Below are 128,875 nucleotides of genomic sequence, written 5' to 3'. Positions count from 1 at the left end.
AGTCTCTCACATAAACAGTTCATCCTAATTCATTTATTTTGTTCATTTCTTCAACATTTATGAAGTGCTTACTATGTACTAAGAGCTTTCTAAATTTTAGGGGTTCCATGGATATAAAGAGACTTCAATATTTAATTCTATCTATAGGGGTACCAGATTAAACCTGGGTCTTGAAAAATATCTTAGGGCCCTTTCTGAGGTTCTACAATCTAAACATTTGCTGTCATCAAAAGAGGACACTAAAACTCTTTATAATGGTTTCCAAGCAGTATTAACTCTAAAAGAAAGTGGCTGACTAAAAATAATAAATCAGCACAACCAGTTTTGCCATTTTTCACAAAATGTTTATTGAGCACCTATTATCACCACTAGAAAGAGTTCACATTTATTCAATACTTACCAGGTGTCAGGCACTATGTTATTTCATTCTACACAAAAATTATTTATTTTTGTGTGTAAATATTTATTACCCTGTGGTAAGCAGTGTATTTCAGGGTAGGAGGATGAAACAAATTAGTAAGACATGGCTCTGACCTCAAGAATGTTATAGACTAGTGACAGACATATAAACACCACCACCCATAATGAAACAAATCCTAATTATGCAAGCTCAGGAATGAATCATTAATTCTTAATAGGCTTTTAGATGAGGCTTCAATGAGAACAGAGCTTTGAAAGATCTGAATGGGCAGAAAAATGGGTGTGGGGGTGGGATAGAGGGAGGGAGGAAGGGAATATCAGGCAGAAAATTTTGGGTGAACAGGGGCGCCTAGAGAGCTGCAGGAATGGCGAGGGCTGGTGTGACCCCAGAGTAGGGTGCAAAGGCGTCTATAGTCTACTACAGATGACTGAGCTGAGCAAAGTGGATTGGAGTTAAATCCTGGAAGGCCTTGAATGCCTTCTATGTCTCAAGAACTTCATACTTTATTTTATAGATACACAGGCATTTAGTGGGCATCGAATATTTTTGAGCCGGAGACAGACATGATCAGATCTATATTTTAGCAACATCCCTCCGGCAGGCAGTGTTGTAAAGAACAAATAACAGATGGAGAACAAAATGGAGATGCAAGAAATTGGAGAAAAGTCAACATTTAGGAGACACTGCACATATTCTACTTCTTCTCAAAGAAAGAATACTGCACAGAAGAATGAGTCCTGAACGTTTTTGAAGTTTAAGTATGAGTTTGGCAGATGGGAAGGTGGGAAAAGGCCTTCCACGCCCAAAGGGTAGCATATTCAAATGTATAGGCATGAAAGAGAACTTTCAGCAATCTGCAAGTAGTTTTTGTTGAGCTTTGGAAGTGCTAAAGATGAGCTTGAGAGATGTCTGACTCCCCACCGGGCAAATCCAAACTGTTCGGTCATTTTGATCTGGGATTTTTTCCTTCTGCCTAAAGAACATTCTTTAGAATTTCCTTTTGTACGGATAAGTGAACAACAAATTTACTCTGTTCCTGTATGTATTTGAATTGATACCTAGATTCTCTATTCTGGTACATTAATATGTATACTTGATCAGTGTCACACATTTATACTGTGTTTTCATATCTAATTAGTCTTCCTCTTATTACCCTCCTTTTCTAGAATTCTTCCTGAATATTCTTGCTTTTTATTTTTTCCATGTGCTCTTTAGAATCAGCTTGTCAATTTATCAAAAATCCCGCTAGTATTTTTATCTAGATCACTTTAAATTTATATCTTAATTAGGGAAAATTGACCTCTTTATACTACTGATTCTTACTAAGAATAAGAAATGCCTTTATATTTTTTCAAGTACTCTTTTGTGCCCTTAAAGATATTGCCCATTTCTTGCTAACCTTTTTGCAACCCAGGATGTTTACCTTTTATTATTATTATTTTTTGCAGGTTTTTTTTTTTAATTTTTGCAGTTTAAATGGGGTCTTTCTAACATAATTTCTAATTAGATGTATATTTGAAAGCTGTTGGTTTTTTTTTTTTAAAGATTTTATTTATTTATTTGAGAGAGAGAGAATGAGAAAGAGAGAGCACATGAGAGTGGGGAGGGTCAGAGGACGAAGCAGACTCCCTGCCAAGCAGGGAGCCCGATGCGGAACTCGATCCAGGGACTCCAGGATCATGACCTGAGCCGAAGGCAGCCATTCAACCAACTGAGCCACCCAGGCGCCCAAAGCTGTTGATTTCTGTTATGTTAGTTTTTATACTCAGATACCTTACCTTGAATTCTCTTTTTGTTTATACATTTTTCAGTTGATTCTCTTGGATTTTTTTGAATACACAAGTGTATCACCCACAGAGGTAAATTTTACCCTTTTCTTCCTGATTTTTATCTCTAATTTCTTCCTGTCTGTTTGCATTAGATAAAACTTCCAAAATGATGCTAGAGTTGATAGATCCTGGCCTAGAAACGTTATTATTTTTATAGATGCATGAAATTCCAATTAATTTAACTGAATCCCAGTAAGTCAAAATTTATATTTCCAGTGTTCTCAGTTACAAAAAAGACTGCAATTAATGATTGATATTTTAACACAAAGTTTTAAAGTGATCATACATTTAAATCTGTCATTATATAATTTTTTATTTCTTTAATAATAACAATATTAGCTAACATTTATTGAGCTTTACTATGCCGCTTATACCATGTTAAATGCCTTACACATAGTACTCTTATTATTGGTATTTTACAGATGTCAAATAGCTTGCCCAAGATAAGCTAGCCAGTAAATGGCTGAGCTAGGACTCATACACAGGTCTTTTGTTTTTCTGTCTCCTTTTATATATTTTATCATTATTTTTAACTTTATGTTATGGAACATTTTAAACATACGCAAGAGAGGGAGTAGCAGAGTGAAGCCTCATGTACCCATTATCCATCTTGAACAATTATCAACATTTTCCAATCTTATGTCATCCATTCCTCTTCCATTTTTTTTTTTAATTTAGTATTTTAAAGCAAACCCCAGATATCATTTCACTCAGAGTTATTATACATCTTGGAGGATTTTTTTTATATAATCACCGTGCTATTAGTATGCCAAACAAAATTAACAATTGTTTCTTACTGTCATTTACTTTTCAGTCCATTTTTAAATTTTTCCAGTTGTTTAAAGGTGTCTTTTTACTGTTAGTTTATTCAAATCAGTATCCAAACAATTTTACACATTGCACTTGGTTGTTATTAAGTGTACTGTATTCTTTGACAATCACATCCCTACTTGCACTCCCCCAAACACACATACTTTTTTTTTCTTCCTATAATTGATTTCATGGAGAAGCCAGATCGTTTGCCCAGTAGAATGTCTCATACTCTAGATTTGGCTGATAGCTTGTTCTTTCTGAATCTAAGGTCCTAGTGTGCTTAACCACTGCAATATGCCCTGTTTCTCACTATCCTTTGATGAGGAATGAAAACTTACAAGTGACAGCCCCATGGCACAGATATTCTAGAAATCCTGGAAGTGTTATTCTTTTTACAGTATATACCCTTTTGGCTGAAAGTTCAGGCTCTTTAGCTCTTGGAAAGCCTTTATGAATCATTGACAGGCTTCATAATATTTATAAGCTGAGTTTGTCCAAGGACTTCAGGAACCAGTTCTTTTTTTTTAATATTTTATTTATTTATTCATGAGAGACGGAGAGAGAGAGAGAGAGAAGCAGAGGGAGAAGCAGGCTCCCAAGGAGCAGGGAGCCCGATGCGGGACTCTATCCCAGGACCCTGGGATCATGACCTGAGCCGGAGGCAGACGCTTAACCATCTGAGCCACCCAGGCGCCCAGGAACCAGGTCTTCACTTCTGGGTGAAACCTAAGCTTAAAGGCTTGGTTTCCTGAGACTTTTTCTATATATAGATTTGCAGGGTAAAGATGCTATGCTTTTGCAGATGACAAGATTGTATATATAGAAAATTCTAAGGAATTAACTAAAAAACTATTAGAACTAATAAATGAGCTCAGCAAAATTGCAGGGTACAAGATCAATAAATTAATTTTATTTCTATACAGGAGCAATGAACAAACAAAATGAAATCAAGAAAAAATGCCATTGGGGCGCCTGGGTGGCCCAGTTGGTTAAGCGTCTGCCTTAGGCTTGGGTCATGATCCTGGGGTTCTGGGATCGAGCCCAGCATCAGGCTCTCTGCTCAGTGGGGAGCCTACTTCCCCCTCTGCCTGCCACTCCCCCTGCTTGTGCACTCTCTCTCTCTCTCTCTCTGTCAAATAAATAAAATCTTTAAAAAAATGCCATTTACAATAGCATCAAAAAGAATAAAATACTTAGGAGCAAATCTAACTAAAGTGCAAAATTTACACTCTGAAAATTACAAAACATTGGTGAAAGAATTTCAAAAGACCTAAATAAATGGAAAGACATCACATGTTCATGGGTTGGAAGATAATATCTTAAGACAGCAGTATTCCCCAAATTGATCTATAGATTCAAAACAATCCCTATCAAAATCCCAGCTGGCTTCTCTGTAGAAATTAACAAGCTGACACTAAAATCATATGGACACCCAAGGGACCAAGAATAGCTAAACCAATCTTGAAAAAGAATAAAGTTGGAGGACTCACACTTCCGAATTTCAAAATTTACTACAAACCAACAGTAATCAAGACAGTGTATTACTGTCAAGAAGCTACAGATCAATGGAATAGAATTAAGAATATAGAAATAAACTCTTTTATTTATGTTCAATTGAGTTTCAGTAAGGGTGCCAAGACAATTTAAGGGTGAAAGAATAGTCTTTTCAACAATGGTGCTGGGACGAGTGAATAACCACATGTAAAAGAAAAAGTTGGAATGCTACCTCACACCATACACAAAATTAATTCAAAATGGTTTAAAAATCTAAATGTAAGAGCTAAAACTATAAAACTCTTAGAAAAAATATAGGGCTAAATCTTGGCTCTTTAGACATGACACCACAAGTACAAGCAACAAAAGAAAAAAACAGATAAATAGATTTCATCAACATTGAAAAGTGTGCATCAAACTGTCACTCAAAAGAGTGAAAGATAACCCACAGAATGGGGGAGATTTTTGCAAATCAGATATCTAATATCCAGAATATATAAAGAATTCCTACAACTCAACAACAGCAAAACAGCCCAATGTAAAACTGGGCAAAGGACTTAAATAGACATTTCTCAAAAGAAGGTATAGAGATGGTCAATAAACACGTGAAAATATGCTCATCATTAGGGAAGTGCAAATCAAAACCATGAGATGCCATTTCACATGGGGCTATTATGAAACAGAATGGCTATTACGAAAAAATACAGTGTGGCAAGCATGTGGAAAAATTGAAACTCTGAAACGTTGCTGGTGGGAATGTAAAATGGTGCAACTGCTGTGTAAACAATATGATGGTTCCTCAATTAAACATAGATTTACCATATGATCTAGCAATTCCATTCCAGATATATATCTAAAAGAATTGAAATCAGGAACTCAAACAGATACTGCACGACAGTGTTCTTCACAGCATTATTCACAATAGCCAAAAAGAAACAACTCAACTCTCTACCAACAGTTGAATGGATAAAGAAAATGTGGGATATACATACAATGGCATATTATTCAGCCTTCAAAAAGAATTAAATGATATATACTACATACTACAACATGATAACTGATACATACTATGGCATGGAAGAACACTGAAAACATGATAAATGAAATAAGCCAGACACAAAAGGACTAACAACTCCATTTATATGAGGCATTTAAAATAGGCAAATTTAGAGACAGAAAGTAGAATAGGCTATAGCTATTTGGAGAGGCTGGGGAGGGGGTAGAATGGTGAGATATGGTTTAATGGGTGCAACATTTCTGTTTGATGAAAGGGGAGGTCGTGGGTTTATGGGGACAAAGAATGTACTGGCGGATGCCTGGGTGGCTCAGTTGGTTAAGTGTCTGACTTCGGCTCAGGTCATGATCTTGGGGTCCTGGGATCAAACCCCCACATTGGGCTCCCCACTTAGTGGGGAGTCTGCTTCTCCCTCTCCCTCTTCCTCTGCCCCTCCTCCTGATTGTGCTTTCTCTGTCTTTCAAATAAATAAATAAAATCTTTTTTTAAAAGAATATTTTGGAATTCTCTATTTTCCACTTAATTTTGCTGTAAATCTAGAACTCTCAACATCTATTTAAAAAAAGTTCTAGAAATAGATAGTGGTGATGGTTATACAACATTGTGAATGTACTTAATGCCACTAAGTTGTATACTTAAAAACTATTAAAATGGTAAATTTTATGTGTATTTTATCACAAATTTTTTAAAAGAATCAGAGAAGTTCTGGGGACTACTGAAAACTGTTACCCAGCCATGTAATTTTGAACTAAACATTGCTCAATCACTGTTTGTTATTCCTATCTTCTCTACTTTTCTTATGGCCTATATTAGCAAATTCTGTCCCTTCATCTTCAAAATATGTGAATCTGGCCACTCCTTTACCTCTATCATGACCCCCCAGTTAAAGTCCCCATCATTTCTCGCCTGGACTTCTGTGGTAGCCCCACTAACCCCCCATTCCCATGTAACACTGCTTTACTGTAGCCCGCACTATATTCTCTGTACAACAAATCACATCACTTCCCTGTGCAAAGCCCTCCCACTATACTTTCATTTAAGAAGATAGGCACTGGGGCGCCTGGGTGGCTCAGTTGGTTAAGCGACTGCCTTCGGCTCAGGTCATGATCCTGGAGTCCCGGGATCGAGTCCCACATCGGGCTCCCTGCTCAGGGGGGAGTCTGCTTCTCCCTCTGACCCTCTTCCCTCTCGTGCTCTCTATCTCTCATTCTCTCTCTCTCTCTCAAATAAATAAATAAAATATTAAAAAAAAAAAAGAAGATAGGCACTGTTCTGGGAATTCAGCAGTGACAAAAATCCATGACCTCACGGGGCTTATATTTTAGCGAATTTAGAATATAGTACAAAATTCTTAAGTGGCTACAAGTATGATCTGGTCTTAGGCTACCTCCCTGACTTCATTTCAGCCCATGGTCCTATGAAGAGTATTTCTCTAAAGAAAATAAGAATTCTGCTGAAAAGGAAATAAGGGGTAAATGGTTATTGTTAAAAAATGTTCATGTCTAGGGACGCCTGGCTGGCTCAGTCAGAAGAGCATGGAACTCTTGATCTCAGGGTCATGAGTTTAAGCCCCACGCTGAGGGTTAGAGGTTACTTAATAAAATACTTTCTTTTAAATGTTCATGCCTATATAAAAGAGTACTTACCAATGCCCCCTTCCCAGAGAGAAAACCCAGGGCTTTATCTGGTTGTTGTGCTCAGCTATAAGACCAGGATTTTTTGGCTGACGTATATAGTCTTATTCATCAATTTGGAAATGGCCCCTTGAGGCCTGGCAACCTAAAACTTACCTAATATCTAACATACCTAAAAATGATGATGAAGAAGAAACAGGTAACTACAATGAAAAGTCTAATTCTGGGAAGGGAAAAATCGATGGAAATAGCACACAGCTATCCTTATTCTACAGCATATATTATATCCTTCTAGGCAGGAATATGAAAGATTCTCCCTGGTGGTGGAGTGAGTTTCTTGGCCAGCCAGTTGGGAATCTCCAGGTCTGTGGCCTATAAGGATCTTTCTTATTGTCCACCATGACCTCTGCTTCTTCCTGCTAGATGATCTTGCTTGTCCTTATTCTTCATGGCTATGCCAGAAGTGGGCATAGGGAAAATGCCTTTTCTGGAGACTACCCAACTTCAGCTGTGGTACAAGCTGGGAACCTAGACAAGCAACAGACTGTTAGGCTTGGGTTGCTTTGGCAACAGAGTTTCCATAAAAGGTTCAATTCCTTCTGCTATTTACCACAGCCAAAAAAAATTTTTTTTCCAGTCAAAGGGATGCAAAGTTTTGACAGGCTAATCTCGACATACACCCATCCCTGGAACTAAGGGTGAAGTTGCTTCTAAAATCTAGGAGTCTGTGTGTTTTGGGGGATGGTCCCCATTTTAAAATCCCTTTTTATTGCCACAAGAACAGGAAATGGAAGCTAGTTGACAAAAATAATTTACACTGTCAGACATCCTTTGGCTCAGGTATTTTTTTTTAAGACTTTATTTATCTGAGAGAGGACGAGCAGGGGGAGTGACAGAGGGTCGCCCAGCAGGGAGCCTGATGCAGGGCTTGATCTGGGGACTCCGGGATCATGACCTGAACCGAAAGCAGACGCTTACTTTTCTTCACCACTAAAGAAAAGACAGATGCTGTTCACATTATGACATATATTGTAGAGTCCACTGGGGTCTTCACCACCATGGAGAAGGCTGGGGCTCACTTGAAGGGTGGGGCCAAGGGGGTCATCTCTCTGCCCCTCCTGTTAATGCCCCCATGTTTGTGATGGGTGTGAACCATGAGAATTATGACAACTCTCTCAAGATTGTCAGCAGTGCCTCCTGCACCACCAACTGCTTGGCCTCACTGGCCAAAGTCATCCATGACAAAGTTGGCATTGTGGAGGGACACATGACCACAATCCATGCCATCACTGTCACCCAGAAGACAGTGGATGGCCCCTCTGGGAAGCTGTGCCATGATGGCCAAGGGCATCCCTTCTTCTACTGTTTTCTAGTCTCCTATACTCTATTAAGGGTATTCATCTCATCTTTGTGTATTTCTTCAGCAGAAGGGTCAGTAATAAGTGATCTAACTTTGAGAGGGTGTGAGGCTAAAAGAGGGTGACTTTAAAACTTGGAGAAGGCTCTAAGCTTTCTTATTCTACTTTCATTTCCCTTTTCCATATCATTCAGATGTTTATCTGTGATCATCTGTGATAGAAGAAGGGAGGCAGCATTCTAAAATTAGGTAAGATTTAGAAATGTAATACAGCAGATTTCCTTGTTGTTGTTGTTGTTTTTGTTTTGTTTTTAATCTCTCTACAGATCATCCTCAACTTAGGGTAACATCCGCATAAACCTATCATAAGTTGAAAATATTGTAGTTGAAAGTGCATTTAATACATCTAACCTACTGAACACCGTAGCTTAGCCTTGCCTACCTTAAACATGCTCAGGACACTCATATCAGCCTACAACTGGGTAACAACATTAACACAAAGCTTATTTTATAATAAAGTGTTGGATATCTAATGAATACTGTACTGAAAGTGAGAAACGAAATGGCTGTGTGGGCACGGGATAGTTACAAGTGCATTGGCTGCTTAGCCTCGTGACCGTGTGGCTGACACACAGCTGCATCTCCCTGCTGCTGTCCAGCATCACCAGGGAGTATCGTACCACACATCACTAGCCCAGGAAAAGATCAAAATTCAAAATTTGAAGTAAGGTATCTACTGAACACATATCACTTTTGCACCATTATAAAGTTGAAAAATTGTAAGTCATGGACCATCTATAGCTAAATAAATTTGCAACAGCAAGGGTGCCCCATTTCAAAGGAAGCTACCATACAAAAACCCTATTTACAGCTATAGAATGTTGCAGGATGATTTTTAATTTTATAAAATGCATTAAGTGTACATGGGGTGGACTATGTAATAACATGTTCCCTCAGTGTATTTAAATACTATATTTTTGGGGGGGCACCTCGGTGGCTCAGTCAGTTAAACATCTGCCTTCGGCTCAGGTCATGATCCCAGAGTCCTGGGATAGAGCCCTGCATCGGGCTCCCTGCTCAGTGGAAGCCTGCTTCTCCCTCTCCTACTCCCCCTGCTTGTGCTGTCTCTCTCTCTCAAATAAATAAATAAAATATTTTAAAATAATAAATAAATACTATATTTTTATAGGCTTTTATATACCAGCAGAACAAAAGTAGCAGAGAAACCTAAGGCTAAAAGCCTCAGGAAAAAAAAAAGAAAGAAAAGAAAAGCCTCAGGAGTCACTGCCAAATAAGTATGAATCAGAAATGAAACTAAAACATGTAGAAGATTGTAATTATGAAAATTAATCCAACAAGTATTTATTAGTTATGGCCTAAACATGCGTTAAGCCACAGAACAATGCAAAGATGAGTAATACAGAATTCTGTATTCTCAAGTTAGCTGGTGAGATAAAATTATCTTACATAATAAAAATATAGAGTAAGTTCAAACTGGGTGGTATAATTTGTAAGTGTCATAAAAGTATATAGAAAAGAAAGATGAGTGAGATACTTGGAGACGGCTCCATGGAAAGGCAGTACTTGAGGTAGGTCTTGCAAGCTAGAGAGGTCAAGGAAGGAGAGAGCCATTTGAGAAAGACATGAATGACCACACAATGTGGGAGGCCCACAAGACCATCTTGACTACAACAGAGGCTGAGAATTAAAAATCTGTTCTAGGGGTGCCTGGGTGGCTCAGTCGATTAAGGTCTGCCTTTGGGTCACGTCATGATCCTGGAGTCCCGGGATCTAGCCCCGCATCAGGCTCCCTGCTCAGCAAAACAACAGTTGGAAAAGCACTACTTTTAAAACTGGCTTCAATCCCAGGTTAGCAACCAGTTCTGTCCTCTTGACAGAGGATAAGTTTTATAACCACTCAGAACTTTAATTTCCCCTCTGTAAAATGAGGACAATAATTGTACCTAATTTATTATGTCATAAAGATTGAATAATAATACATAAAGAGTATAGCACATACATTGGCATATAATTGGCATCCAACAAATGTTAGCTGGGACTGTTATAATAATAAAGTGAGTATAAAGTGCAGAGGATGATAAGCATAGATGTTCTGGAAACATGAAGAAAACTAGTTGCTTTAAGTATGAGGTGCATATGTGAGGATAGATGTCTTAGTCTGTTCAGGTTTCTATAACAAAATACCATAAATTAGGTGGTTTGTAACAACAGAATTTATTCCACACAGTTTAAGAGCCTAAAAAAATTTATAATGTGGGGAATTCTCCAAACATAAGATTGATCAAAAGATGCTAAATGGCCATAAAAATAAATGAGGACTATATATACTACTGTGGAGTTATTTCAGGATTTAATTGTTAACGTATAGTTTCCAAAAATTTGAGAATATGACTTGTACAAATATAAAATGAACATGTGTCAGTATTTTATTCAAGTCATCAATTGATAAGGGATCAGTAAGATATTAAAACTGGTTCAAATAAGAATTGAAATGACAGTTATTTACATTCTCTATTCAGTAGAATCTACTAGACAGAATTCACTTGCATTGCTATGTACAGGAATCATCTGCACAGTTATTCATTTTTTAAAAGATTTTACTTATTCATTTGTCAGAGAGAGAGAAAGGAAAGAGAGCACAAGCAAGGGGAGTGACAGACAGAGGGAGAAACAGGCCCACCGCTGAGCAAGTTGCCTGATGCCGGACTCGATCTTGGGTCCTGGGATCATGACCTGAGCCAAAGGCAGACACTTAACCGACTGAGTAACGCAGGCATCCCTAGTTATTAATTTTTTACAACCTAACTCTCCTTACAGAGTTGTAAAATAGCCTAGTCAATATAAAGTCCATCAAAGTTGTGCACTCATAAAATCACATAATCCTTCCTCCTGCCCTCAGGGTCTACTTGACAATGTCCAGACTCTTTTGCCTATTTCTAAGTATTGAAAAATTTTCTTAATACAATGTTAAGTGGAAAAAACCAAGGTGGAGAAAAATATGTATATTATATTACCTTCCACTTAAGAAAGGAGGGATACTAATATATTTGCATATTTTCTTATTTTTTAAAATGGGAAGATAAACCATAAATTGTTTAAATGGGTACCTATTATCAAGGGAGGAAGGGAGTCGTGTAGAGAGGACAAAACTACAAGCTAGACTTCTTTGAATATACCTCATTTTGCTGATTTGGCTTTGGATCCACATATATGTTTTACATAATTATAAAACAAAATTACATAAATTTAAAAAGTGTCTCTAAAAATCAGAAGTAAAATGAGGGGTGCCTGCGTGGCTCAGTCATTTAAGCGTCTGACTCTTGATTTTGGCTCAGGTCTTGATCTCAGCGTTGAGAGATAGATCCCCACATCAGGCTCTGCAGTGGGCATGGAGCCTGCGCAAGATTCTCTCTCCCTTTCCCACTGACCCTCTCTCCCCTCCCCCGTGCATGCACTCTCTGTCTCTCTCTCTCTCTCTCAAAACAAGAAAAAATCAGAAGTAAAATGAAACAAATGAACTTAACTGGGTATACAGGTGGTGGCATAACCATACAGGGAACTATTCCAGGTGACTTAAAACAAAATGATCGGCTTACATCCTTAGCTGAATATGGCCTGAGCGGGGGAGGGGGAAATCTGTCCCCCTCTAAGATCTTAAAATTATTCTCAGTAATAATCTTATTGGTGGTAGGCTTGGTATTGTTATTATAGAATATTATTGGATAAATTAAATGAGTATGTTGATGTATTTTTTAAAGATTTTATTTATTTATTTGAGAGAGAGAGAATGAGAATGAGAGAGAAAGCACATGGGGGGGAGGGTCAGAGGGAGAAGCAGACTCCCTGCCAAGCAGGGAGCCCGAGGCGGGATTCCATCCAGGGACTCCAGGATCATGACCTGAGCTGAAGGCAGTCGCTTACCCAACTGAGCCACCCAGGCGCCCTATGTTGATATTTTTAAAGAACTGAAATTTTATCATGTTTGAAAGAGATATAGATGAAAGATTAGTGAAATTAGATAAAAACTCCATAGCTTTGAATTTGAGTTTGAAGTATCAGTGTGAGCTTGGGATTTATTTAATCTATATAATAATTATATATAATATACATAATAATTATATAATATGTGATATACAATTACATATAAATAAAATTCCCTAGCTCTGTCTATTGAAAGCTTAGAAACAATGGTCGATCTGGTTCAGTGACATTCCTGGTGCCTAGACTATGTATTTAAACATCATTTCCACTAAAAGGAACCAGATCCCCTTGGAGAAATGGCTGATTCTAGGTCTAGGGCAGAAATTGTTCAAAATAAGCCTACAATGGCTTGTCATACTAGAAAGAAAAGAACCTATTAAAGAGTACGAATGTCATGCCAAATATTGAGACTCAAGAACTCAGGAGCCAATCTGAATAAGTTTCCACTGCCCAAAGGTGAGACAATATGAGTATCAATAAAGATAAAACTGTAATGGATCAAAACACATCAAATATGGTTAAATCCACGAATTCATAATGACACAAAAGTAGCTCAGTGTTTTGTAATGTATGGATCTGATTTGGATCTCAATTCAAACAAGCTATTTTTAGAAATGTATTAAGACAGGAGAATGTGAATACTGACATGTTTGATGGCATTAAGAAATTATTGTTTAATTTATTTCAGATGTGATAATGGTATTGTAGTTACATTTAAGATTCTTTATCTTTTAAAGATACACACTGGACTATTTATATAGGGAATAATCTGATGTCTAGGATTTACTTCAAAATAATCTGGATAGTGTGAGTGTAAATAAAACAACATTGGTCAGGTATCGATAACTTGAAGCAGGATAATGGTTTTATGGAGGCTCATTTCACTATGATCTCTACTTGTATATATGTTTAAAATATGTAAAAAAGATTCTTTTAAAGCTAAATGACTACAAACCTGAGAATGTCTACTACAGAATAGAAGATTCAACATTATGACATTGAGTCTCCCCAAATTTATATACATATGTATGTATTACATATATAGCAATTCAATTATATACATAGCAATTCAATATAAATATAAATATAGTAATTCAAATAAAAACTGACAGAATTTTTCAGAAAACTTGATAAACTGATTTTAAAAATTCATGTGATGAAGTTAACATGCACAAAATGCTAAGACAACTTTGAAAAAGAAAAACAAACATAAGAGTCATAGGGGTGACTTGTCCTACTAAACATCAAGAGATATAAAAAGCGGGGGGTGGAGGGAGGGGTTAGCCTGGTGATGGGTATTAAAGAGGGCACGTTCTGCATGGAGCACTGGGTGTTATGCACAAACAATGAATCATGGAACACTACATCAAAAACTAATGATGTAATGTATGGTGATTAACATAACAATAAAAAATTTAAAGAAAAAAGAGATATAAAAAGGTATTTTAATTAAAACTGTGTGGTATTGAAACAGCAATAGAGAAAAGCAGATCAGTCAGCTCAGAAATTGACCTATGTATATATGAGAATTTGGTATATGATAGAGGTTTCCCAACACAATGGGAACAAATTAAGTAAACTCCCTACTTTGCATCATAAACAAAAACTAAATTCCAGATGAAATAAAGACCTAAAAGCAATAACTATTAGAAAGAAAAATATAATACTCTAAAACTATGAGAATTAGGTGAGTGTATGTTTTTTACATTGGAATGAAAACATTTTCTTTTTTTTTAAGATTTTATTTATTTATTTGACAGAGAGAGACACAGTGAGAGAGGGAATACAAGCAGGGGGAGTGGGAGAGGGAGAAGCAGGCCTCTCGCCAAGCAAGGAGCCCGATGTAGGGCTTGATCCCAGGACCCCAGGATAACGACCGGAGCCGAAGGCAGATGCTTAATGACTGAGCCACCCAGGTGCCCCTGAAAAACATTTTCTTAAATGAAGCCAAAAAAAGCATATATCATAAAGTAAAAGTGAATAAATTTTTCTACATCAACATTGTGAAATTTCATATAGTAAAAATCAATATGTTAGACCCCTTGAAAGACTGAGAAGACATTTTTAGTATATAGACTTGTCGAAGATTAATAGCCAGAATATATATATATAAAGCAACTACAAAACACTGAGAAAAAGCAACAATACATTAGAAAAATGAAAACATATGAACAGACATTTCACAGAAAACTCCAATGGTCCATAATGAGTGAAAAGATGCTCAACCTCATTAGTAATTAAGAATACACAAATTGTTAAAAATGCTAGTTCATCTTGCCCCTGCTCCACCCAGCTAACCACTCTAGCACTTAGATGTACCTAGGCCTATTTTCTTTCCATGAATATGCTAACAAATATTACTATCAATAAAGATATTTTGGGGGTGCCTGGGTGGCTCAGTCGGTTGAGCGTCTGCCTTCGGCTCAGGTCGTGATCCCAGGGTCCTGGAATCAAGCCCCACATCGGGCTCCCTGCTCAGCAGAGCCTGCTTCTCCCTCTTGCTCTGTCTCTCCCCTCGGCTTGTTCTCTCTCTCAAATGATAAACAAATAAAATCTTTATTTATTTTTTTAAAAGATTTTATTTATTTATTCATGAGAGACAGACAGAGAGAGAGGGAGAGAGGCAGAGGGAGAAGCAGGCTCCCTAGGAGCAGGGAGCCCGAAGCGGGACTCGATCCCAGGACCCTGGGATCATGACCTGAGCCGAAGGCAGACACTTAACCATCTGAGCCACCCAGGCGCCCAACAAATAAAATCTTTAAAAAAAAAGATATTTTGAATTGATGAACCAAAGAATAGTTGAGTGAGAATGAGACAACAGTAATCACAGATGGTTACAGATTTTTGGAGGAAATTCTGGAGGAAACTGGGATTTCAGGGGCTTAATCCAAATTTCTTCATAACTAAATTTTTCCATCTGAAAATTGGTGTTTTGAGGTAAAGTGAATCATCCAAATTGTGCTCCTATTTTGCTGAGTTTGTTCTACTGATCGGCTCCACTGGGGTGCTTTTTGGTGGCTTACTGTACCCACTGTACCCTCCAAAACCAGAGGTTTGAGGGCCAGAAGATAGCTGATGCGGTTAGATTTTTAAATGAAACTGAAATGAAAGTTCACTTCCTCATTGTGGATACCTCATGTGACAAGCCCGGTATCTTTTTAAAGTCAGTGTGACTAAAGACCCTCTGCTGCCTTCAAACCTTTGGAGAGGGCTTGCCTTCCCGCATTCATAGTATGGGAGCACCTGCCGGTTCTATGATGTACGTACTGTCTGGTCTTTTTCTACCGCTTGGTCTTTAAACCCTCCGTTTGTGTCTTTAGCTTGCCGTGCCTGCCAGGCTTTAAACTGTTGGTTTCAGGAAGTAAACGAAAATATTGTGCCGCTCAATTTGCCTCTTGTTTTTTTGACTAAAGAAAATCTTTTTTGAAAAGTTAAATGTCTGCTTGCACATCTAAACCTGGGGCTGAAACGTAGCTTTTTTTGGAATATAATCTGAAGATTTACATGGCTGAACTTGCAGCTGTTTTGAATTTAAAAGAATCAGAAAAGAAAGTAGAATCCAGTTTGAGGGAGGTAGTCACTGAATTCTGTTCAAGTCTTTTTGCATTAGATATAGAAGTGGTGTTTTCAAAAGTACTTAAGCGCTTCCTTTGAAATAGATATTTCGATTATTAGAAAAACTGGTTAAAAAATAAAATGACTCTAGGATTTGAAAGCAATATATGGGAGGTGTCTTTCAATTACCTCTAAACAATGTGGATACTTAAATAGACCAATTAAGAAGAGCCCATGTATTCAAAAATTATGCAGATAAACTGATTTTTCAAAGGTCTGCCCCTTGAGAATGGTGGGGGGCGATTTCCCTTGATTAGATTTGTTGGCAAATCCTGTAAAGTCCCTGCCTCCCTCTCCTACCCAGTTCCCCCTACTTTGGATGAAAGTTTGGCATACCAGGTATCAGGAAATTTCTGAAAATCACTTTCTAAAGTGCTACTAAGTATTGGAAGTGGTATTCCAGTCATAAATCTACAGGTTACTCCTTGTGACAATAAATCCCAGAAAGTTTCCTGTATAATTCTGATTTGTATTGTCCTTTTGACAGACTTTACAGTGCTTTTTTTTAATGTAAAAATTTGGTCACAATATATGCAGATAATAGCTACTTTTCTTATGTTACCTTTCCTTTAACAGAAGGAAATGGCTGGTTTGCATGCTCCTGGCGTGCTCCTGTGCACAGGCACAGTTGCATAAAGATCCCACTCTGGACCATCACTGGAATCTTTGGAAGAAAACCTATGGCAAACAATACAAGGAAAAAGTACGTGGGATTGTTACTTGGACAATTTGCTTTTGCTCGAGTATCCTATGCTTTCTCCCCCTCAAAATTATATTCTTACAAGCAATGTTTTCAATAAATGTTTACGCATTCATTTCTTGCCAGATTCTATTCTTGGTACCAGAGATATAGCAGGAAACAAAGTTCCTGTTTTTGTGGAGCTCATATGATAGCAGGGGAGACAGGAATTAAGTAAATAAATAAGCAGATATATAGTATGGTAGGTGGTGACAACTGCAGTAGAGAAAAATAAAGCAGGGCATGGGGGTCTAGCGAGACCTAGATCTGGAGGGCTCTGGGAGATGGCTGTGAGGGGCTGGAAGTGATTATTCTTTATATACAACAGAATGCTCAGGGAAGTACCCTCATCAAAGGTGACACGTGAGCCAAGAATTCACAGAAACCAGGGAGCAAACAAAGTTGTAATGGGAATGCAGGTTCCAGGTCAAGGGGGATAAAGTACATGTTTGGGGACAAAAAGACCTATTTCAGTCCCTGGGCATAGAAGCACTACCAGATGTTGTTTTTTGACTTTCAATTCCCATGGTGTACTTTTGTTTTTATTTCAATGAATACTTACTGATTTTTTAAAAGATTTTATTTATTATTTGACACATAGAGAGAGAGAGTGAGAGAGAGAGCAACAAGTGGGGGGAGCTACAGGCAGAGCAAGAGGGAGAAGCAGGCTCCCCGCTGAGCAAGGAGGGCTCCATCCCAGGACCCTGGATCATGACCTGAGCTGAAGGCAGATCCTTAACCCACTGCGCCACCCAGGTGTCCCGGTTAAGGTCTTAAAAATCAGGAAATATATGGGGCACCTGGGTGGCTCAGTCGGGTAAGCATCTGCCTTTGGTTCAGGTCATGATCCCGGGGTCCTGGAATCGAGCCTGAGCCCCCTGTTGGGCTCCCTGCTCAGCAGGGAGTCTGCTTCTCCCTCCTCCCTTGCTCCTCCCCCACGCTCATGCTCTCTCTGTCAAGTAAATGAAATCTTTTTTTAAAAAAAAAGACCTTAACCCTAGCGCTTCAAATAACTGAGTCTTATAACTACATACTATTTCTGAGTTTGGGGGTGCCTGGCTGGCTCAGGAGACTCTTAATCACAACTCTTATTCTCAGGGTCGTGAATTTAAGCCCCATGCTGGGCATGGAGCCTACTCAAAATAATATTTCTGAGGGGCAGCTGGCTGACTCAGTCAGTGGAGCATGTAACTCTTGATCTCGGGGTTGTGGGTTCGAGCCTCACGTTGGGTATAGATTACTTAAAAATAAAATCTTTAAGATATATATATCTCTGACTTTGTAAGCAAGAATTATGTATTAACTTCTTTGATACATTATTTTTGTATAAAAATGACACTTTTAGTAGGATGTGCACTGAGTTGTTTTCTTAGTAGTGATGAATTTTACCCTCATCCAATCCCCTTTAGAAACAAGCCTCTAATTTCAAGGTTAACCAGAGTAAGTTGTTCAGTTAGCACCACTATCTGGTTAGATGAATACTATCTCTCTTTTTAATGATTCCAGTCCCTTGGAAGGAATGAAAATAACTTTTGATTAGTATTCTACTTTTATAATTTATTTCAAAGTTCAAATAACATAATGCTTTTGCACACTTAATAAACTATAGTATAGTGTAAATGTGACTTTTATATGCATGGAGAAACCAAAACTTTTATTTGACTCACTTTACTGTGGTATTTGCTTTACTGCAGTAGTCTGGGGCTGAGCCTACAGTAGTTTTTAGATATGCCTGTGACTATGTTCTTCTTCCTTACGTTTTAGAACGAGGAAGTAGCAAGGCGTCTTATCTGGGAAAAGAATCTAAAATTTGTGATGCTTCACAATCTGGAACACTCAATGGGAATGCATTCATATGATCTAGGCATGAACCATCTGGGAGACATGGTAAGTAAATTACAAATAATCCTACTTTCATCTCTGGGTACGCATGATTTCCATCTCCCCAAAGGCAATCTGAAGGTAAACAGCAAAGGAATGTGTGTGTGTACAAAGTTAGAAAACAGTAGAATTTAAGGACATGAGAATTTGCAGATTCCTTGTTTAGTCCTACTGTGACCACTTTCCTTAATAATTTTTTTAGAGGCATACTTGAAACTCAGAGGCTAGTATTGCTTTTGTTTTTTATTAATTCTAGAAAGCACTGCCCAAAGAGTACTCACAATCTTTTAGAGTAAGTTATCATACTTATGTACATCTGAACTGATAATTCAGTATGGTCCACCTGCCTTCTTAATGAGAGAGTGTGGGTATTTAATATCACAAATACTCTTCTGTTAGTTTTTAAAATGTTTTCTACCCTACAAAACTTTACTGTTGAGGCCAAAATTAAGAATCATAGTACCTCTTGGAAGAGAACACCCTGGGTAGATTAAATTTCTACCTAAATGCAGGCATCTTCTTTGTAATTCTTTCTCACAAGGAAAACCAGTTCAGTCCACTTTTTAGACAGCCCTTGTATAAAATTCTGCCTTGCTTTAAACCAAAAATCTGCCTTCCTGTAACTTCTAGTTTTTATCACTTTCTTCTTCTTCCCAATGCCTAAATGGTTGCTAGGACAGAGTGTGAAAGAGACCCAGATAATTCACCTATCAGATACTTAGCAATACCTATGTTGGTCACAACTACCACTAGTTTTTCTAGGTTGTTAAATTTATTCACAGTTACAGTTATTAGAATATTGAAAAGAAGGTCATAAGTAAAAGGAGATATATATATATTTGTCTTGTAGACCAGTGAAGAAGTGATATCTTTGATGAGTTCCCTGAGAGTTCCCAGCCAATGGCAGAGAAATATCACTTACAAGTCAAACTCTAATCAGAAATTGCCTGATTCTGTGGACTGGAGAGAGAAGGGGTGTGTTACTGAAGTGAAATACCAGGTGAGTATTGTTATCTCAGGCTTCTGTACACCCGGAAGAGCTCTCTCTTCTGTCAATACTTAGTCCAGCTACCTAATTTGGCAGCAGAATCTCCCTAATGTTATTTCTAATGATTTTTGTTATTCGTGTCTTCCCAACTAAATTGTAAGCTCCTTGAGGACAATGTCCACATATCATACTTTATTTGTATTCTCCACAGTTTAGTCCTTGTTTAGTCCTGCTGTAACCACTTTCCTCAACAAATTTTTTAGAGGAATATTTGAAACTTGCGGGCTACTATTGCTTTTGTTTTTTTATTAATTCTAGAAAGCCTTGTTTGAAGATTACTCACAATCTTTTAGAGTAAGTTACCATACTTACATAAATCTAAATTGATAATTAGAATACCAATGGTTAGAGCCACATTAGACAAAACTGTGAACTGAGCAAATATGTTTCTTTAAGACAGATTTTTAGTGCTCATACTATCGATCAACTGCACTGGACCTTCCACCAAGCCAATTGCCTGAGAAACAGTATTGTGTATGTGAGAGAATATTGATCAGGAAGTTTCTCCCTACATTTCAGGATTGAAGGAGAGGGAAAACCCAGAGCTGAGAGTGGCCTGTAAATTGTACCAGTCAACTCATGACTAGGCTTGCATTGTTACAGTAAGAAATACAGTGTGGGTTTTATAAATTTGTTCCTATGTTTTTGTATTTCCTTTAGTTCGCTTTAAGGGGTGCCTGGGTGGCTCAGTTGGTTAAGCATCGGACTCTTGATCTCAGCTCAGGTCTTGATCTCAGTGTTGTGAGTTCAAGCCCCATGTTGGACTCTATGCTGGCCATGGAGACTACTTTAAAAAAAAAGAGTGGCAAAAATCCTAAATAAGGGTAAAACACATGTATCACCTTATAGGTGAGGGTAAGGGAGAAGAAGCCGAGTGTTCTGAGCATCTGCCCCAGCTGGTAACCAATGAAGAAAGTAAACATATATTTTTATTTTTATTTATTTATTTATTTAATTTACTTTTTTTTAAAGATTTTATTTATTTATTTGACAGAGAGATAGAGGGAGGGCACAAGTAGGCAGAGTGGCAGGCAGAGGAAGAAGGAGAAACAGGCTCTCCGCTGAGGAGGGAGACTGATGTGGGGCTCGATCCCAGGATCCTGGGATCATGACCTGAGCTGAAGGCAGACACTTAACCAACTGAGCCACCCAGGCGCCCCTTTTATTTATTTTTAAAGATTTTATTTACTTATTTGAGAGAGAGTGAAAGCGAAAGAGAGTAAACATATTTTTTAAAGAATTAATTAATTTATATTTGAGAGAGAGCCCAGGTGCGGGGAGGGGCTGAGGGAGAGGGAGAAGCAGAATCTCCACTGAGGAGAGTGCCTGACACAGGGCTCCATCCCAGGACCCCGGGATCATGACCTGAGCCAAAGGCAGACGCTTAACTGACTGAGCTACCCAGGTGTCCCAAAAGTAAAAATTAAGAAGTGAATGGTACTGCTAATATCTTATTCTGTTCTTCCTAGATATTTTTCTTGCAATTTCTAGTTTCTTACTAGAACTTGGCTGGCTCAGTCAGTAGAGCATGCAACACTCAATCTCCGGGTCATGAGTTCAAGCCCCATGTTGGTCATGGAGGCTACTTAAAAAAATAAGAAAATAAAAGTTTGGGAAGATCCAGTAAAGTACACATTTAGGTATTAAATATAAACAATCTAATGGAGCTCCTTTCCCTGGATGCTTGCATTTTAATGGGTGATTTTGCTTTAACCAAAAGCAAATTCAATTTGCTTCCTTTGGGTAGAGAGCAAGGTGGAATGAAGGAAGAAGTGAAGAGAACAATTATGATAAGGCTCTGGATCTTTTTTAACTAAAGCAGCTTTGTGTTTTTCTGTTTGTTTATGCTTCCCTGTAAACTATCTTTGATCAAAAAATTATGAAGCTAAAAATGTGTGGAAAAAGGGGCACCTGGGTGGCTCGGTCGTTAAGTGTCTGCCTTCGGCTCAGGTCATGATCCCAGGGTCCTGGGATCGAGCCCCGCATTGGGCTCCTTGCTCAGCAGGAAGCCTGCTTCTCCCTCTCCCACTCCCCCTGCTTGTATTCCCTCTCTCTGTCAAATAAATAAAATCTTTAAAAAAAAAGTTTGAGAATATTTAACCATATATTTTCAGGCCTTATTTGACAGGAGAAAAGGTATTTTAGGTCAAGAGCTCCTCTCAAAATCACTGTACTGTAGATGACTATCTACCTTACTTATGGGTGAAGATAGCTGGGATCTAGTGCATGCTCAGTAGGTACTGTTTCTTAATATATTTGATTATGGCAATTATGCTCTGAGCTCAGCCATTTGCAAATCTCTCCCAATATAGGACCTTGCTCAGAGAATAATCAAGTATTTCATCTTCATGTCCATGTCTAAGAAATGAAGAAACTGTAGTGCGGGGAGCTGTTCCTGTAACAACCGACAGAACTGACATGTTGGGAGGTACCCAGTTTGTGTTATGGAAGTCCTCCTTCCCGACTCTCTGATTACCTTTGTGACCTTGTCTCTGTTTTAGGGTGCTTGTGGTGCTTGTTGGGCTTTCAGCGCTGTGGGGGCCCTGGAAGCACAGCTGAAGCTGAAAACAGGAAAGCTGGTATCCCTGAGTGCACAGAACCTGGTAGATTGCTCAACTGAAAAATACAGGAATGAAGGCTGCCATGGTGGCTTCATGACAGAGGCTTTCCAGTATATTATTGATAACAAGGGCATCGATTCGGAAGCTTCCTATCCCTACAAAGCTATGGTGTGTCACAAGCAAACTTTTTTGGGACTTTATGCTATCCCTTGACTAACTGAATTAAACTCACAACCAAGCCAATCGCTTGAGAAGCAGTGTATGAAAATCCTGATCAAGAATTCTTAAATTTTCAAGAGTTCGCTGCATTAGTCAGTAGTCTTCTTAATTCATCAGTGGCACAATGGTCTTAAACAAGTAGAATTCATGAAAAATGGATTTTCAGTAAACCTGAGATTTCTTTCTGTTCATCTGCTTGGTATTTCAACTTGTTTTTCCTACGGCCTCCCATGCTCAACCTCATTCTCAGATCATCAACCACATCATTCTCCTACCTACTAAAAAGCTAAATAATGCTCTCTTCTTTCTCCTCACAAGTTCATGACATATTTTGTTAAATGAATTAATATATCCATATTACTGAAAATTTAGAAAACATAAAAATACCACTCCAAAACATTCTACCTTAACCACCATTATTTTGGTTTATTTCTTTCAAGTTCTTTGTCCTATTAAGCATTTAAAAAACCATACATGTATGCACAACAAAAGTGAATATTTATAACCTCTCTTTCCTACTAAAATATGCACTCTAAGTGTTTTTCAGATTACATGGTCTTTATAAACCATCATTATGCACGCATTATATCATCAAAAAGATTTTAAAGAAGTTCTAGTATAGAGTTTATGATCTTTACATAGTATACCCCTACAATCCACCTGAGAGGGACATTATCCAGCAACTTTTGCATGCATGAAGATGTTCACAATTTAAAACAATATAATCATTATGTATTTCCTCTGTTACTGGTGAAACATGGAACTGTTAGGGTTTTGGAAGATTTGATTTTTCTTCCTTTAAAAGGAAGAAGGAACCTTAGGCATCGGAAAGGCTAAATGAGGAAAGAAAGCATATTTGAAATCCAGACTTAGGATGTTGGTAATATAAAGGAAGTTGATTTATACCTTTTTTTGCAGGATGGAAAGTGCAGGTATGACTCAAGAAATCGAGCTGCCACATGTTCAAAGTATACTGAACTTCCCTTTGGCAGCGAAGATGCCTTGAAGGAAGCTGTGGCCAATAAAGGACCTGTGTCTGTTGCTATTGATGCAAAACACTCTTCTTTCTACCTGTACAGAAGTGGTAAAAACTCAGATGTGCTATCTTCTTATTATATGCGGCCCCTGCACCATAAGAAAGAATATTATCCTTCCCCATCACCCCACCTCTGATTGTTCAGGTTAAACAGAATCCTTCATTTCATATATGTATTTTATATCCAGTTCTAATTAGTAAAGTAATACTCAACAAAATTTCCTAGTACTATAGGCCAAGTACTATGATAAATTCTTTCCATGCATTATCTTATTTAATCCTCACAATAACCCTATTTTAGAGATGAACAAGTCTTAGGCAGTTAACTTGCCAAAAGTCATAGTCTGGAAGTGGTCAGCTAGGATTAGAAACCATGCTACTTTGACTCCAGAGCCTGGGCTCCTAACCCCTGGAGCCACTGTGCACTGTAGGTGCAGCACTGCGGGATACAAGGAGGGCACCCGCCAGTGTTAGAGCATTGTGTTAAACCAAGTAAATGGCTATACTGTTTTATTTAAAAAAAAAAAGCCTCACCCGAAGATCATTTCATCTAGTAAAGAATAAAAATATACGGAATAAACAATTTAGGAATATATACAAAGAAATACAGTAACTGACATAACTGAGTCTATATAAATTAAAAATAATTAGAAAAAGGGGGCACCTGGGTGGCTCAGTCGGTTAAGTATCCAACTCTTGATTTCAGCTCAGGTCATGATCTCAGGGTAGTGAGATTGAGCCCCATGTCAGGCTCTACACTCAGCACAGAGTCTGCTTGGGATTCTCTCTCTCTCTCTCTCTCCCTCTGCCCCTCCTCTTGCTCGTGCTCACTCGTGGTCTCTCTCTCAAATAAATAAATAAATAAAATCTTTAAAAAGTAATTAGAAAAAGGTAGCTGTTTATCAAAGATTTCTGAGGGAACTGTGACTGGATCAATGCCAAACTTGGCAAGAAAACCAATAAATACAGAATTGATGGCAAAGAATTATGAACTCCACATAGTTTAATGAGAGCATATGTTCCTAAAATCATAATTCAACTTGCTTGCCATGTATATAAAACAGTCTACTAAAAGCAATAGCATTTTCAAATGTCCTTATTATCACATACCGTTCACTCTTTTTCTCCACCTATATTTTATTCTCAGGTGTCTACTATGACCCATCCTGTACTCAGAATGTGAATCATGGTGTATTAGTGGTTGGCTATGGTAACCTTAATGGGAAAGACTACTGGCTTGTGAAAAACAGGTAATATATTTGCACTTTAGTGCATATTTAATTAAAATAAGGAATTTGATGGTGCTTCAACAAATGCTTTCCTGTGATTATGATGATGATGATTATGATAATGACAATGATAAACATTCATAGCTTCTTATAAAGTAACATTATAAATTAATTACTCAGTGCCCCCATTTCCTCACTTCCTATTCTGGCTTCAGCAGTTTATTTTCATGATTTTTCTTCTAGAATACTTCTCTGACCGTTCCTTCTCAGTCTCCTTTATAAATATCTATTCCTCTGCTTAGTCCCCAAATGTTGGTCTTTCCTCCGGGGCTCCATCCTTTGCCCGTTACTCTTCTTAGCCTACACTTTTCTTGTGATTTTAGCCATAACCTATATGCTGATAACTTTAAAGCTCAAGCTCTAGCTCTATCCTCTGCCCTGAAATTCGGACTTATTTATCTGGACATATCCACTTCCATGTATCTTAGTTTCTCCAAACTCAGTATATTCAAGGAATTCAGTACCCTCTCTACCATATTGTGTCCTTCCCCAGAACTTCCTATCTCACTAAATGGCAACGACATACAACACAGTCACCCAATTAGATACTATAGATTTGTTGTAGGCCAGATCTAATCAAGCAATAAGTCAAACTAATTTCCCACATATCTGTCCTTGCTTCTGTCACCTCTCCATTTCTTCCATTATTGCTTTGGTTCAGACATCTCTTGCCTGGACTATTCCTGTAGCCTTCAAGCTGGTCTCCTTTACTCTCAAATCCATCTTTTGTAAACTGCTTCCAAACTGGTATGTCTCAGATATGACAAACTGGGCTTATAATTGTTCTACAGAGTACCATTTGGTATAAAATTAATGTTCCCTAGTGGAGAAGACAAGTCATCTATGTTGTGGTCCCTGCCTGGCTTGCCAGGCTCAGTTGCTGGCACTTGTCTCACACTTTTCATTCCAGTTACATTGAATTATACACAGAGTTCCTATACATACCATTTTGTCTTTAATATCTTCATGTCTTGGTTATGCTATTCCCTCTGCCGGGAACATTCTTTCTCCTCACTTGGTTTATTTCTCCTTTTCCTTCAAAACCAGCTAAGGCATTCTCGTATACCAGAAATTTCCTTCTAAATCCTTGGGCTGGGTAAAATGTCTTTTTTCTATGTTTGCAAAATGTCTTATGTACACTGGAGTATTTTATACATTATATTTAAATTGTATGTTTACCTATCTATGACTAATATTCGGTATGCACCTTTGGGGTAAAGATCTGTATTGTCCTTGTGTCCTTAGCACAATACATGGCACACATAGAAGATGGTAGTATTTGTATGGCCTATTGGGAAAGTAGTTGAGGAAACAATATCTTGGTTCACTTGTAACCTATTCACAGCACTGATCAGCTTGGGCCTGGACCAGTGATAATGTTTTTATATGAAGCAATGTTTTCACTTACATCTTTTTTCTTGTTGACTTCCTACAGTATGTATTCTAACTTCCCTTCCCTATTGAAACTGCTCTTCTGGAAGACCATTTATATCTTTTAGTGTTTAAATTCAAAACTCCTTCTCAGCACTTACTCATTCAGTGAGCATTTACTAGGCATCTACAATGTGATGGGCATTATCTAGGCCCTGGAAATACAAAAATTAATGAGAAATCATCCTGTCCCAAAAAAAGCTCACATAACAGTCCAGTGGGGAATTAGATATATTTTTAAAACAATAAAACACAACACATCACGGTATAATGATACATGTCTCAATGGCTATGGGGCCATAGATGAGGAGATGCCTAACTGCCTAAAAGTTTCACAGAGAAGGCGCTACTTATTTGCATTAAGTTTTCAGATGAGTGGAATTGTTCATGTGTTAGAGGAGGAAAATAAATGGCCCAATCACCTAAAAAGGATATGCAATGGCACACAAATGTGAAAAATCTCTCGGCTTTATGAACTCTCTACTGCATTTATTTCTTTGGCATCTACGAAATAAGACATAACACTATCCTGACTCATTTTGCTGTATCAGCTTTAGCCTCATTTCTTACTTTCTTCCACCTGTCCCTTATGCTCAAGCTCTAGCTGTACTAACGAATACTCATCTGCAACTTTAGTTTCAACTATTGCCATTATGTGGGTGACAGCCAATTCACAAACTCTAAAAACGATCTCTCTACTAAGCAACAGACTTCCATGTCCAACTTCCAACTTGACAGCTTTGTGAAAAAATCCAAATTTCCAGGTCGCCTGGGTGGCTCAGTCAGTTAAGCAACTGACTCTTGGTTTCAGCTCAGGTTGTGGTCTCATGGGTTTTAAGATGGAACCTCGGGCCCCCAGCTGCCCTGCCCTCCACACTCAGCAGGGAGTCTGCTTGAAGAGTCTCTCCCTCTGCCCCTCCCGCCACTCACATGTGCTCTCTCTCTAAAAAATAAATAAATATTTTTTAAAAAATCCAAATTTCCAGGTGCCTGTGTGGCTCAGTTGGTTAAGCATCTGCCTTCAGCTTGGGTCATGATCCCAGGGTCCATGGGAGTCCCATGTCAGGCTCCCTGCTCAGTTGGGAGTCTACGTCTCCTTCTGCCCCTCCCTGCTTGTGTTCTCTCTCTCTCTTGCTCCCTCTCTCTCTTAAATAAGTAAAATCTTTAAAAAAATGCAAGTTTCCCACCTGCCTACCCTACTGCTACTCACAACACACACATACTCTCTCTCTCTCAACAAGTCTAAATTCAAATTCCCTCTCTCCTTCCATCTAAACTTTCCTTCCACTCTCCACCCCTGAAAAGTATTTTAGAATAAGCCCAAGGGAAAATAATTCCCTATTTTGAGTAATGCATCACCATCTTCAGGTTATCAAAGCCTTGGTATCATCTTGGACTCTCCTGTCTCTCCTTCAATCCATATAGCCCTGTCCATTCGGCCTTTGAATCATATTTTATATTTCTTTCTATTCCTGCTCTATTTCAGATTCCATTCTCACCCAGCCTCGGAAGTATCTTCTTAAAATATAGATCATGTAAACCCATGGTCAAAAATTCTAAATAGTTTACCATTGTCATCATAATGAAGTCTAAATTCCTAATCAGGTGTTCAAGATTCTCCATTATCTAGTTTCCAACATAGCTTTCTAGACTTTTCTCCCCCTATGTTCTCATGCACCCATATTTACACTCTGGCCACAGTGAACTACTTACTCATCATTCCTAAGTTTATAGACACTTAGCTATTTCTGTTTCTTATGCTATTTTATCTTTCTGAAATACCCTTAAAGCCCATTGCTGCCTACAGAAATCCCACCTGTCTATGGTGAAATGGGCACTTGCATACATTCCAGTGGAAGAATAAATTGTCACAATCCTTCTTGAAAGCAATTCGATAATATGAATCAAAACCTTTTTAAATGTTCACTTTCTTTGTCCAATTTTTTCTCATTTCTTTGAATCTATATGAAGAAAATAATCCTAAATATGGGGAAAGCTTCATACCCAATTTATGTAAATTGTAGCATTCATTCTTCTTCTTTAATAGTGAAAACCAGGGCGCCTGGGTGACTCAGATGGTTGAGTGTCTGCCTTTGGCTAATACCTAATAGGGACAATATTAAACTATTACACACTCAAGTCCATGTATTAGAAATTATATTTACTCAGACTATTATTAATAACCTGATAAAATACTTATAATAGATTTTTAAAATTTTTTTATTGTTATGTTAATCACCATACATTACATCATTAGTTTTGGATGTAGTGTTCCATGATTCATTGTTTGTGCATAACACCCAGTGCTCCACGCAGAACGTGCCCTCTTTAATACCCATCACCAGGCTAACCCATCCCCCCAACCCCCTCCCCTCTAGAACCCTCAGTTTGTTTTTCAGAGTCCATCGTCTCTCATGGTTGGTCTCCCCCTCCGATTTCCCCCCCTTCATTCTTCCCCTCCTGCTATCTTCTTCTTTTTTTTTTCTTAACATATATTGCATTATTATAATAGATGTTTAAATGGAGAATACTGGGCCACCTGGGTGGCTCAGTCATTAAGCATTTGCCTTTGACTTAGGTCATGATCCCAGGGTCCTGGGATCGAGCCCCACATCAGGCTCCCTGCTTGGCAGGAGGCCTGCTTCTCCCTCTCCCACTCCCCCTGCTTATGTTCCTGCTCTCGCTGTGTCTCTCTCTGTCAAATAAATAAATAATGATCTTTACATAGTATACCCCTACAATCCACCTGAGAGGGACATTATCCAGCAACTTTTGCATGCATGAAGATGTTCACAATTTAAAACAATATAATCATTATGTATTTCCTCTGTTACTGGTGAAACATGGAACTGTTAGGGTTTTGGAAGATTTGATTTTTCTTCCTTTAAAAGGAAGAAGGAACCTTAGGCATCGGAAAGGCTAAATGAGGAAAGAAAGCATATTTGAAATCCAGACTTAGGATGTTGGTAATATAAAGGAAGTTGATTTATACCTTTTTTGGCAGGATGGAAAGTGCAGGTATGACTCAAGAAATCGAGCTGCCACATGTTCAAAGTATACTGAACTTCCCTTTGGCAGCGAAGATGCCTTGAAGCCAGGCAGATCTTGGTTAGAATACTAGTTCCCTTGGGGCACCTGGATGGCACAGTGAGCTAAGCTTCTGATTCTTGGTTTCGGCTCAGGTCATGATCTTAGGGTCATGCATTTGAGCTCTACATCAGGCTCCACACTCAGCGGGGAGTCTGCTTGAGATTCTTTCCTTCTCCCTCTCCCTCCCCATCTGCCCCTCCCACGTGCATGCATGCACTCTCTCACTTGCTCTTTCTCTCTCAAATAAATAAATAAATAAAATATTTAAATGTTCAGCAATAGATAAATAGATAAGGAAGATGGGACACACACACACACACACACACACACACACACACACACACACAATAGACTATTACTCAGCCATAGAAAAAGAATGAAATCTTGTTATTCATGACAACATGTATGAACCTAGCATAATGCTAAGTGAAATAAGTTAGATAAACAAATACCATATGATTTCACTTATATGTAGAATCTAAAAAATAGAACAAAACAGAAATAGCGTCCTAGATACAAGAAGCAAACTAGTGGTTACCAGAAGGGGAAGGGTTTGGGTGGATGGGAAAAATAGGTAAAGGGGATTAACAGGTACAAACTTCCAGTTATAAAATAAATAGGTCATGGGGATATAATGTACAGTATAGAGAATATTGTCAATAATATTGTAATAACTTTGTATAGTGACAGGTGGTAACTAGACTTAGCATGAGGATCATTTGTAATGTATAAAAATATCAAATCACTGCGAAATCACGCTTGAAACTAATAGGATATTGTATGTCAATTATGCTTTTTCTTTTTAAAAAGGGAGGAGTTTAATCTAATCTACAGATCAATGAGTAATGGCCCAAAGTTATTGGGCATAGAATAATTTTAGCCTGGGGAAAAAAATTAAAAGCATTAACCATAAGCTAATGAGAACCTTAAATGTGAGTGACACACACTCCCCAAAAACTAAGAAAGCACCCAGAACACCTTTAAGCAATATCTGGTGAACTCTCTAAGATAAATAGTTGCAAAATTGATGGGTCTCTAGATAATGAGGTAAGTCAATGGAGCTGATGGATGGGAGACTGGAATGCCTCCTTTTCATCCATAAATGGATTAAATTAGTAAAATACAAGGTGGAAAAAAAGAACATATTCCATTTTCCCTCACTGAAAGCTACTGTCTGATCTTTCAGGAGATCCTGACTCTTAGAGTTAATGTTCTACATTAAACTCATATGTACTGCCTCCTCTCCATGGAATCAGAGGCTGGAAAAGAGTTAAAAAAGGAAAAAGTTGTAATCTAATGATTTTTCTTAGAGATTTCTCTACAAAGAGATTAGGAATGTACATATTGATTTATAACTCAAATAGGATATTTATTCCCACTACTCCACTGAAATCACTCTTGTCAAAATCAACAATCACCTCCATCTTGCCTCATTAAATAGTTGTCAGGTCTCATCTTCCTGCACTCTTAACGTTTGATGTATGGTTACTCTCTACTTTCCAAAACACTTTATTTGACTTTCAGGGGACCATACCCCCCTGATTTTCTTCCTACTTTACCTCTCAGTCTCCTGAGTTCTATAGTTCCTCTTATTCTTCCTCACTTTTATTTATTTTTTTTAAAGATTTTATTTATTTATTTATTTCACACACACACACACACACACACACACACACACACACAGAGCGAGCAGGAACACAAGCAGGGGGAGTGGGAGAGGGAGAAGCAGGCTTCCCGTGGAGCAGGGAGCCCAATGCGGGGCTTGATCCCAGGACCCTGGGATCATGACCTGAGCCGAAGGCAGACGCTTAACAACTGAGCCACCCAGGCGCCCCCTCACTTTTAAATACTATAATGCCTCAGGCCTCAATTTCTCTCTCTCTTTATACTCTTTTGATGATCTCATTTAGTGTCAGGGTTTTAAACAACAAGCAGATGATGACTCTCAACTTTACACCTTCAGCCCTATCTCTTTTCTGAACTCCAGACTCCATATCCAAAAGCCTACTATTTGACTTCTCCACCTGAGTATCTATAGGCCCCTTTAACTTAGCACGTCCAAAACAGACTCTTGACACCCTGCCCACTGCTCCAATTTTTCCCATCTCAGTGTATGCCAACAGCATTTACCCCAGGTCAAAATATTGGAACCATCCTTTCTTTCTTCGTTTGATACCTCACACCTAACCCATCAGCATATTCTGTCATTTCTATCATCATTAAATTTTCCCAAATCTTACCACTTCTCAATATCTCTACTGTTACTGCTCTAATTCAAGTCACCATCCATCTGTCTCTTGGTCTATTGCAATAGTCTCCTGACTGGTAGTTACTTCCCCTCTTGTTTGTTTGCAGTGAATCCTCTATACAGTAGCCAGGATGATCTTTCTGAAGCATAAAGCAGATGATGTTACTTCTCCCCAAATGCTCTAATGGCTTTCCTTTACACACAGAACAAAATCCATGACCTATAAAGCCATGACAATTTCTGGCCTCAGCCTGTATCTCCAACGACATTTCCCACTACATTCACCTGTCTCACTCAGCTCCAAGAACACTAGCTTTTTTTCAGTAACTTTTCTCAAGGTACACTTGCTATTTCTCACACATCAGGTTTATTCCAGCTCTTTTTCCAAATCTTTGCATCATTTGCACCTTCACTTACTGTCTTTGCTCAAATATTTCCTCAGAGAAGCATTCCCTAACTACTCCTTCTAAAATGTAGCCCTGAGGGATGCGTGGGTGGCTCAGTTCGTTAAGCATCTTCCTTCAGCTCAGGTCATTGATCCCAGGGTCCTGGGATCGAGTCCCGCATTGGGCTCCTTGCTCAGCAGGGAGCCTGCTCCCTCTCCCTGCCACTCCCCCTGCTTGTGGGTGTGCTCTCTCTCTCTCTCTGACAAATAAATAAATAAAGTCTTTAAAATAAATAAGTAAAATAAATAAATAAATAAAATGTAGCCCCAATTCCCAACATTCCATATCTCCTTACTCTGCTTTATTTTTCTTTATAGTACTTCTATTTTATCATATTATTTATTTGTTTATTGTATGTTTCCTATGTAGGCTTTGAAAAGACTTCGTCTATCTTGTTTGCCTAATGCCTAGAATAGTATCTGGCACAGCCTAGGAAGCTCAGAACTGCAGTTTATTACAAAAGAAACTGGCATACATTCTAGAAGGAATGTCTAACAAGTTAGTAGTCTACAATACGCAGGGAGAAGATAGGGTGGCCAACCATCTCACCATGTCAAATACTAATGGGTTTCCTAGGCCACAGGGCTTTTTTTTTTTTTAAACCAGAATAGTCCCTGGCAAACTGGACTGTTGGTTACTCTAGAAAAAGGCTGTATTTTTTTTAAAGGGGATAGACTCTACTTGAGTCCAATCAAATGGACTCAGACTTGGATAATAACAAACATAGCCACCTCTACTTACTGAGTATTTACTACATATACAGACACTGTGCAAGTACTTTAAATACATTTTCTCACTTAATTTTTAAGGTAACTTCCGAGATATGCATTTTATCTCCATAATACAGAATAGGAAACTCATGATACTAAGAGAGTTAAGAAACTTGCCTGCAGGTAAACGGTTTGAATGAAAGGGCTATAGAGCCAGTAACAATAAACAACTTGGTTAAGGACTAGAATGAACATTTGGAGCAGACGTTGCATAGTTCTGAAGGAAAGAATTTGTCCTCATGTTTATTTAGCTTGAGATTTTTAATCAGTTTTATTCTTTAAGGGAGGGTTAGCAGGACTCAGTCAAAAAGAGGTCTGGGATTTCTACAAAGTTTGGGACAGTTGATCTTGGTTTATGAAGCTGGGAAGAGTAAGCTATCCAGATTCTGAATAGGACCTCACTGAGTTCATACTGTTAGTAATTAGAACTCAATTCAACTTTCGTTACCAGAACTTAGGTTCAAATTCAATTTGTCTAAAATTTTTTACCTACTTTTTTAAAAATTTTATTTTATTATGTTAATTACCGTACATCATTTTGTAGTGTTCCATGATTCATTGTTTGCATATAACACCCAGTGCTCCATCCAATACGTGCCCTCTTTAATACCCATCACCAGGCTAACCCATCCCCCCAACCCCTTCTCCTCTAGAATCCTCAGTTTGTTTCTCAGAGTCCATAGTCTCTCATGGTTCATCTCCCCTGGAACAAATAATACATTATATGTTAAAAAAAAAAAAAAAGAAGATAATAGGAAGGGAAAAATGAAGAGGGGGAAATCGGAGGAGGAGATTTACATACTTTTTTAAGGCAGTGAAATAATTACAAAGCAAGATATAGTAAGATATCGATTATATAAGGTCCTGGATGTTCTGGTCTGAATTTCATCCCTCATGCTACCTCACTCACAGGAATAATGTAGGGTTAGGGATAGTATAAATGTTAGAGTAGGCCTTGGAGTAAAACAATCCTAGATTTGTGCTCTGGCTTCATGATTAACCATCTGAGCAAGCCATTTTACCACTTTGACCATTTTTCTCTTCAGTACAAAGAAGATACTACCCACCTCACAGGGTGGTAATAAAGTGAGGTAGTATATGTTAAGGTGCTTAGCACAGAGCTAAGTGCTCAATAAATGATGGCTATTAATATTAATAATAGCTTCACCAGAATTTATTATTATTGTCTTTGGATACTAAAAGAATACTGCATCCATTGATAAGAGGTAACAGTGGAGTTTGGATTTTATTCTAAAGATTTTGGGGAGGCATTAAAGGATTTTAAGCAGTGAAGTGGCAATAAATGAAAGGAAACAATAAAGAAGCCGTGAAAGAGTTTAAGAAGGAGTGAGCAGAGAGAGAAGGGAAAAAACAGGACACGTTATTATCTTAAGGCCAGGAGAGAAGTGGAGACAACCTCGTTAAGTGATAAGAGAAAAATAAGACCTGCGAAGTGTCCACTGTATGGCTGATACAGAGAATATTTCAGGCCCATTAGAGCACAGCCATTTTAAATGATGCTATTTGTCTGCTTTGCAATAAAGCAACATTTCTTAGTTTCTCCACCGCATGCAAAGACACAACCCACCTTTCCTTTGAGTCCTGAGCAAAAATTTGCAACGGCTTCCCTTTGCCTATGGAATTCAAACTACAGGCTCCTTAGCCTGTTGTTCTAAGCTCTTCACAACATAGCCCCAAACCAACTTTCTATCTTTTTTGTCTCCTACTACCCTAAAGACATCCAATTTTCCCTTCAACTAAATGTCTTGCTGTCCTCAGTAGGCATTTTCAGTAGGCATTTTCTCAAATTCATGCTTTTATTTGTATCCTAGTTATAGCACTTAATGAATTTGCTTCATAATTATTTGTATATCTGCAATTACAAAATCTCAGAGTCATAAGAAAACTTAAGAAAATATTTCTCTCACAAAAATCTTGTCAGTTTTTTCACTAGTCTGTGGCAAAATGAGACAAAAAGAATATTTTGGTGCATCCTTCATAAATATATAAATTTATTTGGCTCAAAGGACTATCCTTTAATTGGAGACTATGTCCTTTTAAGTTTTGTTTTGGTGTTGAGACATCCTTTCTTTTACAATATGATGGTGATATAAAGAGTATTTTTTTTAATGTCTGTACTTGCTAATTTAAAAATTGGTAACTTTGGGGTGCCTGGGTGGCTCAATCAGTTAAGCATCCGACTTGATTTCGGTTATGATCTCAGGGACATGGGATTAAATCCCACATTGCGCACCGTGCTCAGTGTGGAGTCCGCTTGAGATTCTCTCTCCCTCTCCCTCTGCCCCTGCCCCTATCCCTGCTCACTCGCTCTCTCTCTCTCAAAATCAATCAATAAAATCTTTAAAATACCTATAAAATATTGATCTTTAAAATACCTGTAAAATATTGGTAACTTTATGTAAATTTGCAAAATTTTTTTAATTCTCAAAGTTCATAAAATAAAAAAGCGAGAGAACCATTGATCTCTTCTAACCCTTACCTGACCCACAAATTCCCTCTGCAACATCTCTAACAAGTTATGCAAACCTCTGATTGAACACTTCCAGAGCCAGTGGAAGTGTTAGGAGCCACCTCCTCCTAAGATAGCATATTCCATTTTTTCACAGCTTTACCTGTGAGAAAAATCTTACCTCAGCTCCACTTCTAGGTCAAAAAGCTGTTTGAGAGCTGCACTTTTTATTGCTTACTTCAGAATTCCCTACTTTATGCCTTTTCCATGGTAGTCACTCAAAAATATTTCTTAATTGACATTCTCTAAAGGAATCTAAGTTTGACAAAAATTATAACCTATGATCCTGTAATGCAAAAACATTTAGCGATGGGGTCTTGGAAAGGACAATAACACCCTTTTCCTGCAGGAGGCATATTTACAAAGTAGGGGGATTAACGGTTTGGGATGGAATTTGTATTGTTTTCCTTAGGTATTAAGTCTATTCATCAATATAGCACTAAAGCTTTCCAGACTATCCTTTGAAAATTGCCTAAAAGCCCTGGGGAAATTATTATATTATTTTGTTCTAATTTTGTTTTATAGCTTTTCATATATAATCACTTTAGGAGAAAAACAATCTAGGAGATAAAAAGTTGATAATATGATTTGATTATATTCATTTGTAATTTTGTGTTATTTCTTTTTCTAAAGCTGGGGCCTCAACTTTGGTGAACAAGGATATATTCGGATGGCAAGAAACAGTGGAAATCACTGTGGGATTGCTAGTTATCCCTCTTACCCAGAAATCTAGAGGATCTCTTCATTTTATAACAAGTCCAAAAAAACAAAACACTTTCTCTTAACTTAATTTTACCTGCTATAACCTGTAGAAATAAGTATGTGTGGCCAGTGTATATTTACTGTACTAATAGAATATATTTTGACTCTTCTATTTTTTTTAGCTTTGCAGATATTGGAAAAATTTTGCTACATAAATTAATAATGCACTATAGATATACCTGTATGAGAACTGGTCAACTGAAGAAATCTGTCATGCTTGTTTTGTCACTCTTATTTTACATGCTTTGTCTTTTTAAGTTCCCGGATACCCTTTTGTAATATGATGGCATATAAATGCTTAATAAATATGTCTTTTCAACTTTGTATCATTACCACATACCATTCTTTTCTTATCCTTAGATAACTATTATAACCTATCATGAGGATGTAAATTATAGTATGCTGGTGAAGGGCTTTGGCAAATTTAATGGAGGAAACTACTAGGTTATTAATGTTGTGAGGGCTCAGATTGTATCTTTGCACATTAAAGGATTAGATAATTTTTTTAAAGTAGGCAAATACTTAAGATGCAATCTGTTTTTAAGCACTTTAGAAGAATCATTTTAATGATCAACAATTAATATACTAATTATTAGCAATTTGGCCAAAACCTTTTGGGGGCAAATAATTAAGTCAACCTGAATAAAATAACCAAACTGCATCTCTTTTAAAATATTCCATTACTGGGGTACCTGGGTGGCTCAGTCAATAAATGCTGGGCGTGGAGACTACTTTAAAAAAAAATTCCATTACTGATATTTTTATCTAATTCAGATTGAGCTTTGTCCCAACTGCTCTAGAATAGTAGACAGATTCTGAAGATGCAGTAAGAACTTTAAATTTTGGGGCGCCTAGGTGGCTCAGTCAGTTAAACCACCCACTCTTGATTTCAGCTCAGGTCATGATCTCAGGGTTGTGAGATGGAGCTCCGCAACAGGCCCTATGCTGGGTATGGAGCCTGCTTAAGATTCTCTCTCTTTCCCTCGCCTTCTGCCCCTCCCCCTCTAAAAAAATAAATACATAAATTTTAATCAGTTCATGACTACACATGAAAAATGTGTGGGATGATGTAATTAGTTGATCTTAAAATGAACTTAAACTAATTTGATTATCTTTGGTTCCCCCTCCATAAAGAACATTTTATTTTTTAAAAGATATTTATTTATCCATTTGAGAGGGAGGGCAAGTGTGCAAGCTGGGGGAGGGGAGGAAGGGAAGGGAAAGGAAGAGGGAAGGAATCCCAAGCCAACTCGGCACTGAGTATGGAGCCTGACGTGGAGCTCAATCTCACGACCCTGAGATCATGACCTGAGCCGAAACCAAGAGTCAGATGCTCAACCAACTGAGCCACCCAGGTGCCCCCATAAAGAACATTTTAAAGAACAAGAATTTCTAACTGTAAAAACATGAACATAATATATGACTACCATCAAAAGTGTAGAGAAACATTGTAATTAAAAAGTATTTAGTCAAGGAGTGCCTGGCTCGCTCAGTTCATAGAGCATGGGATTTTGATCTCAGGGTTGTGAGCTCAAGTCCCATGTTGGCCGTAGGGCTTACTTAAAAAAAAAAAAAAAAAAAAAAAAAAAGAAAAATGAAAGTATTTATTAAAAAAATATTTAATTGATCATTCTTTAGTTTTTATTTTGCCCACAATTTTTTAAGCACTGTAAATGGAACAAAAACGTAGGTGGGTTGGGCGCCTGGGTGGCTCAGTCAGTTAAGCCACTGCCTTCGGCTCAGGTCATGATCCTGGAGTCCCGGGATGGAGTCCCACATTGGGCTCCCTGCTCGGCAGGGAGTCTGCTTCTCCCTCTGACCCTCTTCCCTCTCGTGCTCTCTCTCTCTCATTCTCTCTCTCTCAAATAAATAAATAAAATCTTAAAAAAAAATAGGTGGGTTTTAACTTTTGTAAGTCTGATGAAGCCTATAAACACTTACTTAAAATAATGGTTTTTTTTTTTCTTAAAATAATGTTTTTAAATACATAAAATAAAATATATAGGAATACAAAGGAAAAAAACTTTATTGAAATACAGTTATTAAAATGTTAAAATAGGGGCGCCTGGGTGGCTCAGACGGTTAAGCGTCTGCCTTCGGCTCAGGTCATGATCCCAGGGTCCTGGGATCGAGCCCCACATCGGGCTCCTGGCTCAGTGAGGAGTCTGCTTCTCCCTCTCCCTCTGCCTCTCTCCCTGCTCATGCTCTCTCTCTCTCTCTCTCTGTATCTCTGTCTCAGATGAATAAATAAAATCTTAAAAAAAAAGGAGTTCTAAATTCATCTTAAAAAAAAAAAAAAAATGTTAAAATATAGGGGCACCTGGGTGGCTCAGTTGGTTAGGTGTCTGCCTTCAGCTCAGGTTATGATCCCGGGGTCCTAGGATCAAGCACTGAGTCTGGCTCCCTGCTGAGCAGGGAGCCTGCTTCTCCCTTTCCCTCTGCCTGCCACTCCCTCTGCTTGTGCTCTCTCTCCCTCTCTCTCTGTCAAATAAATAAACAAAATCTTTTTTAAAAATGTTAAAATATATATCTGTGCCACAGTAATACATATGCTTCTTTATAACAAGAATTAATAACTATCTTAAATTTGAAGTAGTGATGAGTATAAATGATATTTGACAGGTATCTGCAGAAACTATAATGTTACATATAAAAAAATCTGACTTTTGGTGATAAATTTACAAGTATTGCTAATATTATTGTTTTATGGACTATATTCAGAATTGAAGGAAATGATAACTTTTAGTTAGAGATTAGTGAAAATAAAGATGTAATTTTTTTCCCATACAAATTCTCTGAATTCTATCCATGGACCCTGGATGCCAGGTGAAGAACCCTTGAACTAAATAAACAGAGTAATGAAATATTTAACAAAGATCTTTATTCTATGTGCAACATAAAGGGAAATATTTAGCAATAAGTAATTTCAAACTTATAGAAATAAATAGCTTTTTTAAAAAATTAAGTTTAAAGCAAAAAGGAAAAGAATAAACTTATTCTGGAACCTATATATAGGGATGATTTGAAGAAAATAAAAAGGATACTAGCTAGAAAGTACTACAGTAAGTACATATGTGAGGTGATATAAAACCTTGGACAACTTTAGCAGCTGTGAAAAAAGAAAAAGAAAACAAACAAGGAGCAAATTTGGAAGTCATTATAGAGTAAAAGTTGAGAAATCTTTTAACTGGACAATAAAGGTAAGAAACAAGGATTTAAACATTGCAGAACTAGGAGTTCACTGGACAACACCACTATGAACATATAAGAAAAATATGAAGACAGAGATCATTTCCTCGAATAAAATTATTCTTTTTTTATTGTTCTAGATGAGAATCTTTTTTTTTTAAACATTTTACTTATTTATTTGACAGAGAAAAACACAGCGAGAGAGGGAACACAAGCAGGGCGAGTGGGAGAAGCAGGCTTCCCACCTAGCAGGGAGCCCGATGCGGGGCTCGATTCCAGGACCCTGGGATCATGACCTGAGCCGAAGGCAAATGCTTAACGACTGAGCCACCCAGGCGTCCCTCTAGATGAGAATCTTGATGATGCTTCAAATATTCACACTCTAAGTTACCAGAGAGACTATATAAATCAGAACAGGTCCATCTTTAAAAATGAAAGAAATCCTTAGAGGACATAACTACTCTGGGGCGCCTGGATGGCACAGTTGGTTAGGTGTCCAACTCTTGGTTTTGGCTATCTCAAGATCACCAGATTACCCGCCTCAGGCGCTCAGCAGAGTCTGCTTAAGAGTCTCTCCCTCTGGGTGCCTGGGTGGCTCAGTTGGTTGAGCGACTGCCTTCGGCTCGGGTCGTGATCTCGGAGTCCTGGGATGGAGTCCCACGTTGGGCTCCCGGCTTGGCGGGGAGCCTGCTTCTCCCTCTGACCCTCTCCCCTCTCATGCTGTTTCTCTCTCTCTCTCTCTCTCAAATAAATAAATAAAATCTTAAAAAAAAAAAAAAGAGTCTCTCCCTCTGTTCCTCCTCCACCCCCACACTCTTTCTCTCAAATAAATAAATAAATCTTTAAGAAAAAAAAGAAACATAAGGACTCAAGATGAATCAATGTATCTTTGCTGATGCCTGCCCCTTCCCCAACCTTCAATTCATTCTCCACCCAACAGCCGAAGTGATCATTTACAAATATAAATTTGATAATATCTTTCCCAATTGTAAGCATTCAGTAGCTCCCATGACACCTGAAATAAAACACAAATTCCTTAACATTGACTATTAAATTCCGCATATCCTGGCTTTCCTATCTCATCTGGAGTCAGTTTTCCTCATTTGCTATACGCTAATCCCTACTGGGCTTCCTTCAGTTTTTGAAGCACTTCTTTTATTAGGACCTTTGCAAGTGTTGTTCTTTCTGCCCAGGATACTTTCCCGCCACACTCTTCCAATAACTTCTACTCAGCTTGTGGTTGTAACTCAAATGTCATTTCCTTAGAGAGGCCTTCCCTGACCCACCTTCTCCTATAAATTGTTTCTTTTCCTTTGACTCTCATTGAATCCAGTGCTTTTCTTTCAAAACTTGTATCAAATTATAATTATATATGTATTTATATACTTATTTGTATAACATCTTTCTCCTTCATTAGATCATAGGCTGAACTAGGGCAGAAATCATGACTCTTGTTTACTTAGCACTTTGTACTTAGAACATAGCCCAGTGCCTACCTGAAAGTAGTCTGTCACCATTTATTGGTGCAAATTGAATGCAAATGAATGACCAGCACATTATAAGAGTTAGAAGTAAAACTATGTCCTAATATTTCTTTCACAATAATGGAAATCTAACACTTGTAGAAACTATTTTAAAACTTCTATTAAAATTTAAAGGAACCCATCATTCAAAACTTTCTTTTCCTTCTTCCGTCTCTTTCCTACCCCTCCTAGGCCTATACTTTGATCTGGATTTTGCTCCTCTTCCTTTCTACTTCACTGAGATTGCTTTAATAAAACAGTAAGCTAAAATTTTATAGCTATCAGTTCCTGAGATTACTTACTTGTTTAATTTTTTTTTTTTAGTACAGCTAATATATTCACCATGGCTCAAAAATCAAAAAGGATTGCAGGGGAGGAAAAAAAAATCTTTTTCCCTACTACCCTCCTAGATTCTCTCACAGGAGCTATGTAAATTGGACTGACAAAAGGTAGATTAACAATAGAAAACCATACATATTTAATATAAGTTTTACATGACACGGGAGCCTTCATAAGGAAATGAAGACCACAAGAAATAAACTTGACTTTTTATACTACATTTGATGAAGAATGGAAAGTCCTGGGGACACCTGGGTGGTTCAGTCAGTTAAGTGTCTGCCTTCGGCTCAGGTCATGATCCCAGGATCCTGGCATCGAGCCCCATATCGGGCTCCCAGCTCAGTGCAGAGCCTCCTTCTCCCTCTCCCTCTGTTTCTCCCCCTCCTTGTGCTGTCTGTCAAATAAATAAATAAAATCTTAAAAAAAAAAAAGAAAAAGTCACAGCAATGCAAAAACATAAAAAAAAAATGTAAAAACATGGTACTAAATAGACCACAAAAAAGACACTTGTTTACAATATGAGAGCTGAAACTAGAAGGCTGAACATCATGTTGTTCAACCTCTGCTGGGAATGTGTATGTGTAGAAAGATGCAAATTTTTTTTGCCATTCTGCACATGTCTGCAAATGAATTCAAAAGCACTATATTGAATTGCTTTTATTTTTTTTAATTTAGCCTCCATTTATTTGACAGATTGGCACCTTGTAAATATGTCACTTTTCATAATTGGGCTGTCAGAACTACCACTTGGGCTCACATAAATGGGCTGCTCTAATAGTTACCTACTGGCATTTTCTTTCTGCTCAGATATGTGCTGGCTTATTGGCCTGGAACTCTAATGTGTCCTCATGATATTGGGGGATTCCATGTCTTCCAGTAGAAGAGCTCCATTCCATGGATTTACTTTGTTATGGTTGAATTGCTTTTTAATTTGGAAGTTACAAATTAATTTTAGTAACTGGGCAAATTCACTTTTATGAAGTCTGTGAATAATGAAGATTGACTATATAAAACTGAAAAATTTCTATTCCACTCCTTTCCCCTAAAGGCTTAGATCCCTCCTCCTCAGAAGTAACCACTATTATGAGTTTCTTGTATATCTTTCTAGAATTTATTATGCATATACTGGTAACTTAAACATACATGTATGTTACTTTTTATCATTATCATTTTATCATTTTTATCATTAATAATTTTTTAAAAGATTTTTTATTTATTTATTTGACAGAAACACAGCGAGAGAGGGAACACAAGCAGCAGGAGGAGTGGGAGAGGGAAAAGCAGGCTTCCTGAGGAGCAGGGAGCCCAATGCGGGGCTCAATCCCAGGACCCCGGGATCATGACCTGAGCCAAAGGCAGACAGTTAACAACCGAGCCACCCAGATGCCCCTTTTTTATCATTAATTTTGAAGGGGTCTGGACTATGCTCCAGTGACATAAGGATTATTTTGAACTGAAGAAATTTGAAAATCAATGACTGTAGGAAGAGGCTTTTCCTCCATTCCTTTTATTTTCTTAAAAGCAAAGCTTCTCAAAAGAATTCAGTTGGAGGCACCTGGGTGGCTCAGTCATTAAGCGTCTGCCTTCGGCTCAGGTCCTGATCCCAGGGTCCTGGAATCGAGCCCCGCATCGGGCTCCCTGCTCAGCGGGAAGCCTGCTTCTCCCTCTCCCACTCTCCCTGCTTGTGTTCCCTCTCCCACTGTGTCTCTCTCTGTCAAATAAATAGATAAAATCTTAAAAAAAAAAAAAAGAATTCAATTGTCCTGAATCCCCTCCCAAGGAGTTTCACAACAGGGGACGATTAACTCTTATTACCAAAGACAAGAAGTCAGCACAAGTCAGCCCCTGGATAAGAAAACACCTAAAGAGACATTGTCATAAAACTATCATATATCCCACCTATTCTCCTAAGGGCCCATTCATTTTTCCTACAAGTCATACGTTCTCTCATAAGTTCCCCTCTACTCCTCCCCTTCCCCTATTAAGATGGCTTATAAACTCCAAAATCTAACCACATCCTTGAGTCACGTTTCTTTGTGAATGCCTGTGCATATATACATACTTAAATTTGTTTTTCCCTCTTGCTAGGCTGTCTGTTGTGCATTTAAAATGCAGGCTCCCAAGTACAAAATCGAAAAGGATACAGGAAAAGATTTTCCTCCCCAACAATTTCAAACAGCAAATGATAAATTGTACAAAAATCGATCCATAGTACATAGATATGTGTATTTGGGCAGTACTTGTGTAATATAACCAAGAATTTATCAATTTCTAGACAGTAAAAATGTTATGTTCTCTACAGTAAGTACCTAGTAGCTGTTATCAAACAATTCAGAGACACATTCAAAATGGTACTGTGATTAACACTATGCATAACTGAAGGCTGTTTGTTTTATAGTGAGTATCTGTAAAAGCCTAACATCCCATTCTCTTAACCAATTTTTTTTTTTAAGATTTTATTTATTTGTCAGAGAGAGCTGGAGCACAAGCAGGAGGAGGGGCAGGCAGAAGGAAAAGCTGAGCAAGGCAGGCAAGGGGAGAAGCTGAGCAAGGAGCCTGATGCGGGACTCAATCCCAGGACCCTGAGATCATGACCTGAGCCAAAGGCAGTTGCTTAACTGACTAAGCCACCCAGGCATCCCTTAACCAATTATTTTTAAAATCAGTAATACTTCTAAATCAATGATAATTATTTTAGCTGTTTCTTTTAGTATTTACCTTCAGGTTTCTAATATATTTGTATTGCTCTTTTTAATGGTATCTACTTACTATTATGGTAATTGATGCATCAACACCACCCGTTTCTCCACTCTCATCTTCAAAATATAGTCAATGATATAGTTAGTTAAATCAGTAGTTACTGATTGTATTGAAGGAGTTCAGAACACAGCACCCAAAAACATGATGCTCCAGCGTACTATTTTGAGTTAAAAGCACTTGAAAAATAGCAGCTGCAAGAAGGACATTCTGATTCTCCTTCCTTTTCTTAAAAGCAGGAGATAAAATTCCCATGTGAAAGATATCGTCCCTATTTCAGAAGGAAAGAGAAATTCATGTCACCAAAGGCATGAGGTCGAGGCCACGATAAATCTATACAAACCTTGTTAACCTAACCCCTATCTTTCTAGTCACTCACTCATATAACTGCTCCAGCCTAGTCACATTTTCACAATTTATTATTCTTTGTCCAACTCAGTATATAAAGCATTCAACTCAATTGGGTCTTAACTTTTCTTGTGAAGACTCCCAAGTGCATGTAAAGAAGGTATAATTAAAATTTGTATGTTTTTCCTGTTAATCGGTTTTCTGTCAGTTAAATTCTTAGGTCCAGCCAGAGACCCTAAGAAACTAGAGGAGAAATTATTCATCCCCTACAGCATTATTCTGATTCTGTGATTCAAGAGGAACTATTTATTTTTTTGTTTTTTTGTTTGTTGTTAATAACTCAAAAGTAAATGTAATAAGAAGCACCGAATCATAAACCTAACGTGTCATTATTATGGTGTCGTCGCTCCCCCTCTGGCAAGGCTGAAATTGGTTGTGGTCTCAGGAAACCAAGTTTACCTGGATCTGTTTTGTCACCTCTAAAATAGGAGAAATACTTGTTTTCTTCCTAAGACAAAGGTCTTAGAAGAAGCAAAGTAGGAGTAAGATAGAAGAATAAGATAGTGAATTTTAGCCCCTTGTAAACTTCAAGTGTGAAAGAACTATGAAGCAAAATAATCACTAGACCAGGGGATTTCACAATTTTTGACTGAAAACAAGGTTCTAGCCTTCATTCCTCTCCTGACTGACTCTGGGCAAATCTTTTCATACTGGGGTGGCTGTTTTCTAACGGGTAATGCAGACATATCAAAGTTAATGAATAATTATGATATGTTTACACTGCTAACACAATTTATTTGGATGTATAACAATTTGTAAACAGCTTGTACTCTTCAGCAATCTCCAACTACCGACCAGCTCTGATTTTATTACTGCTTCTAAATGAGACATTAACTACACTCGAAGCTATCCACTGTCCCCACAGACAGCACAGTAGAAATATCTAAGTAGGAGACTGCCGGATCACCTGGTTTCCTGAAGACACAGGAGACTAAGGTGGGAATGAAATGCATTTGCGGCAGATCCAACAACAAAATCGAAAGTTAGAAAACAATCAGAAATTAACAGGATTAATTAAACGGCGGTTGAGAACACTTTAGTCACTGTAGGAAAGCTAAGTATTTCGGGAAGGCTTGGTACATGTAATTACTTAACCTTAGCCTGCTGGCAAACTGGCATTTCTCTGGCTGAGGCTGACTCTTCAGCCTCTCGGGATTCCCAGAGCGCCTCGCGCGGCTCTTGGCGGGAAAGCAACTGGAAGTCACAAGGCTGCTGCCGCGCCTTCAACAGCGACAGTTGAAGGAAAACGCCTGCGCATCAGGCGAAGCGCGTGCTGCGTGGTGCAGCTTTGGTGGTCGCTGGCGCCAGCCCTCAGAGGTTCCGTAATGTATCTGTTTGTTTGTTTGTTTGTTTGTTTTCTTTCGTGTTTGTTTTTGTTTTTTTTGCTTTTTAATCTCATTTTCTAACACCTCCCAACTCCTTTTAAGTTTCTTAAAGTCTTAATGGTGAAACACACAGGGGGAAATGTAGACCTACTTTTCACAAGAGGTTCTTGAGACGAGGTTAACTCTGGCGTCTGGTCCAGGCTTTGTCAGGATCAATTAAAACGTACAGCAAATCGTCTCTTATGGGACCTCTTCCAGTTGAATTGTCTGATTTAAGAAAAGTGAAACTGGGGACCAAAAAAATTGAAACACATGAAAATAACAGTTATAATCGAGAAATTGGAATCAGCCAAAATCTGGAATATTTTCTGTTCCTCTTTTATGGTTGTTCCACAGAGTAGGACAATATGTCATTATATCGAGAGCCATGCTGAAGTTCAGTGAAGGAACGTTACCGGATTCAGTCAAAACTACAAATTTAAAACAAAAATTTTAAGATTTTTTTATTTTCTTTTTTTAAGTTTTTTTCTTTTTAATTCATTTGAGAGAGAGAGAGCGAGCGAGAGAGCTCGCACATGAGAGCAGGAGCAGGCGGAGGGGCAGAGGGGGAAGGAGAAGCAGACTCTGCGCTGAGCAGGGAGTCAGAGGAGGGAGGGGCTTCATGACCTGAGCCTGAGTTGAAGGCAGACGCTTAACTGAGCCACCCAGGCGCCCCAACAGTTGTTGGGTTGTTTTTTTTTAGGTATACATATATAAAAGATCTTTATTATAAGGAATTAGTCACACAATTAAAAGTTCCAAGATCTGCAGTTAGCAAGCTGGAGACTTAAGAAAGAGTTGAAGTTTCAGTTTGAGTCCAAAGGCAGGTAAAGACAGATGTCCCAGCATAGCAGTCAGGCAGAAGGGGTTCCTTCTTTTTCAGGTTTTGTGTTTCATTCAGGTCTTTTAACTGGGTGAGGCGTGTTCACACTAGGGAGGGTGATCTCCTTTGCTCAGTCCAGCAACTCAAATGTTCATCTCATCCACAGCACCCTCCCAGACACATCCAGAACAAAAATTTTAGATTATTTTAAAGAGTTTGGCAGGGGCAGTTTTCATTACCTGATACCTACCTAACTGTAGCAATGTACTCAATGCTTGAATACTGTGATTTACTTATTTATGTAAAGTTTATTTATGAAATTCATGTAAAATTTATTTTCATTTATTTGCATAAAGTTCTTTCTGACTTTACATGGAATAAACTAGAATATTAGGGATAAAGATAAGATCTGAAGTTAAAGTTTGTGTTTGTGTCACAAGGTTGAATTAAAGAAAAGACTTTATCGGAAGATGGCCACTGCACAATTGCAAAGAACTTCCATGGTATGAGTTTGTGTACTTTACTGTATTTTAATTTAGCTAATTTTATTGTTTCTTGAAGTCTCAACTCTTTTTATATTCTGAAGTTAGAGTCAACTGTTTGAGGGTTTAATGAGATCAGGAAATTCCATACTTTAAGAACTGAAGATATTTACTAAACTCTTTATAGAGTCAGTGGAGAATTGTATTAGATATTTGATGCATTGCATTAAATAACTGGTTCATATTCAATTCACATTAGGTGTTAATAAATGCTATTCTGTTGCTTTGATGAAATTATCATTCTTAGCAGTCCATTCCTAGGAAATGAATGTCCATTCCTCACAAAGATAAAATTCTCATCTTTGCACAGTTCTTGTGTTATAGTTACCTGTGTCAAACCTAGTCAGTAACTAAAGAGAAAAGAAGTGTTATCTATCATGTATTATGCACTTACAGTCAACCTTCAGGAGGGTTTTTAACATGATTCTTAACCACTTTTTGCATTTTACCTTTAGACTGCAACCCTCACATCTTAGAAGCCACCCTGACTTTCTGGGGATTACTAACCACTATGGTTAGGAATTTTTTTTTCTTTTATGGTTAGGATTCTTTGGTAAAGTATCATGCTTATGCAAAATTAGATCTACTCAAAGTTCAGGAAGATGTTATTTTTAATAAATCTAAATTTATTATTAAATAAACTTAATTTTCCTTGAATTTAGAGTGCATTGGTGTTTCCCAATAAGATATCAACAGAGCAACAGTCTCTAGTGTTAGTGAAGAGGCTCCTAGCAGTTTCAGTATCCTGCATCACATATTTGAGAGGAATATTTCCGGAATGTGCTTATGGAACAAGATATCTAGATGGTAATGTCATATTTATATTTTGTTTGTTTCAGTTTTTTTAATGTAATGTTTATTTTAAAACTTTCGTTAGCGATGTCTGGGTGGCTCAGTGTGTTGTGTCCGACTTTTGATTTCAGCTCAGGTCTCAATCTCAGGGTCATGAGTTCAAGCCCATGTTGGGTTCCATGCTAGGCGTGGAGCCTATTTAAAAAACACACACACAAAACTCTTTCTTTAAACATGTTTTTATTTTGGCTTGCTTTAAAACTGTAATTTTTTGACCCAGCAATTGCACTACTAGGTATCTAGTAAAGATACCTAGTAGTATAGTAAAGATACCTAGTAGTAGTCCATAAAGATGGACTACTACTCAGCCATCAGAAAATGAAATCTTGCCATTTGCAATGACATGGATGGAACTAGAGGGTATTATGCTAAGTGAAATAATCAGAGGACAATTATCGTATGAACTTACTCATATGTGGAATTTAAGAAACAAAACAGAAGATCATAGGGGAAGAGAGGGAAAAATAAGACAAAATCAGAGAGTGAGACAAACCATAAGAGACTCTTAAATAGGAAACAAACTGAGGGTTGCTGGAAGGGAAGGGGTGAAGGACACTGAGAGCACGTTGTGATGTAATGAGCACTGCATATTATATAGGACTGATGAATCACACTGAACTCTACCTCTGAAACTAATAATACACTATATATTAATTAAATTTAAATTAAAAAATAAAATAAGTAAAAGGGGAAAAATAATAGATAAAACTGTAATTTTTGCTTAGAGATTTTTTTAAATAACAGCTTTATTAAGATATATTCACATACCTGACAATTCATGAATTTAAAGTGCACAGTTGAAAGATTTTTAGTATATTCAAATCGGTGTGCAACCATTACCACAGTCAATTTTAGAACATTTCATCAACCCATAAGAGAACTCCATACCCACTAAGTGATTCTCCACTTCTCCCACCTCCCCAGTCCTAGGCATCCACCAATCTGCACTCTGTCTCTATGGATTTGCCTATTCTGGACATTTCATATAAATGGAATCATACAATATGTGGTCCTTTGTGACCAGCTTCTCTCACTTAATGTTTTTAAGGTTCATCCATATGGTAACATGAATTAGTACTTCATTCTCTTTTATTGCTGAATAATATTCCATTAGATGGATATACCACATTTTATTTATTCCTTCATCAGTTGATGAACATTTGTTTCAGTTGTTTATGCATTTTGGCTATTACATATTTTTTCTTTCTTTTTTTTAATTTGAGAGAGAGGACCGATGAGCAGGAGCGGGGAGGGGCAGAGGGAGAGAATCTCAAGCAGACTCTGTGCTGAGCGTGGAGCCTGACGTGGAGCTTGATCTCACGACCCTGAGATCATGACCTGAGCCAAAATCAAGAGTCAGATGCTGAACCAACTGAGCCACCCAGGCGCTCCACCTTTTGGGCTATTATAAATAATGCCACTTTCATGTACAAGTTTTTGTGTGGACTAAGTGGTTTTTAAAAAGTATATTTAAGGGGTGCCTGGGTGGTGCAGTTGGTTCAGCATCCGAATCTTAGTTTCAGTTCAGGCCTGATCTCAGGGTCTTCAGATCGAGCCCTACATGGGGCTCAGCCATCAGCACAGAGTCTGCTTGAGTTTCTCTCTCCCTCTCCCTCTGCCCCTCCTCCCTGCGCACATGCTCTGTCTCTCACTGAAATAAATAAATAAATAAATAAATAAATCTTTTTTTAAGTATATTTAATACCTTTGGAAGCACTTAATCATAAAATTTTTCCTCAGTTTCGCAAGTTTAATTTTACCTGAGATTACTCTTATATTGATGAACTAAGTAGATAAAAGCATTCTATTATTATTAGCTTTGTACACTGGTAGTATATGTTCTTGTGTTATTTTAAGGAAGTAAAATAATAAAGCCTATTTATACTACAGTAATAATTCATTACCCAGCCCATGGTACGTACCTAACTTTGTGAGCTAACTATATGCTGGGGCAATATGTTACGCTATGTTATGTATTCTATCTTGTTAATTCATATTACAGACCTGTGGGTTAGATATTATATCTATTTTTCAGATAAGGAACCTGAGACAGAGATCTCAGTCCTTTCCATTGTATTACCTGTTGCTTTCTTGCAGGTCTCTATCTCTGATAGCCAGTTAACTTCTTGGTCTTTTACAAGTATTTAATTGGAATAAGGGCCCATGCAAATACTCTAAGACTCTTGGATAATGATGGTGTGAAAGCATTATATCTAACTTTAAATATTTTATAATTTTTTAAAGATTTTATTTATTTATTTGACAGAGAGAGAGATAGCGAGAGCAGGAACACAAGCAGGCGTGGGAGAGGGAGAAGCAGGCTTCCCGCCGAGCAGGGAGCCTGATGTGGGGCTCGATCCCAGGACCCTGGGATCATGACCTGAGCCAAAGGCAGACGCTTAACGACTGAGCCACCCAGGCGCCCCAAACATTTTATAACTTTTAAAAAATAATTTTTTTCTACCCATCAACATGTATCTTAATCATTATGAAGCCATTTTATAGTAAGGATAAAAAGATTCTTTGTTTCCATAAAACCTTTCTTCTTTTAAATTATATTACTACCAATCATCTGGAAGTTCATTGCCATTTAATGATATATCTCTAATACACAGCTGAAGAAAATAATCTTCAGTTAAATTTCTAGTTGTTTACTAATCTTAAGCAACCCTATATTTATATCATTTTGGTGTTTAGATCTTTGTGTCAAAATTCTGAGAGAAGATAAAAACTGTCCAGGATCTACACAGTTAGTGAAGTGGTAAGTAAAAGAATACCTAATGATATTAAATTATTTTTTTCTTAAATAACATTTTTTAATGTTACCAGACATTTTACCTCCTATCCCGAACCATCCTCTATCAACATTTTATATTTCTGCCACTATTTGTTTTGTTTTATTATTTTAAGCTGGTTAATAAGAAGGGAGCTTTGGGGAGCCCAGCTGGCTCAGTCAGTAGAGCATATGACTCTTGTTCTTGATCTCAGGGTTGTAAGTTTGAGCCCCACATTGGGTGTAGAGATTACTTAAAAAAGATAAAATCTTAAAAAAAAAAGAAGGGAGCTTTAATAAGAAAATTTTATATTCTTTAGCAATGAGATAACATGGAGACTTATTAAAAGAATTCTTTTCTGGAAATGCATTCAGTCTAAAAATGAATGCTTTGTTATTTTTTAGGATGCTAGGATGCTATGATGCTTTACAAAAAAAATACGTAAGTCAATATCTCCTTATCTTTTTTCCTACAGTTTATACTCTACAAATGTAATAGCAATTGACACAAAGTAAAACATTAATTTAAACTAACTTGGGTATAGGCCAGTCCAAATTACTCAAAAGTTTGAACATTTGAATATTTTAAAGACTAATATTCAATCATTTTAAGCCAATAGAATTAATACTTAACAAATTTTGCCAAGCTAGTTTTAATTGTTAACATGTATTTGTTTTAGTAACACATACTAACTTCAAAAACTTAATGAATTAAAAAGTCTTTTAAAATACTTCATTTATTAGTTTCACATTCCTTCTACAATTTTGTTTATACTAATAATTTAATAAATTATTTCTTTGTGAGAGTTGAAAAGTAAATTTCTGTGTAGTCTAGGTTAAATTGTCACCAATTCTGAATAAGTGAAATTTCAATTAATAAGTGTTTACTGTAGACTGTAAGTGTTTTTATATATTTATGTTTATATCAGCATATATAAAGAAGTCAAGTTCTGAACAAAATTGTAAAAAAGATAAAATTTTATGCATGGTCACTAACTTCCCTTATTAAGGCATTAAATATTTAATACTAATTAAATATTGAGTGCCTGCTATGTGCTAGACACATATTCTAGGTAGGAGCTGGGTGAACTAACAGTGGTCAATGAGACAAAGAGGGTCCCTTCTGTAGTGGGAAAACAGTCAATAAAACAAGTAAATCAGATAATTTCCAATTACGTTAAATGCCAATAAAATACTGAGAGAAAGTGCGTCATAGGTGGAGAGGTGGGGTAACTTTAGATAGGGTGGTCCTGAGTAGGTGACATTTAAGCTGAGACTTGATTGAGAAGAAACCAGCCAGGCATTGACTTTGGGAGAGAGTATTTCTGGCAGAACAGCAAATACAAAGAGTTGAAGGGGAGTTTAGAGTTCAAGAACAAAAAGAAGGCCAGTGTTAATGGGAATGGAATGCAATGAGCAGTAGGGGAGGGAGAATAGACCAGAGGAGCCTAAAGAGATAGGCAGGGCCAGAGCCTTCAGGACTGTATAGGTAAGGAGTTTGAATTTTATTTTAAGTGCAAATAAAAGCCCCTTGAAGGTTTTAAGTAGAAATGTAACATCATTTGATTTATATTTTAAATTAAAAATCACTCCCGCTGCTGTTAAGACAATATACAATGGAAGGAGAATAAGATTGGAATCCAGGAGAATGGTGCTTAATCTGTTAATGCAGTACTGGTGAAAAATCACCAGTGCTTAGACCAGCATGGCAGAGAAGGAAAGAAATGAAAAGATTCAGGATCTATTTAGCAGTAAAACTGATTGGACTTGATAGATTGGTTGTAGAGTGTGAGGAAAAGATCCAAATCAAGGATGACTCAGATTTTTGGCAGATAACTTGAGTGGTTTATTTCCTGTGATTCTCTATTCCTATGGTCTCTAAAGCCTCTTCCCTTTATTTAAGGAGCAGAGTCCTGAACTCTACTTTTCTCTTTTCAAAATCAGTTCTTACATTGGTAAGGTTTAATATGTTATTTCACAATATATATTTTCCTTGTAACTGGCAGAAATGCCTGTATTTGCTTACGTCAATGTCATGAATGTCAACCTTCAGTAAGTCAACTAGAAAGAGATTTGGGGGAATAAGGAAGGACATCCAAGGTGGTGCTTTATATACATCATATTTTCTGCAAGATTATTTCTTATTAGGAATAAATGTTGAAATAAGACAAAGAATTCTTGTGATCCATCATGAGAAAATATTTTATAGAGTAAAAGTAAGATTTTTGTTCTTTGTTATATTTCAGCTAAGGATGGTTGTTCTAGCTGTAAGTATTTTTAAATTGTATGTTCTTTCTTAAAGACTTTCAAATTCAGCCTTGCTTATTTAAATAACAGTAAAACCAGCAATTGATTATATCATTTTACTCAAACAAATGATCTATTCAGTGGAAAAAAGTAACAAATTGATATTTTGGTGGGTCATTTTGTACTTTGTTTTTGCTGAATCCGTTTAAAAGTTTAGTCTAAACATCCAATTTAGTTCTCCTTGAATACTTAGTCTTTTATAACTCAATTACAAATTATTTTTAAATAGGTATACACCAATCCAGAAGACCCTCAGGTAGGTGTGCTTAAGTTAGTAAAGAAACATAATATCTCTAATATCTAAATATAACATAAATTATAATATTTTATGCTTCTATTTTTCTTTTTTTTATCTTATGCTTTTAATTGTATTCACTTTCACATGTATTTTCACATTTGAACCTCATAAAGGCTTTTTTGAGGTAAGCCAAGGATTGTATTGTTATCTTTAAACAGATTAATATACTTACTACCAGAGAGATTGTGTGACTGATCCTGGGCCACAAATCCAAAACCCCTTAGAAATAACCTTAATCTCCTGACTTCTGCTTCTATATAACGTTCTTTTTATAAAATTATGAAAGGGGTTGAGTTTGACAAAAAATAAGATACTTATCCTTGAACTTTGAATATTCATCCCAATCCAGTCACGTCCACCTATTCATCTGACAATTAAAGAAGGGATTACAAGAAGTGATAGGGAAAACCAATAAGAAACAAAGCAGAAAGATATTTGAGTACCTACTATTATTAGACTCTGTTCTTTGAGTTGTTTCATTTATTCATCATCATAAACTTCATAAGGTAACTACCATTATCATCTCCACTTTATAGGTAACGAAACCTAGATACAAAGTTTCTTGCCTAAGATCACAGTGGCAGAACCAGAATTTGGACCTAAGGACGCCAGTCCATGATCTTGGTGCTTTAACCATGACACTATCCCTATTATAATATAGTTTTTCATTCAGTCATGGAGAAGCAGATTTTTTTAAAAAAGAGAGAGCTGATCCCCATTCCTGTGTGAGCACTGAAATGTAAAGAAAGCAATAAAAAAAGCTTCAAGAAGGCTAGCAATGTGTCTTCTCTTTGATACTCATGCCTGCAGTTAATGCTTAATATATGTCCATGGTGACAAAAAAAAAAATCTCATGGGCAAAAGCTGTGAATTAGTTGATTGTTCAGAAGCTAACTAATTGTTCAAAAAATATTCATTTAGTTTCAGATGTTTTATGTAGTTGAACATTTTTTCTTTCAGTAAAAGAGCAACCTTGTTGATTCACTAATATTTATTGATTGGTGTGCGAGGCACTATTTTAAGGGCTCTGTATAAATTATCCGATTTGTTAAATATTCACAACCACCAATGAGATAGGTACTATTTTCAACCCCTTTTATTAGCTGGGGAAACTAAACCTAAGAAGGCTTAAATAACTTGCTTCCGGTTATATACAGCAAGGATTTAAGCCCTGTGCTTAAAGCCATTCTGCTTGAGTAAGAGATAATACTGCCCCTCTTACCTGCTGCTAAGGATTTCCTCCCCTCTGATATATATGATATACATTACAATTAGTGGGAGAATATGTATCTCACTTAAGACTGAAGCCCCAAATCCCAAATCATGGGAATTTACTATTAGGACTTGAAAGTTTCAGTGGACCAATAAGGATTAACATGGCAGAAAAAACTATTAAATCAATGTTAAGAGTCATACAAAAGCTGTATGTAGCTACTTGGCCACCAGTACTGTATATCAAATACATAACTGCAATGTTTTCTATTTAAGACAATTTCAGAATGTTACCAATTTAAATTCAAGTACTCTAGTAATGGACCAATCATGGACTTCATAAGGTATTTTATCATTTTCTTTTTGTATTACAGATTACCACTTATTCATATTAATACTATATTGCTAAACTTCAGGATTATTTCTTAAACTTCTCAAACATCCCCAATTAACCATTGAGGTGTGGCTGTACAAAATATCCTTCGTAGCTGCAAGCCCAGATTATGTGGCTAATTCTATACTATTTTAATGTGAAAGGAGCCAAAGAGTAGGAAAGCTATTGTATGCTTGAGTGATTAGAAATGTAATTAAAGTCCCTCATTCATTTCCTTTAAACATCTTATATAAAAGGCATATTAATTTAAATAAAATTATTGGTTTATAACATTATTAATAATGATATTAATTTTAATAATAGTGACATTAAAACATTTTATGGTAACTTTCAACTTAAAAACTTAATGGTATAATAGGAATAAGAATGTCAAGTAGTAAAATGTGAAGTTGTTATCAGAAGCCATGGTGTCATAAAAGAAATTAATGTGTGATTCTCTTCTAGTAAAAACCAAAATAGTGAATCTAGTATGTCATCTGCTGACACCAAGAAAGCAAGTATTCTCCTCATTCGCAAGATTTATATTCTAATGCAAAATCTGGGACCTTTACCTAATGATGTTTGTTTGACCATGAAACTTTTTTACTACGATGAAGGTACTATTTATAATACATCCTGTTGGTACCTATATGTTTTATTATTGAAACAATTGGTTTTCATCCCAAATGATTTTAAGCACCTAAATTGTAATATATTTTTTGAAATTATAAAATTTCCATTAATATCAGTATTTGAAAAAGAAAGACTCAGGGGCTCCTGGGTGGCTCAGTCAGTTAAGCGTCTGCCTTTGGCTCAGGTCATGAACTCAGGGTCCTGGGACTGAGCCCCGCATCAGCCCGCCCCCCAGCGAGAAGTCTGCTTCTCCCTCTCCCTCTGCACGTCCCCACCATTCGTGTTCTCTCTCCCTCTCTCTATCCAATAAATAAAATCTTAAAGAAAGAGAAAAATTTGAAAAAATAGACTTTCAAATATACACAAACTTTTCCAGTGATATGAACATATCCATGTGAGGTACAACCTCACTAATAAAAGAAATGAAACAGTTGAGATGCCACTTTTCACCTACCAGAGCAGTAAAATTTGTAAACCAATTATTGGCAAGGGTGTGGGGAAAAGCAGGCACTTTTATAAATTCTTGAGGGAATGTATATAGGTGCAACATTTTTAGAAGACAATTTAGCAGTATCAAAATTTTAGATGCACATTCTCTTTAATTCAGAAATTCTATAGCTAGAAAAGTATCTTGAGAATATACTTAACACAAACATGCAACATTATAGGTTTATAAGGATACTATGCAAACTATTAAAAAGAATATGCTGATAATTTATCCAAAGAATATTAAAAATGGATTAAAAAGAAATGTTAAAAACAGCTAGGTGGGTATAGGGGCACCCGGGTGGCTAAGTCGGTTAAGCCTCTGACTCTTGATTTTGGCTCAAGTCATGATCTCAGAGTCATGAGATTGAGCCCCACTGGGCTCTGCACTCAGCACCAGTCTGCTTGTTCCTCTCCCTCTGCTCCTCCCCATCCCCAACCTCCCCACCCCCCACATGCACACACACACACACACACACACACATATGCTCTGTCTCTCTCAAATAAATAAAATCTTAAAAAAAACAGCTAGGTATTGAACAGTATGATCTTATTTGTGTTTTGTTAAGGATATACATATATATGAAATACATATTTTACATGTGTAATATCTTCTAGAAGTACATAAAGCAACAACAATAATAACAACTAACATTTATTGAATACTTAAAATGTTCCAGTTCTGGTCTGAGCATTTTACACACTTTAATTCATCTAACACCCACAATGACCCCATGGGGTAGGTACTATTATTATACCCATTTCACAGATGAGAAAACCAAATCAAGGATGATAAATAATTTATTCAGGTTCATATAGTCAAATGAAAAAAAAAGGTTGCCTTTCTATACTATTTGAAATGTCTTCAATCTGTATTTATTATTATTGTTATTATGTTCTCTTCAATTTCATGATCACAGTTTATACTTACTTTTTGCAGTTACACCCCCAGATTACCAGCCTCCAGGTTTTAAGGATGGTGATTGTGAAGGAGTGATATTTGAAGGGGAGCCTATGTACTTAAATGTGGGAGAAGTCCCAACACCTTTTCACACCTTCAAAGTAAAAGTGACTACTGAGAAAGAACGAATGGAAAATATTGATTCAGCTATATTGTCTCCAAAACAATTAAAAACACCACTTCAAAAAATTCTCATGGACAAAGATGATGTAGAAGATGAACAGGAGCATTATATAAGTGTCAGTACATTTTAAAGAGTTATAAAGTACAATAGTAACAAATGTTTGACTCAATTCTGAAGACTAATTCTAGTTCTCATTAATATTTATGTAAAAACTATATTATAATCATAAACTCAAGGTTGGTAGGGACCTTAAAGAAAGTATCGGCTTTTCGTTTTAAAACTCTCTACCTTGGTACAAACATTATTATCAGAAATTTAAAAGCACAACTATTCTGAATGAAGCAGGGAATGGTCCTGGAGGCCCAGCCACTCACCACCTCAACTACCCTCATAGTGGACTCTAAGGAAACTCTTTGGTCTGGAGCATAATTTGAAAACCTACTCCAATCGCCCAGCTAATGTTGGAATCCTTTCTACCATACCCCTACTAGGTGCTCACTTTAGACCTGTGCTTGAACTTCCTTGGGGCCTGCAAAGTCACTGTCCTGAAGCAGCCTGGAAGTTCCCGGAAGGCAGGAAATGTGTCTCATCTTCGTAATTCTCCTGTGCCTAGCATTTAAGTGTACAGTGTGCATTCTCAGTATTGGTTGAATGAATGGATGACTAGAAATATAAAAAAGTCTTTTTTTAATTGTTGCCTCCCAGGAAATCTTTCACATTAACATGATTGTTTTTTAATCTAATCTTTGTTGTTGTTCTGTTACCTCATTTTATTCTAAATTATAACCTCAGTACTTATGTATAGAGACTGACTTTTCTAATTTAGGTTCTGCCACATCCTAACAAATAGAAAATTCAGTTTTCAACCAGTTTAGTTCAAGAAGTCTTCTCAAAACCTAAATCCCGGTGATGGTTTATAAACAAATATAGCTGGGATTTATGTTGCATTCTTTAAAATATTTAAAGCTCTTTGACATATGTCACAAAGAGAAAAATAATTATAAAGTAGACCTTAAACTTTTTGCTATTTCTACCATACCATGACTGAGCTTTTTCTTCACAAACTCCCTGAAGAGGGTTGGGGCATTTTTTTATCCAGAGCATATGATAACATCTGTGTAGCGATTCCGGAGATACAGAAGTAGTAGTTTTATGAACTTGTCTAATTCACTGCCCTCAAACAATAGTAAGAACTAAGGGTTCTTAGAACCATTATATATTTTTGAGAGAGTTGTGTATTTGTCCTTAAAGCAACCCTGCAAAGTAAAGTAGTAGTTTATACTTTATTTGGATAAATATGGTACCTTGTTATGGTAATTATAGGACTTTATTTCTAGCAAGTGTAAGGTAGTTGTAGTGTTATGTTATATTTAACCTTCATGTAAAACACATTTGTTCATAAATACTTCTACCCAGTTGTTTTAATTGCTTTTTGAAATGTGTCCATTTTTTTCTTCATGTAATTATGTAGGATGATTTTGACATTGAAACTAAAATGGAAGAGCAGAAAAAAAACCCTGGATCTTCTGAACTTGGAGGTAAGAAATTGATGAAAACATAGATTAATTTACTTATAATTCAATTTTATGCCATTTTAACTCTTTTTTTTTTAACAGAACCAAGTTTAATTTGTGAGGAAGATGAAATTATGAGGTCTAAACAAAGTCTAGATCTTTCAATTTCTCATTCTCAGGTATAAATTTGATAATTCATCTCACTTTTAATTTTTTTCACAAGACTATGACATATGCTTATTTAGTTAATTTTCAGGTTTTCTTATTATATTCAAGGTCTTTTAGAAGAAAATTAGGTCTTGGGGCACCTGAGTGGCTCAGTCATTAAGCATCTGCCTTCGGCTCAGGTCATGATCCCAGGGTGCTGGGATCCAGTCTTGCATCGGGCTTCCTGCTCAGCGGGAAGCCTGCTTCTCCCACTCGCCCTGCTTGTGTTCCCTCTCTTGCTGTGTCTCTCTCTGTCAAATAAATAAATAAGATCTTTAAAAAAAGAAGAAGAAGAAGAAGAAAATTAGGTCTTAAGAATGCTTTTTAACAAAATTTGAAAAATATGTTGAAAGTTTTGAGTATATTACTGTGGGTTTATTTAGTAATAAACCTAAATACTGCTCATAGAATTTCAGAATTTCAGAGCTAGATAGAATCTTAAGCAATTATTCCACCACCTTTTGTATTTACAAATGGAGTATATAATACTTTTTGTTGCCTGGAGCAGGCACGATTAATTTCATTTTCCATAGACAATAAAATCTTGATATAACATTTAGATAAAAAGAACTTGAAAATAATGGGACTGATTATTGTCCACCTTCCTCTGCATTTTCCCTTTCTCTAGTGGGAGTGAGCTAAAGTTCTTATCTTCTGGAAGAGTAGTGTAGTGCCTGATGATCATTTGGGACTTTTTCAGTTCAGTGAATGATCAATTATATACAGTGTCAGTTTCACTATCTTTATCTTTGCCCTTTTTGTGACAGTAAGAACTACTTAAAATTAATGGTTTTCATTAACATAATAAGACCCTAGATTTTATCTTATTGAATTTTGGAGCCCCATTATTATGTTATGGAAAGTTTTTATTATGTTATGTGATTTTGTGTTATTATTTTCTAGGTTGAACAGTTAGTCAGTAAAACATCTGAACTTGATGTGTCTGAAAGTAAAACAAGAAGTGGAAAAATCTTTCAGAATAAAATGGTAAGTGTACCTTTAGATTTTTTTCCATTCTAACCGTATAATTTTTTCCTACATGTGAGTTTATTTGACTTCTTAATCCTTCCTTTATTGGACTAATATTTAGTAAGCACTTATTATGTGTCAGATATTTTACTGGGTGCTGGAGATATAACATGAATAACACATAGTTCCTGACCTTAGCTAAAAGTTTAGTAATTGGAAGTCAACAAGCAGTGATAGAGGGCCATGATAGCAGTTTGAATAGGCTACATGGAACAAAGGAAAGAATGGTGAATTTTACTGAAGGTACATAAAAGAGGAGAATTCAGGAAAGGCTTTGAGAAATGACACTATCCTCCAGACTCCCAAGGAATTGCCTCGAATGCCAAAATATTCTCATGTTCTGACTTGTTAATAAGACATTAAAAATGAATGTTTTGTATATATTTTGCATAAAATGAATCTCATGTTTTTAAGCAAAAAACCCACTGCTTTATTTTAGTTTTCTATTTTTCTAAATGGAAATTTGTATTTTATTTTAGACCTTTAAGTTACTCAGAGGTTCAGAGATGAAGAAAAACCATTATGTAAAATATTATATCTAAATTTAGGAAACAAATAGCACACTCTAACAGTGGTATAGGGGCATTTCTTCCCAACTCTTCATTCAGTGATGTCATGTTGGTAGCTTGAAATTGGACATGATGAGAATATTCACATCATGGAAATCAGCAAATGCCTCAACTCAGGATTTGTTACTCCTAGAGAACTGGTTGTTAAACATTTACCAGCACACCAATGATTATAGTGCCATTTTTAGGTGCCCTTTTTTCCACGTTCAAGAGTCATATCAGTCATCTCAGTCTTCCAACTGAGCCGGCCAGGTCCCCTTTTCCTACATTCTCCATAGGAAGTTTGAACTGGCAGAAGGCAGTATTCAAACTAGTATGCTGATGAAAGCAAGAGATAAAAGAATTTCAAAAATTAGTACAGCTTGCAGCAAAATGGTCTTCTAGGCAACTTCTACTTAGGATGAGTATCCTTTACTAGAATATGGCAAGAAAAGCAAGAATTAAAAAAAAAAGTATTAGGAACGATTTTCTTGTAATATGACATTAAGATACTTCAGGGACATAAATTCATTTCTGAAATTGCCCATGGTTTTGGATATGACCTCTCTGTCACAGTACTCCTGATTTTGAGAATCATAGCTGAATTATTGTTAGGAAAGGGCAAGAAATGAAAATATTTAATAGTATATACACTAAGAAAGTTATTGAAAAGTACATTTTCAGCATTGGAAAATAAGTATGTCCTTTTAGAGAATAGTAATATGACAGCTAATAATGTTTCATCATCCAATATTCATTTTAAAAACTGCATAGATGGCATTATTTACAATAGCCAAAAGGTGGAATAAACCTAAATATCCATCAACAGACACATGGATATACAAATATAGTATATCTATACCATGGAATATTATTCAGCCATACAAGGAATGAAGTACTGATGTATGCTTCAACCTGGATAAACCTTGAAATCATGCTAAATGAAAGAAACCAGTTACAAAAGTCCACATATTATATGATTCTATTTATCTGAAAGTCCAGAAAAGAGATTTCTATAGAGAGGGAAAGTCTTAGAGCTAGTGGGAGAAGGGGGGAATTGGGAAGTGATAGCTTTACTCTACATTCAGAGAACCCAGGTATCCTATCTTAGTAGGAAATAGTTATACTAGGTGTAATTTTCAAAAAAAAGAGAATGAAGAAAGGGAAGAAATCAACCTCAGGGTTTCTTTTTGGAGTGATGAAAGTGTTCTAAAATTGACTACAATGATGTTGCACAACTCTGAATATACTTAAAATTTTTGAACTGTAAAATTATAAATAAATGAATTGTATGGCATCTGAATTATATCTCAGGAAAGCTTTTAAAAAAAAAAACTGCATATAGTTGCCCATAGTTAAAAAATCAAGTGTTGGTTGTTCTTTGAGAAATAACCAATTAGTAATTATTCCATCTTTGTGGAGGCTAATGGAAATCAACCAGTAAAATCTTCTAAAGAAAATCGGAAGAGAAGTCAACTCGAACCTGGGAAAACAGTAAGTTTTATGATAATATATAGGTTATATAATTCAATTGCCATTGAATAAAACGGCAAGTATCAGACTATCGTTACTATAGATTAAATTTTATTTTTATTTATTTATTTATTTTTAATTTATTTTTTTTGGAGAGGGAGAGCAGGGAGGAAGGTCAGAAGGAGAGGGAAAGAGAAAGAGAAAGAATCTTAAGCAGGCTCCATGCCCAGTGCAGAGCCTGACTCAATTTCACAACCCTGAGATCTGACCTGAGCCGAAGTCAAGAGTTGGATGCTTAACGGACTAAGCCACCCAGGCGCCCCTAGATTAAATTTTAAATGATAAATATGATAATATCCCTGGATATTACCTCAAAGTACTGATATCCAAATCTTGTTTATATGTAATTGGTTCTAAAACATGAGGTGATTTTAAAATAAGATGTGCTATGTTAATTAATTTTTTCCACATAAATATTTACTGATTTCATGAATGATTCAAGTAGTTGGAGAAATTTATAAAAAAATAAAATCAGTACATCCAGAAAAATATGAGTAGAATGAGAAAATGAGAGTATAAGAATATTTAGGCCATTTTATTTACATAGAGCTAAAGTTGGGCCACAAATCTGATCTGAGCTTCCTAGAGAACAAAAGTGAAGTATAAATAAGTTACCATATAAACTTGTTCCCTAAAAAATAACATCTCCTCTTAGTACCTTAGGAGAAAAAAATTTTCTTGACCTAAATTTTTTTAACAGTTGTTTCATATTTGGGACCTTATTTTACCCAATCAGATCATGTATTTGTCATTTCTGAGATAAATATTTATATTTTTCAACTAGAATTTTTAGTATTATTAGTAGGTTAACATTTAGACAACTGAATATCTAAGACTGCTTTAAAAATCAAATGTTAAAGGGGTAATCTCAAAAATATAGTTAATATCATTTTCAATTTACATAACTTAAGGGGATTAAATAACTGATACTTCATTAATATATTAAGTTGTCTAACTTTTCCCAGTGTATTAAGCTTTGATTTTTTTCCCCAAAATCATTCAATTTGTATCATTAGTGAGTTCAGAAAAAATGAAAGTTGAGTAACTCAGGGAATACTTTTAGGAATTTTCTTTTTTTTTTTAAGGTTTTATTTATTTATTTGACAGAGAGAGAGAGAGAGCACAAGCAGAGAGAATGTGGGAGAGGGAGAAGCAGGTTCCCCACTGAGCAGGGAGCCCAATGTGGGGCTCGATCCCAGGATCCTGGGATCATGACCTGAGCAGAAGGCAGATGATTAACGGACTGAGCCACCCAAGCACCCCAGGAATTTTCTTTATTTGTTCTCCCATTCATTCAAAAGTGTGCAGTGAATGTCTAATATATGTCAGGCACTGCTAAGTACCAGGGATACAAAAGGAATACATGATTTAAATCTTATATGGTGCCAAGGTAGAATATTTCTCTATCTGCAGCTCATTTAAAAATCTTTTTTCCGGGGCACCTGGGTGGCTCAGTCGTTAAGCGTCTGCTTCAGCTCAGGTCATGATCCCAGAGTCCTGGAATCGAGCCCCGCATCGGGCTCTCTGCTCGGTGGAGAGCCTGCTTCTCCCTCTCCCACTCCCCCTGCCTGTGTTCCCTCTCTCGCTGTGTCTCTCTGTCAAGTAAATAAAAATAAAATCTTTAAAAAAAATAAAAATAAAAATCTTTTTTCCTTCTTATCCCCCAAAAATATTTTACTATTTTGAGGGCATAATGTTAGATCTATGTTTTTGACTTCTCCAACAACCCTAATGAAGACCTTACACTTTATAAATATATACTTTCAGCAGCCACCAGAAGATATATCAGTAATAAAATTTACCCTAATTTTTAAAGAACTCAGGTATCCTATCTTAGTAGGAAATAGTTACACTACATATAATTTTAAAAAGAAAGGGAAGGAAGGAACAAACCAACAAATCTCAGAAACATAAAAAAAAATCTAAAAGTAAAGACATGTAAACTGGAAAGTATCCTTAGTAGTTGTTTTCTTTTGACAGGTCCTTCATCACTTTGATTCTTCTAGTCAAGAGTCAGTGCCAAAAAGAAGAAAGTTTAGTGAACCAAGGGAGCGTATATAAAAATTATTTTTTTCTTCTGCACGTTTGCGAAGTATTCAACATTTAAACTACAGTACACTGTATTACTATTTTAACGTGTATTTGCCCTACCTGTGAAAATTTATATGTAATCTTAAGCAGTTAGTACAGTAAAATGAATTTTTAGCTGTCATATATTGTGATCCTTAGTCTTATCTGAGACAATGCAAGAGAACTTTTGAATAAAACCAAAAGTACCAGTGTCATAATTGATTTTGCTCATTATCTACTCAATATTGATCTATCTTCCATTTTGGTGGATACTTCCTTTAAACATATATTAACTTTTAAGGCCCTCTAGAGCCAATTTTAAAAACAAATAATGTTTATTTTGTTATTAAATTTTGGTAGGAATTTACTTTTTACTTATGTTAAAACTATAACACTTAACTGGCTGTTTGTCCCGGTGTCATTAAAACAATGTTCTTCGGTGCTTTGATAGAGTATATTAACATAGTAATACAGAACATACCATTAAAAATTGGTAATGGTCATATTTTAAATATGTCACTGTGTGTCTGGATTTACTATGTTGGGCGCAACTGCCAAAAGAACTGGCGTAAGTGGCAACAGAATACTCTAGAAGAACAAGGAATTGAGACAATGACTCGGGTCAGAGCTTGGAGACCTTCTCAGCTGCATACTTCTGGAGCCAGGTGGTAGAACTGGGAACAAGGCTGGCATCTGATAGGAGGATTTTGTAAAGGCAGAGGCAAAATAAGGGGCTGACAAGGAAGGGAAGAGGAGATAAAAAATTACTATTCTGGGACAACATTTTCTACTTCCTATCCGAGTGACTTAAGTAAAATTTAGTTGTGCTTTTTTTTTTTTTAATCTTTTAAAACTTTTTTTTTACTTCAAGGCAAAATGAGGACTGATTTTTAAGGTCTGGCATTTTGGGCAGCATAAATAAAATATTGTTCAGCATCTAGACTATTCCATGGCTTCTAATTTTTATTTAATTAGCAGAAAGTGTTTAGGTACTAATTTTGAGATCATTTTGGTAGATGATACTTCGCAAGAGTTAAGCACACTTCCCAGAACTTTGAGTGGTAGTGTGAAAGATACTGCGCGTTTAGTGAGAAACATGGGACCTGGTTTCAGCTTTGACCATTTCCTTTGCCTTAAAAAAGGAAGACTTAAAACTTGGTCTGTTTGCTTCTTGCAGTTTTAGCAGCCATATTATAAAACATAAGATTATCCATAGGTTTGCCAGTAACAAGCGCTAATATAGAAGGTTCGTGTGTATGTAATGGTAGAAATGTACCTATCCTGTTTAATGTAAACCAAATAAACGTCCACAAACTGACCCAGATCAGGTTTTTCTGAAACAGGAAAGTTAGGGACAAGCTAATTGTCGAAAACAACCAATTTTAAAAAATGTTTATTTATTCTTAGCTTTTTTGGATCCCAGCACATCTCACCTAATTGTCCTAAAACACACTGCTACAGTTAACACACCTGCTACAGAGATTGACCAACAAAAACCTTTGTAGATCAGCAGCTTGTGCTCGCTCACTGAACGCTTTGATTGGCCAGTTTAATGGGGGTGGGGAGCACAGCTCCCTTTCCTCTCTTCTACCAAGGTTACTTCATTGGATTGACCAGCTGTCAGGTTGACCCAAACCTGCCTCCTTTTGGTGGTGTTTGTCGGGATCGCAACACAATAGCCCGAGGAGAGCCTCCCCTTGTAAGCCCCGATTGGCTGGACTCAACCTTGGCGGTTTCTGATTGGTCCAATGAAGGAACACCAAGGTAGGTTGCCTAGGGATTCTGAGGAAGCTGATGTGTTATTCCTTCTCTGCATCGAAGGATCAGGAAGTTTGTGCTCTCTGCGTGGCTGAGAAGTTTTTTTACCTACTAGGACGGGGTTGGGGGAGGGACGTGGGGGAACAGGTGTCCCCCTAAAATAGAGCGCAAGCTGCTGCCTGTGTCCAGCCGTAACCCAGGAGTAACGTCAGGTAAGCAACGGAGGATATACATTTCCTAATGTCCAAAAAAAGCCTTCAGATTTTTTATTTTATGGGGAGAGGGAGGTTCTTATTTAGTTACTTTTTGGTCATTTTTTTTTTTCAAAGAGGATTTTTAACTAGTAAATGTCTTAGTTCCTCAAAATCTACCCCCCCCCTTTTTTTTTCTCTGAAGACTTTAAAGTTTCTTGGATTGGGATAGGAAGTAAACCCTGTTTACAGTGCCAGATAGGGTTAATGCCCTTAAGCATTATGTCATGGTTGTTTTTTTCTCCTTCACACTTCTTCCCGCCTCCCACCAAGAATTGTATTTGAAATGTAGCCTTGTACAAAGAATCTTTTGTAAGTCGCTTCACTTGTATTTCTATTTAAAAATGTTCACATGCATTTCTGAGTATTCATTTTAATCAGTATATATTTATTGAGCAGTTACAACGCTAAAGACATTGTGCTAGTTGCTATGGAGACTATAAAAACCCAAGAAGACACTATCCCTGCCCTCAAGAAGTTTACAGTTGAGAGACAGCCATACCAAAAGAAAGACTATAATAAATACTATAAAGGATGTAAGTATAAATAAAGTTCTGTGAAAGTACAGCTGAGAGAGAGACCGTTTCTGGCCATGGGACATAAGGGTAATGGAGAAGGGGATTCACTTAAGGCTTTACCTGGATCCTCGATAGGCCTTTGAAGAATGGGTAGAAAATATAAAGAGGAAAGGAAAGGGGAGAGAGCACCAGCATGTACAGAGGAGCTGAAATGGCAGCATGGGACATGTTTGAGAAATGGTTTGTTAACAGTACATAATTGAGAGTAATGAATGGGAAATATTGCTAGAACAGGATCCAATCACAGAGGCTCTTGAATGCATTCTTTTGATCTTGAAAAAAATATTTTAAATAATTACTGATTAAAATATTTATTGTATATCATCTTAAAAACTGGCATTTAGATGTATTTTAAAATAAAGTATGCTAACTTTAAACTTTATCATACATGATTTAGTGCCATTTCTCTTGACTAAATTTTTTAAAACATTTGTAGTACGTAGTGTAAAAGGGCATGTGCTTTGATTTTTTTTTTTTTTTTGCAATTGAGAAAGAAATTGTTAATCTTTTAACATTCTCTTGCTGATACTTTTTGTTGGCAGCTATTTGACTATTTGCAAGATGGCTAGCTAGGGATAGAGATGAAAGTTTTCTGTCCATATGGAATTACTACACATGATCTTCTGAGTGTTATACTCTGTAGATGTGATTTCCAAAGGGAGTGCGTGAGATGAGTTATTATGAGAAGAAAATCTGAGAATATATATATTTAGTTTTTCTTATTTTTTTACTTTCTGTTTTTTATATTTTATGTGCCATTGAATGTTTATATAAGTTGCATATAAATTATTAAATGCATTTTGGGCCTGGATTCTCACAATTTTTTGCTGTCCCATATTATTTAACTTGGGGAGGATCCATTTTGTGAAAAAGGAATTACAATGATGCATATATACTCCTGGATTATAGATTATGCACACAAAATCAGCAGGCTTAAGAGATGATCATTTCTTTAAAAAGAAAAAAAAGAAAGATCATTTGTACTGGTCTTTAAGGTTACTGATTTGATTTTCTGTCAATGCCTTCTGTGCCTTCAAGCTATTGTACTTTGGAAAACATATTGTGTTATCCGCCTAATTTTTCTGGTTATTACCCCTTTCTTTCTCTGTTTAAGTTTATGTATATATTTCATATTTGTATACATTTGTGGTAGGTCTGTATGAATATGTATGTTTTTGTTTACATATGCTCACTTACAGATATTTTTTTTCATCACCCCCTCCAGAAACAGGTGAGAATGACCACTTTAACTCACCGGGCCCGTCGCACTGAAGTAGGCAAGAACTCTGAAAAGAAAGTGGAAAGTGAGGAAGACACTAATCAAGACAGGAGTCCAGACCATGAAGACTTTAGTGACTCTAAGGATATTCGCCTCACCCTTATGGAAGAAGTATTGCTCCTGGGACTAAAAGATAAAGAGGTAACACAGTTGGGTTTGCTAGGACTCTCCCAAAGACTCTTGAATATTGGAATGTTTTTAGGAAGTAATCTGACAGAATGTTTTCATTAATGCTAAGTTGCCCTTAGAACTGTGCTCTAGCTATCTGGGGGTTGGGGGAGTTTGGGAGGGTGGCTGATGCTTGGAGGATAAAATCCAGAAGTATAATTACTTGAAGTGTAATTTAATTACAAAATTCCTCCAAAATTTTAGAAGATACGAGAGAGTATAACACATGTAAAATTTCTGTACTTTAGTTTCCCAACTGAGACTGATGGTGAAGTAGCCTCCTGTTAAACTAAGAAAGAGGGCCCACACATTGAAATTCTCTTGAACTATGACGAGGAAAATCTTTTAAATGACAAGACAAGAAACATGTATGATTAGCTGTTTTACAAAAATAAACAGTGGATAGGTTTCAACTTAACAATGCAGTAGAAATCTTTTTTTTAATTCATTTCTGTGGATCTTTAGAAATTAAATATCAACTGATAAAGGAATATTTTAATTTTAGAAAATGTTTTTAAATTAATTGCAGATTTCTCTAAGTTTTCCCTTATTAAGAGAACACTTTATAATAGAATTAGTCTTGAGATAGCAAGTCTTATGGTATAACCACATATTTGTTGGTTTTTCTACGGTAGTACATTATCCCTCATTTGTAATTTAACTTTTTATTATTTTACTTTCTTCCCTCATGAAGAGGTTATGAAGAAATATAACTTATTTTTAAAAACCTACTTCTTTTCCAAGAAAGCCTTTAGTACATACAATAATAATAATAATAATAACACATTTATTATTTGCCTTGGTTTTGAAAACTTAACAAATTAAAATGTTACTTTACATTAAAAAAGACTAAATTTGGCTTTGATAATTATCCTTAGCTAGTAATGAATTGGCTACATTCATCTGGTAACATCTGTTCTTTTCTGCATTGAATCCCATTGATAATTTGGGATTATCCTTGTTTCTTAGACTTTACATTTTCTTTACCACTTTACCTTCTCTATTTTTGGTCACATCAAATTACTGACTTGAACAAAACTTACAGGACTTCTTACAGCCTGTGTATTGTTAAAATTAATATTAAATCTAATATTAGAGACATGCATATATGTACTTGGCCAAGACATAGATATATCAGAAAATCTTGCCCGCAAGTGTAGTTTCCTGTTTGCTGAGAAAGTTGATGAAGCTCTAGTTTTATGAAAATCAAGCAAATAAAAATGCGCAGCTGACTCTCCAAGAGAATATCGGAGTAGGTCTGAAGATTAGGTGGTATAAATACCGTTTTGAGATGTTTACACAGTGCTTAGGAAATGTTCACTGACTGTAGAAGAGCATATTAGAACTAAAAAGCTATTTGGTTTGTTTTACTTTTGAATAGGAGTGATTAATTTCCTGCTGACCCTAGATACTAGAATTTTTGCTTCTGTTTTGTAGGGAATCTAACTTTGGACTTCTCTTCGTGTGTTTTTTTTAATTTATAATAGTTAATATAAATATAGGAAAATAGAATATAAAAATAAAGGAGCTCTGGTGAGATACTATACAAAGATGAACAGATAATTAAGCTTTTGAATAATTACCTTTTGAGTTCTAATATTATTTTTATTTTTTTATTTTTTTATTTTTTAAGATTTTTATTTATTTGACACAGAGAGACAGCGAGAGAAGGAACACAAGCAGGGGGAGCTGGAGAGGGAGAAGCGGGCTCCTGGCCTAGCAGGGGAGCCTGATGCGGGGCTCAATCCCAGGACCCTGGGATCATGACCTGAGCTGAAGGCAGATGCTTAACAACTGAGCCACCCAGGTGCCCCTGTTCTAATTTTATTTTTGAAAATAGTTGATAAATTACATTTTTAGCTTTCATTTGGCTCAGGAAGAAAAAGAAATGATAAATTCTTGGGTGTAAATAAATAGAAGAGGTCAAACCTTCTGATTTATTAAAGCAGTAGTGCTGTTCCAAAATGCCAATTATATAACTATCTCTAAAAATACTAATTAATGGAGCACCTGGGTGGCTCAGTCAGTTAAGCCTCTGCGTTTGGCTCAAGTCATGATCCCAGGGTCCTGGGATTTCACCCCGCATTGGGCCCCCTGCTCAGCAGGGAGTCTGGTTCTCCCTCTGCCCCTCCCCCCACTCATATTCTCTCTCTCTCTCACTCACTATCTGTCAAATAACTAAAATCTTTTTTAAAAATATTGATTTCCAGCACTAATTATTTTCTTCTCACCTCCTAAATTACTCAGATTTATTTAATCATTATTTAGTGTGATTGGGGGCACCCATTATGGTGCTTAGCATTACACAAATACTAAAGTAAATGTAAAACAGTATTAATATATGGTCCCTGCCCTCATGAAGCTTGCATTCTAGCTGGGGAGACAAGGCATACATACTTTTTTTTATTTTTTTTTTTAAAGATTTTATTTACTTACTCATGAAAGACAAGAGAGAGAGGCAGAGGGAGAAGCAGGCTTCCAAGGAGCAGGGAGCCTGATGCGGGACTCAATCCCCTGGGATCATGACCTGAGCCGAAGGCAGATGCTTAACCATCTGAGCCAGCCAGGCACCCAGGCATACATACTTTTTTAAAAGTTAAGTAACCCAAAGGTCCATCAGCTGTGGAAGGGATAAAAATGGATTGTCCATTTATCTAAATGAGTATAAACATCTTTTCTATACAGAATGAAAATGAACATTGTTACAAAACATGTATGAGTCTCATGTAATATTCAGTGATGGAAGCCAGACACAAAAGACATACTGTATGATTCCATGTATATAAAATTCAGAAAAACTATAGTGTTGGGGTTGCATATTTAGGTGATTAAAACTATAAAGAAAAGCAAGAAAGAGATTACCATAGTTGTTAAGCATAGGGTTGAGAGAGGAGGAAGGTATTAGTGATTAGAAAAGAACATGAGGGGGCTTTCTGGGTACTAACAGTTTTCTGTTTTTGTACTTGGGGAAAGTGTCATGTATATTCACTTAGAGATAAATCATTGAGTTTTTTTCACTTTTGCTTCATGCACTCTTCTGTGTGTGCATTATATTTCACAGTTCAAAAGATTTCTAAAGCGATAAACAACAGTAAAAATCCAACGAGTTTTTCCATGTTAGAACAGTAAGAGCCAAGAGAGTTGGAAGGAAGAGAGAATATAATGGGTTGGAATAATCTGGGGAAGAATAGAAGGCAGTAAAACAAGTTGGGCCTTTAAGAACAGGTAGGATTGGGGCGCCTGGGTGGCTCAGTCGTTAAGCGTCTGCCTTCGGCTCAGGTCATGATCCCAGGGTCCTGGGATCGAGCCCCGCATCGGGCTCCCTGCTCCGCAGGAAGCCTGCTTCTCCCTCTCCCACTCCCCCTGCTTGTGTTCCCTCTCTTGCTGTTTCTCTCTCTGTCAAATAAATAAATAAAATCTTAAAAAAAAAAAAAGAACAGGTAGGATTAACATAAATGGAGTGAAGGAAACACATTCTGGATGAGGGAACCTGAAATTATCATGAGCTTGATGAGTTTGGGACATAATTAAGTAACCACTGACTGAAGTGGGTGGTATTCTTGGAGAACAATGAGAGTCAAAATTGGCAAATTAGATTCAGACTAGAGTGTGGCAGATTTTGAGTGCCAGGCAGAGACTTTTAGACTATTTATTTTTATTTTAATTCCAGTATAGTTAACATACAGTATTATATTAGTTTCAGGTGTACAGTATAGTGACTGAACAATTCTACACATTACTCAGTGCTCACGACGATAAGTGTACTCTAATTCTTTTGACCTATTTCACCCATCCTCCCACCCACGTCCCCTCATAATGATCAATTTTTTTCTCTATAGTTGTAGATTCTTTCCTTTAAGTAGGGGGATCAGCCTAATGAAAACAGCAAAGCCCATTTCATTTTTCTGTCCAAAAAAGGACTTAATGATATTTTTGCTCTATGTTCTTTGTGAATATATGTTTTAATATGTATATAATTTCTTGTTTTCACATGGCTTGAGGTTTGTGACGTGTCAAAAAAATCTTGTGTTAAGCTTTGCATCCCAAAGTCCCAAAGTTAATTTTTGCTGAAGATTTTCATAACATTCTTTGTTTAGAACCCAATACTATAATTTTTTAAATTATATCTATTTTAAGAAACATGGGGTGCCTGGATGGCTCAGTTGGTTAAGCATCTGCCTTCAGGTCATGATCCCAGGGTCCTGGGATCAAGCCCCATGTCAGGCTCTGCACTCAGCAGGAAGTCTGCTTGAGCTTCTGTCCCTTTCCCTCTGCTTGTGCACATTCTCTCTAAAATAAATCTTAAAAAAAAGTAGAAAATAATATAAAGAAACTAATATTTCAAGAATTGTAGGCCTAGAAAAGAATGACAGTAGGTCATGTATAGTCAAATCACTTGTGAAATATTACTACCATCCCTTTCTTAAGATTCTTCTGAGGAGGGGTGCTTGGGTGGCTCAGTCGGTTAAGCATCTGCCTTCGGCTCAGGTCATGGTCCCAGGGTCCTGGGATCAAGCCCTGTGTCTGGCTCCCTGCTCCACAGGGAGTCTGCTTCTCCCTCTGCCCCTCCCCACTGGTCATGCTCTTTCTTGCTCTCTCTCGAATAAATAAATAAAATCTTAAAAAAAAAAGATTCCTCTGAGGGATAGCTGCAATAGAATGAATGTTTTTGGGGTTTTTTTTCTTAAGATTATTTATATGGGACTCCTGGGTGGCTCGGTCCATTAAGTGTCTGCCTTCAGCTCAGGTCATGATCCCAGGGGTCCTGGGATTAAGTCCTGCATCAGGCTCCTTGCTCAGCAGGGAGCCTGCTTCTCCCTCTCCCTTCCGCTTCTGCTGCTTATGCTCTTTCTCTCTGTCTGACAAATAAACAAAGTCTTAAAAAAAAAAAACAATTATTTATTTGAGAGAGAGAGAGACAGAGTGCAAGAGCCAGGGGAGGAACAGAGGGAGAGGGACTAGCAGATTCTGCACTGAGTCCAGAGCCAGAAGCCTGAAGTGGGGCTTGATATCACAACCCTGAGATCACAACTGGAGCTGACACCAAGAGTCAGACACTTAACCCAGGGGTGCCTGGGTGGCTCAGTCGTTAAGCGTCTACCTTCGGCTCATTATCCCAGGGTCCTGGGATCAAGCCCCGCATCAGGCTCCCTGCTTGGTGGGAAGCCCCCCTTCTCCCTCTCCCACTTCCCCTGCTGGTGTTCCTGTTCTCTGTGTCTCTCTCTGTCAAATAAATAAATAAAATCTTAAAAAAAAAAAAGTCACTTAACCCACTACACCACCCAGATGCCCCAAGGGTCAACTATTTTAAAACTATTCTGTGGCAAGGGGCGCCTGGGTGGCTCAGTCAGTTAAGCATCTGACTCTTGGTTTTGGCTCAGATCGTGATCTCAGGATTGTGAGATCAAGCCCCGCTTGGGCCTCCAGGCTCAGCAAAGAGTCTGCTTAAGACTCTCTTCCTCTGCACCTCCTCACCACACGCTCACCTTCTCCCTCTCCCTCTCCCTCTCTCTCTTTCTCAAATAAATAAATAAATAAATCTTTAAAAAAATACAGTTGACCCTTAAACAACATGGGTAGGGGTAGTAGGGGTACCTACTACCCATATAGTTGAAAATCCATGTATAACTTTTTGCTCCTCCAAAACTTAGCTACAAATAGCCTACTATTGTTTAAGGGTCAACTGTATTAAGCTTTACTGTCTTGTGAAAATAATTGAGAAATCTAAATATATGTTGAAGAGTCTGACCTTTTAAGCACATTTAAAATTAGATGTTATCAGGGGCCTCTGGTTGGCTCATTTGTTACAGCATGAGACTCTTGATCTCAAGGTTGTGAATTTAAGCCCCACGTTGTGCATGGAACCTACTTAAAAAAATTAAATTAAAATAAAATTGAAATCTCAGTTCAATAACACTGCCCTCAACTGAGAAAATTAAACTTGAGCACCACCCTGACCAAAACAATATAGATTTATTTTCTGTTGAAATCAAGATCCTATTTATTTGTCATTATTGCCTTTGGTAGGAGTTTTAATGTAAATATTATTGACTCGTGGACAGTTAATGCTTTAGTTACATTGCTAGGATATTTAAAACTTCTCCTTTATGAAATCTTAAGTTACTTATAAGAGGAGCAAGCCTATTAATGCTTTTGACTTTTGGCAGTAATCTTTTTAGTTTGTGGATAGTGTTTTAACCCTAAAAAGAAAGCAAAGCTTTCTCCTAGTAATGCCATTTATTGAATACTTATGTGCTGTGACATAAAAGGTTTTAATCCTATTTCTCATGTCGTTGGAGTCAAAATTGGCAGGAAGTATTGCTCATTGGAATTATGGAAATAGATTTTCATTCGTTTGGTTACCAAAAACTTACTGAATGTCTCATATATAAAGTGCTAGATATTGAAAGAGAACAAAGACAATTATCCCAGCTTTTGAGATCATTTATAGTCTAGTGGGGTAAGAGTGGCTGGAGAGGTTGGGAAGGGGATCAGGAATGTTAGCAGACCATTGCAGTACATATGATGTGTGTGTGACTGTGTTCTGGATACTGAGGGAACAAAGAGGAAAGATACCTAATCCAGATGGGTGGTGGAAAGAGCTAGTGGGAGAGAGGAGGAAAGAGATAACTGGGAAAGAATTCTGGGAGGTGATAACTCTTAACTTGAATTCTGAAGATGAGCAAGAGTTAGTTTGTGAAGACAAACAGGTTCTAGGAAAAAAAAAATCAGCTGAATGTATGTGATAATTTCAGTGATTTGCAACTGGAATAACCACAGATATTTGAAAGCATCTCATCTCCTTTAAATGAACTCAGATGTTTTGAAACTGAACTACCAGAACTTAGCTAGACATTCAGTATTCAGTCATGTATTTGCTAAGTCATGTATATGCTAAATATAGCATATCTAGAAAAAAATATAAAACACATATGTACAATTTAACAAGTAATTTTAAAGCACTCACTCACATAACCACCACCAAAAGAACATTATCAGCATCGTGGGTCATCCTCTTGTGCCCTTCCCTAATCACATGCTGCCTCACCTCCCTATATTTCTAAAATGTGTGTGTATATTCCTAAACAATGTATTTTAGTTTTGCCTATTTTTAAACTGTATGTTCTTGGGTTGATACTGTTAGGTATTTTTTTGTTCAATATGATGTTCGAAATTCATTCAGTGATAGAATTTCAGTTATATCACTATTCCACTATTCATTCAATCTACTGGTTAACAGACATTCAGGAGTCCATTATAAACAGTGCCTCTAAGACTATTCTTGTACTTATCAGTTATTTTCTTTCAAACAATGCCACTACTCATACATACAGAAAAATGATATGGGGCACCTGGGTGGCTCAGTCAGTTAAGCATCTGCCTTCAGCTCGGGTCATGATCCCAGGATCCTGGGATCGAGCCCCGCATCAGGCTCCTTGCTCAGTGGGAAGCCTGCTTCTCCCTCTCCCTATGCCTGCTGCTCCCCCTGCTTGTGCTCTCTCTCTCTGTCTCAGATAAATAAATAAAATACTTAAAAAGAAAAATGATAAATCAGACTGGATAAAACTTACAAGTTATAAATATAAAATATGTTAATGCTCAACTTTTTCAAGCTACTAATGATCACCCATCAGTTTTAATTCACTCATTATAATTTATTAGCAACGGGAGATTAGAAGGACAAGCTTTTTTATTTTTTATTTTATTTTATTTTATTTTATTTTATTTTATTTTAAGATTTTATTTATTTGACAGAGAGAGACACAGAGAGAGAGGGAACACAAGCAGGGGGAATAGGAGAGGGAGAAGCAGGCCTCCCGCCAAGCAGGGAGCCCGATGCGGGGCTCGATCCCAGGACCCTGGGATCATGACCTGAGCCGAAGGCAGACGCTCAACGACTGAGCCACCCAGGCGCCCCTGGGACAAGCTTTTTTAAAGCTGGTAAAAAAAAATTTGGTGAACTAATCAATAAACTTAAAAAAAAAATCACAAGTCAGTATACAGCTTGTCAATGACTGGTTATCAATGGAGAAAACTACTCTTAAAAAGTTGCTCAGTCCTAAAACATTTTATTAAAATCAAAAGATTAAAAGTCTCATTTAGTTCACTGCTTGGGCTTTTAGTTTCCTGATTGCACAAAATGAACAATAAATCCCTTGTCAGTAGTTATGGCCATTGTATCAGAAGGACTTGTTTGTCAGGTTTTTTGTGGTTTTTATTAACATAGGCTGTTAAAAAAAAAACTTTTGTTTTATTATATCCATTCATATAACCCCCCATAGTTAATTTACTGTGGGTACAAAAGGGAATAAACTGGGAGACCAAAGTCATATTTTAACACTAGGAAATATAGTTTAAGCTATTTCATTGAGAGCTTGCCTCTCCCTATCCCCCAACCCCTAATTGTACACTGTTCTCTTCCAAAATATCTGGCATAGATATCAAAATAAAAACCACTTACTTATATTTGGACCTTTGGCTGTAGCCACTGAACCTATAAATTTGATGTGAGCCATTCCATGTCTTTTGTCACCTCCTTCATTTTTTTTGTTTGTATAACTTAGAGTTTTCAAAACATTTTGCACTTTCTCACTTTCTCTCGCTTGATCCTACGGGGCAAATATTGTCTTCTCTTTATGAAAGCAAAGTTAGATGGTTAATTGGCCAATAAGTGGTGGAATTTATGTTCAAACTGACTCTAAGGATAGTTTTTAAAAGGACATGCTTGCAAAGCATGTATGACATATTTTTCTGTATTTCTTGCTGAACAAAGAGAATTAATTGTTCAGGATTGCTAATGCTTAATGGAAACCCAAGAATTTCATCTCCTAGGATAGCTTCATATGGAGCTTAACTTTATACCTCCTAGTAAGATAAAAGATTATTACGTTCGGGCGCCTGGGTGGCTCAGTTGGTTTAAGCGACTGCCTTCGGCTCAGGTCATGGTCCCGGAGTCCCGGGATCGAGTCCCGCATCGGGCTCCCGGCTCAGCGGGGAGCCTGCTTCTCCCTCTGACCTTCTCCCCTCTCATGCTGTTTCTCTCTCTCTCTCAAATAAATAAATAAAATCTTTTAAAAAAAAAAAGATTATTACGTTCTGCGGTAATATTTGGCACAAGTTATTTTTTCAAGTCTTATTCACGGCTTTCTTATTTCAATGTTTAATACTCTAGCAAAGCTCACTCTGTTTTGTGTTTGTTTTTTTTAGCAAAGCTCACTCTTAAAGATTTTGGGATCCCATGAAAAATATTAAGTTGACCTCAGTAATGGCAAACTAAGGGAAAGTATCACTTAGCAAGTGTGGATGATATGGTTTTGTTTCATATTTCATCCCATTACCTCAAATTTAAGGAGGAAATATGAAAGTCTTATGTATATTTTTTTCTCTTTTCTTTTGTCAAACAAGATATTCTGGTCATAAGGAACAATAAGTCCAAGTAAGAAGTTTAAAAGAACCCAATTTGCAAAATGAAAAATGTTTAAAGAAGCAGTAAATATGAGACACCTGGGTGGCTCAGTTAAGCATCTGCCTTCGGCTCAGGTCATGATCCTGGGGGTCCTGGGATCGAGCCCCACGTCGGGCTCCTTGCTCAGCAGGGAGTCTGCTTCTCCCTCTGCCTGCTGCTCTCTCTCTCTCTGACAAATAAATAAAATCTTTAAAAAATTATTTAAAAAGCAGTAAATAATATTTGATTTATTATAACCATATCTTCAGAAAGTTTAGTTTATAATTAGATAGGCATTTTATATTTTTCTTCTCAGTTCACAATGCCAGCCATAGATTACAACCCATGTTGTATCTTCATTATAGAAGGAGTGGGCTATTATACTAAAAAGATAGAAATGAGTAGATAGTGTACTTTTTTCTTGAATTTTAAAACTTAAGTTTCTTCTAGGTTTTTCAGCAGGAGTATATTGTGGTAAGTTTGCTAGGGCTGCCATAACAAAACACCACAGACTGAGTGGCTTAAACAACAGAACTTTTTTTTCCCCCACAATTCTGGATGCATGAAGTCCAAGATTCCGTTTCTCCTGAGGCCTCTCTACTCATCTTCTCACTGTGTCCCTATGTGGTTTTTCTTCTGTGTGTATATCCCTAATGTCCTTGTGTCCAAATTTCCTCCTTCTATAAGGACACTAGTCAGATTGGATTAGGGCCCACCCTAACAGCTTTATTTAACCTAATCACTTCTTTCAAGGCATTATCTCCAAATACAGTCACGTTCTGAGGTATTAGGGGTTAGGGTTTCAATATATGGATTCTGGGGAGACACAGTTCACCCCATAACAATGATTTAGAAAGGTTTGAGAAGAAATAGAAAGATTTTGGAGATAATTTTGTAATTATTTACTTATATGCACCTGGAGTGCAGTTCACCTTCAGGAAGTGTTATTAAAACTATATAATGATGTGATTTTTCCTTCAGTTCAAGTCAGCCAACATTTATTGAGCACCTGCTCTGTCCAAGGCACTGAGTAAAATAAGGAAAAAGAGAAGTAATTAAGATGTGTTTATATTTCCTCCAGAAGCATTTGAATCTGATATGGGAGAAAAGATATGTATACAATAACCATACTACTAGATACAATATGTAAGTGCTATAAGAAAGGTACAAAAAGTGCTATAAGAACATGCAAGAGGGGGAAAAAAAAACCTGGAAAAGGAGGAAATTCCTTGGAGGTTACTCTTTACTTTCTGTGTTTGTCTTCACCTATTCACAGTTGTCCAGAAGGTTTAAATGGGAATGGGAAAAAAAAAAAAACAAAAAACTGAATCAACGGTTTTCAGGCTTCCATATGTTCATTGGTAGATTGTGCTCACCCTTTGTTGCTATTATTGACTTTAAAAAATACATATATGTCTAAGATAAAAATAATAGCTTTATTTTTATTATTTTAAAAGCAAAATAGGGGTGCCTTGGTGACTCAGTGGGTGAGCATTTGCTTTCGGCTCAGGTCATGATCTCAGGGTCTTGGGATCCAGTCCTGCATTGGGCTCTGCTCAGTGGAGAGTCTGCTTCTCCCTCTGCCCTTCCCTCCTCCCCCACTCACTCTCTCTCAAATAAATAAGCAAAAAGTCTTTAAAATGTTTTTTAAAAAAACAAAATATGTTTATACTAAAAAATTCAGAAGTCTACATGAGAGAACTTAGTGATAGGGGAATGAGATATGTGGATATACGCATTTGTCAAAACTAACTTAACATCTGTGCATTTCACACTATATAAATTATACCTCAATTTTTTATTTTTTATTTTTTTAAGATTTTATTTATTTATTTGACAGAGAAAGAGAGAGGGAGAGCACAGCAGGGGGAGTGGCAGGCAGAGGGAGATGCAGACTCCCAGGCACCACCCAGGTACCCTACCTCAATTTTTTATAAAAAGTTTAAAGAAAATAAAAATCACCCATAATGTCACCACTGAAAGATTACTGCTATTAAAATATTTTTATATATGCTTATAGACTGTTTTCTGTGCATATATACACACACAGAGATGCATAATTACAAAAAAAAATGGATCATATCAGACAAAGATTTCTGGTCTTTCTGCTCTGTCATCTTCCCAGAATCCCCACATTTGTGTTTTGCTACCTTCCCTATAGTTTGTTTTAATTTAAATTCTGCATTTCCTGGGGCTCCTGGGTGAGTCAGTTTTTCAAGCATCTGCTCAGGTCATGATCTCAGGGTCCTGGGATCCAGTCCTAGGTCAGCTCCACGCTCAGCAGGGATTCTGCTTGAGAGTCTCCCTTTCCCTCTGCCCCTCTCCCTGCTCACACTCTCTCTTTCTCTCTCTCTCTAAAATAAATAAATCTTGGGGCGCCTTGGTGGCTCAGTTGGTTAAGCGTCTGCCTTCAGCTTGGGACATGATCCCGGGGTCCTGGGATTGAAGCCCACGTCGGGCTCCCTGCTTTGGGGGAGCCTGCTTCTCCCTCTCCTCCCTGCTCGTGCTCACTCTCGCTATCCTTGTCTCTCTCTTTCAAATAAATAAATTAAACTCTTTTTTAAAAAATTAAAAATAAATAAATCTTAAATAAATTCTGCCTTTCCTTTTAAAGCCCATCACAAATCCAGTGATGAAACATCACCAAACAATGACCTTCCCATTCTTTAAGTTCCCTTACATTTATCTACCAATGTGCTTAGTTACTGTATTTTCTTATTTTCTGATAGGCATTGTTTAAAAACACAGGACTTGGGGGCGCCTGGGTGGCTCAGTTGGTTAAGCGACTGCCTTCGGCTCAGGTCATGATCCTGGAGTCCCAGGATCAAGTCCCTCATCGGGCTCCCCGCTCAGCGGGCAGTCTGCTTCTCCCTCTGACCCTCTTCTGTATCTCTCATTCTCTCTCTCAAATAAATAAATAAAATCTTTAAAAAAAATAAAAATAAATAAAAATAAAAACACAGGACTTGGAATCAGATATATCTACATTCAGATTCAAAGTCTACCACTTAGGGGCACCTGGGTGGCTCAGTCGGTTAAGTGTCTGCCTTTGGCTCAGGTCATGATCCCAGGGTCCTGGGATCGAGCCCCGCATTGAGCTCCCTGCTCAGCAGAGAGCCTGCTTCCCCTCTATCTCTGCTGCTCTGCTTGTGCTTTCCCTTTCTCTCCTTCTTAAATAAATAAAATATTTTTTTAAAAATTACTATTTAAAAAAAAAGTCTAGCACTTACAAAATATATGATTTGGCTTCACTTTCCACATTTTTTTCTTTATACTTATTTTTTTTTAAAAATTTGAGAGAGAACACTTGTGCTGGAGAGTGAAGGGAAGGGTGGGGGGAGAGGGAGAAAATCTTCAAGCAGGCTTTTTTTTTAAATTATTTATTTATTTGTCAGAGAGCGAGCGAACGCACAAGGAGGGGGAGTTGCAGAGGCAGAGGGAGAAGCAGACCTCCCACGGAGCAGGGAGCCCAGTGTGGGGCTCGATCCCAGGACCCTGGGATCATGACCCAGGCTGAAGGCAAACACCTAATGACTAAGCCACCTAGGCTCCCCCAAGCAGACATTTTTTATAACTGGTTTGTTTGAATCCAGAGCCAAACAAGGTCCACATACACATAGCTTTATGTTTTTCAAAAGCTCTTTTTTTAACCTTAGTGGGGCCTTTTAGTGAACAGTATTTTGTGACAAAAGCAATATTCAGTTTAACCTCAATTACCCTTTTGTGTAAAATTCAAATAACATTACACTTACTACCTTTCTAACAAAATGGAATCAATATTCTAGTTGTGCTATTTTTTTTTAAGATTTTATTTATTTATTTGAGAGAGAGAATGAGAGAGCATGAGAGGGGAGAGGGCCAGAGGGAGAAGCAGACTCCCTGCCGAGCAGGGAGCCCGATGAGGGACTTGATCCCAGGACTCCAGGATCATGACCTGAGCCGAAGGCAGTTGCTTAACCAACTGAGCCACTGAGGTGCCCCGCTATTTTTTTTTCTATTTTTTTTTTTAAGATTTTATACTTATTTTTAGAGAGAAAGCAGGGGGAGGGTAGAAGGAGAGAGAATCTCAAGCAGACTCCATGCTGAGTGTGGAGCCAGCCTGGGGCTTGATCGCAGGACCCTGAGATCATTACCTGAGCTGAAATCAAGAGTTAGATGCTTAACCTGACTGAACCACCCAGGCGTCCCTCATATTGCTATTTTAAAAGTAAAATGTAGTAAATATAGTTTTACTTAAATTTAGCATAAGAAAAAGAAAATGGCGCCTGGGTGGCTCAGTTGGTTAAGCGACTGCCTTCAGCTCAGGTCATGATCCTGGAGTCCCGGGATCGAGTCCTGCATCGGGCTTCCTGCTCAGCAGGGAGTCTGCTTCTCCCTCTGACCCTCTTCCCTCTCATGCTCTCTATCTCTCATTCTCTCTCTCTCAAATAAATAAATAAATAAATAAATCTTTAAAAAAAAAAGAAAAAGAAAATGAAGTGAAACTGATGGAATTATTGAACTTCAAACATTTCTTTATTATAAGAAGTATCTCCTAAAACACTACTTTCTAAGCTTAAGAAAGATTATTAAGAGGTTGGGGTCATTTTTTTCTAACTAAATGTTTCAATATTGGACAGTATCCAGCTGACTTCTTGCTATAAAAAATAAAAGTTAATATATCTCCTATACTTTCTCCCATCTTTATTCCTTTACTTCCCAATTTTTAAATTATAAATTTATATGGTTATTTTTAATTGAAATATAATTGACATATAACATTAGTTTCAGGTACACAACATATGATTCAATATTTGTATACATTGTGAAATGATCTCTATGGTAAGTCTAGTTAACATCCATTACCACACAGTTACAAATTTTTTTTTCTTGTGATGAGAACTCTCAGCAACTTTCAAATATATGGTACGGTATTATCAACTATAGTCATCATGCTGAGCATTACATCTCCAAGACTTACTTATTTTATAACTGGAAATTTGTGCCTTTTAACAGCCCCCTCACTCCCTACCCCTGCCAATCCCTGGTTTGTTTCAGTTCCACATATAAGTGAGATTACACAGTATTTCTCTTTGTCTTATTTTACTTTATTTATGAAAATATTTGTACATGTCAGATCCTGAGTTAAATATTTTATATATGTAATTTAATTCTCACAATAGCACTATGAAGTCAGTATTATCTCTATAAAATATCTCTATAAAATAAAGTAAGTGTTAAGTAGGGTACCTGGGTGGCTAAGTCAGTTGAGCATCTGACTCTTGATTTTGGCTCAGGTCATAATCTCAGGGTCGTGAGATAGAGCCCCAAGTCAGTCTCCACACTGGGCATGGAGTCTGCTTAAGATTCTCTTGCTCCCTCTTCCTCTGCCCCTCTGCCCCTCCCCTCCCTTTCTTCCCCTCTCTTAAAAAAAAAAAAAATATATATATATATAGATAGATAGATAGATAGATAGATGTATGTATGTATATATGTAAATATATACTTATATGTATGTATATATCTCTCTATATGTATACAGGCCCAGTCAGTTAAGCGGCTGACCCTTGGTTTTGGCTCAGATCATAATATCAGGGTCATGAGATCCAGCCCCACTTCGGGCTCCATGCTCAGTGCAGAGTCTGCTTGAGTTTCTCTCTCCCTCCCTCTCTGTCTCTCCCCCACCCAGTGTGTGCATGCTCTCTATCTCTCTCAAAATAAATAAGTCTTTAAAACTATATATATATGTATTAAACAATTGGTAGAACTTGAAGACTTACTGAATATAAAATTAAGGAATTCTTATTAATTTTTAAAAAATTCTTATTTTTTGGTGTGATATTAGTATTACAGTTTTGTTTTTTTTAAACCTTCCTGCCTTGGGGAAAGTACGGTAATATTTTATAGATGATATGTTAACTTCGATTTGTACTGAAATAATCTGGTGAGCAGGGAGAGTTATAGAAGAGAGATGATTATACTGGTAGCTGTTAAAAGCTAGATGATGGATATATAGAGGTCTCTCCACTTTGTGTGTGTTGGGAACATTAAGCCAAAAATGTTAAAAAGAAAGAAAAATGACATTTTCTTAACTGTATGATTCCATTTTACACAATATCCTATTGACTCCCTATTATGAAAGATGATGAAATTACCACTCTCACAGTTTGTTCTACCTCTATTCCCCAATGTTTTATGAAAACTTGTAATATATACATTTTGTCGTTTCATAATTCACACAAAGCTGTTCTTTGAAGGAAAGCTCCAAAATTGAAGTTGGGGAAGAAGCGTATGGGAAAATTAGTGGTTAGGAGAGAAGAAATGTATATTGTATGTATAAAGAAAAATCTGGTTTTACATAAGATAATAGGATGATGAAATTTCTGAGTCATTTTAATTTTTTATAATTTTTTTCTTTCCAAATTTTCTAAAATATATCTGTACTACTTTTTAATCAGGGAGAAAGCTGTTTGAAAACAAAGTGAATCTGTATTTACTTAAGTTTTTCTCTTCTGAGATTTGATGCCGTAATTGCCTTAAAGTGTTTCTAAATCTATTTTAAATTATTTGAGAGTTATAGGGAAATAGATTTAGAGCTACATATGTGTTTTCAGATTTTTACTCCCTTTTCTCAACTATTTTCTTTTCTCTTTGGATAGTGTGTAGCACTATCCTTTTTTCTCATAAGTAGCAAAGTGTGGGAAAAGAAAGGCATGTAAGTTACCGGTTTTGATGCTATAATCACTTTTAAAATTTTTAGAGTAAAAAATTAAGCATATTTTTGTTGGCAATGAGACTTAAAGCTTATGTAGGAATATACAAAGATTACCAGTTGCTTTCCTTTATTTTGAATTTCTTTTTCACTGATAAGGCATTATCATGGTTTTTTTTCCTGAACTTTTGATAATAGCTTTATCTTAAGAAAAACCTCAACTGGTGTTGAGAAAATTAATAAACTGATCATTATGACTAGCTTTTATATTTCACCCAACTTCCTGAATAAGCCTGAAAGGATATAATCTTCATGAAGTTGATTGAGAAATTTTGTCCATTTGTTTAGGTTAATAGTCCATCCTTAGTCATGCCGAAATCATGTGTTAAACCAGAATAACATCCAGGTCACAGTTCCTCATTCCCCATTATGATTAAGCAGAGTGAGTTTTTTACTGCTTAATCTCTTTTATGAAATGTCACTATTGGCTATGTGGACATAGAAATATTAACTGGAGTTAGAATGAATCACATTACTTTATAAAAGAGGAATTTAATTCAAATCTTGGAAGCTAATATTTCAGTAGAGCACTTTAAAGAAAAACAGTACATTTACTATTTTTTTAAAATAATTTTTAGAGGAAAAAAATTAGTTTTGCTTGTATAATTTTCTGATAATTCTTTTTTTTCTGGTAATTCTTGACATCCCCTAGAGATCATTACACAGACATTGGGCATATAGAAAAGGCTTTAAGAAGACACAGTAAGGGGACGCCTGGGTGGCTTAATTGGTTAAGCATCTGCCTTTGGCTCTGGTCATGATCCCAGGGTGCTGGGACTGAGTCTCGCAACAGGCTCCTTGCTCCTGCTTCTTCCTCTGCCTGTTGGCTCCCCCTGCTTGTGCGCTGGCTCTCTCTCTGACAAATAAAATCTTTAAAAAAAAAAAAAAAGACACAGTAAGATTCCTTTTCTCGTGGAAGGTGAAGCAGTTTTAATATTGAATCTTCAGATTTGGAGAGAGGGAAAGATTTTTTTCTGAGATTTTTCCCAATAAAAATGATATTTTCTCGGGCGCCTGGGTGGCTCAGTTGGTTAAGCGACTGCCTTCGGCTCGGGTCATGATCCTGGAGTCCCGGGATCGAGTCCCACATCGGGCTCCCTGCTCGGCAGGGAGTCTGCTTCTCCCTCTGACCCTCTTCCCTCTCGTGCTATCTCTCATTCTCTCTCTCTCAAATAAATAAATAAAATCTTTAAAAAAAAAAAAAAAAAAAAAATGATATTTTCTCAGTGTATGTAACTTGGAAAAATTAGAAAACCATTTTTTAAAGCAGCCTCATTTTTTAAAGTAAGGTATTTTACGTAATTGTGATAATCTTGAATATACAATTTGGCTGTTTTTCATTAAACTTTATCACAAGATTTTTCTTTTTTTGTTTTCTCTCTCTTTTTTTAAATTTTATTTTTAAATAATCTCTACACCCAACATTGGGTGCGAATTTACCGCCCCAAGATCAAGAGTCGCATGTTCCACCAGCTGAGCCAGCCAGGTGCCCCATCATAAGAATTTTTCTAACATTTTTTAAAACTCCTTGTTAGCATAGTTTTTAATGATGCTTTAAATTTCTTTGTTTTCTGTCCTTTTTATCCCAAGCAGGCAACTTTAAAATCTTTAACTTTCAGAGTTGTTTTAAGGCGTGTCTTTAAGGAAGTTTGAATAAAGAATACTTGACTAGACGGAAATTCAGCATAAAATGTTGACTGTCTGAATTTATTGAAGTCTGATTGCCTGGGGTGCCTGGCTGGCTCAGTCTGTTAAGCATCTGTGTTCGGCTCAGATCATGATCTTGGGGTCCTGGAATCAAGCCCCACATCGGGTTCCCCACTCAGCGGGGAGTCTGCTTCTCCCTCTGCCCCTCCCCCTGCTTGTGCTTTCTCTCTCTCTCTCTCAAATAAAATCTTAAAAAAAAAAAGACATCTCATTGCCCTACCTTTTATAAAAACAAAATGACATTATCAAAAGTGTAAATATGTGGGGCACCTGGATGGCGCAGTATGTTAAGCATCCGACTCTTGGTTTCAGCTCAGGTTGTGATCTTGGGATCCTGGGATGGAGCCCCAAGTCAGACTCCTGGCTCAGCGGGGAGTCTGCTTAGGACATTCTCTCCCTCTCCTTCTGTCCCTCCGCCCCCCACCACCCCCCACTACCATGCCCGTGGGTGCGCTCTCTCTCTCTCTCTCTCTCAAATAAATAACTCTTTTTTAAAAAATGTAACTATGTATAATCTTTGACCCCAAAATTTCTTCTAGGAAGAACACACAATGAGTATTTCTTCATAGCATTTTTTTTTGTAATGACAAAATTTTAAGCAAATGTACACCAGTAACGTCTTGAATAGATAAATTATAGTACATCTATAGTGCAATACTACGTAGCCATTACGATGAATGAGGTAGATCTCTATAACTCATGCGGGAAGATAGCCAAAATAATGGTTAAGTGAAAAAGTTGCCACTCAATATGATCTTGTTTCTGTAAATAATAATAATAAAGATAGAATATGTAGATAAAATCTAGAAAATACACACTAGACTTATCCCCTCTGGATAAACTTTCACTTTGTAAGTTATCTATTTCTATAATATCTTTTTTCCTTTTTTTTTTTTACAGTCATTTATTACACTTCTAATTAAGACAGAAAAAAGTCCGGGGCGCCTGGGTGCCTCAGTTGGTTAAGCGACTGCCTTTGGCTCAGGTCATAATCCTGGAGTCCTGGGATCGAGTCCCGTATCGGGCTCCCCGCTCAGCGGGGAGTCTGCTTCTCCCTCTGACCCTCTTCCCTCTTGTGCTCTCTGTCTCTCATTCTCTCTCTCAAATAAATAAATAAAATCTTTAAAAAAAAAAAAAGACAAGTCCACTATTCAAAGATCTCATTCTGCCAAGCCTTCAAGATTCTCTGTTGGTCATGAGGCAATGTGCGATTCCATTTGTTTTAGTAGATCCTAAAATTTTCCTCTTTCTCTTTTCCCTCGTGTGTGTAGCCTTTGATAACTACATTTAATGACTGAATGGTGAACCTTATTTTTTTAACTATCTTTTTTTTTTTTTTTAAGATTTTATTTATGTATTTGCCAGAGACAGAGACAGCGGGAGCAGGAACACAAGCAGGGAGAGTGGGAGGGGGAGAAGCAGGCTTCCCCGTGAGCAGGGAACCTAATGCAGGGAGCCTGATGCGGGGTTCGATCCTTGGACCTGGGATCATGACCTGAGCCCTTAACGACTGAGCCACCCAGGTGCCCTGAATGGTGAACTTTAGTATGCATGTGCTAGATCATCCTGCATAGTAAAGTATTGGCCCTTTAACAAAGAATCTTTACTATAGATGGTTTAAGAATTCACCAGTACAGCTGGATATATTTATTTAGAAGAATATGGACCTTAGAATTATAACTATTTCTTTAAACTCCACGTGTATTTTTAAGCTTTTTTCTGTTATGATGCTTGACTCATAAAAAGAAAGTTTAAAAAAACTCATTTGGGTAGTTTTACATTAGGTGCTATGATGGGAATGATATTAAAAAACAATTTCTACATCCTGCTATCCATTGTTTCTTTATTTACGGTGCTTCTCATTTACAGTTCTGTTGACAATCTGACATCACTGTTACTGTAACAGAAGTTACGTGGTCAAGAAGAAATGAAAAAACAAATTAGTTTCCTCTAATTGCTTTAATACTGGCAGATGTGTTTGCACACCTGTTGAGATTTATAAAATCACCAAGATTATATAAAAGTTACGCCTAAATAAATTATGTGTCCTGAAGAAAGTTTAACCTTAATTAGGCAGCTGAGTTGCATAAACCCAAGGATTAATCTTTAAAAAAGCCTGCTCCCTCCTTAAAGAGGCAGGTGGTGGATGGAACTGATCCCAGCTTTGAATCTAAGATCAGGCCCACAGGAAGTGTGGATAGGTTTAGGGATGTATATGGTTCAAACTGAGCTTTTGCCAGGTTAACGTATTTACTTTCAATCATAAATTTATGCTGTGAAGAAACATTGAGAAATACTATGTATTAGTGCAATACTCTTTCCTTAAGAAATTTATAGTCTACTGAGGACAGCTGATTACAGTGTGATAAATGATAAGGGGTAAGTGTATATAGGCACACCCAGGTGAAGAGCCTAACCTTGAGGGTGGAGTAGAAGGAAAGACGTTGTTAGAGAAGGTACATGGGAGATACGATCCCTGTACACAATCCTTAAGAACAAGGGGGAATTGGGGAAAGAAGGGTACTGGTTCTTCTGGACAGAGAGAACAATGTGTACAAAGGCCAGTAGGCAAAAATGATACATTGAGAGTACTTAAAATAGTTCTGGGGGCGCCTGGCTGGTTCAGTCTGAGAAGCATGCAGCTCTTGATCTCGGGGTTGTGAGTCTGAGCCTCACATTGGGTTTTAGATATTACTAATAAAATAAATTTAAAAATCTTTATTAAAAAAAGGGGGGGTGTCTGGGTGGCTCAGTCGTTAAGCGTCTGCCTCTGGCTCAGGTCGTGATCCCAGGGTCCTGGGATCGAGCCCCTTGGTCTCCCTGCTCCGCGGGAAGCCTGCCTCTCCCTCTCCCACTCCCCCTGCTTGTGTTCCCTCTCTCGCTGTGTCTTTGTCAAATAAATAAATAAAATCTTTATTTAAAAAAAATAAACTTAAAAAAAAATTGTTCTGGAAAGCTGAGCATAGTGTTCTAGGGGAAAGAGGCCAGGGAGAGACCAGTGAGTAGCCTCTTGGCTCGAGTGTTAGACTAAGGAATTTAGACTTGACTGGGAGGAGCATTTCAAAGATTTTTAAGTAGAGGGGAAGAGAGTTATATCATTAGATCTGAGCATAAAGATCATCCTGGCTGTAATGAGAAAACTGGAATTAGAAGACCTCTATCTCTGGCAGTATAGTGGTCAGATATTAAGTCTTGAATAAACAATTTCTAAAGTACTGTTGGGCCTTTGGAAATTAAGAAATCTTCAGGGTCCCCAAACAAACACCAAACTTAAAATCCTAGAGGTGAGCAATAAACAAACATGAAAACCAGATTGCTCTGGGACAAATTATCAAATCAGTCCTGAGATCCAGGAATTGGACACTCAGGAATAAACCTGAGTTGAGAAAAAATGGGGAAGCTAGGTTTAAATGTGGTCCCAGTTGAGGGCACCTAGCTGGCTCAGTCAGTGGAACATGCAACTCTTGATCTTGGGGTTGTGAGTTTGAGCCCCTCGTTGGGTGTAGAGATTACTCAAAATCTTTTAAAAAAATAAATGTGATCCCAGTTGTGTGGCAGTCCCCCAGTCCCCTCATGCCTGACTCTCAGCAGAAGCAAATACAGATCTTCCTCTCTGAAAGAAGACATCTTTAATTTAGGCCTTCAGGATCTCACAGATTCACAACAAAATTGGGCCACTTCTTAATCAAATATTAAACATACAAAGAATCAAATACCCATGAGAAAGATTCAGCAGAAATCACAAAGATTCATGGACCTCACATATTAAAATGATCAGACAACATAAAATATCTATGACATTTTAAATGAAAGAATCACAAAATGAACAACAAAAAGAAATCACAAATGACCAAGCAAATGTGAAAAATAACAACATAGAACTTTTAGAAATGAAAAAATCAAAGTTGAAATCAAAATTTCATGGTTGGTTTAGCATATTAGATACAGATGGAGAGAATAAATCAGAAACCAGACATGAAATAAGTCTTCAGAAAGCAGTTTAGAGACAAAGGAAATGGAAAATATAAAAGAGATTAAAAGACATGGGGGTTAGAATAAGGAAGATTGACGTCCCAGAAGGAAAAAATAAAGAAAATGGAGGAGAGCTAAAATTCTTAGAGATAAAAAGTGAGAATTTTTGAAAAGTGAGAAATGGACCTACAGATACAAGAAGCATATGCCAAAAAGGAAAAGTAAATTCACACACAGTCATGCCATAGTCAAACTACAAAGCACCAAGAAAGATCTTAAGGGACCTAAGAAAAAAGACAAATCACCTACACAATCAATAAGAATGATACATTTCTCACTGCAACAATGGATGCTGAAAGAGGAGGGCTTAATATCTTCAGTGTGATATGAGAAAACTATCAACCTAGAATGTTATGTCCAGAGAAACTATCTTTAAAAAACAATGTTGAGATAAAGACCTTTCAGATAAAATAATTTGCCTCCAAAAGACTTTCACTTAAGGAAATTCTGCTTTAGGAAAAAGGAAAATAGTATCAGAAAGGAGGTCTAAGATGCAGGTAGGAATGGTGAGCAGACGTTGGTAAGCATCTGAGTAAATCTAAACAAGTGCCACCTGTATAAAATAATAATGCTAAGGCAAATAATAATGTCTAATATGTGAGGTAAAAAAAAGATAAAATATTGGTCAACTAGAAGAGTGGTTAAATATTGATTCATTTTTAAATAATTAAATTTTGTATTAATTTTATTTTATTTTTTAAAGATTATTTATTTATTTGACAGACACAGCGAGAGAGGGAATACAAGCAGGGGAAGTGGGAGAGGGAGAAGCAGGCTCCCCACGGAGCAGGGAGCCCGATGCGGGGCTCGATCCCAGGGCCCTGGGATCATGACCTGAGCCGAAGGCAGATGCTTAATGACTGAGCCACCCAGGCGCCCTGTATTAATTTTAAATTAACTGTCATGCATGTTAAAATTTCGAGGATAACTTTCCTAAAGTAAAGAAATTGCATAACTTCTAAACCAATAAAGAGGAAGAGTGGAATTTTAAAAAATTTTTTTAAATTCTTTGCCACTATTTAGCTTTGTAACTAACCCCCATCATGTCACAGAACCGCCATTAGTTTCCTCACATTTAAAATATGGATAGTAGTACCTCCCTTATATGGTTGTTGTGAATATGTGATCAGATAGTGCATGCAAAAAAGCTGAACACAAATCTACATAGTAAGTATCCAATAAATATTAGACATTACTACTATTAATAGTGATTTATGGAGTACGTGACTGGCACAGTTGGTGGAGCATGAGGTCCTTGATCTTGGGGTCATGAGTTCAAGCTCCACATTCGGCATGGAGCTTGTTTTTAAAAAATTAAAAATTAAATAAGTAAATTTTTAAAAATGTTTTAAATAGTAATTTATATAGTGACCATTAAAGGTGGTACTTTAAAGCCATGCTAGAACTTCCCTGCCAACATCTCGTCCAGCTTCTCTTCCATGAGAGTGAGTGCTACACCCAAAGATGGCTAGAGTGTTGAACAGTTCTAATAACTCTGACGGGTCATCTTGTGTTAATCGTAACTCCTTGCCCAGAACCTTCAGAATTCAGTATTGCCTTTCAGTAAATAGTGTTAGACTAAGGAATTAGTCTAAGTCAGAGTAGTAATTATTAGTAATAATTACTATTCTAAGTAACTAACTAACTAACTAATAAGTTACTAAGTAACTTATTAGTAATAAGTCAGAACATCAAGACTTTCCACAGCCTGGCCCCAACCAACTTGATCTCACGTCCTTGAGTTGGATCTCTAAACATATTTGATGTCTCTTTCCTTTATACTTTTGCTTAGAATGCCCTTTTGAAAAATAGTAGAATTTGGGTGATTTTCTGCAAAACCCTCCCTTTTCTGAAAAATTCAACCTAGTCTCCAAACTCCAGTTCAAGTCCCGTAAAAGTTTTTGACTATTCCAAAAATGATTTATAATTTGAAAAACTATCATCTAAACCAAACTTAAGCGTAGTCATTTTTGCCTGTCTTCTGCTGCTTTTTCAATTGAGCTTTTACTTAAAATTTATATTATCACAGCATTTTCCTCACATTTGCGTGGTATTTCCAGTTAGATTTTTTGTTCCTTAAGACAGTGGGTATTTCTTTTACATCTTTGTATAGCTCCTAGGGAAGGGAAACTAATATTTAAGTGCCTACTATATGCCAAGCACTCTACTAAATGCCTTCTTATATGTAACATCTAACTTATTCCTCACAGCAAACTTAGAAAGATAGATATTAGTGTCCCTGTTTTACAGCTGAGGACATTGCACTTGAAAATGGTTAAATAACATACCCAAGGCACTTAACTAGTCAGTGGCAGAGCTGGGTTTCTACCACACCACCCATCAAAATAGCTTGCAAATAAAACATGTCTTGGAGGAGTAAAAGGCTCAAATGGTTTATACATTTTTCTACTTATTTATATTCTACTCTGAAATTTAGGGTGTCATGGAAACATTTCCAAGAAGCCAAAATTCTTTTCAAAAATTAAAATTTGACATGCCAGTTATCAACTAACAGCTGAAACATAGGAATTCACAAAGAGCTGGATGTCAGACAGAAAACCTTATTTAGGGGGTTTAGATTAAGGGGATTAGAGAGAGATTCTGTTCTCTTATTCTATGCTTTGAGTTCATGTACTATGACAGGAAATGAATCACAACAAAGTGAACCATCCTTAAGGTGCTTGCTGCAGGTCCATAACCCTTTCAGAACATTCTTTCTCAACGAGAGGTCTGGTGATACCAATTCTTGCAATTCCAAATGAAGAGGGCAGAAGTGTGTTTTCATGGAACTATCATCTCCTGTGGTTCCCAGTTAAGACTTAAATTAAGGAAGTCCATAGCATGAGGAATGTTCCTGATGTTAGCTGTCCTCAGGTTATCTATAAATCTCTTTTCATCATGTACATCTCAAATCCTATCTTCTCCCATATTCTTTTCTTGGATCCCACAACACTGTTTCAGTGTGTATAATTCTCTGCTGTACTAGAGTCTCTAAATCACACATTCTTTGTGATCACTCACAAACTCTTCATAATGGCCACTGGGAATACAAAATTGGATATAACAGCCCAATACTCCCAAGATGTCAATAGGCAAGGATATAGAGAGGCAGAGATTGGTTGTATTTTTAAAATTCCCTTTTCTTGTTTAAATGTTCCTTTTGAAATATCTTTAAAATTTCAAATACCTCTCGGCAGTATTATTCATTCAAGTGTTCTTCACCTCCAATCTCTGGTCCCAGAATACCCTTTGGCAAAATTATTGTGATGACTAAACAGAAAACTGATGCTATTGCTTCTGCCACCATCTTCAAATCCAAAAGACGGTCTTCATAATGTATGGAGACTTCTGTTTCATGTGTTGGAGTGATACTCCTCACAGATCAGAAAAACTGGACCGAGAAAGCTCAAGTTTGAAAGTTACCTAAAGAGTGTCCTTGGAGGGGAATTGTAACCAGGCATGTTGACTGTTTTCATTATTGACATTGGACTAAATCTCAGGAGCTTGAATGGTGGAGATGTTATTTCGCAGAGAAGCTCAGGATGGTGTGATTGCAAGGCTTCATTTCAGTTCTTCCATAAGTATAAATATAGTGTACTTATTTATAATTTTCACTTATTACAGGGTAAATTTAAAATTGATTGATAAAAAAAATTACCTTTTTCCAGATTTCAAAAAGCACAGAAATTTGTGAAGGATAGTATTTTTACTTCTTAAATGCTTTTTTTCCCCTCCTAATTCTACTTCCCAACATGATCTACTGTTAATGGAGTTCTGTGTGTATCCTTTTGGGGTATATTGATGAACAAATTGTTATGCTAGTAGTCTTTTGGACCCATATATTAGCTACAAATTTTCTAGGTGGTTACATGCTTTATATAGAAATTATTTTTAATTTCTCTGGCTAATTTATTGAAAATAGTCCTAGTATTTCCACCTTATTGGAATTAAGTATATCCAAAATTTATATTCTGAGTCAAAAGTGGAAATTTTCCCTAACCAGTACAAACATTACATTTCAGTGTTTTAATCTTTGAAAACGTGGTATTACAAAAAAAAAATGGCTTTTCTTCTCTTACTGTTCATCTTCATATGTCCTTAAACCTTACTAGTCACTTGTTATTTCATTTTCTTCTGTGTTTTCTTTTTCATTTCCCTCAGAATATTAGTGTTTTTGTTACTGATTTCTAAAAGGTCTTTTATGACTAAGGATGTTAACCATTTGCCATGCATTGCAAAAGAAATACCATGTGTTCTCACCACCATTTTACTGTGATGTTTTACTTTTTGGTTGTACAGAAGTTGTGTATTCAAATATAATAATGTTCTGCTTTAAAAAAAAAATTCTTTCTCTTCTCTTTTGCCTTCTCTAGGGTTACACATCTTTCTGGAATGACTGCATATCATCTGGCCTGCGAGGGGGTATCCTGATAGAGCTGGCGATGCGGGGTCGAATCTATCTGGAACCCCCCACGATGCGTAAGAAGCGACTACTGGACAGAAAGGTACAGCACCTCTGTGGACATCCTCCTAACTTATGAAAGGGCAGATATCAATGGTCCATTCTGGAGGAATGGGAAGTTTGTTGTTTTTTTTGGGGGGGTGCTTTAACTCATGACCCTGAGATCAAGACCTGAGCTAATATCAAGAGTCAGATGCTTAACCAACTGAGCCACCCAGGTGCCCCTGGGGGGAATGGGAAGATCTGAGTAGTGAGACAAGATAAATATCACTGACTTAGTTATTCCATTGTCTAACAGTTTTAATTAACCTATAGCAGAGGGAGAAATTCAAATATCCATCATCTAAAGAGCTTTAAGAAGGTTATGGTTTTGTCTTTTTTATGCAGAAAAATCACTTTAGGATGCTGTTATTACTCCCTCTATATAACTATAACATTATGAAATAGAGTGTTATATAGAGGGGGGCAAACACATGCATCAGGTGAGTCTTTGTTTAACTCTAGTCATGCTCAGATAACCATTAGATTTTTCTCTTTCCATTTATAGCAAGTCGGGTCCACCATATGAGCTATACTCCTGTCTCCATTTTTTACTACTTATTTTTTCCACTCATAACTTCACTGTCATACTCAGAACTCTACCAAAACTACATTCTTTAGGTATCACCAGCAGGCTCTGTGCCCAATGTAGGGCTTGAACTCAACCCTGAGATCAAGAGTCACATGTTCTGAGCACCTGGGTGGCTCAGTCGGTTAAGTGTCTGCCTTTGGCTCAGGTCATGATCCTGGGGTCCTGGGATGGAGCCCCACGTCAGGCTTCCTGCTCATCCGGAGCCTGCTTCTGCCTCTCCTTCTGCCATTCCCCCTGCTTATGCTCGCTCACGCTCTCTCTCTCTCTCTCTCTTTGTGTCAAATAAATAAATAAAATATTTTTAAAAGGGGGGGTGCCTTGGTGGCTCGGTCATTAAGTGTCTTCCTTCTGCTCAGGTCATGATCTCAGGGTCCTGGGATGGAGTCCCACATCTGGCTCCCTACTCAGCAGGAAGCCTGCTTCTCCCTCTCCCACTCCCCCTGCTTATGTTCCCTCCCTCCCTATGTCTCTGTCAAATAAATAAAATCTTAAAAAGGGGGGAGCACCTGGGTGGCTTAGTTGTTAAGCGTCTGCCTTCTGCTCAGGTCATGATCCTGGGGTCCTGGGATCGAGCCCTGCATCGGGTTCCCTGCTTAGCCAGAAGCGTACTTCTCCCTCTCTCTGTAACCCTCCACCCCACTCGTGCTCTCTCGCTATCCCTTCTCTCAAATAAATAAATAAAATCTTAAAAAAAAAAAAAAGACACATGCTCTATCAACTGAGCCAGCCAGGTACTCCATCACCACCCTCTCTTTTGTCTTTATTTTTCTCTTTTAAGCTATATGTGGCCTTTGACATTTTTGACCACCTCCTCCTACTTGAAATTTTCTCCATTCTTGGCCTTTGTTAAATTACATTTTCTTGCTTCTCTGGCTATACCCTATTTCTTGTACTTCTCCATTCCTTCACATCTAAGTCTCAGTTTGTATCCTTTTGCATAACTTCCTGTCCTTTTGGAGATATCATTTACCTTACAGCTTCATCTATCACCTCCATGATATTAACCTATCAAATCCTAGGCCTTCTTTTTCTACCCTATTTAAGTATTGAGTAGGCATTTTAACCTGGCTATCCCTTATCAGTTAAAACCAAACCTATCAACTTTTCCCCAAAACTGGTTCCTTTCCTGACTTTCCTATATTTATTATTTCATAAATTGGTTTTCCAGGGCACCTGGGTGGTTCAGTTGGTTAAGCGTCTGCCTTTGGCTCAGGTCATGATCCCAGGGTCCTGGGATCGAGTCCTGCATCAGGCTCTCTGCTCAGCAGGGAGTCTGCTTTTCTCTCTCCCTCTGCCTCTCCCCCCTGCGCATTTTCTCTCTCATTCTCTCTCAAATATATTTTTTAAAAAGTTGGTTTTCCAGACCCAAAGACTTATTATTGCATATTGTCTCCATGATCATTTATATCCAGTTTGTCGCTAGGGTCCACTTCAAATGTTATTTTTGTCTCCTTACTATTACCCCATACTAAATTTTAAATTTCTTGAGGAAAGGAACAGTATACTAAGTTGCTTTGCATTTCCTACAACACTTAACCAATAATACGTATATGGTATACTGAAAGATTTTAATTTGAATTAAGGAAATGAACTAGGGTCCCTTGATTCTTCTTTTAAAGGTACTGCTAAAGTCAGATAGCCCAACAGGGGATGTTTTACTGGATGAAACTCTCAAACACATCAAAGCAACTGAACCCACAGAAACCGTCCAGACATGGATAGAGCTACTCACAGGTAAAATGGCTCAAAATGGTTCAAAAATCCCACACTTTGTAATCTTTATGCTACTAGTTCAAGAATAGGAGTACAGGAATTAAAGCTGCTGGGTAAGAAATATATGGTTCAGGGGCACCTGGGTGGCTCAGTCAGTTAAGCATCTGCCTTCGGCTCGGGTCATGATCACAGGGTCCTGGGCTCCCTGCTCAGTGGGAAGCCTGCTTCTCCCTCTGCCTGCCACTCCCCCTGCTTGTGCTTTCTCTCTCTCTCCTTAATAAATAAAATCTTAAAAAAAAAAAAAAGAAATACATGGTTCACTATTTAAATGTATTAAAGAGGGACAGAAAAGGCATGGTTAATCAATACATAAAGTTTTCCACCAAAGTTTCACCTTACTTCTGCCACCCCACCCTATAAGTTCTCTAAAAATATTCTTCAGAAGAAAAAATTTTAACATCTTTATTGATATATAATTCACACACCATACAGTTGACCCATGGAAAGTACACAATTAAATGGATTTTAGTATATTCACACAATTGTGCAACCATCACAATCTAAATTTAGAACATTTTCATCACCCCAAAAATAAACCCCATACTAATTAGCAGTTTTTTCCAAGCCTCCTGCCCAGCTCTCGGCAACCACTAATCTACATTCTGTCTCTATAGATTTGCTTATTCTAGATATTCATATAAATGAAATGTATAACATTTTGTGTAACTGGCTTAAGATATAATATTTTTAAGGTTCATCCATGTTTTAGCATGTTCCAGTACTTCATCCTCTTTTTTTTTTTAAGGGCAAGTTCAAAAACTTTAATATAAGTAAAGTGGTCTTTACTTATATATATATAGATATATATATATATAGATCTGTGGTATAAAATTTTAGGAAAAAGCAGGACACTTTGAGATCACCAGTGTCACCTTCTGGGACAATTTTTTAATTGAAATTTTTACTGAGATATTTGTAGATTTACATGCAGTTGTAAGAAATAATACCGAGAGATCCCTTATACACTGCCCAGATCCCCCAGTGATAACCTTTTAGAAAACTATAGTATAATATGACCCACAGGATATTGACATTGATAAAATCCACCAATCTTACTAGAACTTCCTGAGTTTCACCTTGACTCCTTTTTATCACTAAATAATATTTCATTGTATAGATGTACCACATTTATTTATTGATTCATCGGTCAATAGACATTTGGATTATTTCCACTTTTAGGCTATTATGAATAATGCTGCTATGAACATTCACAGATGGGTTTTTTGTGGATGTGTTTTAATTTCTTTTGGGTATATAGTTAACTTTTTTAATTGTAAAATATGCATAACTATCTTTATTGTCTTAACCATTCATAAATGTATAATTCAGTGACATTAAATGCATTCTAGGTGTTATGTAACCATCACCTCTCTCTATACCCAAAGCTTTCTCATCATCCCAAACATCCTTTCTTTCCGCCCCCCCATTCTCTGGCAACCTCTTTTCTACTTGTTGTCTTTATGAATTTGCCTGTACTAGGTAACTCATATAAGTGGAATTACAATATTTGTCCTTCTATATCTGTCCTATTTCATTAAGCATAATGTATTCAAGGTCTGGTCATGTTGTAGCATATATCAAAATCTCATTCCTTTTTATGGCCAAATTATATTCCATTGTTCAGATCTACCCTTTTTTTTTATTCATTTGTTGATGGACACTTGGGTTGTTTCCACCTTTTGGCTATTGTGGATAATGCTGCTGTGAACATTAGTATACAGATATCTGTTCAAGTCCCTGCTTTGCATTCTTTTGGATATATAGCTAGGAGTAGAATTGCTGGGTCATATGATAGTGCTATGTTTTGAGAAACCATAAAACTATTTCCTCTACAGGCTACACCCTTTTACACTCTCACCAGCCATGCATGAGCTTTCTAGTTTCTCTACATTGTCATCAACACTTGTTCTATTTTTTGTTTTATTTTGTTTTTAATTATTAGCTCCCCTAGTAGGCATGAAGGGATATCTCATTGTTGTTTTCATTTGCGTTTCCCTAATGACCAGTGATGAGCATCTTTTCATAGGTTATTGGCCATTTGTATATCTTCTTTGGAAAAATGTTTATCCAAGTTCTTTGCCCATTTTTTAAATTAGGTTCTGTTGTTGTTATTGTTTTTGTTTAAAGATTTTATTTATCTGAATATTTAGTTATTTATTTGAGAGAGAGAGAGAGCTAGCGAATACACAGAGGGAGGGGGAGAAGCAGACTCCCTACTGAGCAGAGAGCCCAACACAGGACTCAATCCCAGGACCCTGAGATTATGACCTGTGCCAAAGGCAGACACTTAACCAACTGAGCCACCCTGTTGGCTCCCTATTGTTACTGCTGTTGAGTTTTAGAAGTTCTTTATATTTTCTGGATATTAATCCCTTATCAGATCCATCATCATTTACCAATATTTTCTCCCATTCTGTAGGTTGTCTTTTCAACTTTTTTGATGGTAATCCTGGATGCACAAAAGTTCTTAATTTTGATGAAATCCAATTTATCTATTTTTTCTTTTGTTGCCTGCACTCTTGGTCTCATATCCATGAAAAGACTGCCCTTTCCCCATTGAATAGTCTTAAGTAGCCTGTTGAAAATCAGTTGATCATAGATGCGAGGATTTCTGGGCTCTCTGTTCTGTTGCTTTGATCTACGTTTGTCCTATGCCAATACCATACTGTTTTACTTACTATAGTTTACAGTAAGTTTTGAAGTTGGGAAGTATAAGTCATTTTTGAAGGACAGTTTTTCTGGGTATAGAATTCTCATTTGACAGTTTTTTTTTCCCTTTTATATCTTTGAATATATTAGCCCACTGCCTTCAGGCTTCCAAATTTTTTGATGAGAAATCTGCTGATAATATTACTGAGGATCCCTTCTTTGTAACGACTCACTTCTATCTTCCTGGGTTTGTTCGTTCATTTGTTTGTTTGTTTGTTTGTTTGTTTGTTTGTTTGTTTTTAAAGATTTTATTTATTTATTTGAGAGAGAGAGAATGGGAGATAGCATGAGAGGGAAGAGGGTCAGAGGGAGAAGCAGACTCCCTGCTGGGCAGGGAGCCCGATGTGGGACTCAATCCCAGGACTCCAGGATCATGACCTGAGCCGAAGGCAGTCGCTTAACAAACTGAGCCACCCAGGTGCCCTCGTTTGTTTGTTTTAAGGAAAGGGGAAGAAAGACTACTAAAGATTTTATTCATTTATTTATTTGAGAGAAAGAGAGCGCTCACAGTCAAGGGGAGGGGCAGAGGGAGAAGGAGATTCCCTGACGAGCAGGGAGCCCAGTGCAGGACTCAATCCCAGGACTCTGGGATCATGACCTGAGTCGAAGGCAGATGCTTAACTGACAGCCACCCAGGCGCCCCTGGAGCCTAATTTAAAAAAAAAAAAAAAGATTCTAGATTCTAGTATAATTGTTGTCTAGGTGAAGAGAGGAATGTCTGGCACTTCCTACTCTGTCTTCATCCCTGATGTCATACCTCAGTGATTAACAATTTAAAGAATCTTATCATCTATGTCCAGTTTGAGGTTGTCATTAGGGCCCACTTCAGATATTATTTTTGTCTCCCCACTATTACCCCATATTAGATTTTAAACATCTTTTTTTTTTAAGATTTTTATTTATTTATTTGAGAGAGAGAGAATGAGAGATAGCACGAGAGGGAAGAGGGTCAGAGGGAGAAGCAGACTCCCTGCTGAGCAGGGAGCCCGATGTGGGACTCGATCCCGGGACTCCAGGATCATGACCTGAGCCGAAGGCAGTCGCCCAACCAACTGAGCCACCCAGGCGCCCTAGATTTTAAACATCTTAAGGACAGGGATGGGGCCAGTTTTTCAAAGTGGCTACACCATTTTATATTTCCACACCAATGTATAAGTTTTCATTCTTCTACATTCTCATCAGTACTTGTTATTCCCTGCTTTATTTTATTTTATCTATCCTAATGAATATGCAGTGGTATATCATTGTGACTTTTATTTGGATTTTCCTAATACTAATGTTGTTGACCATCTTTATGTACTTATGGCCGTTTGTATATCTTCTTTGGAGAATTGTCTATTCAAATACTTCACCCTATTTTTTGAGGCGCCTGGGTGGCTCAGTCAGTTAAGCATCTGCCTTTGGCTCAGGTCATGATCCCAGGGTCCTGGGATCGAGCCCCGTGTTGGGCTCCCTGCTTGGCCGGGAGCCTGCTTCTCCCTCTCCCACTGCCCCCCTGCTGCTTGTGATCTCTCTCGCTCTCTCTGTGTGTCAAATAAATAAATAAATTCTTTAAAAAAAACCCAAAACAAATACTTAACTTATTTCTTAATTAGGTTTACCTTTTTTACTATTGAGTTGTACTTTTCAAATATATTCTAGATACAAATCTCATCATGTGCAGGATTTGCAAAACTTTTCTTCCATTCTATGTCTTTTCACTTCTTTATGGTGTCCCTCAAAGCATAAAGTTTTCAATTTTAATACTTTTCAATTAAACTTTTTTTTCTTTTATTACTTGTGTAATATCTGAGAAATGATTGCTTAACCCAACATCATGGAAATTTATTCCGGGGGCACCTGGATGGTTCAGTCGGTTAAGCCTCTGCCTTCAGCTCAGGTCATGATCCCAGGGTCCTGGGATTGAGCCCTGCATTGGGCTCCCTGCTCAGCAGGGAGCCTGCTTCTCCCTTTCCCTCTGCCCCTCTCCCTCCCACTCATGCTCTCTCTCTTGCATGCACGTGTTCTCTCTCTCTCAAATAAATAAAATCTTCTTTAAAAAATTTATTCCTGCATTTACTTCTAAGAGATTATAGATTTGTCTATTTCATTTAGGTCTGTTGTCCATTTTGAGTTAATTGTATATGGTATGGGATAGAGCTCCAACTTCAGTCTTTTGCATGAAGATAGAAATACAGTTGTCCTGGCACTATTTGTCCTAATACTGTTCTGTCCTCCATGATTTATCTTGGTACCATTGTAAAAAATCATTTGACCATAAATGTATGGGTTTATTTCTGGACTCTTCTTTTGATCTATATGTCTATTCTTATGCAATACCACACTCTCTTGATTATTGTAGGTTTTGGTTTTTGTTTTGTTTTTTTGATTATTGTAGTTTTATAGTAGTTTTGAAACCGGGAAGTGTGAGTCCTCCAACGTTATTCTTCTTTTTCAAGATTTTTTTGGCCATGCTGGGCCTTTTGCATTTCCATATGAATTATAGAATTAGCTTGTCAATTTCTGCAATAAAGCAGGGGAGGATTTTAATAGGAACTGTATTGAATCGGTAGATCAGTGTGGGGGAATATTGCTATCCTAATAAAATGAAGTTTCCCAATCTGTGAACATGGGATGCCTTTCCATTTATTTAGATAATCTTTATTTCTTTCAACAATATTTTATAATTTTCAGTGTACAAATCTTACACTGCTTTTGTTATATTCCTAAGTATTTTGTTCCTTTTGATGCTGTTATAAATGTAATTGTTTTCTTAATTTTATTTTCAGATTAATTGTTGCTAATGAATAGAAATTCAGTTGATTTTTGTATATTAATCTTGTATCCTGCAACCTTGCTGAATTTGTTGCAATAGTTTAAGTGGATTCCTTAGATTTTTCTGTATACAAGATCATGTCATCTGAAAATAAAAATAGCTTAACTTCTTCCTGTCTGATCTGAATGCTTTTATTTCTTTTTCTTGCCTAATTGCCCGACTAGAACCTCCAGGAAAAAAAATAGAAGTGATAAAAATGGCATTTTTGTCTTACACCTCATCTTAGCAGGACAACACTGACTCTTTCACCATTAAGTATGAAGCTAGCTGTGGGTTTTTTGTAAATGTCCTCTATCAGGTTGAGGAAGATTCTACCTATTCCTAGTTTGTTGAGTATTTTTATCATGGAAGTATGTTGAATTTTGTTAGATACTTTTTCTGTGTTGATTGAGATGATCATTTGGTTTTTGCTTTTCATTCTATTGATATGATGTGTTACATAATTGGGTTTGGGGATATTAAAGCAACCTTGCATTTCTGGAATAAGTCCCACCTAATTTTGTTACATAGTGTTTATTATATGTTGCTGGATTTTATTTGGTAGTATTTTGTAGAATATTTTTGTACCTATAGTCATAAGGGGTATTGGTCTATAGTTTTCTTGTGTGATGTCTTTGTCTGGTTTTGGTATCAGAGTAATACTTAAGGAAGTGTTCCCTTTTCTGTTTTTTTGAAAGAGTTTGTGAAGGATTAGTAGTATTCTTTAAACATTTGGTAGAATCACCAGTAACCCATCTTAACCACGCTTTTTGGGGGGAGTTTTAAATTACTTATTCAATCTATTTACTGTTACAGATCTATTCAGACTTTTTCTTCTTGAGTCAATTTAGATAATTTGTGTGTTTCAAGGAATTTGTCCATTTCGTCTAGGTTATCTAATTTGTTGGCGTACTGTTGTTTATAGTGTCCTCTTACCACCCTTTTTATTTCTTTAAGGTCAGTGGTGATGTTTCCTCTTTCATTCCTAATTTTAGTAATTTGAGTCCTCTCTTTTTTCTTGGTCAATCTAGGTTTGTCAATTTGTTGATCTTTTCAACTTTGATTTTATTGATTTCCTCTATTGTTTTCATTGTTTCTATCTATCTCCTCTCTAATCTTTACTGTTTGCTTTATTTTGCTCCCTTCATGCTTAATGTGCTCTTCTTTTTCTACTTTTTTAAGGTACGAAGTTAGGTTATTGATTTGACATCTCCTTTTCTAATATAACATTTGGGGTCATAAATTTCTCTCTTGGCACTGTTTTAAGCTGCAGCCCATAATTTTGGTCTGTTGTGTTTTCATTTTCATGCAGCTCAAAGTATTTTTTAAATTTCCCTGTGATTTTTTCTTTGACCAATTGGTTATTTAGGAGTGTGTTGCTTAATTTCCACATATTTTTGAATTTCCCAGATTTTTGTCTGTTAATTTCTAATTTAATTCTGTTGTGGTTGGAGAGCATACTTTGGATGTTTTCAGTCCTTTTAAGTTTATTAAGGCGATTTTATGGCCTACGATATGGTCTATCCTGGAGAATGTTCCATGTGCACTTGAGAAAAATATGTATTCTGCTGTTAGGGTGGAATGTTCTGTAGATATCTTGTTGGGTCTAGTTGGCTTATAGTGTTGTTCAAGTCTTTTGTTTTTTTTCCCCAAAGGTGAGACCTGGAACCCCTTCAAATTACAGTACCAGCTGAGAAATGTAAGAGAGCGAATTGCAAAGAACCTAGTAGAAAAGGGTATTCTAACCACTGAGAAGCAGAATTTCCTCCTATTTGATATGACTACTCATCCAGTGACCAATACAACAGAGAAACAACGACTAGTCAAAAAACTTCAAGATAGTGTCCTAGAGCGGTGGGTAAATGACCCTCAGCGTATGGACAAGCGAACACTAGCACTCCTGGTGCTAGCCCACTCCTCTGACGTGCTAGAGAATGTCTTCTCCTCACTGACAGATGACAAGTATGATGTGGCAATGAATCGAGCCAAGGATCTAGTAGAACTGGACCCTGAAGTGGAGGGGACAAAGCACAGTGCCACAGAGATGATCTGGGCTGTGCTGGCAGCCTTCAATAAATCCTAAAGCCAGTGGGTGGGTTTCTCCTTTTCCCCTGCCGGCTGGTGACTGTCAGAGACACCACACTGAGTTTTGTGTGATGAGATGTTTTTCATCATTTTTTTCCTTCTCTTGAATCAGATTTGTGATTTGGGGAGAGCAGCTTCAGGGCTTCTCCATAAACTTTGGCCATTGTAAACAGACTATTTCTCCTTATTTTTCCACTACAGAGGTGAATAAACTAGGTGAACCCACACACACCCAACAGGCACCATTTTTTCTCATTTCTTGGTTTACTTCCACCCAGTGTGCTTTTGGATAAGCAGGAATATCTAAGTGGGATTTGAAGTTCTCCAGTCAGAAAATGTGAGTGAGATATAGAGCAAACCATTTATTAAGTTTTTTAAAATTTGTTTTCTATCTTTTTTTTTTTTTTAAGTAGGTTCCACGCTCAACGTGGGGCTTACTCATGACCCCAAGGTTAAGAGTCACATACTCTATGGACTGAGCCAGCCAGGCGGCCCCTATTTTCTACCTTAAATACATGTTTTCACAGTCTTTGTCTCTCAGACTCTACTAAGTAATGTAGTTATTGAAATAACTGTTTCTTTGAATAAGGGGCAGTGGAAACAAAACTAATTTTTGGAGCAGATGGTCTCTGGGATTGTATGTCCCACTAATGATTTTTTCTTCTTTCCTTTTCTAACCTAATGAAAAGATTGCAAACTTGATTGCCTGGTTCTCACAGCCCTAGAATCAGAAATATATTCTATACTCTCTCTTAGCATTATCCTACCCCTTCATTCATTAGGACAAAAGTCTGAATGAAAAAAAAAATGTATCAACCATGTCCTTCAGCCTTTAGTTATATGATTTATAAGGGAGGGAGGTAGCATGAGAATTTCCACTCATTAGCACATGACTGTCCTGATTCCTCCAGATAGACTCTACATGTCTCTGAATTGAGGGAGTTATAAATTTCAGTTGCTGAGTAGCAGCATCCTGAGTCCAGTCTATCTAAACTCCAGAAGTTCTTGTTCCCTATCTTCGACTTGCTTCATAAATTGATAGATTCTGTCTATATTTAAGGGTTGTAGGAGTATTTTTGTCTACATTTAATTCACAGTTACCCTCCTAGTCATTAGTCTTGTTTCAACACAACCATCTATCTACCCAAATCTCTAAAAAGTTTCAATTTTTTCAATTCAATAGTGAGTGCAAAGAGAAGATTAAGATAAATCCTATTTAGAAGAGCAATTTGGTGTCAAAAGCATGCTGATATAAAGTCTAGTGTTTGGGAATATAAAGAGGACAGGCACCAAGTTGTGCTAAGGTCTAGCATTTATTATGCTAATATTTTTTAAGGGAGCATGCTTCGTGACCATTACAGAGAAACAGGTTGTCAGAGAGCTAATACAGACAACCCAGACCTGATACCAGATATTCAGTAATTACAAGAATGATTGTAACTTTGATTTCCTACCGCAAACCTGTTTAGCCCCACAAAATTCCCCAACTCAATTAACTCAATTAAGTTTTTCACTTCAGGTATTGCTTATGTGACTAGAGATACAAATTTTTGTGTGAAATGAATTCTAAATGTGAGCCCGAGTAGAGTTTCAGTCTGGCTCTCTGAAAGTACAAAAACCAGTCCATGTGTTGTATCTACCTGACTTAGTTTTCCTTTCCATTTGAACAATTCAGCAGGAATTGAAACCAGGTTTTCCTGTGGAAAGTATCAGCTTGATTGGGGGAATGGGGGGCAGAAGTTGAGTTGAGTTCTTTCTTGCAACTCTTGGTCAGTGTTTATTTTTATATTGTATCTCAATGAGGATTTCTTCAGTTTGAATCTGTATTCACTGCAAAACACCTTCTCCTTTAATGCATATGGCCTTCACATTTCTGTACAATAAATATCAATTTTTGGTTCTCTGGTTTTACAACTTCAGTTATTTTAACTGGAAATAAGAACTTTCCACACAAGGCCAATAACACTATCCCTTTACACTAGGAGACCAGCCTGTTTCATCCTGTGTAGAAAATTAGGAATATGTGGAGTCGTAACATATATAGATAGGCCGGGCGGGGGGTGGGCAGGCACATCAAGGCTAACCTGAAGAGTAGCTAATGTCGTGGTCTGAAAAATGTCCCCTCAATCAAAATAATTTACCCAATTATAATATTATTATCATGAAGAAAAGGAGTATGTTCTATCCTATTATCTACTCGCAAATGACACCTAAACTTACCTAAGAGCTGAAAGTCTTTAAGTTCGCAACACAGGTAACATACCTCACTGTGACAGAGTTAACAACATGTGAAAAGTATGGTGTCTCTCCCAACTAGATGGGGCCCCCAAATGTGAGGCAACCCGATCGGGTGGAATTTGGAGGTGCAGGTGGTGAAAGGATTTCACCTGAAGCAGAAAGAGGAGAAGTTTACTGAATACATTGCAAGGGAGTGGTGGGCAGGACAGGAAAGCAGAGACTGTGGGGACTGTATTTAAAGGGAGAAGGTGAGGAGGTATGGGGACATAGGGAATTTTCCCCTTTTAGGTAACTCTGCCTGGTTGTAAGTAGCCCATTGGTTAGTTAGGGCCTTGGATATTTTGAGGTGGGTCACCTGATGGCCTGTCTGTATTCAGCCAGTGGTTATGGTGGGCCCTTGTGCCTTGCTCAAGTTTCCATTGCTGAAGCTTGTTGCCTAAAAGTGGCGTCTACAAAAAGATAATTGTGCTTGTAATTGGCTTATTGTTCTTCCCTTCTTTATAATGTCTACAGCACAGGGGACAATAAGAAATATATTTACCAGGATTGTTTATACTTGTTAATTTTATTTCAAGCAAAGCATTGTTCCCTTAAGTCATCCTTTATACAATGTTTCTCAAAATGTGGTGCAAAGAGTACTGCACCAAAATCATCTTGGGGTGGGGGTTACCTTGCTAAAATGCAGGTTCCTGATAAATCCGTCTCTGGTATAGGTTAAGGGCTAGGAAGCTGCATTTTATTTTATTTTATTTTTAAAGATTTCTATTTATTTATTTGACAGAGAGAGACACAGCGAGAGAGGGAACACAAGCAAGGAGAGTGGGAGAGGGAGAAGCAGGCTTCCCGCAGAGCAGGGAGCCCAATGTGGGGCTCGATCCCAGGACCCTGGGATCATGACCTGAGCCGAAGGCAGACGCTTAACGACTGAGCCACCCAGGCGCCTCTAGGAAGCTGCATTTTAAACACAGTCTCCAGGCGCCTGGGTGGCTCAGTTGGTTAAGCGACTGCCTTCGGCTCAGGTCATGATCCTGGAGTCCCGGGATCGAGTCCCGGGATCGAGTCCCGCCCGCATTGGGCTCCCTGCTCAGTGGAGAGTCTGCTTCTCCCTCTGACCCTCCCTCCTCTCATGTGCTCTCTCTCATTCTCTCTCTCAAATAAATAAAATCTTTAAAAAATAAATAAATAAACACAGTCTCCAAAAGCTGCATGTTAAATTTTGAGAACACTGCTTGATATTTTATTGCTTGTAATTCATTAATCCCCCAAATATTGAGTACTTACAAATTTGGCACAAGTGCCAAACACTGGCACTTGCTGGGTGTTGACAATAAAAAGTTGTGTAGGATACAATTTCACTCCCAATAACTCACAGTAAACTGGAAAAATAAGATACTTTTTGATAAGTGCTCTAATAGAAACATAAACTTAATATTTGTGGGTTTTTTTATTTTTTTAAAGATTTTTTTATTTATTTTTAACAGAGAGAGACACAGCGAGAGTGGGAACACAAGCAGGGGGAGTGGGAGAGGGAGAAGCAGGCTTCCCGCCGAGCAGGGAGCCCGATGCGGGGCTCGATCCCAGGACCCTGGGATCATGACCTGAGCTGAAGGCAGACAACGACTGAGCCAGCCCAGGCGCCCCTAAAGATAATTTTCAAAAAGGGAAAATCATAACTTACACAAATGATGGAACTAATAAGGTGTTAAACCAGCTCAAAAGAAAATCTGAAGACAGATATATACATAGGCAATTAAGAATGCTGAAATGAACTTGCTAATAGAGGTAAAATTAATCAATATCTACAGTGTATAAAATATAATGTTTAGGACGAACTTTTTCACAGGGTGGAAATCAGTTGTATCTTGCTAGACAAAATTCAATTGTCTATGAATAAAAATCATTTGCATTGCCATCAGTTTTCTCAACTTAAAAATTGTAAAATAGTTCAAAGACAACGAAAGGCATAGATCACATAAGTCTGAAGACTCCTCTAGACAATACCCAACAATGTCTTTGCTCATTTCTTTTCTTTCTCTCTTTTTTTTTTAAGATTTTATTTATTTATTTGTCAGAGAGAGAGCACAAGCAGGGGGAGCAGCAGGCAGAGGGAGAGGCAGGCTCCCCTCTGAGCATGGAGCCCGATGTGGGGCTTGATCCCAGGACCATGAAACTTTAACAGCTACAGTGTGAAATATTGGCCCAGGGAAGACCCTAGAGAAAATCACAGAAAAGGAAGAAAATTACCTAGTGTCAGCTGATAGTGGCTTACTCTTTGTTGTAGTTTTTGTATTTAAAAGAGTATTCAGTCAAAAGGGGACAATTATAACCCCAAAGAATGGATCACTAATGAAATTTAATGTGCTACCTAAGACTTGTGAGGAAGAGTTGGAGCAAAGGGCTTTCAACCTTAAAACCCTGTCAATGGAGGTGGGGTAGTGGGTTGGAGAAAGACGTGGGAGGCTGGAGCAGGAGAAAGAAGCCAGCTTTTTTTTTTTTTTTTTTTTTTTTATTTGGGAGAGAGGGAGAGCGAGAGAAAGCACGAACAGAGCGGAGGAAGAAGTAGACTCCCCCCTGAGTAGGGAGCCCGATGCGGGACTCGATCCCAGAACCTTGGGATCCTGAGCCTGAGCTGAAGGTAGACGCTTAAACGACCGAGCCACCCAGGCGCCTGAAAGAGGCAAGCTTAAGGAGAGTATCACAGTTGGGTTTCTTGGGCAGCCAAGCAGGTAGCAGATTCTCTTTCTTCAAACCTCTGTTTTCCCTCCCTCCTCATCTTCATTCTCTCTTCTTCTTCCCCTCCTCCCTTCTCCTCTTCTTTTTAGATTGTCTGGACCTCTCCTTTCCAACTTCTTTTCCTCCACTAAGCTTTTTCCATTTATCTGAAAAACGCTGTTAAGGTAAAACCGGTCAGTGTTGTTAGACATTACCCTCAGAGGGTAGTAACTGGAAGGGAGCACAAGGCGGGTTTCTGAAGTGCTAGTTAATACTCTGTTTCTTAATCTTGGTGCTGGTTACTTGGGTGTGTTCAGTTTGTGAAAACTGAGCTGTGCACTTATTACATGTGTACTTTTCTGTAAGTATATTTCAATATAAGTCTTAAGCTAAAGAAAAACAAACATCCCCCCTTGTTTCACTTGCTTCAGGAAGTGATTGGATAATAAAAGAGGGTATAGAGGAGTGTAGAAAATGATCTTCATATTTTTGCCCACAATCACCAACCACCGTTCCCAAGGTCTCATGACTCCAGTTTTGGCTTATTGACAAGGGGCAGTGGCAGTAGGAATGGAAAGGCACAGAAGAATGAGCTATCCTAGTTACCTTAAACAAACAAACAAAAAGAATCAAATACACAGAACAAACTGGGGAGAGGTTTGGGGGATGGGCAAAATAGATAAAGGGGATTAAAAGTTACAAGCTTCCAGTTATAAAAAGTCATGGGGATGAAAAGTTACAGCATTACGGGGGCGCCTGGGTGGTTCAGTCGTTAAGCGTCTGCGTTCGGCTCAGGTCATGATCCCAGGGTCCTGGGATCGAGCCCCGCATCGGGCTCCCTGCTCGGCGGGAAGCCTGCTTCTCCCTCTCCCACTCCCCTGCTTGTGTTCCCTCTCTCGCTGTCTCTCTCTGTCAAATAAATAAATAAAATCTTTTTTTAAAAAGCAAAAAAAAAAAGAAAAGTACAGCATACGGAATATAGTCAGTATCTTGTAATAATGTATGGCGTGTGGTGACCACATTTATGGTAGTGAGCACTGTGTAATGTATAGAATCGTTGAATCACTATGTTCACCTGAAACTAATATACATTTATGTCAACTACACTTCAATTAAAAAAGCCATCTATTTTTTTTAAGATTTTGTTTATTTATTTTAGAGAGGGAGGGAGAGAGAGTGTACCAGGGGAGGGACGGGGAGAGAGAGAGGGAGAGAAGCAGAACTCCGAGCTGAGCCTGGAGCCAGACAAGGATCCTGAGACCATGACCAGAGCTGAAACCAAGAGTACAACACTCAGCTGACTGAGCCACCCAGGCACCCCAAAAAATCATCTATTTTTAGAACATATTTTGTATTGCCTTAAGCATTTTAAAATAAATATTTGCTCAGTCTTTTAAATGTTCCTGATGTTCTTAAGAATCTGAGGTGCCTGGGTGGCTCAGCTGGTTAAGTACTGGCTCTTGATTTTGGCTCAGGTCATGATCAAGCCTGGTGTTGGGCTCTGCACTCAGCAGGTAGTCTGCTTGGGGTTCTCCCTCTCCTTTTCCCTCTGCCCCTCCCTACTGCTCTCTCTCTCTCTCAAATAAATAAGTAAACCTTAAAAAAAGAAAATCCATTCAGCTATTCTGCTACCTTCTGTACTTTTCCCTCTTTGATCATAACCATCTCTCCCACACCCAAACAGAAGTCTAATTTAGTTTTTTTAAAAGATTCATTTGAGAGAGAGAGAGAGAGAGTGAGCATGGGGGTGGGGAGGAGCACAGGGAGAGGGAGAGAGAAACCCAAGCAGACGATGCACTGAGTGTAGATCCTGACACTGGGCTTGATCCCACGACCCATGAGATCACCACCTGCGCTGAAACGAGTCTGATGCTTAACCTACAGGTGCCCCTAATTTAGTTTAATATAAATCAGTTTAGCCTAAGTTATCTAAAAAACTTTTTGGCCTCCACCTGGACTTTAAGAAAAGCTGAGGTGACAGAGCTGAAGAGAAATTTTTTTTTAAGATTTTATTTATTTATTTGATAGAGAGAGAGAGCACAGAAGCAGGGGAAGCAGCAGAGGGAGAGGGAGAAGCAGACTCTCTGCTGAGCAGGGAGCCCAATACGGGGCTCAATCCCAGGACCCTGGGATCATGACCTGAGCCAAGGCAGACGCTTAACTGACTGAGCAACCCAGGCGCCCTGAAATTTTTGCTTTTAATATTAGGCTAACTCAGAAATATTTTGAGGTATTATTGCTTTAAATATCCAGAAATCTTTGAAGAAGTACTCAACATGGGAGTGGGAGGAATTTCAACATCTCTGAAATGCAAGAAAAATTTTGGCTTTGAATTTTTTCCCATCAAATCATGAAAATGATGTGCATCTACTGGGCCTACTTATGTGGCAGAAACATGTAGATTGGCCAAGAAGTCCCTCTGAAGGGGTAAAAGCCCCTAGATTCCTGATTTCTAAAGTAAGTTCAGATAAAATATGCTATTACACTGAGGGAGGTTCAAGTAGGTTGAAAAAACCAAAGTGGTGGACAAATTATTGATATTCAGGGGAAAAAAATCTACACAAAATATATCTATTTGAAAAGCTCTTAGGGAGTACTTGATCCCTCCTCCCCAGTTGAATCTACTTTTTTATAATTTGGGATGTAAAGGAAACTAATGGCAGTAAGTTGGACTGCTAGAAATAGGCGATTTCTGCCAGGAGGTGACCCTTGCTTTGTTGGACTTGCATTCTGAGATCATTTTACTGCTTCCTAGGAGAGATGGCTTCCTTTCTCGCTTAATACACAGTCATGTCTGTCTGTCTCTTTTTACTGGAACTCAGTGAAGAGAAAAGGAAGACAGACCAAAGCCTGGGGAAGAATCGGGGACACAGGAACAGAGATCCATGTATACATGTAATAGATAATAGGGGAAAAAAGCTCTACCTAATTTATTTCAGCATTAAAACAATTATTTTTATTATTTTAGGGAGTAAAACATTTTTAGAAATCATATGAATATATGTCTACAGGCATTTTAGCTATGTGGAAAAGGGGAAGAACAAATTTTTAATCTTTTAATTAGAATCCTCTTCACACTTTTTTAAAAATTTGATGTCAGAAAACATGCATGCGGGGCACCTGGGTGGTCGTTAAGCATCTGCCTTCAGCTCGCGTCGTGATCCCAGGGTCCTGGGATCAAGCCCCACATTGGGCTCCTTGCTCGGCAGGAAGCCTGCTTCTCCCTCTCCCACTCCCCCTGCTTGTGTTCCCTCCCTCGCTGTGTCTCTCTCTGTCAAATAAATAAATAAAATCTTTTTAAAAAATTATCTTTAGGGGTCTGGGTGGCTCAGTCAGTTGAGCATCTGCCTTCAGCTCAGGTCATGATCCTCGTGTCCTCTGATCGAGTCCCGCATCGGCTTCCCTGCTCGGCGCGGAGTCTGCTTCTCCCTCTGCCTGCCGCTCCCCCTGCTTGTGCTCTCTCTCTGACAAATAATAAAATCTTTAAGAAAGAAAATTATCTTTAACACTGTACTAGTCGGATCACTTAGCTACTGAGGCTACACCTCAGGCCCGTTCTAAGAGTATAAGTTTGTACAGGAAGCAAGGAGAGGCTAGAGCTTGGTTAATCTCCTGGTGTTCTCAGTTTGGCCCATCAGAGGGTGCTGATAGCATAGGTCTTCAACCCGGTATCTCTGCAGTCTCACTTCTTTTCAGTGGCCATTCTTCTGAAGAATGTAGCTAAAGCACTGACACATTTTACAGTGTCATTCCCAGATACCCCATCTCCATACTCTGTGAACAGATTTGGGTCCTGACTTGAAAAATTCAGACACAGGAAAGGAAAAACCCTGAAAGGTAAGACGTTCAAGTCCCCTTCTCTCCCTACTTCCTTTCCTCCAATCTGCTCTTCTTGGATTTGCTTTTCTGTAAATGGCACTTCACTCGTGAACCTGGGATTCATCCCTGGTTCTCTCCTCATCTTTATTCCCCACGTCCAATATCCTTTGTCTCTTCAGCTCCTCTCCATTCACATGGCCTCTGTCTTTGATCAGGCCTCTCAAGTCTTCCCTGAGCCACCACAGTCGGAGGTCCAACTGGCCTCCCCCATCCCTCCAGTCCACTCTTCACGCAGCTACCAGATAAATCTTTCCAAATCCCTTCTAACAATACCATTTTCCTGCTTGAAATCAGGTTCCCCTTTGTCTTCATGAAACCCCAAAACGTTAGCATGACTTATAGTCACCCCAGGACCCCAGCAACCTAAACAGCTTCATGTTTTGCTGCTTCTACATAGGTTCCCAGATCAGCCTTATCTGTAGACTCTCTTTAGGGGACTTTTCAAAAATACAGATTGGGCTAGTAGGATCGCTCTCTCTCTAGGAAGTTGTTACTCTTGCTATAGTTTCTGTCTCCCTTTTCCACTGTCCTCATTTACCCTCTAACCTTTTATAAGATAAGGTGGTCTTCTAAATTGTCTTCCTTTCCTCCCTCCCCACCCCCTGCCAATCTCCAACCTTCCTGTTCATCCTTATCGTCCCAGTTTAGGTTCTACCTTGTCTGAAACATTCCTTGACCAGCTCAGCCAGAAATGTTCTTTTAAACACTTACAAATACAACTCATTTGGTAAGTGTCATAGATATTTAGCTAATATTGTAGGTATTACAGTGTGGTGCCTCACATATTTAAATAACATATATATGTTGGAGACCTATAGCTCATTCCCAACATAGGGGTCACAGTTACCCTCTCCTAACCTCCTTCCCTATGATTATGTTCTGAGACTTCAACATTTGTGACTTCACATTTACTTGATTACATCAAAGTCGGTGACTTTATAGCCGTGCCATATCTGCCATCAATTATAATTATAGGCTAGAGCTCATCATAACCTATAATTTCTCCACCTTCCTAGATCCACACTGAAATTCCCCTCTCACTGCAACCTCCTACTCTTCTGCCTGTCCCTGTCATTCCCACCAAATCTGAGCTTCATCTGTGTCATGACCAGTTCTTCATCTCCTGTCTTTTTTTTAAAGATTTTATTGATTTGACAGAGAGAGACACAGCAAGAGAAGGAACACAAGCAATGAGAGTGAGAGAGGGAGAAGCAGGCTTCCCGCTGAGCAGGGAGCCCGATGCGGGGCTTGATCCCAGGACCCTGGGATCATGACCTGAGCCAAAGGCAGATGCTTAACGACTGAGCCACCCGGGTGCCCCCATCTCCTTTCTATTCTGTCTTTCCTAAAAAGCCTAGATGCCCCATGATCAGTTATTTCAACAAACCAGCAAAGCAATCTAGACTTCCTCATTGTCCTCCCTCCACTGTTCCTTCTTTTCCAGTCTTTTGCCCTTGTTAACAGGACGTCTGTTTTCTTCATTCCAAGGCAATCAAGAGTTATTGACCAAAGCCATGGTGATTAGGACTATTACAAATCCATACCCATCTAATCTCAGATCTTTCTTGCTGTTTTGAACCATTGCTATTTTCTATAGTGGTTTCCACCCCCATTTTTCCTAGATTCTCTATCCCACCCCACCATCCTTTTTATTCTCAAAAGATTGACCTCAGAAAAGCAAGGCCATTCAATGTGACTTCCCTAAATGTTTAGCTACTTCAAAATCTCTCTGTACATTTCTCCTCTAACCTGTCCGCCTCTCTCCCTCTTGATCTAATGATCTCCTCTGAGATTTTAATTCTTTCTTTATCTGCTCTTTAAAAATGGGTAATTACATTTTTATTTTCTCTCAATTAGCCCCTTGCCCTTTCTGAAAACATGCTTGAATCTTTCCTGTTTTCCAAAAAAGAAAATCCTCTGCTGCTTCCTCTTCAATTCATTGCCCTGATGCCCTTCTTTGCTTTATTGTTAAATATTGTTACCACCGGGTGCCTGGGTGGCTCAGTTCGTTAAGCGGCTGCCTTCGGCTCAGGTCATGATCCTGGAGTCCCGGGATCGAGTCCCGCATCGGGCTCCCTGCTTGGCGGGGAGTCTGCTTCTCCCTCTGACCCTCTTCCCTCTCGTGCTCTCTCTCTCTCATTCTCTCTCAAATAAATAAATAAAATATTTAAAAAAATATACTGTTACTACCTCCTCACTCTTTAACCACATGCCTGTGCAAGGACACACACACACACACACACACACACACACACACACACAGGCGGTGGGAGGGGCAGAGGGAGAGGTAAAGAGAATCCTCAAGCAGACCCCCTGCTGAGCACAGAGCCCAATGCAGGTGGGGGTGGGGGTGACTCAGGGCCTGATCCCAGGACCCCAAGATCATAACCCAAGTGAAATCAAGACTTGGGTGCTTAACCAGCTGAGCCACCAGGTGCCCCTGTCCTCTCCATCTTTTAATTTCTCTGTCACTTTTCTCCTGGTTCTTCTCCTTACCCCTTTGATCGTGTGTATCTGTGTCCCTTGCCAACTTTTGCCCAGGTTTCCATCCTGGGGCTCTTTTTTTCTTTCTCCTTTGGTGATCTCATCTACTTCCACAACTTTATTTACATTTATGTGAAGAAGCTTTATTCATAGTTACCTTCTACTTTTCTCCCAAACTCTACATCTACATTTCCTAGACCTCTAAAATTTTAGCTCTGGAGGAGATCTCAGAGGTCTATAAAGACTTCATTGCCTGGATATCTCCACAAAAGTCCCACTGGTTTTAAAAAGTCAAAATTGAACACCTCATTTTCTGTTCTTTCAATTCCATTCCCAAATTGACTCCTCTTCTTGAATTTATTGTTTCTGCAGTCACCCTGAAGCCAATGGCCTCCTCATTCCCTATATTCACACAGATATGAATCTCATAGACTCCACTGCCACAGACTTTCTCAGTTAGGTTCTCAGTTTTCTACTCTCAACTATCACATTTCTAGTTTAAATCCCAATTATCTCCCACCTGGAATATTGCAGTATACTCCTGGCTAGAGTGCCAGGTGTCTGATGTCTTTCTGCCTGGAATTCTGAATTATTTTTATTCATTAACCTCCAAATTAATCTTCCTAAAGGGCAGTTCTGATCTGCCACTCTCTGGCCTAAAAATCTTAAATGTCTCTGATGGATTACTGAATTATTCACAAGTTCTTTATCCTGGCATTGAAAGCCCTACATATCTGCACTCAATTCTGTTTTTTTGGCCTTCATTTTGAGCCCTTCATACCCTTCCTTCCTTTATCTTTACCCAGCAAACTGCTAAGTTCTTTAAAACTTATTTCAGGAGTGCCTGGGTGGCTCAGTTGGTTAAGGGTCCCACTCGATTTCAGCTCAGGTCATGAACTTGGGGTCATGGGATTGAGCCCCCCACTTCAGGCTCTGCGCTGGCCTGGAGCCTGCTTAAGATTCTCTCTCTGCCCCTCCCCTCCCCCACCACTGCACTCTCTCTTAAATAAAAAACAAAACCAAAACTTATTTCAAATATCACCTCCCTCATGAAGTCTTTTTTTGGGGGGGGCTGGAATCTAAACTGAATTGGTCTTCCTTTGAACCCCTATAAACACTTTAACACTTTTATTTCAATGCTTACCAGATTTTGCTTCTGTAATAATCTGTGCTTTGCAAACTTTTCCAGAAGTACACCTAATTATACAGAAAAGTGAGCAGATAGCCCCGAGGTTGTCACAAGAAGCTACCTGGAAAATTAAATTTTATTATGAATTTTGCAGTGTTAATCAGTATTAGACTAATGTTTGTTTTTAATATAAAACTGTGGACTAACGCTCCCTTAAGATGTGTCTACAGTCTTGTCTCGGGGATTTAGGTTATACCTGTGAAAACCCCCCCACATGCCCACTAAACTAAGCTTTCTAAAGGCAGAGACTCTTACTCTATGCGTACCCCTGTAAAACTAATACGTTACCATCTACACACAAACACTCAAAGAAATACTGTTGGGCGCCTGGGTGGCTCAGTTGGTTAAGGGACTGCCTTCGGCTCAGGTCATGATCCTGGAGTCCCCCGGATCGAGTTCTACATCCGGCTCCCTGCTGAGCAGGGAGTCGGCTTCTCCCTCTGACCCTCTTCCCTCTCGTGCTCTCTCTCATTCTCTCTCAAATACATGAATAAAATCTTTAAAAAAAAAAAGAAATATTGTTGAACTGTGACTCAGGATACGTTAACTAGTATTAACTGTATTTACTAAACGTTTACCAGGTACCTAGAACAGTGCTTTCCGTTTCAAGGAACTTATTCTCCATGGGCTGACCCTAAACAAGTATAAAACTGTACAGATGCGTTAAATAATGGAACATAAAGCCATCTGTGCAAGACAACTTGGTTTGAGGTCCCAGTCTCTCCGTTCTATACGCCAAGTACATACATTGCAATAGTAATTTGTACCAATTTAAGGTGCACTCTGACCTCCAAATTATTTTCTGGAGATTGATAATTTTCTGCTAACACTGCGCAAAGCTTAACCCTCTCCATCTGAAAATAAAAATTCTCCAGCCTTCCTCTCCAGTTTAAAGCTCAGCAAAGCCTTCCGGGCACCGGGTGCTAGCGATGAAGGAAATCTGGTCCCACCAAAGGAGCAAAAATGCCAAAGCTAGCAGCTCCGCCCCTAAAATCCCCCCACGGGCTTCCAATTGGGCTCACTCTCTTTCCAGATTGGTGTTTCAGCTTGCCCGTCGCCTCCAAAGAACCCACCTTTAGCCGGTGACTATTGGTAGATCGTTACGTCATTGCCCCATCTACCCCACTCCCATTGGCTCCCATTGGAAGGGGCGGCCACAACGTCACAGGCAAGGGCCGCCATTTTGACTGAGCAACCGTAGTGACAGGAGCCGAAGAAGCAGTGCAGGTTGTCCCCGTTTCCCCTCCCCCTTCCCTTCTCCGGCTGACTTCCCGGGCCCCCTACACTCCACAGTCCTGGTCCCGCCATGTCCCAGAAACAAGAAGAGGAGAACCCTGCGGAGGAGACCGGCGAGGAGAAGCAGGTGAAATGGAGGGGGTGCGGGCGGGCGAGCCGGGGGCGACTGTGATGGGGCGGGAGACGGTCTCCCACCAGTGCGGATTGGTCGCCATGGTCTCAAGCTCTGCAGGGGTTGGCCACTTCTTGCATCACGCCTGGTGAGCTTCAACACAGCTTGCAGCTCTGGCGCTGATTGGTTGGGCCCATTGTCAGTCAGGGCTGTGCTCTTCGTGATTGGCCAATAGGCCTACCGCTCTACTCATTGAAGCTGTGCTATCTTTGGCCAAGCTTGGGCGCGGGGCGGGTGTTTGGAAAGACTGGGTGAATGGAAGGGGGCTTGTGGTACCGGGAAGTGATGTCTGTTACTGGTTAAGGGGGGCAAATAACCCAACAACCAGCCTGGGGCCCGCATCAGAAAGATAGGGGTGGAGGTCAAGACGTTTAAAAGGCCAGCACTGGGAGAAGGGAGAAGAAGTAATTATAATCATGGCTAGTTTAAGGCGGCAACTTTCTCAAGAGACCTATTTTGACATTTTGGGATGGTCGGTTGCCCATCCTCAGGCACGAACGAATAGGCTTGAAGAGGACTAGAGTTCCATACAGAATAATGGAGGTTAAACCTAGAAAAGACACCGAAAGAGTCGTGACAAGAAAGACGCCACCCTCTTTCCACCACCACCCCGACTTCCAAGGCAGTGGGACTTAATTCACCCACAATTCTGTGATGAAAACACCCCAAGTAAACCTCTTCTTGGGGCTTGTATTTGACTTACAACATTTAGTACTGGGCTCAGGGATTCATGAAAGGCACCTGGTTATAACTGTGCCGGATTGTCAAGGGAAGGGAATATAATTCCATTTAAAAAAAAAGCCACAAATTTGGCTTTAGGTCCTTGTAAAAAGTCACCAAAGAAAAGAGCATCAGGGCCACAAAAAGCAAGAAGAGAGTAATAACAGTGTGAGCCTCCTGCAAACCAATTGCACGCTCTTGGCATGTTCCCCAAACTTCCATCACTTGCCCCAGTTGGGAAGGTGTTGACTTTTGGGCAACAACTCTGGGTAAATACTAGTGAACCTCCTGTATCTTGATTTTCCTGAGGTTAAAAATAGTGTCATTTTCATCTCTGTTTACCGGTCACCTTCCTACCTAATGTTTATGGAAATGCTAAAGCGATATTGTTCATTACTAAGGTGGAGATTTTTGGAGAAGGCCACACAGCTCTAGTCTCTCCAGAGAGAGACTTATCAGATGACTACCTTAGACTCTGGATAAGAAGGAACATCTCAGTGGAATTATCCCCTTTGATTTTCTGTTTGACCTGTACTGTGTGTTAGGGACAGCCAGGGAACTTTCCTACTCATCTTGGGTCACCAGAAGCCCTGGTTAGCTCTTTTCCCTCTTTGTCTTCCCTAACTTCTGTGCTGAATGAGCTATGGTTTGCTCTTGATTGAAGTATTTTGTTTAGGTGTTATCTTTAACCCAATACTCCTAAGTCACTGAGGTGGTTCCTTGGGCATAGTGTGAGAAGCAGCTTGTTTTTTTTGTTTGTTTGTATTTGTTTTTGTTTTTTCCTCACAATACAGTCATCTTGAGCTTCAGGGATTTGAACAAAGGTCTAGCTATATTTAGGAGCAGAATAGAGACAGTATGTTCACAAGAGGGTGGACCTCTAGCAAAAGTTAATAGTATAAAAGTTATTAGATATTAGAAGCAGTTGCTTCTCAGTTTTTAATTTAATTGGCCCATTTGTTTCCTTCAGGACACACAGGAGAAAGAAGGTATTCTCCCTGAGAGAGCCGAGGAAGCAAAGCTAAAGGCCAAATATCCAAGCCTAGGACAAAAGCCTGGAGGCTCCGACTTCCTCATGAAGAGACTCCAGAAAGGGGTATGGGACGCAATCTCTTATCCTTTTACTTTGGAGCCAAAGGGGGCTTTAGGGATGAGAACTGTAGAGCTTTTCCTGAATGCTTATCTGGAGGTTTTGTTGTTGGGCAGTAGTAGAGAGGAATTAGAAACTTGTAAAGAGCAAGGCAGATGATCGTAAATCCCTGATATGGTATCATACAGGCTATTAAGGCTTAATGTTGAGACATTTGGGTACGGGGGCATTGGGGGATTGAGGGAAAGAAAGACATTAGAAACTGAAATGCTGACGCTTCCAGGCATTTGTGTGTTTGGATGGTGGGAGTTTTAGGACTGCACTTTCTAAGATTAGAGCTAAATTTTGGGGTGCATGATTTCAAAAAAAGGATCAAACCATCTGTCCTATAGATTTCTTCAACCTGAATAGATTTCTTCAGACCCTTGAAATTAGTACCAGCCATTAACTATACTCCCTCAAGAGACTTATTTTTCCATCCAGAGTGGTCCTCCTTACCAAGGGAGGATCTGCCTTCATAGCCATCTAGCTCCTGATCAGGTTTCTCTGTCCCCAGATGTACCTAAAACTAACTGAGGGATTGTAAGACATTAAACTAGAGTGTGTTTCTAGGTGTGGATAAAATGAACCGTAAAACAGATCCCTGTGGAGAGTCCTGGTTATTGAGTCTTAGTCACAGATGATGATGTGATGGTGATTTGCAGTTTACCTTGCTGTAGGCAAGGCAGGCGTGGGCAGGCTGTCACAGCCATGGAACATGTGTGGGAGCAGTGGGGGTCAGAGGAAAAGTACCTTATCCTCATGAACAAGCCCAGTTTCTATTCATGGTCTGAGGGAATAATTTTTAATTTTGAGGTTGTTGACTTGAGGTTGATCTCCTGCTGGTTGCTAGGATAGCCCCAGATTGACGATTCTTTATATCTTACCATTTATTTCCTCAGCACCAAGTCCATTGGAGATTGGTCCTAAGTAAGCCTTTATGAATAGTCAGTAATTTGATTGAACCATCCTGTACTGATGGGTGTATAAAGGATGTAGAGGCTGTCTCTTAACTCCTAAAATTTGTACCGTAGCTAAGAAACTGCTTACATGCCTAAAAAGGTCAGAACACATTGGGGAGAAGACATAAGTACATGTAATTAATGCTAAACTATGTGTGCATGAGGTTAATCAAGGAACACTGGAAAGATCTAAGTTGATGAGGGTTTATAACGAATATGGGTCTCCTTGCTTTTGAGGTAGGCCAGAGTTCCTCACTCACTTAAACATCCCTCTTGTCTCTTAGCAAAAGTACTTTGACTCAGGAGACTACAACATGGCCAAAGCCAAGATGAAGAATAAGCAGCTGCCAAGTGCAGGACCAGACAAGAACCTGGTGACTGGTGACCACATCCCCACCCCACAGGATCTGCCCCAGAGAAAGTCCTCGCTCGTCACCAGCAAGCTTGCGGGGTAACCTGGGCCCCCCCACCCCGTCCCCTTCCTCACCCACTGGACTTTTATATATCACAGGCAGGGATGGAATGAGCGCCTAGTTAGCTCTTCTCAGCTTGCTAGCCAGAAATGACTGATTCTGCTGGGGGCTTCTGAGAAGGTGATGTGGGTTGGAAAGGGTTTCTGAGTTCATTTCTTTGATTAAATTGAGATTTCCACACCCTCACTGTAGCCCAGGTAGGGGCCCAGGAGTCAGAGACTAGGATTGGATAATGCTGCAAATGCTTTTTTTCCTATTGTATGAGAAACTGGGGAGATGTGATTTTTCCTTTTGGAAGAGCATATCCCAAAATTGGTTAGGCTAAGCCTTGGGAATAATTTGGTAGGTTTACATCCAGAGGCTAACCTGACATAGTTGGGAAAGGTAGATTGAATGAGATCTGTTTTCTGTGCTTCTAAGTGTTTTTTCCCTTAGGCTGCTATTGCTTCGTGTTTCCATTATGGCAGGTTTAGAGAATCCTCAAAAAGAAAAAGTGATTTGCTTGCCTAAAACTACAATGCCCACTTAACCTCCCTTACTCAGTGTCTTTGACAGTTTGCCCTGACTCTTAAGTAATGTAAAGATTGGAGAACATCATTTACATGAAATGGGCACCTTCTCTCTCTCTTCCAGCATGTTGCTTTTGCAAGTATGGGGTAGTGGAAAGAGTACTGGGTTTGGAGTTAAGATATCTGGGTTCCAGTTGCACTCTGTCTGAGCAGAACTGATGTGTAACCTTGGTCAAGTCATTTAACCTCTGTGGATTTCTATTTTCTCATCTGTAAAAGAGCTGAATGTAGATAGATTGATTCAAATTTTAAAAAATCGTATAACTGCCAGCTGAAAAAAAGTCTTTGCTATTCATTGTAAAACTAAGCGAGGAAGACCTGTGGGTGAGCCTACAGAGGGGAACTGTTTGAAGACTACATGGGGAGAGAGGACATTGAGATTTGGGAGTTATAAATTCAGTCAGGAGGGCCTCATAGGTATCATGGTCTAAAGGGTCAAGGAAAAAGTTTTAAGAAGCTAGCTTCTATGGAACCTTGTGCCTTTGCCCCCACCCACTCTCCTGGCCTCCAGTCTGGACCTTTGCTGCTAAAAAGCTGCTCTGGCAGCCCAGCTGTGGGCCTGAGGACACATGCTCAGTCACGCACATGTGGTGGAGTCCCACGTTTGAGATGTAATCAGATGTCAGGGATAGTATTGTTAGGGAGAACAGAAGAAAAGGGACAAGCTGAAGCCAGCCTCTGGGCCTTGGTACTATGACTGGGCTAGAGCAGCAGGTTCTTAGGAGATGATTCACCTGGGAGGAAGCTGGTGGGGGAAGGTGGTCAGGGAGAGAGAAATCTCTAAGAAATCTCTGCCTTCCTAGAGCTCAGTAACTCAGCTCCTGTGGGATGAGAAGCAGCAATGTGGATTCGTGAGCAGGTAGAGGAGAGGGGTGCAGGTGGCCAGCACCTTCAGTCTATTTAACTTGGCCTGACTCCTCCTCCCAGTTAGGACAGAGAGGGCCAGGGGGAGAACTAAGTGTTCAAGAGGGCAAGATTCTATAATCCTCTCCTGCCCTCTCACCTCATAAACTCTGATACGCCAAACATTTGGCCTGATGAGAATGACCATGAACTTGCTGATGCGCACGTGGGGTGATGGCAGGTGTGTATACTTCTTTCCTGACCGGCCATTCACTTTTCAGGCTGTCGCTCAGATTGGATAGGAGAGAGTTGGTGAGGAAGGAATGGAGAGAGCAGGATCCCTGGATTCCCTGGCCCCCAGACTCGTTTGACTGTCACTTGTAATTGTATATAATTTTTGTGTTTCTTGCACCATTCCTCATGCTGTCTTCCTTAGTCTAAAGTCCGTGTGGGAAGGGGAAAATGCTGAACATCCTTGTATAGTTTCCTCAACTGTCCGAGCCATGTTGTACATAGATATGTCATGTTATTATATATATAAATATATATATAATTTTGTACGTTTTCTTCATCTCCGATCTTCTCGAATTTTGTACTTTTTTCTGTCTGAGCTGCTTTCTCTATTGGTCATTTGAATCCTCAAGACTGAGGTCACAAGTCTGTTTTTTAGTAAGGAATAGAAGAAATAGAGAAATCAGAAAACTGTTGGTCCTGCTCGCTCTCTCTCTACCTGGTCATCTTCAAGGCTAAGAAAACAAAGAAACAAGCCACATTCTGTATTCGCCACCTGTTTCCACAGCATGAAATACATCACTTCCATGGCAAGAAGGCTCATTCCCAAATCCAAATCCAAATTGCTTCGATTAAACCTGGATTATTAAATCCACTCAAACAGCCTGTGTATTGTCGGGCCCTGGCTTCCATGCCATCACCTCCTCATCACTGTGTGCCCCCTCAGTCCCTGCTGCTGCACGTGCCTGTGCCATGCCTGTGGAAGGAAGCCTGCTCGGAGCCAGGCATCCTGAGCCCCTGCAGACCTCCAATTACTTTGATCTTGTCTAAAGAATTTTCTGTACTGTTTTCATGGCTATCTCCAGAAAGACAGAGAACACTGTTTTGTAGATAGAAAAAAACTGGAATTTTCTCTCCCTCTCTCCTTCTCTCTCTTCCCCTCCTCCCTTTTCTCCCTCTCTCCCCCTTCTCTCTCTCTCCCCCTATCTCTCCCTCTCCTCCCTCTCCCCTCCCCCTCTCCCCTCCTCTCTCCTCTCTCTGTCTCTCTCTCTCCAACTTTCTGCGGATCGGATTCAGGCTTGTGCCAGGTAGCCCAATGATTGTTAAGTATGGAAGAGTCACGGGGTAGGGACTGGGATGGAACTTCTGGTTTTTTCCCTTATTACTTGACAGTGTTTTCTTTTTCTTCTTCTGTGTTCGTCCGCAGCGGCCAAGTTGAATGATGTTGCCCGGGGCTCCGCCAGATCCTGAGATGCTGCCCTCCTGGGTCCTGTGCTGGCTCCTGCCCCTCCCTGCTTTTGCAGCCAGGGGTCAGGAGGTGGCTCGGGCGTGGGCTGGAGAGGCAGAAGCCCCTGCCCGGCGGTGTCCCAGCGCATGGGGCCCCTTGGGCTGAGCACCAAGACCCTGAACCTTTTTTGTTTTACCTTTTTTCCAAATAACTGTTGGGAGAAATCTCAGTGAAATCCTGGCGGGGATGGGAGGGGGTGGGTGGGGTGCGGGTGTGGTGTTTGAGAGGGTGGGGTGGGAAATTTGGGGGGAATATGAAATAGGGCTTGGAGTTGATAAAAACATGCCTGACTGTCCTCATTCCTAACCATGTGGCTGGTGTGGGATGGGTGTGAGGGGGAGGAGTGGAGTAGACTCCAGAGGAGGAGTTCCAGTTCAGCTCTGTAGAAAAATGCCTTGTTTGCTTGGATGCGGCTGGGGATCTGGTGTCAGATAAAAGAAACTGTCCGTCTAAATATGACAGATGCAAACAGCTCCTCTGGTTCTGCAGAGCAAGCTGAGAACACAATTAATGTTAATTGTTCATTGAAAAAAGTTATGTCCTTGAAATAGATTTACTGTGGGGAGAAGGGCAGTGAGTGTGGGGAAAGGGGGCCATGAGCGTGGGGAGCCCCACAGAGCCCAGGAGACTTTTTCAGTATTTGAAATAAAAAAAAAAAGAAGACAACCCACAAAAAAACACAACCCAGAAATATTCTGAAGCAGTTGGTGTGTTTTATTGGGGTTTGGGGAAAGGGAAGAAAATGAAACTGAAGACACCATTCAGGGGAGAAGCTGGTGTGGGGCCCTGAGTTCTAAGGAACAGGGGCCCTTAATAGGGGATGTGACTGGGCTCCCCACTTCCATCACTCAGGGAGAGCGAATAGGGGTGTTAGCATATAGATCTGGGCTTTTCCTGACTCCCGTCTATCCTTTTGTTTCCGTAGCTAATGTAGAAGATGCATCAGCCTCAGGTTTTGGCTCACAAAATGAAGAATTTGATCTAAATAGTTTATTAACACCTAGAACTTAGTTCAGGCTAAGCAGAAAAGAGAAGCCCACTCTTCCTTTTCCCTTTCAGTCTTCCATTCCTTTACAAGTTCTCATGTCTGTGAAGGAGAAATGTGACCTCCAGTAATAAGCCAAAAGGAACTCAAGCCTTTCTGCTTGTGGCCAGCAGGGGGCAGAGTGACTTCTTTCCTCCCCACCTCCCAAGCATCGACTGCAAGAAGTTACAACCTGCTTGTGAATGTGTTAAAGAAAAGAATGTTACCAACAAACTCATACCTCTCTCCCCGACACACACCAACATTCACATGTGATAGTCTATTTGCCTATTTTGCCCAAGTATATTATATTTTCCCAAATGTGATTGGTTTCTCAAATGAGTATGCATCAAGGAAGATAAACAAGGTCCAGTAGACATAGATATTCCAGAGAACTCTCCATCTTATTGAAGGGAAAGGGCACTTCTAAACTGGACTAGGAATGATGTTCTCAGTATCTGACTCATTCTTTCTCCTTAATCAGAAGTTTTCCAAATATGTTTTCAGCTACTCAGGATGTTACTGACTTGCGCTCTCCTGATTTATCCAGGGAATTGTGATGTCTCCCAACCACTGGCCTTTCTGAGTGAGCCAGTGGTATGGAGATACATTAAAAACATTCCCTACTTCTGTGGGGTTTATTGCCTTTGTGGAAGAAAAGCTATGCAAAAGTTCACATGCTTCAGAAGTTATAAACTCAAAGCAAGGAGCTACACATACACAAATGAGTAGAATGTTTACTGTGGTGGGGTTAGTGAGTCTTCTCAACCCTATTCCCCTTAAACCAATCCCATGACTTCTGAGCATGCCATCCCTAGTCTATGTTTGCCAGGTGGATACAGCTGGGGAGTGAGATCAGTGAGGCTGAATGTGGGGGGGTCATTCAGTGCAGTTTCATTTTTAATACAGGTAAAGTTGAAGTACAGAAATAAATTACTTATAAGGTGGCAAAATTAGTTCGCTGAAGAGCTTGAGATAGTATCTAGGCTTTTTTTTTTTTTTTTAAGAAGGCTCCACGCTGGGCATGGAGGGCTTGAACTCAGGACCTGAGCTGAGATCAAGAGTCGGACGCTCAACTAACTGAGCCACCCAGGCGTCCCATATCTAGGCTTTTATATGACTTTTCCATTATTCCTGGCTTTCCTGGTCCTTAGTTTTAAGCTGTAGTCTTACGAATCCTGCGGTGCCAAGAAAGGATTGTGGCAATCTCTGTTGTGGTGTAAAACCTTGCCATTCCTTCTCTCTCTTACTCCCATACTGCGGGGCCACGCAACCAGAACAGACTGCTCTGCACTGCTCCAAATGGCGATTCCTGCCCATATTCCAGAGAGTGGAGTCAAGATTCTTCCATTCCTCCCAACATGGCTGAGTGATGATTCTGCTGACAAGCCTCTCAGCCATCTGATATATAGGGTGGCAGGGATGAAGTCACCATGATTCTTGTCCAGCAGCATTTATTTTAAGCTAATGTGGCCTGGCATGGAAAATGCAGGCAAAAGCAAAATAACTTGGGAGAGTCACCATTGAGAATATCTGCAGTGAGCAAGCAGCCCTCGGGTGTGTAGTGCCCTCTGCTGGGCCTTGAGGGGGGTGACCAAGGAAAGGGAAGCTAAGCCAGGACAGACGCATACAAATAAATGCAAATTCATGTAGTTCTACGCAGAATACCAAGAGCCAAGGGAAGGAGAGTCAGGAGAGGAGTTGTTAGCTGAAATTTTCTTAGAGATGGGGGACTTACTAACGATACGGTGAGGCCTCCCATGCTTGGTCAAGAATACGTTCATTCACATGTAACCGTTGAACACTCACTTTGCAATTAGAAATATTAGCTATTGTTGGGCAGATAGACAATGTAAGAGATGGTGTCTGCCCTGGAGGAACTTGAAGCCTCATTGAGACAAAACTTGTACATATGATGCAAGACTGCATCGCATCAGTCAGGCTGTGGTAAAAGAATTCTGAGGGGTGCCTGGGTGGCATAGTCGGTTAAGCGACCAACTCTTGGTTTCGGCTCAGGGCGTGATCTTAGGGTCATGAGATTGAGCCCTGTGTCAGGCTCCATGCTCAGCCCAGAGTCCGCTTGGGTTTTCTCTCTCTCTCTCAAATAAATAAATCTTTTTTTTAAAAAATCTCAGGGGTGCCTGGGTGGCTTAGTCGGTTAAGGGTCTGCCTTTGGCTTAGGTCATGATCCCAGGGTCCAGGGATCAAGCCCCACATTGGGCTCCTTGCTCAGCAGGGAGCCTGCTTTTCCCTCTCCCTCTGCCTTCTCCCCCTGCTTGTGTGTGCTCTCTCTCTCTGTCAAATAAATAAATAAAATCTTAAAAAATTCCCAGAAGGGAAAATCCAAAGAGCTGGAATCATTAGGTAAATATTACTGGTGGAAATGGAAATTGACCTGGGCCTTGAAAGTTGGGTAGTACTTAAATAGTCCAGTTCAAGGGGCACCTGGGTGGCCCAGTCGGTTAAGCCTCTGACTCTTGGTTTCGGCTCAGGTCGGGAGATCTAGCCCCAGGTCAGGCTCCATGCTTGGCATGGAATTCGCTTAAGACTTTCCCTCTCCCTTTGCCCCCGCCCTGTCTCTCTCTAAAAATAAATAAATCTTTAAAAAAATAATAAATGAATAGTCCAGTTCAGTTACTTAGTAAGAGCCCAAAATATGCCAGGCACTGTGCTAAAATATAAGTGATATGTGGGTGCTTTCTTTTTCCACACGAAGAAACCATACTATAGTGTTAAACTTGGGTCGTAGAGGTCTAGCTACATAGAGAAACGGGGATGAGTAAATAATTGCTAAATGTTTTGAGTACTTAGGATGTGTCAAGCCCCATGCTAAGTGCTTAATTTACACCCTCTCATTTATTCCTCACAGCAGTTCTACGAGTAGGCAGTCAGACTGCTGCCATTATACAAGTGAGGAAACTAAAACAATAACTTGCCCAAGTCACACAGCTTCTGAAAGTGGAGGCAGGAGTCACTCCAGTGCCTGCAAGGGGTTCGGGAAAGAGTAATCAGGAATACTTTCATGGAGTAAGTTCTGAGAGAGGAGCAGGATTTCTCCAGAAAGATAAGGTGATCGGGGCATTTTGGTAGACAGACCAACACTTAGACAAGGATGAGAGAGTGTGGAATGGGTGGTGCTTCAGCAGCAGTACTGGGTCCTAGGGAGTGTCTGGTCCAAGGCCAAGAAGGCAGGCAGGAGCCAGGTCAC

The 128,875-nt window shown here is 38.3% G+C and overlaps 4 protein-coding genes across 8 annotated transcripts; all 4 read left to right on the top strand.

Moving 5' to 3' along the window:
• Nucleotides 1-15,671: 15,671 nt before the first annotated feature.
• Nucleotides 15,672-36,562, top strand: CTSS (cathepsin S). The gene is made up of 8 exons (XM_027576528.1): nucleotides 15,672-15,824; nucleotides 16,757-16,883; nucleotides 18,684-18,806; nucleotides 19,651-19,800; nucleotides 22,350-22,577; nucleotides 23,547-23,712; nucleotides 24,812-24,914; nucleotides 36,102-36,562. Exons 1-8 carry the CDS (start codon nucleotides 15,799-15,801, stop codon nucleotides 36,199-36,201), a joined length of 1,023 nt encoding a protein of 340 aa, XP_027432329.1. The 5' UTR covers nucleotides 15,672-15,798; the 3' UTR covers nucleotides 36,202-36,562.
• A 9,131-nt stretch (nucleotides 36,563-45,693) lies between these two features.
• HORMAD1 (HORMA domain containing 1) lies at nucleotides 45,694-65,024 on the top strand. 4 transcript variants are annotated; one of them, XM_027620838.1, is made up of 15 exons: nucleotides 45,694-45,763; nucleotides 47,074-47,136; nucleotides 47,838-47,982; nucleotides 50,725-50,788; nucleotides 51,206-51,242; nucleotides 53,047-53,067; nucleotides 53,337-53,363; nucleotides 54,894-54,961; nucleotides 55,456-55,607; nucleotides 57,050-57,309; nucleotides 58,666-58,732; nucleotides 58,811-58,887; nucleotides 59,819-59,902; nucleotides 61,915-61,986; nucleotides 64,006-65,024. In XM_027620838.1, exons 2-15 carry the CDS (start codon nucleotides 47,104-47,106, stop codon nucleotides 64,084-64,086), a joined length of 1,188 nt encoding a protein of 395 aa, XP_027476639.1. In that variant the 5' UTR covers nucleotides 45,694-45,763; nucleotides 47,074-47,103; the 3' UTR covers nucleotides 64,087-65,024. The 4 variants fall into 4 exon arrangements, with proteins under 4 accessions (XP_027476639.1, XP_027476656.1, XP_027476665.1 ...); XM_027620847.1 differs by having other exon boundaries at nucleotides 45,739-45,773; XM_027620855.1 differs by lacking the exon at nucleotides 53,047-53,067.
• Nucleotides 65,025-65,877: 853 nt separating this feature from the next.
• GOLPH3L (golgi phosphoprotein 3 like) lies at nucleotides 65,878-106,419 on the top strand. 2 transcript variants are annotated; one of them, XM_027599377.2, is made up of 6 exons: nucleotides 65,878-66,065; nucleotides 66,504-66,640; nucleotides 67,908-68,102; nucleotides 94,438-94,569; nucleotides 96,777-96,891; nucleotides 104,089-106,419. In XM_027599377.2, the coding sequence occupies exons 3-6, from the start codon at nucleotides 67,920-67,922 to the stop codon at nucleotides 104,514-104,516; spliced, it is 858 nt and encodes a 285-aa protein (XP_027455178.1). In that variant the 5' UTR covers nucleotides 65,878-66,065; nucleotides 66,504-66,640; nucleotides 67,908-67,919; the 3' UTR covers nucleotides 104,517-106,419. The 2 variants fall into 2 exon arrangements, with proteins under 2 accessions (XP_027455178.1, XP_027455175.1); XM_027599374.2 differs by lacking the exon at nucleotides 66,504-66,640.
• An 11,765-nt stretch (nucleotides 106,420-118,184) lies between these two features.
• On the top strand, nucleotides 118,185-125,334 carry ENSA (endosulfine alpha). The gene is made up of 4 exons (XM_027599365.1): nucleotides 118,185-118,383; nucleotides 120,119-120,244; nucleotides 121,524-121,690; nucleotides 124,563-125,334. The coding sequence occupies exons 1-4, from the start codon at nucleotides 118,327-118,329 to the stop codon at nucleotides 124,576-124,578; spliced, it is 366 nt and encodes a 121-aa protein (XP_027455166.1). The 5' UTR covers nucleotides 118,185-118,326; the 3' UTR covers nucleotides 124,579-125,334.
• Nucleotides 125,335-128,875: the final 3,541 nt, after the last annotated feature.

The sequence above is a fragment of the Zalophus californianus genome, chromosome 4, assembly GCF_009762305.2.
Source record: "Zalophus californianus isolate mZalCal1 chromosome 4, mZalCal1.pri.v2, whole genome shotgun sequence".
NCBI lineage: Eukaryota > Metazoa > Chordata > Mammalia > Carnivora > Otariidae > Zalophus > Zalophus californianus.
Note: the sequence above shows the minus strand (reverse complement) of the source record. Positions and strands in the feature narration are given on the sequence as shown.

Coding starts and splice junctions, on each gene's coding strand:
- CTSS (XM_027576528.1), top strand. CDS start 15,799: ATGGGAGCACCTGCCGGTTCTATGAT. Junction 15,825..16,756: donor GCACCTGCCGGTTCTATGAT/GTACGTACTGTC, acceptor TTCCTTTAACAG/AAGGAAATGGCTGGTTTGCA. Junction 18,807..19,650: donor TGAACCATCTGGGAGACATG/GTAAGTAAATTA, acceptor TTTGTCTTGTAG/ACCAGTGAAGAAGTGATATC.
- HORMAD1 (XM_027620838.1), top strand. CDS start 47,104: ATGGCCACTGCACAATTGCAAAGAACTTCCATG. Junction 47,983..50,724: donor TGGAACAAGATATCTAGATG/GTAATGTCATAT, acceptor TTTGGTGTTTAG/ATCTTTGTGTCAAAATTCTG. Junction 50,789..51,205: donor TCTACACAGTTAGTGAAGTG/GTAAGTAAAAGA, acceptor GTTATTTTTTAG/GATGCTAGGATGCTATGATG.
- GOLPH3L (XM_027599374.2), top strand. CDS start 67,920: ATGACCACTTTAACTCACCGGGCCCGTCGCACTGAAGTAGGCAAGAAC. Junction 68,103..94,437: donor TGGGACTAAAAGATAAAGAG/GTAACACAGTTG, acceptor TGCCTTCTCTAG/GGTTACACATCTTTCTGGAA. Junction 96,892..104,088: donor ATGGATAGAGCTACTCACAG/GTAAAATGGCTC, acceptor TTTTCCCCAAAG/GTGAGACCTGGAACCCCTTC.
- ENSA (XM_027599365.1), top strand. CDS start 118,327: ATGTCCCAGAAACAAGAAGAGGAGAACCCTGCGGAGGAGACCGGCGAG. Junction 118,384..120,118: donor AGACCGGCGAGGAGAAGCAG/GTGAAATGGAGG, acceptor TGTTTCCTTCAG/GACACACAGGAGAAAGAAGG. Junction 120,245..121,523: donor TGAAGAGACTCCAGAAAGGG/GTATGGGACGCA, acceptor CTTGTCTCTTAG/CAAAAGTACTTTGACTCAGG.